The 144,179-nt window shown below is 40.7% G+C and overlaps 4 protein-coding genes across 5 annotated transcripts; 2 read left to right on the top strand and 2 right to left on the bottom strand.

The window, feature by feature from the left end:
• Positions 1 to 25,628: 25,628 nt before the first annotated feature.
• On the top strand, positions 25,629 to 52,082 carry LOC132980580 (rho guanine nucleotide exchange factor 26-like). The gene is made up of 15 exons (XM_061046781.1): positions 25,629 to 25,824; positions 26,259 to 27,807; positions 28,618 to 28,669; positions 28,785 to 28,927; positions 30,895 to 30,951; positions 31,483 to 31,643; positions 34,467 to 34,619; positions 34,796 to 34,925; positions 35,443 to 35,517; positions 35,696 to 35,785; positions 36,877 to 37,031; positions 42,457 to 42,666; positions 49,539 to 49,609; positions 49,870 to 49,974; positions 50,335 to 52,082. The coding sequence occupies exons 2-15, from the start codon at positions 26,341 to 26,343 to the stop codon at positions 50,475 to 50,477; spliced, it is 3,012 nt and encodes a 1,003-aa protein (XP_060902764.1). The 5' UTR covers positions 25,629 to 25,824; positions 26,259 to 26,340; the 3' UTR covers positions 50,478 to 52,082.
• A 133-nt stretch (positions 52,083 to 52,215) lies between these two features.
• On the bottom strand, positions 52,216 to 76,894 carry dhx36 (DEAH (Asp-Glu-Ala-His) box polypeptide 36). The gene is made up of 26 exons (XM_061046780.1): positions 76,303 to 76,894; positions 74,590 to 74,750; positions 74,339 to 74,452; positions 73,950 to 74,163; positions 73,337 to 73,375; positions 73,023 to 73,193; positions 72,800 to 72,879; positions 69,304 to 69,378; positions 67,804 to 67,970; positions 67,627 to 67,708; positions 67,352 to 67,492; positions 65,030 to 65,135; positions 61,500 to 61,587; positions 60,464 to 60,519; positions 60,290 to 60,354; positions 59,628 to 59,771; positions 59,119 to 59,236; positions 57,946 to 58,044; positions 57,188 to 57,361; positions 56,969 to 57,055; positions 56,794 to 56,877; positions 56,536 to 56,635; positions 56,323 to 56,413; positions 55,151 to 55,271; positions 52,770 to 52,922; positions 52,216 to 52,684 (listed from the first exon to the last, which is right to left on the bottom strand). The coding sequence occupies exons 1-26, from the start codon at positions 76,600 to 76,602 to the stop codon at positions 52,448 to 52,450; spliced, it is 3,267 nt and encodes a 1,088-aa protein (XP_060902763.1). The 5' UTR covers positions 76,603 to 76,894; the 3' UTR covers positions 52,216 to 52,447.
• Positions 76,895 to 80,579: 3,685 nt separating this feature from the next.
• LOC132980564 (probable G-protein coupled receptor 149) lies at positions 80,580 to 92,723 on the bottom strand. Its single transcript, XM_061046764.1, has 5 exons — positions 91,466 to 92,723; positions 89,958 to 90,138; positions 89,319 to 89,815; positions 83,778 to 83,921; positions 80,580 to 82,862 (listed from the first exon to the last, which is right to left on the bottom strand). Exons 1-5 carry the CDS (start codon positions 92,435 to 92,437, stop codon positions 82,356 to 82,358), a joined length of 2,301 nt encoding a protein of 766 aa, XP_060902747.1. The 5' UTR covers positions 92,438 to 92,723; the 3' UTR covers positions 80,580 to 82,355.
• A 19,477-nt stretch (positions 92,724 to 112,200) lies between these two features.
• LOC132980583 (neprilysin-like) lies at positions 112,201 to 143,479 on the top strand. 2 transcript variants are annotated; one of them, XM_061046784.1, is made up of 23 exons: positions 112,201 to 112,672; positions 115,782 to 115,958; positions 117,294 to 117,329; positions 119,561 to 119,722; positions 131,253 to 131,333; positions 131,762 to 131,857; positions 132,061 to 132,179; positions 132,292 to 132,360; positions 132,945 to 133,079; positions 133,623 to 133,724; positions 133,827 to 133,963; positions 134,152 to 134,245; positions 134,625 to 134,753; positions 137,916 to 138,014; positions 138,116 to 138,193; positions 138,421 to 138,524; positions 138,871 to 138,929; positions 139,049 to 139,168; positions 139,539 to 139,672; positions 140,078 to 140,143; positions 140,715 to 140,810; positions 141,063 to 141,139; positions 141,225 to 143,479. In XM_061046784.1, exons 1-23 carry the CDS (start codon positions 112,630 to 112,632, stop codon positions 141,322 to 141,324), a joined length of 2,313 nt encoding a protein of 770 aa, XP_060902767.1. In that variant the 5' UTR covers positions 112,201 to 112,629; the 3' UTR covers positions 141,325 to 143,479. The 2 variants fall into 2 exon arrangements, with proteins under 2 accessions (XP_060902767.1, XP_060902768.1); XM_061046785.1 differs by lacking the exon at positions 112,201 to 112,672 and adding an exon at positions 115,032 to 115,177.
• Positions 143,480 to 144,179: the final 700 nt, after the last annotated feature.

The raw sequence follows: 144,179 nt of genomic DNA, 5'->3' as shown, positions 1-144,179 counted from the left end.
TTGTCTCTGTATTAATCACTGTTTACTGGACCGAGTAAGCATTGATCATCCATTACTTTCTTCATTCAGCTCCCTCTGTAAATCAGGGAGTGGCCTTCTCACTCAGAGCACACATGGGCCCGAGATGGGAATGCCCCAGAATTCCTGTCATTCCTGTCATTCCTTCAACTGTAATGTCTGGACCTGTCTTTATCCTGAGCAGAGAGAGGGAGAGAGATTGAAAAGTTTTGATATCACAAGAAGTGGTGCTCTTGTGGCCTTTATTGTGAAATGTGTGTCTTTGGCATCGCTGTTGCCCTTCGTGTCTGATTGAAACTTCTTTGTTGTTCTGTCGCCCTTCTTGTTTTGTCATTCCTGATCACGATTCTGATAGAGGCCGAATAGAGATGCATATCACAAAGAACAAACACAAAGGCAGCGAGAGCGATAGAGAGAGCAGCGGAGATAAGGGTTAAAAGAGAGAGTGCTGGGTTTGTCTAAACAGGCCTCCAGACACCCGCCCCACTGTGTCACAAGATGGATCCCACTGGGCAGCCAGTCAAACTGCTCTTTATTCCATCTTTAGATAATCATAGCACAGTCGCCTCAGTTCGCACAAGAGCTCGATCTGTGGAGGAAAGTAGGCCAAATGAGCCAGTCAGACAGGACTAGTTACTTGCCGCGTCCCCTGTGTGGATTAATAGCTTTTGTTCACTGGTGTCAGCGAGGACGAGTAACGCTTAAGGACCTGATTAGTAATTGAGCTCTGTTACAATCAGTGTTTTAATTATGAAGGGAGAAAATCAGGTCACTGAGTGTGTGGAGAAGAAATGGACTGCAATTTGATCCTTCTGAAGGCATAATTAAACGTGTAATTGGTATCTGGAGCTGATAAACTTTTAAACTTGAACAGCAGGGCTGATATCATGATGTGACCTTTGACCTGCAGAGCACATGTTCCGCCACGGCCGCTGTCACTCTGCAGCATGCTTCAGATGTAGCTAGCCTCTGAGGTCTGGGTGTGGTGGTTTCTCACTCCACTGGCAGGCAGCTTTCTCCACCAGAGGACTAACAAGAAGTGAATGGCCTCCAATATTTCCTTGTAGTTTAGTTTGTTTGTGTCACTGTCGGATCAAAGGCCTACATGAGGCATTCAATGTGATTCATTAGGTCACATTGACAGAAGTAGAAACAACATCATTCGGACCTGACCGTGCTATTTGTGTGATTTCAGAGAGTTCGGCTTTAAACCACAAAAGAGCAGAGTTAGAAACTTTAAACTGTTGGTTGTGATAATGTGCGGGTAGATTTTTTTTTTTTCTTTGATATAATAATACCCACGCCCCCCAAACTCACTGCCAGCTCAACCACAAGGACCTCTCAGGGCACAGTTAGCAACAAAACAACATCTCTGAATCTGGATTGTGTTGCATCAGCCAATTTTAACTCCATTTCTGTGCTTTTATGCAGTCCTTTCTAGAAAAATGAGCAATACCAAGGGTTTACTAAACCGGATTGCCCCTTACAAACGTTTCCGTTGTTATTTTCGGGCCATTTTTCTGCATTTATTGGATTGGACAGCTCGAAAGAGACAGGAAATGTTGGGCTGAAAGAGTGGGGGATGACATACAGCAAAGAGCCGTGGTTGGATTCAAACCTACGGCCTTTGCGATGGGGACTAACGCCTCTGTACTTGGATTGCTCAACATAACCGCCAGGCCATCAGGGCCTTACACTTTACAAACTCAAGAAATGTGGAAGCTATTTGAGAATTCGGCAGTGCACTAATCAAAGTGTATCATTGCTTTGTTAGATCGCTTTCTTAAAGAAACAGTTTGAGGAGAGAAACAAGATGAACTCAAGTGACACATCTTCACAAATGTAGGTGTTTCCCGAAGGGCTCAGATCTCACGGCGTAGTTAGCTACAAAACAACTGTTCCATCAGCTATTTGAAGCTATCGTGAAGTTTTGTGAGTCCTTTGTAAGTTCTCGAGAACTTACTTGTTTTCTTAATTGGAGTTTTACCTTATACATACAAAAGTGAAATCCTTTACAGAATGCAGCAATTCATTTTAGTAACATACCTTGTTAAAGCTTCTGAGAGGAGAATTTTAACATGTTATTAAACAGAATGCATTTTTTTTTTTTATGTTTGAAGCTGTTTTTATAGTTTCAGGTTGAAAACAAAGCAATGAAATGAATTTATCTTTAAATCGTGTTTGTTTTTTGTTTTGCATATAAAATACATCTGTGAGAGTAAATTGTATGATTGCAGATTATAATCTATGGAAAATATCTGGTTATGCTAAATGATCTCACATTTGGTTGTCTGAAGTGACTGGTCCTTTGTTCTGTGAAATGTAGCGTAAACATTCCCTTTTTATCATCCTCAATACAAACAGACCACACTATTAGCTTGAAGACGTTAGCATTGTTGATTGATGTGGTTATGTCCCTGGTAGTTACACCTCTCAGTTACTGTGTGTTCTAACACAGATGTCAACAGAAGAACTAGGTTCTGTGGTGCAAGCAGATGAACTTAAGTAATGTGTTTTTTGAGACCTTACACATATACTGTACCTATACACTTCAGCTAGCTAATGTCAAGCTATGAACACTTCATCAGGACAGGATGCTCGATATAAGCCGGATGTAAACCTCGACCTTGTGGTGACAGAAATCTGTCATCGCTCTCTAAAAGTTACTCTGCTTCCTCAATCTTCAGAGCTGTAAAACAAAAAAAATGTTTTTTATTTGTATTCAAAGTTGAACTTCATCCTCATAGACGTAACTTTCAATCAGCTTTATCTTCCTGCCCTCCTTCCCCCCCCCCCCCCTCCCCCCCATCTGGTTGATCTGTGGTCAAAGAAAGGTTTGTGGCATCCTCCTCCAGGGCCTGATGCGGGGTCACGTGACTCGCCACCCACTACTCTGGCGTTGCCCTCCTGTCACCACGGTAACGTCAGCATTCTGACTAACATGCCGTGACATCCATGACCTTCCTCCCCCATCTGCAATCCCATTTTCCTTTTTCTCATTCCATCATCTTTTTCTCCCCGTCTATATCGAGTTACCGACTGTTCTCATCATTACTCTACATCCTGTTTTTTCTGCCACTTCTTTCTTCCAATTTAGTGTGCTGTGCCTTTCTAGGAATGTGTCATTTTGTGCTCTTTCAGCTCAGTGTGCGTTTCCTTTAGTTGGGTAACAAAATGCTTGCGAGTGTGCTTTTCAAAAGAGCTACCATGGTACTGTCAAGGTTTGTTATGTAGTTATTGACTGCTTTTCTGTCCCTATATGTCTGACTCCTTCCCTCAGTTATGAGTCCAGATTCATCATCAAACTTTTCTCCTGAGGCGGGGTTATGCAACATCTCTTTTATAACCTGCAGAGCAACTAGGGGGCAGAAAAAAAAACCTTGTGGGAGAGAGGATCTACAGAAAGAACAGCTGAATGTCTTGCTAACTTTCTTTATGTGAGTTCTAAGGGTAGAGACAATAACAGAGACTTTTGTTACTGAAACCTAAAGCAAGGCTTATCGACAGCCCCCCCCCCCCCCCCCCCAAAAAAAAACGTATTAAAGATGGTATTTAATAACCAATTTTATTATGATTAAAAATAATCCAAACGACGCTCTATAGTTTTCTGCCATCTGATCAAAAGTCTAACCAACTTTATATTTCATAGAATAGGAAAATGTGATAATTTTTCTTCAAAATTGACGTTTTTCATTTGGATGTAAAAAAAAACCAAAAAAACAACAACATGCCAACCATGACAACAGTTTTATGAAGTTGTAAAATTTCAAAACAATTTTATTTGTCTGAAAGTTTCAATTGTATATTTTTAATCTATTTTTTTATGGTCTTTATTACCATTTTCTACCATTACACAGTTATTAGCCAAAGTGTCACAACACATTGTTAATCTATCGGAAACCTCTTCCAAATATAGTCACGAGAGGAAGTGTTATAGACAAATCAGTGTGTGGAACAGCTGACTGTTCAATGATTTGACCATGTGAAATCACATAGGAGCCCCACCCAGAATGCCAGAGTAGCTGTCTCACAATCCAACACACTGCAGCAGGAAGTGAGCATGACGGTGCAGAAGTCAGAACAAAACATTCATACCTTTAGAGAAAATCACCGTTAACACATTACAAAAGTTTTTACGATATGTGTCACACATGAGTCTCTTTCATTTTCGATGAAACCGCTGTGATGTTTTGGTACTGCATATACATTGAGCAATAAGACCTGCCTAACCGCATGCAAGAGCACAATAGTCATACATGAATCTGCCATTATATGTTATCTTAAAGATGTAGCTGATACCCGAGATGTGACCCTCCATGTTGAAGAGATTTCTGGGAATTTTGGAGTGGTTGGGCTCTAAGGAAATTGCTCATATCCTGTGTAGAGCTGTGGAAGAGGAAGTCTCCTGTGACACTGGGAATCTCCATTCTACTGACCCACATCATGGGGCTCTGAATCCTGCTGCAGTGCCAGCAAGATTGCGCTACAGTTTTAAACTGTAATTTTTAGGAGTTTGGAACTTGTAAGCTTACTTCTGCTCATGATTTCATACTTTTTTTTGGCATTGCGTCCTTTGTTGATCACTGTTATTAGCATTGTATTCACGCTTGCAGAGTGCAAGAAACCAAATATCTCTATCATTACTACAATTACATGAGATATTAACAAAGTTAACTAAGTTTGACTGAATGCATTGATGCTCTGGATCAGGGAGGGCCACATTCATTTAATTCTCACTGCCAGAGGGCAAAATTGTAGTATACCAAAACGATTACAGTCAGTTATGTCTCAAATTTAACTCAACATAAACCAGTGATCAAATATTATTATGGACATATTTCTGGTTTCCATGATTTCATGTCCGATTTTGTCATGTTTTCTTCATGTTTCCAATGAATTGATATGTAAAAATTGACCGGAGGGCCACGTCGAAAGTTGATGGGGCCACCAGTTGCCCAGCCCCTGCTCTGGACTATGCGACAAATGCTCATTGTCAGTTTTTCTCCCTCAGAACAAAATGTCAAGCCAGATTTGGTACATTCGGAAAAGAGCATTGGTAGGGTGTGTGTGATATCCAATTTAAGACCACTGTAACTATTCGCCATTTTCCTCCATCACAAAAAATCACACTCTCGGTGGTGTGATCTAACTCAGCCAGTGTCTGTCTGTGAAAATGATATCCAGTCTTGCTCATTTTTTAAAGGTGTCAAAATTATAGTTGCAGTTCGCTCTTATGCAAATATCTCGCTGGGCTACAGGCACAATAAGATAACTGAAAAGCATTTTTAACAGATGGGAGCTGCACATAAATCCAGAGCTTGCTGCTCCTTTCTGCCTTTGGCACCCTGTGCTTGGTTACAAAGTAATTTTCTGATCAATGGGTGTGCTCAAAATTCACTGTCTGGCTGCTGAGATTTCAGTGTGTCCTTACCCTTCTGCCTGTGGGCTGAAACTAAAAGAAACTCCACTAGGAGAGATAAAATATACACCCCCCAGAGATCAATTTTTTATCATCACAGGCACTGAAATCAAAAGCAGGAGGTGGTAAAAACCAACTGCTCCCTGAGAAGATTGCACCCTGACTGGCTTCGTGTGGAGCCAGACTCTCGAAATCGATGCAGCATTTTCACTAAAACAAGTTACTACGGGCAACACATAGCCTGAACAATTACACCATATAAAACTGCACAACACTGTTCTGTGCTCTGTAATAGTTGTCGCATGTCTCGTGTGATGTAACTGAATGGTGTCCAGTGTTAGTGATCAGTGCGCTGACAGGAAGGAAGGGTGTCTCCATCTAAGACTTCCTGTCCTGCTGTGTGACTCAGTGTCGCTCCTTGGGCTCCTCTTTTCCTTTTCCCTTCACTCATCTCTTCCTCCATGCCAATATGAGTTGATGATTTCTTATTCAGCCAGCATACAATCATTTTCAACAATAAAGACAGTTCAAGCAAAGTCAACAGTCATGTATGAAGTAGTGACTGGAAAGGCATTGGCAGATGCTAACTGCTTATAAAAGCCTATCCTACATTCTTTTCAAATGAAGCTACCAGCATCTAGAAGAACAAAAAACAACAGATTCACCATTTACATTTATAAGCCTCAGAAATAGCTTTGCAAAGTATTTTTTGAAATATCAAAGGTTGTTACATTTATTTTAGCATCACTCCTTAATTTAACCCCAGCAATTGAAACACATATCCTTTTAAAAACTTTTTTCCATTTTGTACAATAAACTTACAAACACCTCTTAAATCATATTCGCTCTTCCGAATTGAAAAGAACCTTTGTATAGAGTCTGGACGTGACTTTAACTTTGCTTTAAACATTATTTTCATTATTTTGTAATAAAACAAATCACTTACTTATCCTCATATATCCGTATTTATATCTTACGACTGGCAAACGACCATAGCCTGTATGCCACACAGTGCATACAAGTGCAAGCATGTAATGAAACAGCTTCATTAAGTATGTCTTGTGTTGACCTTATTAATTTAAAGGTAAAAAAAATCTCATCTCCTTCGTCCGCATATTTCTTTTTACCTCATCTTGCCTCCTGATCCAATAGGAATAGTCTCCCGCTGTGAGGTGTATGTGTGAACCACCAACTCAGGAAGATTTCAGTGGCAGTATGCCTGAAATTTCCTAAAAATCTTTCGAAGTGCATGTGTGAAAACTGCTCATATTTACCATACGGATATGATTTGGGTAAATGGTCGCTTCTTGCTCAGCCAAAAAAAGTTTTTTCTAACTTTACCTTTTTTTTCACTTTAACTTTTGCTCATTTAATTGGACACCCTAAAACACCAAACAAACTATGAATCAAGTTTTCAAAGTCAAAACTGCATGCAAATGAACTTCAGTGGTGCTAAGAGACTGACATATCAAAAACGACAAAGTCAAGTCTCAGAACAATGACTTGAACAGGCACATCTCATCTTCATTATGGTAATTGCTTCCTTTGATCCTCTTTCAGTTTCGAACTGTTGACTCCAGTCATTATAACACTGATTGATATCTGAGATGTGCATCACTGAGTGTGTGAATTTTCAGCTGTAATGAAATGTCATCCAATTAGGAAGGTGGGGAAGCTAATCATTGCAGCAACAGTCCGTCTATCCCAAAAAAAAAATCAATAAACAAAATGGAACAAAGGAATGGAAAAAAAAAAGTGCATGAGACAAACTGGAAATGGAAACAGAGAAGAGGAAGGGAGGGGGGTTTTATGAGGGACGAGAGTAGGCCACACTGCAGGCCTCTCATTCAAGTTAATGCCATTAGTGTCACCGTGCTGGCAGATCATATGACACACAGTCATTACTGCTCTTTATTTATTTACCCTGACACACGCACATAAAGTTCAGCATGTCACATCACCCATAGAGTTCATTTCCTAATACATAAACCCCCTGTAGCCCTAAAACCAGCCAAATGGCTATCCAAACACACACATGTTCCCACACATTACGTCTTTGTCACACATGAACTCCCACCCCTGTGTTTATGTCCGCTGCTACTCATCCTTGGCCCCTCCTTGTTCCTGGATCTTCCTGGCCTCAGATCCAGCCTCTGGGCTCATCTTCATGTGTCTCCTCTCTCCTCAGGGTGCGTAAGCCCTCAGACCATATGTGCTCTTGGGTAAGGGGGCTTAGTAGGCCCCCCTTGGAGGGCCTGCTGTTTGAGGGGGAGTTCAGGGGCTGTTTTTTCACCTTTTTCAGCCGCTTCTGGAGAATGAGACGAAGTTTGCGAATGTTTTACACAAATTTAAGAAGTCATAATTCATTATCTGCCTCGGTACAGTGTAATCTTGTTGTATAATTATTATCTGGATTGTGATCCGCAGATCTCAGAAAATCAGCATGGGCAGATGGCTCTTTATGTCTCACCAATGACTCTCTGTCTCTCTCTCTTCCTCTGCATCACAGTTTTTTCCATGTGCACGTCTGTGTTCATGTCTCAGCTTACGTGTCTTTGTGTCTGTAAGTGTGTGTGTGTGTGTGTGTGTGTGTGTGTTGTTTTAGCAATATCTACTCTATGGACCATATGGTACAACACTGCCTGCTGGGCAAAGATAAATCCCGCATGCAAAGGCAGCAGAGACACCAGTGCACACAAACACACGCACAAAACGCACTTGCGCCACACAATTAGCACAACCTCAGTATCATGTACTTGTGTTGTGCATTGTAATTAGTCTGCACCTTCTCGGCTGTTGTTGTATAACAGCCATCCCCAACAGGCTTGTGTTGTGTTCAGCTGTCAGTCTCTGTGCTCTCCTCACACTCCTCCTCCTCCTCCTCCTCTCTGGGCTGGTTTGCTTTCTACCTGCCTGTCTATACTTGTCGACATCTCTAAGCTTTCCATCTTTCTCCAAAGCAAACCTGCCCCCAGCCTACCTGAGTCATCCAGCCTTTCTGGAGCCATAATTCAGAAGTCTTCTGCCCACACGTCCAACTACCATTATGGAAGTTTGTCTCTCTGCTTGGTTGGTTCAGAGAGCTGTATGTTCTCACCCTGTCTCTCCCTTTCCCCTCTTCAACTCCTGTGTACTGTATGTGTCTTACATTCATATCCTTGCATGAACTTTTCAATTTGTAAGAGCATATGTGTTTGGATGGTGGATCTCCAAGATCAACGCAGTGCATCTTAAAAGAACACATAAGAACACATACCAATAGACACAGGCAAATTATTGCGATCATCATTTTGACAACATTGTAGAGTGAGAAAACAAAACCAAATATAGAGCCGCTGCTAGAAGCACAGATGAAGACTGAAAAAGACTCTACAATGTCATAAACAAGGCTGGAATTTTGCTTTAACTTCACCAAAATGTGTCATTTGTTGTTTTCAGAAATAGACTCCAGAAAATGTCCTGAGATTTTCAGAGTGAGCTGCATGAGCTAATGCAAATACATTCTTCTTCATACCTTTACCTGTACATTTTTTCCAGCCAACCACAGCCAAGTTAATGTCAGCATGCAGTTTGATCATTGTGCGTAATTAAGCTGCTTCAAACTATTTTCTGCCTACCTCCTTTCCACTTGTTTTGTTGATTCTGTGAACATGTTCTAATACGTTTTGCATTGATACGAGATATAAAGGGGAAAAAAAGTGTCGGACTCTGTTGTTCCATCTGCCATCTTGGATAACCCCCCCCCCTCATTTGGGAATAAGCAAGTCAGGCAGATTTCATTGGGTGGCTGTAATGACATTTTCAGGAGTGCATGTGTGAAAACAGGTAGAGATCTTCTGTCACATTTTGTTGTTGTCCCTGTATTGCCAGATGGAATATTAAACCTAGGTGAGTCCAATGATACTAAAACCGTTTCAAAAATGATGTTCAAAACTATGGCAGCAAGGCCTTAACTTATACAAACCCTATTTTAAAACTGCAATTAATTTATAGAGTCTGCACTGCTCTGAAAAGTAGCAATTTTTGACATTACGCAGACACTAATTTACTGTGATTCTGATTACACATCAGAAGCAGGTTTTCAGTCCGCTTCTTCATGTAAATAATAGGCACAATAAAGTAGTAGATTAAAAAATCTAAATCTACTACATGACTTTAAACACAATAGGCAAAATGTTTTGTCAAAAGCTCAAACTTGCAAAAACACTACTACTGTATCTAACCTGTCATGTGAGGTTTTCCCATCTGTGTGTCTGTCTGTGTTTGTTTTATACCTGCGTAGACTTGCAGCAGAGCCAAACTGCACAAAAAAAGGAAGGTCAGTGAAATCAAAGTGCTCCACAGCTCCCACGCTTCTCCTCTTTGTCAGCCTTTCTCTTTTAGATTAGACAGATAACATAAAAAAAAACATTTACCTCTATGTCTCTGAACACCGGCGTAAACAATGAAGCACAGTGTTTCCTTTAGAAATGTGGGGAGAGACAGATTGTAAACCCCTGTGGCACAAATCCTCCCACCCCCCACTGCATCTTTTTTGCCACGATGTCTGCTAACTGTCGAAGGTGGTAACACATGGATGAGGGCACAGCTGGAAGAGAAATGGAAAGGGACGCACAAAGACAAGGGACTGAGAGGGCGATAAGGCGGTGTGGAGCTGGTTAACTGGGACTGCTTTTTGATGTTTTTCTTTTTTTTAGCCAGTCGAACTGTTACATGCAGGGAAGAAGTGGGAGACTGACACACGCAGAGGGAGGTTAAGGATAAAGAGACGCGCTCTGGAACAAAAGCAACGGCATTTAATATGAAACAGAATTTCAGAGGTAGCCCGCTAGCTTAGTCGTCATGACAACAAGACACTTAAACCAGCATTTAATTGGCGCTGTCTGCACTTGTCTGTTGTATCTCCATCCACTCCCTCAGTGTACAGTATATAATTACACTGTGATTTGTGGGTGTCATGTACCAGCACAAGTCTGCCTACGATATGGTATACATTATTGTGTTGGATTTGTAATGTAACACTGTGATATGGTTCAGCTGCTTCAGATGAGGCTTGAAGTTATGGATCAAGCCACTGATAACTAGGTGCATATGTTAGGAACAGGGAGCTTTCACTGTATTTACTGCATTCAAATTAGTTACACTCGAGTTAAGGACCGACGAGTGCACTTTGAGAGGCTATAGTCAGTTGATGATTGGCGATGTAATTAAACCATAGTTAGACAGAAGACATAGTTAGAAGTCAGACAAAGCAGACTGTAAGCAGAGATACTCGGGTTCTGTGTGAGGAAAGGATGCTTTCTGTTTACACTGATTGCATTCAGCCGACATGTTTTAGATATGTGTGGTTTATTTTTTACAACTGCTTCAAAAAATTCCAGTCAATTTTGAATGCCTAGAAGACATTATTCTTGATTTTTTTGGACTGCAAGCCAACTTGTCTCAGAATTTCTTCTTTCTTGTAACACTATATGCAAATAACATTTGCACATACGGGTGTTACAATAGATTAAGATCTAAGCAATGAGAAATGGTTTTGATGTAGTTAATATGTTGGGACTTGCTAGAATCAATGTTGTGATGCACAATTTTGGTTCCAGCAGGCTTTGTTTACAAAATCCAAGTCCGCAGATGTTCTAACAGGTGAGAGTGATTTTTAGTTTTTTAGGTTTCTCTTCAGTCTAGTCTTTAGCTTCCGTCTACTCATTCTTTCTTCAAGTTTCACTGCCAGTTTTGCTCTAATAAGAGTGCACACTCTAAAAAAAAAAAAAAAAAAACATTTGAGATGCTGAGGAAGGAAGTTAAAAGCAAAATGGTGCGATGGTTACGTGTTTGGTTGGCAAAAGGCAATTTACTGTTTCTCAAGGTGCAGAGCTCTGAATGTGTCTCTCAGGCTCCCCACGGGTTATTTGTCTATTTCCAGAGAACTGTAGGCGGTAAAGAACAAGTATTCAAGCCAGGACAGGATGGAAATGTTCTCTTAAGAATGTAGCAGCTGCAGTGACAGAGGAGTTAACGCATGAGGAGAGGATAGTAAGCAGATTAGTGGAAATGTACATTATTATTAGTGGACATATTGGATTAAAAGAGCCAAATCACAGGGGCTATTTTAATATAGTTTACAGGTGAACAGAAGACAAAACCATAAACCTATATAGAAAGATTTTATTTCTCATTTTTAAAGAATGACCTAGTTATGTCCCTTTTTTGTGCTAAAGATGTGTTGTTGAAGCACCTCTGTGTTTTTTAGACAATGCATAGCTTTAACTGCAGGCTGGCAGATGCAATGACCGTGTCTCTGGGGAAAAAAACTCTGATAAATAATTTGCAGTCTCTTTCCTTTTCCCACCATCTTCAAGACAGATACAACTCTTTTTCCTTCAAGTTTCAACATTAGCACAAACACACACTTTACTCCCACAGGCCCCACTCCCACACTCAGAAGGAGTTTTTCTTCAAATATTTGTAGACAAAAAACATGGTTTATAGTTTGTAATTATTGTCACTATTTTACATGTTTAACCAAAGAGAGGTTTGCGCCCTACACAACAAGGATGTCAGTTCAAGTTATTCTAAAGAAAATGTGGTTAAACTGACGACTATTTATTAAAAACATACAGTAGTTTTTTTGAAGTCAAAACACTCAGACTCAGCTGTGCATTCCTGTGAAGTGAATTCATTCCCCCATGCCTCCTGGGGCAAATACACACACACACACACACACACTCTCTCTCTCTCTCTCTCTCTCTCTCTCTCTCTCTCTCATGCACATACACTGTCGAGCATTGTGGCTGTGTCTGAGCCTGCAGTTGATAAGATAGGGTTGGGTTGCACAGCTTGCAGGCAGATACTATTGTGGCCGTTGACAGGAAACTGTAACAGGGTGGGATGGTGGGGCTCCAAATCTACATGTTTCTCAATCTCAATCTGTTTGTTACTGTGTGTGTGTGTGTGTGTGTGTGTGTGTGTGTGTGTGTGTGTGTGTGTGTGTGTGTGTGTGTGTGTGTGTGTGTGTGTGTTTGTGTGTCATACTTGTTTAAACGTTTGCCCTCACCCCTCCTGTCAAACGCCAGCCAAACGGTTTTCCCCAAATTCACTGTAATGCCTCAATGAATGCCTCTTCTCACTTGTGGTCTGAGTGGGCTCTTGTGCTCTGTGTGAATGAGTGAGTCTGCCCCCCCCCCCCCCCCAAAAAAAAAAAAAAGGAAGAGAGAGAGAGGAGCCATACTGTAGGTCAGTCTGCATTCTGCCATGTGGCCACCAGACGGGACAGTGGGGAGACTGTACAAGCTGGCACTATTGTGTTCATGTGAATGAAGGCCCTGTTGCAGACCCACAAACACACTGACCCATCTCTGTTTTCAGTCCAAGTCACAGGGTTCAAGTGCTGTGTTGTGGATTATTTATGTTAGAGGCACATGGGACTTTTATATTTGTGTAAATTTGTGACAAGTTACAAGAAAAAGACAACTTCAAATCTACTAAAACTTTGGAAAAATGTGACTCTTTCAAATAAAGATGCTTCTGGAACAATTTAATTGTGATATATGATATTACACAAAATTAATTTGACTTTAATGCAAGGGTAAGATTTTGTATATATGCTCAGTTTTCAGATGATTAGGTGCAGTTATCTAAAACCAATACAGTCCTGCAGTCAAGTGAAGTCTATAATGAAACGGTTTTAAATTAAAATTGTGCAATTGATTGTATTATGTTAGTCAGAGAGATTTTTACCCTCATTCAAATGAATGGAATGGACAAAAAATGGAAAAGAAGAGTTTTACCTATAATTAAAAAAAACTGCTAAAAATTAGTGTTTTAAGCTCTATTATTGTAACAACCTCAGTATTGTCAGTATTTCTTGAATATTTCACATTAGCAGACATATCCAAAAGACAGAATACAGACAGAGTTAAGAAAAATACAACACAATTAATATTAATAAGGGTAAGTAAGGAATAATATTAACCGCTTAAGCAAATTAATATAAAATACAAAATAATAAGAATTGATTAAATAAAAAGTTTCCTTTTTGGTCCCAGCTGTCTATTTCTCTATAAGGCCAAATCACATCTGGCTCTGCTGATTGGATAGTGAGAGTTTCATAAGAGGCTCTGTGTCGTAGTCATTTTAACCCAAACCACATGGTGTTCAATAAGATAACCACATTGTCTTTATGCCTCAGCCTTGGCCCTTGTGTTGTCACATCATAATACAGATACATTTTTTAACAGTGAGTTGTGATGGAAGAAGCATTTTACAATTGGTAAATGATTGTATGTGTTGCTCTTGAAAGTGGATTATCAGACTGTGTGACTTTGTTGGTATGGAATGTGACAGGAGGTTTCTCCGACGACCACTTTCATAGAATATAATGTCCCTAAGTGAAATAAACTATGTGAAGCATTCAAATGATGGAAACATTGAGGGAAAGCTTTGGGAATATCTTCTGTATAAAAGGTCAGATGTTATTCCAAATATCCCACAAATGTCTTGCAAAACATCAGACCACAATTATTACGGCTCCCACTTTTACAGGGAAAATAAACCCCACCTATGACATGCTGTTATGATACGCTAACCAAATTCTGATAAACCACGGGAGGGACATTAGATAATGCATGAGTGTTCGGACATAGTTATTTCTACCATTTCTCCTCCAAACATGAGCAACAAAAGAATCATGATATAACACCGAGCACAGAGTGAAATCCATTACTACCTGCATACCAGGGTCACCGGCAGGTATAATGAACCTTACGGCCTGCTTTACATACAGCTCTCTAATTCAGTTGGAGATGTGAAAGGGTGTCACAGTGAAGAGCTCCATTAGTCTGTGGTGGTCTCAGTCAACGGTTCGTCTGGGAGAGGAGGCTCTCCTCCAATCTGCCATCCTCACAGAGAGAGAGAGACAGAGAGAGAGAGAGAGAGAGAAAGCAGAGGTTAGCAGAGTGTTCAGAGATGACTCACAGTGTGTAGGTGCAGGAAAAATAGATTACTGTGGACCCTCAGGCTTTTTACTTTATCTTGTATTGCAAAAGAGTGAAAAAAAGATACAAAAATAAAGATGAGAAAGGCCATTGCTCGAAGCAACATGAGTCTATCTATCTATCTATCTATCTATCTATCTATCCTTGTAAAGATTATTGTTGTATCACGCATTGATTACTGCAAATTCTTACTTGCAGGTCTTCCTGCATGCACACTTAAACCTTTGCTGATGATCCAAAACACAGCAGTGAGATTGGTCTTCCTACTCAGAACAGCACTTCACTCCACTGCTTATATCCCTCCACTGGCTCCCAGTTGCCGCTCACATCAAATTGAGCACCCTGTTGCTTGCTAAGAAAAAAAACGGCTCCTCCTTATCCGCACTCCCTCATCCAGGTCTACACTCCCTCCCTCGCCTTCTACGCTTCGCCGACCTTCACAACAAGTCGTGGGCTATAGACTCTTCTATTGTGTGGTTCCCTGTTGGTGGAATTAATTACCAAACTCTGCAGATACCACCTTTAAGAAAAACCCAAAGTCCCAGCTGTGTCATGAACATCTGTGCACTCAAAAATATTGATGTTCCTGATGATGTTGATGATTGTGATGGTGATTGTGATGACGAAGTTGTTGATGTTGAAAAAAACAAGAAAAAAATGTAGTCTTTCAGCTATGTGACCAGCGCGGAGGACACTCAGAAAAGTAGCAGCCACCATTGAAAACACTTTAGAACTGCAGCACAGGCTTTTTAATTAAACATTTCCTATAAACAAGACACATTTACATCACTTGGCAACTGAAGCAAAATAGATATAGTAAAATTAATTGTGAATTTGGGGCACTTGCGACCCTTTCACAGCACACGGGACACCATTTCTATCGCTAGAAACTTCAAAGTCCATGCCAGTGTAACAATTTACATGACAGTTTACGGTCTGCAATGCCTCGGTGCACTGCCTGTCAGCACCTGTATCGATCTGACAGAAAGCTGTTTGTTTGTACTTACTGACACTGTTTCCTCCTCTCTAGATCCTTACCCTCAGATCTCTTCGCTTTCGACAAAAGCGTCTGCTTAATGACATTTTAGAACTGTAGAAGTCCAAGGACTTGCTGCATTTATGAAAACTTCCTTTAAAATGTATTTTTTATTAATCCAATATTTTCAGCCCAAACCGAATTACTGTCAAGCATACGAGGTAAAAAAAAAAAAATCCTCTTTACTTGCCAAGCAAAAGGAAGCATTTAACAGTTTTGGGAGTCCTTGAGAGGATTCAAAATCTCATTGCAACCATTGTTGCTGTTTAATATGTAGGAAATTGTGAATGAGAGAACAAGGTAATCATTTTTAAGCAAAGTTCCACAAAAACAAAAAAAACGGAATCTTTTGGTCTGCCGCTTTAACGCTTAAGACATGAGCTCACTTACTTCTCTGATGAGCTCATGCTGCAGTGTCTTTGTTCACACATGGCCAAGATTGCTTCTTTTTTTTTTTTAAACCTCCCCAACCTGTTTCTCAATGTGCTGAATTAAATATTTCCCCAATCACCCGCCTAGATATCCCTCCATGGTTTTAGTCACACTGCAGTGAATGACAAACATTTATCAATGATGTCAGTCTGTATGCACTGATGATATCATTGTTTCTATGCAGGCACTCCATCTTAAATCATTTATAGATGATGTTTTCAGCACCCTGCAGACTTTGATTATATGACAATGACTTCATACTATTGCCTCTGTCTCTGGAGTGTGCGCTTTGTCAATACGTCCCGCAGGGCATTTCCAGAAAATCACATTTAGAGCAGGACGAATAAAATATTTCCACCACACTGCTTTCATGATGTGTCACAAGTACTGTGGAAGCATTTGCATGGTGGCGAGTGTCATGCATCTCCCCCAAGCTGTTATTAGAAGCATTTTGTTTTGTATCAAGAGGTTTAATGTAACAAAAGCTGCATGAACTTTATTTTTGCATCAGGGACACCCGTACAGAGATACAGCAGGAAAAATATTTGAAAGTGACAGCAAGAGAAGAATGTTACAGGTCTAAAGAATGAAAACCAGCATAACAGGGACAGGAATTTAGCCGGCGAGGAAGACGACATGAACAGATGAGAGAGAAAAAGGAGACGCTGCCAGATTCACAAGTGGCAGACGTGGCATGTTGGGCAGAACTGTCATTCAGCTGTATTCTGGGCCGCTCAGGAACGGCGGATCTACGGCAAGCCGAGGAGTGTGGGAGGGAAGACTGACAGGAGCCGGAGCGGAGGGATCTGTTCTGTTATATGACTGAGTGACAGGACAGTGAGGTGTGTGTGAGATTGCTGTATGTTTAAGTGATTTAGAAGGACAGTTGTTGAGCACGTTGTGTGCTCACGTCAAGCAGGCGAAAGTGGATGATTTTAGATTGTTGTTGAGTGGGTGCTGTTGCAGGCTGAAAAAAAGAGCAATTTCTCCCTTCCCCTTAAAATACAATCACAAGCCTCTTCTGCAGCCGGTTTTGTGTGTTCAGATTCGCCTTGTGGCATGTGTCGATTATTATCAGCATCTATTGACTCACAAGGTTGTCACCAAGCAAAAAGGGACAGAAAGAGGGAAAAAAAACATGCTCTGAAGATGGCTGAGGAGGAAACTGGGCTGGAAGAGGACTGAAATAGCCTTTGGTGCAGTATGACTAAGACTTTAATTGCAGAGGGACAGAGATGTGGCCCTCTATTGTGTGTGTGTGTGTGTGTGTGTGTGTATACGCGTGTGTGTATGTGTGTGTTTGTGCGTGTGTGTTCTTATGTATGTGTGTGCAATGTGTAGCTATTTCCTTGTTTATCCTCAATACAAAGATATCGCTTATCATGCAGTTTGGGGAAAATTAGTTTCATTTCTGTGTGTTCCCGGATTTACCTGTCAGCCGGTTTGGAGTGTGTGTGTGTGTGTGTGTGTTTGTGTGTTTTGCCTCTATTTGCACTCTGCGAGAAAATTAAACAGTGATTTCTTTTGGTTCCTTTCCTCTGAGGCTAAATTGCTGTCACTGTTTGTGCGACCTCTCCTCCGAACAAACACACACTAACACACTTAACAATACATCTCTCTTCTTGTTTTTTCACACTTTCTCTCCCACAAATAAACATTTCCGGATGTGATTAGCACCACAAGAGCATCTCCCCCCGCTCCCCCACCCCCCACCCCCCTAACTCTTAACATCTGTTTGCTTTGCTTCTATTCCTGTGTGAGACTTTGTGCCACCAGATGACTCAAACTGAAGCTGCAGGGTGAATGTAGGATCTGTAGCTGCATTGTGTATGTGTGGAAACACAGAGGTGTGAACCTTGGGACTTGTGTCGTGGCTGTAGTAAATCCCAAAGGTAAGCAATTATATCTAATTACAACCAACATATTGCTAACAGGTCTCAGTTGTTGCAGCTATTTACTTACAACACAGAGATGAATCCTGAGCTTCAGGGAGGAATCTGAGGAAATACAGCACAGATTCATTAATTAACCACCTTTTATATGAAACCAATGAAATACTATTCACTTTGCACTGCTGATGAAGCTCTATGTCACACTCAGTCCTTTCAGCAGTGGGAAGAAATTCCAGCACATAGTGAATGGAGTGTGATACAATTTTCCCCCACACTCACACGTTCAGTTGCAGACACTTCTTCATAGTTATCAGGGAGGAAGTGATGCTATCCCGTCTTCCTGTTACAGTTTTAGTTTGTTTGTCCCCCTGGTGTATGTATGCAGAGAGTGTGCGTGTGTGTGCTTATGTGCTTATTATGAGATCCATTTCATCCTCAAAATAAAGATTTTTCTTTACATTGATTCAAGGTAAATGAATGGAATGCAATGATCTTTTTCTATATTTGTTTGCATTTCCTCTCTTAGCCCGTGGATGTACTGCACAGTGTTTGTCTTTTATTACCCATGGAGGATTAAGAGTAAGAAGGAGAAGACTTAGCCAAAATAGCACCACAACACAGAGCCCAAATAATACATGTTACAGAACATCGAACACCAGTTTAAAACGAATCCGTTAAAATACAATGATAATGATAATGCAGAATAGATCCACCATCATGTCAACATTGTAATTAGTCCAACACTTCAGTTGATGACCAAATGCAAATCGAACAACTTTCCAATAGCCTCAGCTCTGCTTTGTGTTTTGACAGAATAAACATGCTTCCTAGCTAAACTAAGATGATGAATCCAGCAACCAGGTCACCCCTTATTTTCACAAGTATGTTAGCATTCTCAATTGATGGACGTGCGTAGTTGTTTTAGAATTCCTACAAAATTCCACAAAATGACTTTTCATGGTCTATTTCTGTACTTCAGCTATACTTTTCTAAAAGCAGATTGATATGTAGTAGTAGTAGTCGTACAAAAATAGTAGCATCTGTGCTGCTGTCACTTCATATTTTTATAACTATGAGTTATGACTTAGTTTCTTATGCACTGAATCTCATGTCATTTCTGCTTATGCGATTCGACAAGAGTTTTTTTGTGCCTTTTTGTTATGCACTGATCTTATTGCATGTATCTTAAGCAATGGAAATATGGTATTAGAAGGTATAGTCTCATTATCTAATTGCTGTCCCACCTGTACTTCAAATCGTGGATCACTTTGTCAATCATTCTATCTCGTGCAGCTTCAGAACAAATACTTATTCTTTTGTGGATCTCTGGATGATGACAGTCTATATCAGTGAGTACAGTGGATCAAGTACTGAAATACAACTATAAGTAAAGTCAATCTGCAGAATAGATCATTGAATAGACTTAAAGCATGACACCTCGTCTTACTGTATGAAAGACATTATTTGAGGACCAGATGGGGCTGCTCACAGTCATTATAACTGGTGTAAATGTAGCTGTGATTTTATCAGGTAACAAGAATACAGAGACAGCAGTGGAATCTATCATGCTCAAAGAAAATTACACACAATATAATAAAGTATTCACATGTGTATCTCTATGCCCTCTACTGTTGACATCAGGTATTGCAGTAAGCTGTCTGATATTGTATTTCTTAACCAGCTACTTATCTTTGTGGACTCTTCCAAAAACAGAATAAGCCAGACAAAAAAAAACAACAACACAAAAAAACATGTGAGAACATCATGCACCTTAGGGTGTCACACGTCTCTGTCAAAAAGTTGAACTCCAGTAATCCCAGTTTCCACTTCCAGCTTTGATCTCATTATAATTTCTCCATTCATGCCCAGCAGTGCGTATCTCAATGCCACACTTATTGCACCACGCTACACGTGATGACATCATCATTATCCTGCGGCAAACATCAAGTTAGAACCCACAGGGGGGGAGGCAATCACGGGTCACTGGCAATAATGCAGGCCAATAAGCACGAGCCAAAAAGGCCCCGTAACCATGGTGATTAGCCGGGGTTCAAACACTTGTATGCGTGGCAGATGCCCCCTGTGTTGGCTCCATATGTACATGAGTACATCCTAATCTGTGGGTGGGTGGCTGCATGCATGAAGCAGCAGAGGTGAAGTCGCTCACACCATCACACATGCAATAAAGAGCTGTTGTCCTACTTTGGCAACATATGGCTAATGCATTCATAACGTGATAGTGAGATCCATGCATGTTTATTTTAGCTTCTACATGTTCTCCCTGTTTTGTACATACTTTTTTTTTTTCTGGAGCCCCTGTAACTCACGGTAATTACAGTCGTTAGCTCCCCTCTGTATTGTTCTCCAAGAGGATGGATGAGGAGACGTGTGGGTGGCATTGGAGGGTGAGGGGAGGCAAGGACAGCGAGCAAACAGCACTGCTGAGTAGGAGAAGTACAATGGGCTGTGAGTCAGAGGAAGAGAAAAGATAGGTATGCTGAGAAAAGGTCAGTGTTTGGAGGGCTGGTTTTTTAAAAAAATGCCTGAAGATTGAGCACACTCAGGAAGGTTGCGCTCACACACTTTGTGTTATTCTGTGTTTTATGGCTTTAATGTTCAGATTTGGGTAGGTATAGTGCAGGTGACTCACGGTGCACGGTGGAGAGTGATGATTGCGGCGTTACTCAACCAAAGCTAAACAGAAAACAATATTAAGCAACACAATTCTATGACTTTCTAGTGATATAATAAAATAAGTTTGTTTAAAGCTCCTTTCCATTTTTGGCAACCTGTGTGGACAAAGCAGTATCTCTTATCTCTTGTCCTATACATGAAAATGTTTTTTTTTGGTAACAAAAATCTCTCATCCTGCTTTCTTTTTTACAGTGAAATAAGTCAGTCAGTGAGAATCTCTTCCGTCTGAAATGTTAAAATCACATTTGTTAATCACTTTGTCTGAAAAACGACCCTGCTCCAGGGTGATTTCAGACATCAGAATTCACTGTAAATACATACTGATGGAAATGATTGAGTTTGTAGGGCATAGAAGCATCAATAACTATTTCAAATCTGTTTCATCATAAACCAAAAACTCATCACAGAAGCTTAAAGATGAAGACGTGTCGAGTGGCCGCGTTTTTCTGCACAGTTTGACCCAACAAAACACTTTGACCACTTGTCTTTTCTCTGATTGTCTTCGCCGTCACCATCATCATGAAGCATCACTTGACCCGTGCGCTCCTCCTGATTCTCTAGACTGCAAGCAACTGTTTGTTATCCCTATTGTCTCCTGCAGAATGATCTGAATTATATGTTATGCTACTTTGCACGCCCAGCAGCAAAACAGACACCACAGCCATCCAAGCTATTCATGTACACCACAGTTTTTTCAATATATTTTGCTTTCTTTATATGTCAAACCACATAACTCAAATACTATGTGTGTTTTTTTCTCTAGTCTCACATATCTTATTTTGTTCTATTCAAGGGGCACATTTTAGACCAGGGTGTTACTGAAACAAAGCAGATCTCATGCACATGCCTACTTTTATCGATGAAATGGCATTCTTTCTTTTTGGTACCTGTCATGTTCTTAGTTGGAAGGTAAAATGGTTTTCAGTCTTCAGATATGCAAGCAAATAGTTTGAGATTTTCCCCTAAGATTGCAAGATAATAAATCATGACATTTCAGCCTCCAGCCCAGGACAATTTGCAAGGAGTGGGATTTCATTTGTGGGCTTTGGAAATGACCTTTAAGAATTCAACAGCAGCCGGTCTTTTGAGAAACAGTGTCTCCATTACTCCCTTAAACGCTTTTTAAAATAAAAATGCTGTTAATGTGATATTCAAACTATTTGTGGCGAAAGCAGAAAAATCTTAACTATTTATCATGAAACATCTGGATATACTTCTGTTTTTGTTTAATTATATGGGGTCAAATACTTAAAATATCTCCACAGCAAGTACAATAAAAATCATCTTAAATTGAGACTAATGCACCTTTAAACATAACAGTTCCTACAAAATAAATTTAAACAACATCAGATGATAATTCTTAAAAGAAATCCTCAAACTAATTGTCTCTCTTGAAGAAGAACAAACCGGTATTAAACTTAAGCCTTCCCAACCCTCTATAGATCAAAATAAGATTAAACAACTTAACTCTACCGTATAGCAGCAACACACAGCAGAGGTGGTTTTCCAGTGAGGTCTGACATTCTTTAATGCAAATACTCACAACAGCCGTGAACACTTTAGGTTAAACCCTGCAGGTTAAGCAGCTTAAATACAAAAGAATGAAGGATAATCCTTGACATTTGGTATAACAAGATTTTCTCTTCTTGCTGTAATGTTCATTTGGGCTATAAGCCATGTCACAGCCATTTATGTTTGAACACTTTCTCACTAGCATGTTAACAGTATTTATGAATCGCTGAGAATTCAAATGTTTCTTTGGAGTATTCTCTCCAGGATGACTTCAATGAACTTAGAAACTGTTGACAGAAATCTGGAAAGACTCGTTTGAAGATAAACTAGACTACAGATATATGAGAACTACATGTCTATGTATGACTAAAAGCACTTTTGATTCAGTGGGAGGGTTGCAAGGATTCACAATAGCAGCTTTTCCCTCTCTGATCTCCGTCTTTTTCTCCAGAAACGATAACTTAACCTGAAAAACTGGTTCATCTGCCCGGGCCACTGAGGTTTCAAAAGGAGCTGATCCCGCCGGCAAATGTTTGTTTAACTTAAAAGTATTAGCCATCCATGTCAAGAAAATGCATTATTGAATCCATTATGTGCGGACATGACACCCCGACCAAGGCTGCCAATACGGGGGGATAAAGGGGAAAGCTTTCTGGGGCCCAGTGGCATGGGGAGGGCCCATACAGATTAGTGAAAACATGGTCCAGCATCCTAATTTTAAGCAACAATGACCACGGTCTTTTTAACATCTAAATACTCACCATTACCTTAAAATATTACCGTATTTTTGCTTCAGTAAATTGTAGCCTGTTTAAAAATGTTAACCCGCTTCTTAAAATGATTTGAGCCCAGTGAACTGAACAGTTGTGTCGGTATGAATATAACCCTAACAGGACCTGCACAAAGTTAGGATGCAAGAAAAGAAAGAAGTAGAAAAGGAGGGACCTGGCCCCCAACAAGAACTTGTTAACAAACTAATTACAGTCGGCTTCAAAGGCTGATGGGAACCAGGCAGAGGGAGATGTTAGCCAGGAGGCTAGCGCTAACACTATTGAATACACACATTATGTTAAATCATATTCTTTCAGTGGCCCGGCCGCTGACCATGACGCTCCACAAACAACACCTCAATCACTTGCATGTTTCAGGAGGACAATGAGATTTATTTAGTGCAGACTGTTCCTCAAAAACCAAAGCTTGATGTCTTGTTTGTGGACTGCAAACTCCAGCAAAACACAACATCAAATCCTCTACTTAATTATCAAGGCAAAAAAAAAAAAACAACCTTTGAGATAAAAGCCTTTTGTAGGAGACATTTAGTGTGAGTGTGACTGTGTTAGTGTGAGAACACATTAGTTTTATATTCCCTTTCAGGTTGTCCTGTCACCTACTTTCCCCTTAGTTCTGCTGATGTCACTTTGTTTTGAAGCAGACTTTGTTCAGATGAGTAAAGCCCACGCAGACACAAAAAGCTAATTGCCCTATCAGTCTTTAAAGTATCTAATGATGACAGATATCTAAAGCCAAGCCTGCCTCGTTGGTGGCTTTCATGTTTACTGTGCTTGAAAGCTCCACTTGAGAAGATAACAATCATTGATCCTTATATTTCAATCATGTCGTTCCACTCTTTATTTTTGCTCTACTACTCTGCTGATCCATGATATTTCATTTTTTTGTGCCTCACAAAAAGTCAGGGTCACTTTCAGAACAGCGTGTAGATTCACTGTTTCGCTCATCTCTTCATCAGGGCGGATGTATCGCGGGCTCTGGGGGCTTGCATTTGGGCCTTCCAGTCGGAGATGAGTGTCTTCACTGGTCTGGTGGAAGAGGAAGTATCCATTTGAATTGTTTTCCCCCTACACAACATGAGGAAACATATAGATCTTTTAAACAATACAGCAGGATAGTCTGCTGGACTTCCTCTAGAGGACACATTAATGTGACGATTGTCACACAACAGGCGTCCCATAGTCTGTCGGATGTTGATTGCAACACTCTTTAAAACATTGAGTTAATTAATGATGACGATTATGATAATGATGCTCATTTGAATTTGAATGATTTATGCAGCAGTTGCATATTTTCTGGTGATCAAATTGATATTGATGAGGATTTATGTTTTGTGGGAGCAATTTGACAAGTTTGCAAACACAAGTGATACACATGAAGAGGGAGGAAGCTCACATTAAAATGATCATTTAAACATGTTTGTCAGAATAAATAGATAAAATAATGCTCTCAAACTATCGTACCTAACCTGTGTATTACTTTGCCCTCTACATCCTCAACTATCACCATGTTACTCTCAGCTGAGCAAGAACTATCTATGATTTGTGTGATTTGCCTTTCCTCTCGTAAATGTGAACATGATGTCAAGTGAATTCTGGCTGCCAACACATGAATACATTGTTTGACTACTACAGCTATAAATAAAGTTATAGCAACCACTCTGAAAAAGATAATTATTTGCAAACTACTTAAAATCAACATATTAACTTGGGCTACCTTGTGAAATGAAGAGAGGCTTCCTCAAGCTTCCTCTGCGTTTAACAGAAGTGATTGGGAATGGTAATTATGACTATACCGCCCCTTAGCGGTCATGTGGGTCTAGGTGAAGTCCAACCAGGAGTAGGCTGATCCTTCACTCATTCAGTACCATTTAAACCAACTCGAAATATGTAGGCTATGCATACTTTGGAATTTTCCTGGGAATTCTTAAGCAATATGTTTTATAGGCTATTTGAGTCATTGAAAATGGGTAATTAGTCGGGAGGATATAATGAGGAAAAAACTTGTCACAGTATTTCGCAATCCCAAATTTTCAGGGATGCATGAACCACAGCTGCAAATTGCACAACACGGTTTTTTTTCAACAAAGTGGGAATGAAAAACGATAAATCTTTCCAGATCATTTGTTTACTCGAAACTTTTAAGGGACATATGCTAGTGTCACTCGTTGGATGTAGGCTATTATTGTAAGGATTTTACAGCATAACGCATGAGGACAAGCACAAGTAAACTGTTAGTGGGCCTGTGGTGAAACGTATTTGGGATGTCAGTGTGGTTGTATTAAATGGAGCCCTGCAAACAACTTAACATCAACCGATATAAGTTAGATACTCCTGTTTTAAACCTTAATATAGTCTATCACTTTTCTGAAAGTTGCAATTACGCCACAGAACACACGATGGCGCACAACAGCAACGGGTCAAAAACAGTCCAATATGAGAGCTGTTTTTTTTTTTTTTTTTTTGCAGGCATGTTCAACATTTTGAGGAATGTGCTATAAATTGATTTGTCTTTACTTTCCCGGATACATTTAGGCGTACAGACCTCTTAAGGGTACCAACACAACATAGCAGGCCTAGGCTGTATGTCCGAGGCTCATCAACATGGCACATACAGGAGGAGTATTGTTTGTTTTCTTTGGTGGGTAAAAACTTTTTAAGTTAAAATGTGGACTTTCGCATTTATAAACACAGCTTCAAATTGTTGTGGCCAACATGGGAGATAATTGTGTGTGAACTTGTGAGCGCTCCTCTTCCCCTCTCACTCCTGAGAAAAGGAGTTCACCCCTCCCTGCCTGCCTCCTCCTGTTCATAGAAACTCCTCTCCACAGTCAGCAGCGCTTCAGACACACTCACTCGACGAACAGCTTTGCAACATGTCATTCTGCGGCTCCGACTTTCGCTTGTAACTTATTTTGGCTTTCCATACCACGCTGGACTAAGCCCCCTAACTTAAGTTGACCGGCGGAAGAAGGATTGTTTTTTTTTACCATAGCGCAGGTACAATGAGCGAATTCTGCTGCAGGTCGACTGATTAAAGGTAAGAAGACATAACACTTGAGACTACAAACTTACCAACACGAAACCAGAAAGTCACAGGTGTATACATTTTGAAGTCTGTTTGATGTAGTGATGTGTTTACGGATACACACACAAACAGAGGCGCAGCTATTCTCAGTGACAGACGAGATTAAAAGTTGGTTTTCAACTGTTGCCACTGATCATTGTTTTCCATTTGAGACATAACAGTGTTTGCTGGGAGCTAACAATATCTCCTCAGCTTTGTGCCAGCAATGGGGACATCCACCTCAGTGAACATACACAAAGGGATCATCAGCTATTTTGGCATCTGTCTATCTGCTCTGAACCCTGTTAATGAGTAAACTATGAGGATTTGGACACTGCACAGATCTCTCTGCTCTGGTACTGATCTGAGGTTTTCTCTCTTTTGGTTATCTTTCGGGGTGAGATCAGTTTTCTACAGGGTTGCAGTGTTTGCACCGTGGCCTGTGGTTCTGGACAGATACAGCGAAGAAGACACGGACACTTTTGGACCATGGATTTCGGCAATGATGTGGATCTGTCCAATGAAAACATCACCCCATTGTGGAGACGCCGTACGGACAACTGTAAAACGGCCCAGAACTCAAGCAAGCCCAAACCGCGGCCCCTCAGTTATCACATAAACGGGGTCGCGACGACAGACTTCCCAGTGGAGGACAAAAGGCCTTCCTTCACCTTGAGTCAACCTGCTGAGAGACTGGTGGTCGCACCTCCCTGCTGCGACAAGAACAAGGCGGTGTTGAAGCACGTTCTGCACAAACCCTCTAAGAAAACAAGAGTCGTTCGAAGCATCAGCATCGGGCATTTCTCCAACGGATTGTTCTCACTGTCCAAATTTAGGTCTCAGGATAACCGATCTGTTTCACTGGACAATAGAGTGTGTAATGGAGATTGTGACCGAGGGAAACCCAGTAATCAAGTGACAGTTTGGCCTGAGAAGCGTCTCCAGGAGACCCAGAAACGCTCATCGAGTCCATTCAGTTTGAAAACACAGACAGATGGGATAGCATTTGGGAGCAGTTCACACGAGGTTCTTCCCCTGAATGGCTGCTCTCCTGTTGTTCCTCAATGCACTCAAAACAACAACAACCACCATGAGCTGGCTTCCCTTTCATCTGCATCCTGCCCCTCTCCTCCAGCACGGCGTACCCCCACACCCTCCCACAGCTCCACTTCCAGTATCCCCTCCCTCTTATCGCTCACATCGTCAGACCCCCCAACCCCACGCTCTCCATCGCCAGCGGACCGGGGGCAAGCACTCCTCAGACAGTCCCCGTCCACGCCTTCATCCTCACAGGACACAAGGCATGCTTCATCCAGTTCCTCCCTCTCCTCCACTTCACCCTCTCCCTCACTTTCTCCAACTATCCCTCCGAGCCCCTCGATCGTCCTCAGTACCCACAGCCCTGTGGCCCTGAAGATGGGCACCCAGCAGCTCATACCCAAGGGTTTAGCGTCAGACACGCGCCAGAACAAGATGCCTAACTCCGGGTCGCAAGGCCAAGGTTTGGTAGGGCTTCTTGGTTTGGATCATTCAAAACGAGCTGTGAAAGCCCTCAGCATGGTGGAAACAGGGAGCTACTTTTCTACAGGAGGTGGCCGAGGTGAGGGGACAGATGGAGAAAGTGAGGGTTCAGGGAGTCTAAGAAGAGGCCTGAGAAGTACTTCCTACAGGAAAGCCGTTGTGAGTGGAGTAGACATGGAGGTTCCGACGGTAGATCCAAAGACTCTTCAGTTTACGGAGTCTGCTCTCGGAGGTCTTGATGGGGTTAAACCAGCTTCACCGGTAAGCCCAATAAGTCCTGGAACTGCAAGCCTCACTAGTCCTGGGACAGCCAAGCCTGTGAGCCCCGGGACACCAAAATTGGCCAGCCCTGGGACACCAAAAGCTACCAGCCCAAGGATTTTAAAGCCTGCTAGCCCTATGATTGATATACCTAGCAGCAGTGGAAAAAACAAGGTGGGTAGACCTCTTAGTCCATATTTAGGTTGTAGGTTCAAGGGGCAAGTTTTCACATTAACTTAAACAGATAAAAATGTACTTAAATAAAAATGGGAAGTTGGTATATTAACTGGCAAACTCCCTGATAACTAATACAATTTATATCATAGGGCGATAACGATATTGATATCGGACCAAGTCTAATTCATGGCTTGACTTTTTGTTCCTATTTTAGTGTATGAATTAACATACATGACTTACTCTATACTAGAAGATTTCAGAGAAGCAAAGTCAATAGAAAATAACTTGTTTAATCTGCAAAGCAAATCTCAGAGCGCATGTTTAACGCTGTCTCAGTAATCTCTGAACATTGCCATTTAACAGTTTTTCTTAGCTGTAGCATACTGAGATAACATGACTCGGTTAATCATAATCCGTCAGATGGGCTTGAATTTGATCGTGCTTTAAGACAGCTTTGACACAGATTTCCGGGTACTGGGGTCGGGCAAAGTCCAAACTCTAAAACGACCACAAAAGCTGATTATAGTTGAACAAACTTAGCAGCAGCCTTACAGGGAAACAATTAATGTGGTTGTGGGGAGACATGACGCAATGTGACACCATGGCCACACAGACACACTTATACACACAATGGGTCCTTAATTAGGCAGGGGTCAGTGAAGGGGGTCACCAGAGAGGGCACGAACAGGTCATGGACAGGTGACAGAGGGACACAGGCCTGATTCATTAAAAGTTTGTGTGTATATGCCTGTTTGGAGCTCAAGAGTTTGTTGAAGCCGTGACATTTGTGCCGTGTTTCTCTCCCAGAGTCCAGATAAGAAGAAAGTTTTGACATCTCAGCCGACGTTTGACAGCGAGGGTGAGAAACGTCACACACTTCTGGTTCTTTTTGCCCCTTTCCCTTCTCAAACAAATCAAATCCTCCTTTTGTATAAAATGAAAATATCTCTTACAAAACAATCGGCGTGTTTCAGAGGAGGAGCTGTACCAGAACTACCAGGAGAAGGCCTTGCATAATGACTCGGATGAGGACGCTGATTCCAGAGAGCCCAAACCTGATAACGGCATTGTTGTGCAGTACAGACCCATTCGCATCTCCTGGAGCCAGCTCAGCGTGGTCAGACATCTTCTTACATCTTTCTCACCACTTCACACCTTTAGTCCAAAGAAAAACATACATATACATGCAGGCTGTGGCTGTAGAGTCTTGGAATGCTAGTGCTGTGAAGAATGCTGTCATATCCAGTTAGGCCACAGTCCATACCCATCTTCCCACTGTTTCTGCCTCCCTCTGCCCCTAGCCCTGTTTACCAGGGAGTACAGTAGCATTTCTTCCAGGAGTCAGGTGGGCAGTGAGGCAGACAGCCAGCCAGACCCACTGGAAGTCTTGGAAGCACTGCTGGGCCTGATGCCAGTGTGCTGGCAAACTCTACACACTCGTCAGAGTGCAAATATGCTTCAAATGTTGCCCCTACAGAGAAAAGTGGTGGCTCTGCATTACATAATATAGTTTAGGGGTTGGATTGGAGGGATAGAGATATACAAGGGACAGGAATTGAGCTAATTTGGTTTTCTTCTTAGGCATTCCCATCTGTTTGTTTACTTCTTGAGGAGGGAAAGTGTGGGAGCAAAAACAGAGCCAGGGTATTAAAAGGCGCAATTAGGATAATTCCTGGGTAGAGAATGATGAGCACACTGCCTCTAATAAATGGCAAATTTGATTAACAGTTGAAAAACTTCAGAAAATGTGTGTTTTTGTTCTTGTTTTCCCAGCAACACACTGATGTGAAGTGAGCTGCGACACTTATCAAGCGTATCTGGACTCTTAAATCTCTTCCATCGCAGCTGCTTTACAGCTGTGGATCTGTTGCTGTGAATTTGTTTGGCCAGGCAGAACACGACGTTACGCCATGGGATTTTTCATAAGCTTTCCAAATTAGTTGGAAGGACTGGCATAACAATTGTGTGAGAGGAAATTAAAGATGTGTTAGTTCAAGTGAAGCCAAGAATCAGATACACAAGCTGTCCTCATCCTCAGCCTTGCCTATCTAAAACGTATTTTCTCTCTCAACCCCTCCCTTCTCTTCATGTCCCTGTAGCACCTTTTGCCATTTAGGGTCGATGAAAGGTTACAGCCCTAATTTTAACATTTTCAGGAATCACCACCTGTAGTCTCAGAAGGTTTGGCAACACCCAGTGAAACTGCCAACAGGGTAAAGTTCAATTGGCACGATAGGAACACAATAAAAAGCACAATCAGGCCTGGTATAGGGTTTTTTTCTGATATGGATTGTTGAAGGTTTCTGGAAGGAGCAGATTTATGTGTGAAAGAAATATAAGGAACTACAAGTGATGTTTGCTCTGCTGCAGGTTTGTTTGTTTTCAGTGTTTGTTTTAGGCTGCAGGGTAGATACTACAGAGAAGGAAGCATCCTGCAGGAGCAGTATCACTTCCCTGTGTCTCTCTACCACGAAAAGGATGAGAAGCTAGTTGAAGTGAGAGAAGATAGGCTCTCAGGTGTTGATCCTGCATGTGGGATCTGGTGACGTACAAAGTGAAAGTGCCCCGGGTCAGATTAGTTACATTTGGTGAAACATAAGACATGGGCACGTTTTTTTTAAATTCAACCCTCTTTGTAAAAGAAGGCTGATTAATTCAATAGCACACCGCACCCAGCCCTTTCCAAAAGACTGCTCGGTTTCAATCTTGTTCAAGTAGGCCAAATCTCAACAACAGCCAAATACCAACACCTGTACAAGCTTAAGGTTGTACTCTTTCTGCCAAATGACATTTAATCTCCAGAGTGTTTTAGTTTCTGCACATTTCCTGTATTCACTTTCCCCATGCCTCTTTACTCCTGAATTATCTTTATTTTCCACAAGAGCTTTATTAGCCGTCTGTTCACTGAGGTATGCAAAGTGCTCTTTCATTTATGTGTGAAGACAACAATTGTGCAGAAACGCACACATGAACACACATAGGGTTTCTGCCCTGGAACAAGTGACGTACTATCTGAAATCTTTTCATGACTTAAAAATCATTCTCCTCCGTATCTTCTTCTCACAAATTGTCTTTCTTCTCCAGGTTAAAAAAAGTGGCCTATCAGAACGGATGGGCCAGGAGGACCGCAAGAAACAAGAGGTAGGATTCACATTTGAATCAGATTTATGGATTGAGAAGGGTAATGATTCAGACGGAGGTGGATGAAAAGTTAAAAGATGTAAAACAATGGGGGAGTATGGCTGGACTCTAGACCAATAAAAAAGCCATTAAAGGAGCACAACTGGAAACAAGCACAATGGGCTATTATAACCTTGAAGCAGATTTACCTCAAAGGGGAGGGGAAAGACGACGTTTCAATGAGTAGTGACCTAATTTTACATCACATGGAGAATGACAGGACTGATGAGTAGAAACATGACGGTGATCGACACACGAATGAAAGTATTAAGGTGTGTGTGTGGTATTGTTTAATAGCATTCCAAACATTATGGTAGAGTACAGCTATGTCAAGAATGTTCATGACAGAGACTTCTGTCATGGAGCAAGTAAGTGAGTCAGGGCTAAAGCAGGCAAAGTCAGCATCTGATGAAATGAATGTAATAATGATATATAAAAACAACCCCAGCCCTACCCCTTTAACTCTCTGAGTTTCTTTTCACTCCACCCCAGGCCATTTTCGAGGTGATTTCCTCAGAGCACTCCTATCTCCACAGCCTGGAGATCCTGATCCGTATGTTTAAGAACTCTGCAGAGTTAAGTGAGGCCATGACCAAGATTGAACACCACCACCTCTTCTCCAACATCACCGACGTCTGTGAGGCTAGCAAAAAGTAAGTGCATGGCAGTTGCAGCTTTTGTTTTGTTGGTAGATTTATTGTCATTTTAATATTATTGTCTTTTTTTCCCCCCTGATTGACAGGCTCAGTGTTAAATAATAAATGTTGGTATTTACATGCGGCTTGGTTTTTTGGGCTGCCCTTTTACGTTATGCAATGTTGTGGTTTGTGGTCTTGGCTGATGAACTGAATATTTTGACTAATTCAGCGGCACTTAACAGTTGTTAGACATGGCTTTGTCTGTAAATACTGTTTATTGTATGGTGGAACCATTGCTTGTGAGTGACGTGGTACCTATAGTAGGATTTCTTTTCAGTGTTGAGGGATTGTGGGTAGGCTGCACTGAGCTGTTATCTATGTGTACTGTATGGGAGGTGGCATGCTGATGGGCAGAGAAAAAGAGGTGAAATGAGGAAATCAGCAAAGATAAAAAGATGATTTTGTGTCACTGTCGATTCCATCTTAACTGTTCAAGAAAACTTCAAAACAGACTGATTAATAGGGCTTGGAATCTTTGAGTGTCTCACAATTCGATTCGATTTCGATTCTTGGGGTCACGATTCAATTGAGAATATATTTTTTATTCTGGATTCATGATTCAGTCTATTTTTGAATTAGTCCATACTTCAAGATCTCCTACGGTCGTCTGTGAGACTGGCTGAATTTCTTGCTGCTCCATTTGGCATGCTACTGAGTTGAAGAACTAGCCTTAGCACGTAGCAGCGAGTGACTGATTACTCAAAAATAAAAACGATTTTTGGAAGTTATGACTCTATTTCAAATCTCAGAAGATAATAATCATTTTCTTCCCACCTCTACTGATTAAGAAGGTGTTTTGTCCTTTTTTGTTATTGTTGGTAATTGCACATGTGTTAGCATACATGTGCTGCCATGACTGTGAGTTTACCCCTCTATCACGATTTACAGTCTATGAGTATGCACTGTTAATGACATTCATGGCCGGGTGACCATGTATTTCTAAAGATCCCATAATCTAATAGAAGCACTCATGCATGAGAGGCCATGAAGGATGTCACTGTAGAAAACAGTGCTGCCTCAGCAATAGCTTCACTTCCCTGGGCTCCATTATTTATACAGATGATTGACAGATGCATTACTGAACTCGTGTTCTTTGTTACTGTAGCTCACATGTGCTGGTGCTTTATGAGATTGCAGTTAAATATATTAACAACCATTTCAAAACTAAACCTCATGTCTTTCTGTGAAGTTCTTACTGCAGTGATGGACTAAAGACTACACAGTCAGTTCAAGGTTTACAGTCTTTTCACACTTTCCCTCCACGTGCCTCGGCTTCACTGAACCTACTCTGCAACTAGTTGTAACCAAGGGTTTGAGGGTTGGATTTCAAGATTGTAATTGTACAAATGTGTAACTTAAAAGACTTCTTAAATACATTTATTTCTGTAGATTTTCTGCACATGTGGATTGACATATATAGTCACACCTCTTACCTACTTTGCATAAATGGTGATATCTGTAAATGCCTCAACACCATCAAGTACTCGGACGTGTTGCAGCCCATCCCTCTCCCTTTTCTCATTCCTATAGGCTACATGAGACACACATTGATGCCATACTTTACCTTCCTCACCTTATAATATGTAGACCTGCAGAGCTTCAGGGAGGGCAGACAGACGAATTGAGCAGCAGCTCTTCCGTTAAAATTGGCCTGAAACACAGGTTGAACAAGTTTTTCTTTTAACTTGGAAGAGAAAGTCACGGCTTTGACTTTAGCCTTTCAGAAAACAGCTGCAGAAAATATCTACACATCTGCAGCCTAGTCTGTAGTCTGTTTAGTCTGTACATAATGGGGGACGTGTTGAGGTATTTTCAATCCACTACTAATTGCATTTCACTTGCAGCCCCGGGACATTACACACATCCCTGCGACATACTCTAACACCTTGGCATACAGTATTGTTTAGTAGTCACGGATAGAAGGCTTCAGTTTATATTTATTAATCTTAATAATCACCCTCACTCTGGGCATTTCCCTAGTTTTTCTATTTGAGATGAACTCAACCTCCCATGACTTCTCCCCTCATGGCAGCATGCTGTTATTGGGGTCAGTGAGTTTTGCCTCAGGAGGGAGTGCAGAACTGAACTTGAGCAGCCTTGAACTGTGAAACCCTGAATTCAGATCTATGACATCGGCCAGAGGGCAGGTCAACATGCGTGTGGGTTCTGTGATGCTGTTTGCTCGTGCCCTTATTAGAAAGGGTAGAGTAAAAAAAGTAAGGGGTCAGGCATGGACACAAGGCCACACAAGAAGCATTGTTTCCCATAGATAGACACAGCATCCTATTTGTTTCGAGTATGTAGGGATAGGGATCTAGAGGTGCTTTTGCAGATGAGCTCAAACTCAGTCCAACTGGTCAAGGTCAGCCTCCTGTGTCTGTGCGACAGCGTCCTGTTTGTCACCTTGGATCTTGCATGCAGAAACACTTATTCTCTTGAAACGGTTTGTGTGGCGTGCCGTTAAACTGGCCATCTGCTGGTGCTCAGGAAGAGGAAAAGCCTCTGTGTTATGGTTAATGGTAGGCTACATCTATTTTAAGAGGCAGGGGAGTACCTTTTGTGATCTCGTTGCGGGGTTTAGACGAAAGGTGTTGGCCGTTCCTCCTTCCTTCCTGACTTTGACTTCCTGAATCTGTCTTTGCATCCTATATTTTCCCCAGGGTGAGATGAGTCGTGATTTTTTTAATTTTTATTTTTTTTATGCTTCTGACTCAAGCTGTTGCCATGTAAGGTATGAATCCCTGACACACTAACCCGTATTCTTCATCCTGTGTTCAGGTTTTTTAAGGAACTGGAGGAAAAACACCAACAGAACATAGTGATCGATGACATCAGCGACATCGTTTGCAGGCATGCTCAGTCCAACTTTGATCCCTACGTCACATACTGCTCCAATGAAGTGTACCAGCAGAGAACGCTTCAGAGGCTTGTGTGAGTGACCGGGCAAACATGTACAAACAGACTCCCTTATCACATCGTACATGGATTTGATCCAACATTATTGTTCTTACACTTTGAACCAGGGAGTTTGCTCTTCCTCCTTCCCTCTTTCTCTCAGTGTTTAAACAGTTGCTCCTCTTTCTGAACATCTCTGTTTTTCCTTGAAGGTCCAAGAATCCTGCTTTTAAGGAGGTGCTGACCAGGATAGAGGCCCACCCGGACTGCAGGAACCTCCCAATGATCTCCTTCCTCATCCTGCCCATGCAGAGGATCACCCGCCTGCCCCTGCTCATGGATGTGAGTGAATTGAAGACATACAGTAGCATGGCCTTTGGAATTACAAGACTCTGGCTCTTACGCAACAGCTTGTTTATCTATACTGACCTGACTAATCCTCCATGAGACATTTTCTAACCTCAGAGATATTTGTGTGACCTAACATCATTCCTTCAACGGATTTAACTTCTCCTCTTACTTCCCTCCTAATGTTTTTCTCTCAGTTTCATGCTTCCTTTGGCGTCACATTATGATATCCCTACTGTGCCTCCCTCTCTTTCTCCTCTCTCTTGCGCTACTTTCACCCCCCTCCCCCCTTTCTCGTCTTCCGTCAGTGTCTCCCAAGGGACTCTGGGTTTTATGCTCATACACTCAGGCTCTTTTAGATCCTGAGAAAGTTTGGTTTCAATTCTTTCCCTTCCCACAGCTTCCTCTGGCATCAATATTTTATTAGGGCCTTTGAATAGCTGTGAGGTTATTTTGCATTAAGTTGTTTTTGTACATTTCAATGTTTTGTTTCTTTTTCCATGTGTTTCAGACAATCTGTCAAAAGACACCTAAAGACTCAACACAGTATGAGGAATGTAAGAAGGCTTTACAAGCAGTCAGCAAGGTGCGTAACCTTTAAGGGTTCAACCAGAAATGTTGTGCGCTCATTCTGAATTTTACATTTTTGTATTACATAATTGTTAACTTTCAGATTTTTATGATACATGAATTTATATTGAAAAGCAGGAAGATTCTCTACATGCTAATGAACACTATTCCTGTGTTTATTGTTTTTTAATCAGGTGGTGAGAAAGTGTAATGAAGGAGCTCGCACCATGGAGAGAACAGAAATGATGTATACCATTAACTCTCAGCTGGAGTTCAAGATCAAGGTTTGTACACAGCATTGAATATGGTGAATTGTGACATATCCTGGATAGCATTTGTTTTGAAGAACAAAATAATTCTGCTTATCTGACATGAAGAAGCATTAAAGCAACAGTGTAAAATTTAGGAAAAACACAATGTGCTCTTTTGCTAAGAGTTAGCTTAGTGGATAATTGATAGCACACTTACATTTGTTGTTTCTATAATTATGAAGCTACGGTCACTCACTACCAGTTAGCTTAGCTTAGTGTCAAGACCGGAAACAGTGGGAAACCAAATGCCAACTCACAAAGTCTGCTGGCCAAAAATGTATGGCTAAGTAGCCTACATGAGTGCCAATGACTTAATATTTTTACACACATCAACAGGACACAATAATATGAAAACTTAAGCAGCAATGTTCCAGAAAAGGTAGGAAGAAGAACAAGAAGACTGCTAGCTAGCAGGTTAAATATATTTTTTTTAAACGGATTTGTAATGATTTATGAGGAAGGAGAAACATCAAATGATACACACTATGCTTTCTGGTTGGGTTAACTCAGTGTAAAAAGACATTTTGTTTGTTTAATGCTGCTAAGGTTCAGTACGACATTTTAGCTCCTTCCTTTAATTTGAAATTTAAAAAAAGGTTTGCATTTGGTCAGGGCATGTCCTGTTTCTTGACCTGGGGTCCAAAAAATCAAAGACAAGCTTGCCAAGCTTCTCCCATGCTAGGGTCAAGAACTTATGTTACTGTTTCCATTCCTTCTGCTAGTTTAAGCTAATAGCTACTGTAGTTGTGCACTAACATGTACGCACAGGCTGACTGAGTAATATGAGGAAGAGGACACATAACGTCTTTCGCTGGCCGATTATCTATACACATAATGAACACAAGGCTTGGCAGGATCTTGTGTGTCTAAGTCGTGTGGGAAATAGCTGTTGGCACATTTGGGATTCACAGATGTCTTGGGAACATATTCTCAGTCTGCATAGCCAGCTGTTCACACATGCACACGTTTTGCTTAAGCATTCCTCGACAGCATCAACCCTGCATACATTTTCAAACACGATCCTTTTTCCTGTTCCTTACATTCTCTTTCTTCTCTTCCTCCAGCCTTTCCCACTGGTCTCGTCCTCCAGGTGGATGGTGAAAAGAGGAGAGCTGAGGGCGTTTGTGGAGGACAATGGCATCTTCCTAAAGCGCACGTCCCGACAGCAGGTCTATTTCTTCCTCTTCAATGACGTCCTCATCGTCACCAGGAAGAAGAGGTGAGTTTGTGGAGCACTCTTCGGACCATGCAGGCAACCTGCCATGTTTGAGTTAGGTGTTTTGAGAGTCCCTTCGGTGTGCAGGCTTTGCTCATGGCACACCTGTTCTGACATGTTGTGGGGGAAAGTGTAACCAAAAGCCCTTGTTCTTCACAGTGTGGGAGTGTATGAACTGAACATGGTCAAGATCCTGGGTGCAGGTTGTGTTATATCAGATTCTCAATATTCTTGTTTTAACTTGTGCTGGAAAAAAATAGCCTTGTTGGAGGGAGAGCAATTATCTATACAGAATGGAAAGTGAAACATTTGACATGCAGGAAAGACAAAAGAGCATAATATTAAGCCATTTTTAGCAAGGTTGAGGAAGATTTGAAAGCTAACAGTATAATTACACTGATCTTCTATGCTGCCCCCTGCTTTACATGTGTGTTTATTCAGCTGAACAGGTGTAGTTACCTGAACCTGCTCGTACTTGGCATCAAGTAAACACCTTGTTTTCCTGAAGCTTGTAGTGGTTTCAACATGTCACGGTGCCATGAATCATCCAAAGCTGGTAGACCTGCTCATTGTCAGCCTTTTAGCCTGTCTTTGCTTTCCTCTCATCTGTTTCCTCTAGTTTAGGACACCGGCAGTAAGTAAGCCATAAAGGAGACTTCCTCGAAATGATGTGGTTTTCATTTGCGTGTGTAGTTAGGGTGTGCGCGTACAATAGTGTTTATTTTTGCCAAAAAACGAAAAAATTCCTTCCTGGGCTTCTCCCTCTCTGTCTGGTTCCGATTTTACCGCCACTCTCAGACAGAAGAATTCCTAAGAAATCGGAAAGAAAAAAGAAAAAAAAAAGAAAGAAACAAACATTCCTCATGAAATTTTTCTGGGAATCTGATCCCGGACGGGAGACTCCAGCAGTGTGTGGTGTCAGGTTTGTGTTTTGAAGAAGGATTTGGGAAAAGGCAGTGCTCTGGAATCAGAGTGTGGATTTGTGTGTGTGTGTGAGTTTGAATGGGAGAAGCTGTTATAATATTGGTTCGTTCTGCGGGGAGTGCTGGAGCCCTGCTGTGGCACGCTACTCTACTGCACTCCATTTGCAGTAACCAAAACAAAAACACACCAGGGCTACACAGAGGATAGCCAGGCACAGCCAGGGCACAAACCCTCCTAGACATAATGCTTTAATAGCTCTTAAACTTGACATTATTATCAGAGTGTGTGTATGTGTTTGTGTGTGTCTTTGTCTATGGAGTGGGGGAGTGAAGGAGGGGGTTTAACTTGCAAGTAGTTCACTGCACTCTCTTGCAATGCAGTGATGTACTGGAGTCCTTTTCCGTTTGTGGCTCATTTATCATTAGCTTGCATTTCTAGGAATACCATGGACACCCGAAAAAAAAGGTGAAAAAGTCAAAGCCACTGATCTTGCACAGCAGAGAGAAAACATACCTGGGACCTCTGCATGTTTTTCCTATTTTCTAGGCCTGTATTTCATTATAGTCAGAAGTTAGAAAGTGCAATGTGTGCATTAACCCCTGTGTGTTTGTTGGCGGTAGGATTTCTAAAATAATAAAAATAATTTCTAGTTTTATAACTGCGTGTCAATCTAAATTCTCTTGAATTTCTCACATTTCTATTGGTTCATACCCAGTATAAGACCTATTAACTGTTTAAGTGCTATACAAGTTTCAAGTCCATTTACCATTTAAATGTCTGAAATCCCCGCCAGAGGGTAGGTGTCAGACCAAGTGATTATTAGCTGAAACACCTTTTTATTTAGGATAGGATAATACTTTATTGATCCCCAGAGGGGAAATTCGGGCGTTACAGCAGCACAGACAAGAAAGCTCAAAAATACACATTAAACAGAATAGATAAGATAAATAAAAATAAAAACAGGGGGTATATACAGTACAAAATGAATGATGAAGTTAACTGGGGGAATTGAGAATTTACATTTTACATATCAAAGATTTTCAGTGAGTGATACGTCTGACCGTTTAAAAAGAAAGCAGGATGAGATTTATAACTAAAAACATTACTTTCACATGGACAGGGGAAAAAAAGCAGCAAAGAGATAAGTCGTATGACTTTGTTCACACCGGTTAGCCAAAATAGACACAATCCGAAAGTTCCTCAAAGGAGCTTTAAACACGATACATATTCAACAACAGTATCATTAGCTTAACAGATCTGCTTTCAAACTTTGAAATGGAAGGACTATAGAAGTGTGACCACTTGAATCCATCTCTATATCAGACAGGGATTTTGTCACGCAGCGGGAAAGTGTTGATCTATTGGACTCTGGCTCGCAGGAACACTTACATAACACTGAGTTCAAACCAGCTGGCTCCTTTCTCATCTTCATGTCCCGCCTTTTTCCTTTGTGATGCCGGTCATCGTCTAAACATTGTGTGTTGGTTGAGGTTTCCATTTCTCTCTGTTCTCTTGGTTTTCTCTTTTCAATCCTTTCTCTTTCTTTTTTTTGTACATCCTATCTTGTGTGGGTGCAGGTCTGTTATCCCACACTTTCTGCTGAAGTATTTTCCCTCTCTTTCTGTTTAGTTTGACAATGCCATAGTCTCAACACTCCTACTTTTCTACCAGAACATTATTCTCCCGCTGTGTGTGTGTGCGTGTACATCTGCATGTTCAACTTGAAGTCTTATCTCAACATCTCTCTGGGGATTTTGTGTTGCTTCTGCTCATGTGTTGAAGAACTGGTTGTACTCTGGGAGATGGCAGCAGGCACAGTTGTGATGACGTGAGGAAGATGCCTGTGCTATCTCTAATGGCAGAGTGATTTTCATTCCAGCGAGCCTGTGTTGATGTTTCTTGTGTGAGAAGCTCGTGAGAAGGCCAAACTCTAGCATTGGTGTCTTTATCCTATCATTTCAGTTTTTAACACCTTCCTACCACATTTTGACACACAGGAAAGCCAAACATTTACCATATTCATGTTTCAGTTTTTGCAGTAATCCCACCCATCCCCACACATGGGAAAACTTAACCCACAAACATGTCATGACACACCCATCCTATTCCCCAGTGTCAAGTTCATGGAATTACAAACATTTCACCTGAAGGGCTGTCAGGAGAGGTTTTCTTTTTTTCACCAGTGTAAGAAAAGTTGTATTTTTGATGGATTTATTATTTCATGTTTTGTTTAGGATCATTTGGTTTTTGGCTTTAATGAGGGTCTGACAAGTTTTCAGGTAAACAGTACTCAGGTGTTTGCAAATTAAATTCTCTAACCAGTTGATCAAAAACCATTGTATACTGCAACATTCTTTACTTTTACTCTTAATTGTATCATTTAGTTGGTTGAGTAGTGGTCAGAAATGTAGGCTATGACTGATATTCTTTAGTGAATTTGTTTTATAATGACCTGTGGTGTTGAAATGAGATAAATTTAGATTTGACAGCTATGTAGGCCTACTGGGCTAAATATATAAATTAAGAAGTTAAGAGTAATGAGGAATGTTCTAAAGGTTAGTTAGAAAATGTTCACTTTTTGCCAGACATGAGAATATATCTTGTGTGTGTGTGTTCATTGTTAATGGTTCAGTATGAAGGTAGGGTTAGCAAACAGTTAGCAAAGATTTTAGCAGAAGACTTGAAATAAAGCTTAGCAGCTGTTTTTTTTTCAAAATCTGCCCAACAGAAATAATAAAGTAATGATTAATACTTGTTTGTTTAATCCATACAACAAATCAAGTTTGTAAATGATGTTCTCTGGTTTGCCAATGATACAGTTGAGACACTAAAGCTGTCGCTTTGTTTCCGGTCATTTTGCTAAAGCTAGCTAGCTCCTGGCCCCTTAGCTTCATATATTTCACAAAAGAAAACATGGTGGTTTGAATCTTGTCATGAATGAAAATGCATAAAAGCGTGTTTTCTAAAAATGTTGACCTTTTCTGTAAAGCTTCTGGTCAGTGTGGTTAGCACGGCGCTGAGAGCAGCTTGTGGTTACCGTTGGCTGTAGCCGCTTTGGTCGGATCCTGTCTTTTCTCCATTTCCTCCCCACACCCTTATCGAATCTGTCTCTCCCTGTATTTTCTTTCTCCTCTTCCAAGAGGTCCAAGTGGTTGTTGGCAGCAGCTTTTAACCTAAATGATTGCTGGACAATAGGGGCCAATGGGTAACAGTTGAACCTTGTTGAGAGCCTTCCAACCGTGATCGTGGATTCTCCAACAAGTCGTGACCCCAGAGTCCAGAGTTTGTGTGTGGAAATGAAAGAGGGGGACAGATACACTGACTCTGCTGTGTGTGTTAAACTGGTACCTTTGTCCCTGCCTGTGTGTGTTTTGTGTGTGTGTGTGTGTGTGTGTGTGTGTGTGTGTGTGTGTGTGTGTGTGTGTGTGTGTGTGTGTGTGTGTGTGTGTGTGTGTGTTGAAATTGAAAACTAATGGACATGCTGGCTTACAAGAAGCTAGCTCCTGTCCAGTAGCTTCACAGCTTGGCTGCTGTTACAGTCTTGGGTTGATAAAACACATGTGGGCTGGACTACAGCTCCTGTTCTTCAGAGCACTCTGAAAACACACACACACACACACACACACACACACACACACTCAAATCATTTTTCTGCAGGTTCAGCGCTACATTTGGGGTACCATGTTACATAATCAGCTCCAGATGTTATGAACTAACTCTGTGTTCTGCTAGACATGGGGTCATGCTCAGGTAAAGGTACGCATGGGATATGTAGGCATACATGGACTATGGAAACCATGAGGGCAGCTGATTTAGTGCAGCTTATAGACAGCTGAATGTGTGGACTTTTGACTGGCACATTATCTGAGACATAATGTGACGGCTGATTTATTATTCCAGGTGAGTTTTATTAACTACGCAGCCCGAAGACTCTCGGGGGTGGAAAAAAGCTGAAGTACCTAGAAACAAGATCTCTTCTGAAAACAATGAACTTCGATTTGATTTGTTGGAGGGAGTATTTGAATTATTTAGTGGTTCAAAATAATCAGCATCAAATGTAATGTTGTACTCCGTCATTATTGTTACAACAAGACTTGTTTGTTACTTTCTTCCTAAGTTTTACATTTTGGGCTTTTTTAAATTCAAGATTTATTAGCTATTCGCTTCTTTAGAGACGTTTCTCTGCATATCAGCATTTGAACCGTTTTTTTGTTTTACTAAAACATTTTTAGGGGGCTTTTATTCCCTTACTGGGGAAAGGACAGTGGACAGAGTAGGAAACCAAGATGAGAGAGTGGGGAATGTCATGTGGCAAAGTGCTGAGGTAGCAGTAAACATTGCAAAGCGAATGTAAAAAAAAAACATCAAAATGATGAACTAAGGCAGAAAAGCAGCTGTGAACCCTTTTAAAGTAACAGCCTGCTTTAAAGGTATCTGGATACTTAAACGAGATTTTTCCGGATTACAGTGAGATCTAATGAGAGGTCTCTGTTTCCTTCTTTAGTGACGAGAGTTACACTGTGATCGACTACGCCCTGAGGGACCAGATCTGGGTGGGCTCCTGCCAGCCTGCGGATCTCAACCTGTCACCGGTCAGAAGCACCACCAGCATGCTGAGCTCACGGCAAGCGGGCGCCAGCCATCCTTTCCGTCTGTCTTTCCGAAGCAACCACTCGGGTGAAGAGGTGTCCATGATCCTGGGGACAGAATTGATGTGAGTAACCTTTGTCCTTCTTTATATTACGCTGTTGTTGTTTCACTTGCGTTTCAGTTACAGATTTACTGCTGTTATGGAACAGGTGAATCATTTCTTTTCCTGACATAACAGTAACTCTGCATCAGTTTTGTTTTAGTAGGTCAGGGTAGTCACAAGGTTGGATATAATGGTTTCCAGTAATGAAAGATTAATGTTTCTTTTTTTTTTCTTTAAGCTAAATGCTTGACTATTTAATAAATAATACCATGGGTCTTTCTTTTCTCCTGAAATTGGATCCCCAAACTTTGAACTTTCCTTTTTGCGCTTTAATGAGCTTTTTCACTTAGTGTAAGAAAATCCCTTCCCCACTTACTTCTTGGCTCTTTTTCGGGTCCATTATACCTCACATGGATAGTTTTCATCTACTCTCAAGATTCAATGTTGAGCCTTACTGTTTTTTGTTTATATGACAGAGGAGATTAAAATGATGAGTCCGTTTTTTCAGTCAGCTGCTGCAGTCGTACTGTAACACGTACCGGCTGTGCAAGATGATTGTTTTGTTGACTGAGCATCTTCCAAGTCAGCCATCTATTCTGGGGACTACAACTGTCTCTGCTTAAAGTCTACTGTTTGTTACTGTAAATTTATGGCATATGCAACATGAAGGATTACTCACACATCTGACCTACAAGCAGAGTCATGAATTTCCTTTAAACTCGTGCCTGTAGCTGTGTTGTTAAAACTCAAACCACCCTCCCCATTCATCCCTCCACCCTATCTCTCTTTGTACAGCAAACAGATAATCGAGGTTGTTTTGGTGGATTATATAACCCCCGCAAAAACAAAGAGGATCTGTGATATACCGCACTTCACACGTGGTATATTTGTTCTAGTTAAGATCGGGAGTTGCGGTCCATGTGAGCACACGTACACAAATGCAAGTGCGCTCAGATTTCACTGTAATTATTTGCTGTGGTTCAAGGCTTTGTTAAGGAGTGTTTTCTTATGCACAGGGCCTGTTCCTCCTCATTCCTGTGCACCCCGAGAGCCTTCCTCTGTATTCTCATTATAGAAGGTGTGGTTTCTGGTGAACTGTACTAAACACTGCTTGGAAATCACTCGCAAAGCCTTTTTTTTGTAGCATCAGCAAAAAAAACTTCCGTAGGTATCAAATCCTATTCTGTGACTTCAGGAGTAAATGTGAAGTTGACTTACAATAGATCTAAAAATGCAGCTTTAACTTCTTTTTTTTATCCGTGAAGGTAACAGAATGGATTCAGGAAATGAGAATGAAACATGTTAACCTTATAGCTAAAATGTGGAATTAGTGAGAAAGCTATACTCAATTCACTGATATAATACCATGATTGATTAGTATTACCCTCCCAAAAATGGTCTTTTTTCAGGTAAGACATGGTGCGACTGTAACAGAAAATATCTTCACGGTCCTATCAGAGAGTATGATGAAGCTTTTCAAAGTGAAATGAACTTACAGCTCCATGTCAGTTTAAAAAAAAAAAAAAAAAAACTCCATTTACCCGAGCGTCTTGTCCTTTTTTAACCCCTCACAAAGGATTTGATTCGTTGTTACACTGAATAAGATCAAGAGGCACACTTGCCCTATTATTCTATTCTATCTATTATGAAAGAAAGAAAAACATAGAGGAAACCTGCTTCTAGACAGCAGATATACATTTGTATGACTCTAGGGAAATATCTCATAACATTTAGTATCCATCCTCTGATCCTTTTAAGTGGCCTGCTCAGTTTTGAGGGGTTTTCTTTATTACTTCAGGAATGAAAGCTACTTTTCTGGTGCAGTAGCATTGGGTAATTCTGGCATTATCCCCCATGCTGTTAGTAAGTAAAGTACCACACAAAGAAGCAGCAGTAATAGTATTAAGTGTGACAGTGATTGTCCTCTGAAGGAGGTACTGGTAATCTTTTTGAATTGACTTTTTTGTGTGCTGCCCACTCAGCCCTGTTCACTACCCATGTATACATGAGGGGGGTCTCCTCATACAACTGCCCCTCTGTGTCATGTGTGTTGTGGAAAGCCCCCAGACGGCCCCCCCTTTTATGGCTGGGGTCTGGGGGCCCATGGCTTAGTTGTAATTGTGTGTGTGTGTGTGTGTGTGTACTGTGTATGGTGCAGCGCTCCTCTCACTGTAGTTCTGAATGGGCACTCTGTCAGCCTTCCATTGTGACAGTGGTTGCTAGGCATTGTTTAAGCTGTTGCCTAGCAGCAGCCCTTTGTTAAATGGGCTGTTTCCCACGACTATCCCTCCCACTCACATGTTATCCCCCCCAGACTTTTCCTCACCATTCCATGTCTCATCTTTTCCACAGCGGCCGGTGTCGTCTCTTTGTTTGTGATGACCAGGGAATAACTTCCTCTTCCTCCGGCCGCTCATCCCAATTTAATGATCTAACACATCATGACACCTGGAAGTGGTGTCACATTAGTCAGACTATTTTGGTCTTGTATCAGAGTTAAATGAAGCAAGGGGGGGAGCATATGAGCATTTGCAATAGGCGCATTGTAAAGGTCTGAATTTATCGCTATAAATATGAAAAATAATTGAATGTAAACAAGAAATGCTTATTCACACTGCATGTATACATTTAACCTCAGGAATAGATCCCTTCGGATCATGGCTATGCTTTCACATACTGTACCTTTTGTTGCAGTCAGATGAAGCTCAGCTACCTGAAGTTTAATTTGTGGTAGATTTTCTGTTATTTATTTTGGATTCCAGAGGGACATGTTGCAAACACAGATATTGTGTTAATCATGGAAAAACAGCAAATTGACATGAGTTTTAGTTTCTATACACTCTTTACATTTCATTTAGAGCACCTCATTATCACAAGATTGAACAATCTTATCGCACATCGCATATTCTTCTAGTCATTGTGAAAACTAATTAGGATTTTGATTATTTGTTTAAAAGTTAGAAAATTAGCACGTGTTCCCAGAAACCAGGGTTAACAAATAACAATTATTTTAGTTACAGATGAATATATTCATATATATCTTTTACTTTAAATTCATGACAAAGTACATCAATGCATCGTTCATGTTTAATTTTTATGGAAAAGTTTGGGGCCGATAATTAAATGATTATTTACTGATTACTAAAATGTTTGAATTTGTTGTTACTTTACCTCGTGGGCTTATTGATCGTATGTTCCATCAGAGCAGAGAGCTTTAGAAAAGGGTTGATCTAAAATGAAATGTCCACTAATTTACATGACAATGTCGAAAAGATGAGCTTTCTCGACTTGATTTCTTGATTAATGATTGTGAGAGCAGATAGATGCATACAAAATAGTTTCATTTACTGACAAGCTTCTGTGTTTCAAATCCCTACCTATACTCTTCACTCCGCTGCTGTATGTAAGTGCAACTCAAGTCGGGCTCCAATGTGAAATTCCACACATTCTGACCAGAGGCGGGTCTGTGTTTTTGAATTTCTGTTTAAATTGAACTGTAGAAATTGTCCGTTTCTTGGTTTGGTGAGTGTGGGTGTTTCTGCTTTCAGTTCCATTTCTCTACCTGCTAAATCATTTAAGCCCCTCCTTTTCCATCAGTGTGTAAGGTCTGAAAAAGCTGCGTACAGTAGATGAATCCTTGACAACAGCAGTGACATAACCCATCAGGAATTCAGCCACACGGCTGGAATCAGAGATGGCACAAGGACATCTGTGTGTCTTTGTCAGACAGTCTCTCTGGCAGCCTTTGCTTCTTTTCTGTCTGTGTCCTCTTCCTTTTTTTTCTCTGTATGCTTTTTTGTTTAGTGTGTGTACATGCCAGTGCTGCTTCCCCATGACCCCGATGTCCTGTCCAGAGTCGGATAATAGTGCTTCTCTACTAGTGGAACAGAGGAGCTACAGAGGTCTGCAGCAAAACACTTCTGTTAGTCAGATATGCAGAACACCAAACAGTACCGGTTACATAACAGCACTAACTCGAGAAGGCTGTCTGTACTTCTGGTGCACACTTTGGCATTGTTTTTTATTATTCTTTTTACTCAGTCTGCTTTGGTTTTATGTAAGTGAGAATTTTTTTTCCAATATGTCTGCTTTGGTTTATATGATCTCTTGCTGATGGGAATTGTTCCCTCTGCCTGGGAGTTTCTCTGGCTGGTTGACATGTCGTTCACTGTGCCCTAGATTCATCTCTGACCTGTGGTTTAGTAGGAAAAAAGAGGGTGGACTTGGTTGAGAGTAAACAAAGTGATAGGATTCAACAAAAAGGGTCTCAGAGGTGAGGGAGAAATCCATCTGAAACGAGATGAAAACCATCGGTCTGGCAATGATTTGAAGTTGGCAGTGGAAGGAAAGTTAGAAAGAGGCTGTCGTCGCTCTTTATCTGCTTGTGTGAAAGAGGTTTTGCAGAGCAGCAGCGAGGCCTTTTCTTCTCTTCAGATGTGAAACCAGAACCTCTGACAACAGATTTATGATTCTTGACATTCTCTTTCACATCAGGGATGAATGGTTGGAGGCAGAGGGAGCTTTACTACCACGAAAACCACTGATCCTGCACAGGCCTGCAGTCATTATGAGGCGAAGAGGGCAAGCACCTGCTGCTGTTTGTGCATAATGACGTATTCACATAAACGTACACATACATACCCTCACAGTCTAAAGGCACCTGAACTTCTTTAGGAATGTCCCTCACATTCCTTAGATAACCATTAAGTGCCTGTCAAACATGTGGGGCAGCCTGTTTGCGCCTGTGCTGGATTTATTGAATGTGTGTAGGTTCTGAGTTCCAATAAGGTGTCTCAGCTGTTAAAGCATGAGAAGGCGACCTGTCATGAGGGCGTGTTGTGTATGTGCACATGTATCTGACTGACAGCATGTGTGTGTCCAGCTGTCAAAAGCGGCGACTAACAACTGCCTTTCCCACAGTGGAGCTCGGAAGTTGAGGGGAACTCCCACATTCAGTAGAGATAAAGGACCAGGCTGTTTATAGAGGACGGTTTTAAGTGTATTACCTTTTAAGATTGTCAATGAAATAATGAAGGTGGGAATCGCAGTGCAACTCAGGAAACCATGCGATACTGATATCCCGTTACAACGATTCTTCAACGGTTAATATATTGCCAGACGATCACATAATGATACATCACAATATCTACAACACATCAAGATACATCACAGTGTATTCTTTTAAATCAAGAGACTAGTGAGTTGGTTGATTTTGGTGCCCACTGTGGAACTTATAATCTTTATACTGATCACGTCCTGTTCATGTGTATGTGGTGACTCATCCTGCTTTCTCTGACTGTAAATCGTATTACTCACTGTAAATCTTCACTCCGGTAAAAGTAAACAAAGACGTGCTGTAACTCGCGTCATCTTACACCTACCCGGGTGGCAGCATTAACATGCAAATAACTATAGAGGAATAATATGTTTTCCTGCTGACGGGCTTCGTGGACATTATGGATGCATCAATGTTCATTTTAGTCTTCTTAACCACTTAAAAAAATGTTTAGACAAAAAAACAGTGAAAAAACTAAACTAGTGAGTGATTACTTTCCACAATGACTAGCAAACCCTCATAGTGTGTAAAAACAAAGCCATGGGGACGATGGCCTAGCCGTCAGATCGCTGCCCATGCACGGAGGCTGTAGTCCTCCAAGTGGGCGACCCAGGTTTGGATTTGAAATGCTTGGACTCGCATTTAATTCCCCACTCTCCCCAATTTCTTACTCTATCAATTTTCCTATCAAATAAAGTTATAAAAGCCCCCCCCCCCCCCCCCCCCCCCCCCAAAAAAAAAGCCATAGGGATATTATAAGTATTGTACATTGCAATGCTTTTGGCTAGTTTTACACAAAATAGGTGGGGATCTTTCTACTGTGGACGTTCTTAGTCACAGAGAGAGCTGATTGGTCTGATGAAGTTTTTTTTATTGGGACTATAAATCTATCATTAAAATCCAAAGGCCACACTTCACCACTCATTATATTGCCTCATGGGTGAACTTGAGTTAATGATTTTATTTTAAGGAATACTTTATGGTGAAGTCACACGGTCCAATCAGTTGTTTAGGGACGACGTGACCCACTTTTTTTTTAACAGCCTGTGTGTCCTGAAAAGGTTCAAAATGTGTGCAATGGGAACAAAAAAACGAGGTCTGACTCATGGGACTAGCCCTTTTGAGGTCCACACACAAATGCTGCTCTCAGTCCGGTAGTCTGTGCATGTTGTACCCATCTGCATGATGCTGAGTCACATAGGGGCCTCAAAAGCCCCTTTCTGCTTCATTTCCTGAACCCCCTCTGTCCCTAACTCATTCCAAATCCTCACTAACCCCCCTCAGTAGCTGATGAGAACAGGTGAAATGAGAGATGGAGTTTCTTGGAATCTGACCTGTGCGACTCCACCTGCTGTTTTTTTTCTTCCCCCCCTGCCATGAAACACACACACAAGAGAGAAAAAGAAAGCAAAACGAGGTCTGTGCTCTCTGGAGAATCAGCCTTTGTGTTTGTTCTCCTCACTTCTCTTCCGCTGAAAACACACCTGTGTTCTCCTGTTGACAGCAAGAAGAGAGGAGGGAGGAAAGGCAAAACCTGCTGGGCGACACAATTATCCTTATTGTAACCTCAATAGCCTGTTATCTTGTGTGCATGGAGGCCGGCTTAGATTTAAAGTTTCTTGGTTTTAGAACGTAGGCGTGATTTGAAGCAAAGCTTTGTCGGAGCACTTGCCAGATCTGCAGCAAAAAAACCATCTCTGATCAAAAAGTCAGCAAAACCCCAAGCAGTATTGAGTTATCGGAGTTTTAAACTTCATAAAAAACGTTCCATGTTGTTCAGATGTATTTTAGCACTTAAACAGTTGAATAACTGTTCTATCTTTTTGTGTGCTTTCAGGAATGAGCGTGCTCGATGGATCAGCGCTCTGGGTCAGAATGTCAACAAGGAGAAGAGTCAGGACAGAAAAAGTAAGTTCCCACACATGCTCACCTCCCTTTTTTTAAGCTTGTTGCACCACCTTGTGGGCATTAAATGAAACTGTTTTTTTTCTTTGATTAATTTAGAAGCAATTGGCTTTTTTAATTCAGAAAAGCTGTGTGTAACTGTATCATTGTTGGATACTTTGTTTGCGCTGATGTCTGTCTTGGCCAAGAATATATTTCTATGCTCAACAAGGTTTCCCTGTTTAAGGCTGAAAATATAATTCGACTCGTGTGTTTTGTTTTAGATGCCATGCAGGTGGAGGTGATCAGAACTTACACAGCCAAGCAGCCGGACGAGTTGTCCCTGCAGGTTGCTGATGTGGTTTTGGTGTCGCAGACTGTAGAAGACGGTACGTCAGCTCTTAAATGTCTTTTTTATCCTTACTTCGTCCTCTAACTCTTCCTACTCAGTCACCTCGCTTAGTATTCCTCTCCTGTATTTACTGCATCCTTTATATATATAAATATATACTCTCCTCTTTTATGTGTCTAACATAATGGTGCTTCAAACCTGTTTGAAGATGTGTATTTTAAATGCACAAAACACAAAGAAGCTAAAGGTCATTTCCCTTTTTTATGGTGACCATGGCAACCGACTTTCATGTTAAAGAACAGACGGCATAGAGCATCAAAAGAAGAGAACAAAATAACACAAGCAGATGCATAAGGTGGCTTCGAATTGATGTATCATTATGATTTCTCCGTCTCAGGCTGGTACGAAGGCGAGCGACTGCGCGACGGAGAGAGAGGGTGGTTCCTCGCCGAGTGTGCCGAGGCGATCACATGCCAGGCCACCATCGAGCGCAACATGCAGAGGATGGACCGCCTGCAGGGGCTGGAGACTAATGTGTGAACCGGCTGAGAGAGGGTGCTTAGACCACAGAGGGGCTCTTCTGAGAATCTTTGACACACAAGTGACCTTTTTTTTTTTTTTTTTTTTTTAAAGCAGCCAACCCAGACGAAATACATTCAGCAACAGCATCAGTGACCTGCCCAAAGGGATCTAACAGAGACCAGTACGGCTGCTTTCTGGACCTCAGATCAGCTTCCACTGTCTGAGTTTGTCAAAGCGAACACTGTTCAGAGAAAACACAGGGGAAGAAGAGAGACTTTCTTAATTACTGGTCGGTCTCTGTGTGGGTGGACTGGCTCCATGGTGGGATCTATCACATTCATTAATTTCCCTTGTTGGTTAGAAAACTTCACACCCACAGCCGGAGTCACTGCCTTCAGATCCCTGCTGCATAAGAAGCACCAGTGTGGAATGTGTAAAGTTTTTGTTATCTTTTCAAACATATTATTTCTTTTGATGAAAGTAATGTGCAATGAAATAACTGCAACTACAACCCTCCCCCCCCCCCCACCATAGGAGGTAAAGTAGACCGAAGAGTGTGAAAATGACGGCAGCCTGATGTGTGCTGTGTTAATGAGACTCGGGTCATGTGAACGGGAGCTTTGCCAGTAACAATGACACTATGAAGATGTTGATTGTGAAAGTGATAATAAGGCTGCAGCGTGGGGTTTGGCAGCCGATTCTGCACAGCGTTTGGGTTCATGTAGAAACTTATATCAGTGTTTTTGTAGCATCTGTTAGCGATGAAAGTATCAGAGTGATAATTAAAAGACAACATGATCTGGTTTTGTTAAGCTGGAAAAAGGAAATGAATCTGAAGCCCATGGCACTTATTGTAAATAGTTTAAGTCATAATTATTTGGATGATATAAAGCCAGCTGGGAGTTATCGTATGTCATCTGTGGGCTAAGTATCTGTTTTCTTACCTGGCTGTTTGTCACCAGTTAATGTCAACATCATGAATCAAACTCTCCGGGTTCCGCCACAAACGCCATTTTTCTCTCCATCCACTCAATGATTTGGACAGCTTGAAATATTGCACACACTTGATGTCAGCCAAGGGTGTATTTCTGAATATCTCCCTTAGGATTTATATCTGTGAAGTTCAAGAGGAAAGCTGAAATGAATTTTGGTGTGAGCCCACAGTGGGTCTGGAAGAGATGAGCTGCCCAGCTGTCCAGGGTGGCTGATCTTTTCAGCCCAGCCTCAGGAAAGAAAAAAAAAAATGGCTTGGTCAGTGTGGCCATAACGGCCATCTATTAAGCCAACGCTGCTCTGGCACCTGCCCAAAGTGTCACAACGGCAACTTTTGAGCGACATGAAGCGAGGTGTGACAGTAAGCCGGCAGAGCAGCCAGCAGGAAGGACACCAGACAAAGTTCAGCACTTTGCACTCAGGGAAAAATTAGCTCGGAGCATGAACTGACCTGGATTTCAATCACTTTCTGTAACTATTGTGATTCCTCCGTGCACATGTAAATATGTAAAACAAGCCTGAATTGTAAAATGTATGTTTTCCAAAAGACAGATTTATATCGAGAAACTTGCTTTGTCAACCTTATATATTTGAATCTGCCACCATTAATAAAAAAGCTTTATCGCTCGAGGTCTGTCGTGTATACTTCAAAATCAATACATCTCTTTTCCCTGCAGAGGCTCGACTGCTAGATAGACCAAAGAGGAGCACTCTACTTTATTCCTCCAGCTAGTCACTTTATAAATGTCATCTTAGATGAAGCTCTGACGGAACATCCTTTATTTATCATGCAGTCCAGTAAGTGACATTGCTTAAACAAAAAAGAAAGAAAGCAGCTACTGGGTGTTTTCAAACGTGGATTGGTCCTTACATGATCTGACCAGATAGGAAAAATAAAAAATTACATTGGGAGTGGTTTAAGTGCAGTATCCAGAACGCTTTAATCTTGGGTTTGGCCTTCAGTCTTTTCCGAGGCTCTGAGCCGGTCATATCTATTAATCGTCGTCATCTTCATCATCTTTGTCATTAAAGTAAGTGTGATGTCCTCTGGGGGCAGACGCCCACGGTCTGTCGTAGCCCTGAGCGCTGCCTGACGGCTTCTCCTGCGTGGTGATGAGGTCTATGATGGCTGTGATGACAGCGCAGTCTTTGGACTGACGGTTCTGCCAGTCCACAGGAGCAGGGCTACGGATCTTCTCCTCTAGCAGTGAATCCAGCTCTCTCTTTAAACTCTGTAGGAAAACAGACAGGAATCAGAGACCGAGAACACTGGTAGCATCCTGACTGAGCCGACCGCAGAGAGCGCCCTACGCTTACTTTGACGAGGTGAGCGATGCGCGCTGGCGATCTGAAGACGATCCACTTGTCCACCGCGATGGTCTCCTGGTCCTCCTCTGTCTGGATCGTGATGTTTCCTCCGAAGAACAGGAGGGAGAACGGGGACACCTCGGTGCAATCGTACAGGAAGATCTGAGGACATGGGGGGGGGGGGAGAGAGACGGCGCAAACACACCATGACATTAGTTTAACAAACGAAACACACAGTGACAGGGAGCAGCATCATTATGACACACCGTGCACCGACAGCTACTCTGTGGTGTGGGCTGGAGGTGTCCCATTAGTGCTGGAGAGGCTGAGCGAGGTTGGGAATGCGTTTCAGTGCCTCCGGTGTTAAGAGAAATGTCATCATGCAGAACACAATGTAAACATTTTTAAAAGCAAACTCAAGACCTTTCTAGTATCGCTTTTAACTGAATCTCATTTCATCTAGTTTTATTACATTCTGAACCTCCTGTGTTTCCTCATTTAGGATAAATGATAGCGTTTCCTCAGTACCTGTTCTTATCTAGTTATTTTTACCTTAGTTTTTGGATTGTGGGATAGGGGTGGGGGAGGGAGTCATGTTGTTGCTGTTTGATTTATGTTGATGTAAAGCACTTCGGGATACATTTGTTGTATGAAAAGTGCTATACAAATAAAGTTTGATTGATTGATCATGCCACGTCTGTGTGTCTCGTAAATGTGTTACACTACTTTTCATCAACTTTCCGTTGTGTTAAACTAGCCGACGGCTGCTTATGTCAAGTGATTTGATTTAAATGCAAATAGAAAGACAGCAAAGTTTCGACCGAATAACGGTGAGTGAAACTCCTTCTAAAAATACTATAAAATGCCGAGCGTTTCAGAGAGCACATAGAAGATATGCAGATGGAATGTAATGCACTAATCTGTATGCATGCATACACTCACAAAAACCGCCTGGCTTTGAGGTCAAAAGCAACAGAGGCCTCAGTCCCAGCAGAGAGTCGGACAGTGTGAGAAATGAGTGTCAGAGAGATGAAGGTAAAGATGTGTAGAAGACAACGGGGGGAGGGGGGGGATAATTTAACGCAAGGAGAGAGCAGGGACATCTGCATGTGTGTAATGTAACAGACCATCAGGGGCGAGTGCGTCAGTGGAGATAAAGTCTGACATCATCCCTCGCATTCAATTCTTTTAAAATTTATACAACCTCTATCCTGTACTTCCTGCTCTATTTCAGAAAACAAATGACCTTGACCATCTCCCACTCTGAACATTTTCTTCTATTATAATACACACACATGCAGAGCCTTGAGCACATGAAAAACCTCTTACATACTACTGGGGGAACAAAAAAAAAACTCATGGTGGAAATAATGATGATGACATCCTGAAAGGCATTTTTTTTTTTTCATTATGTTGAACGCAACAAAGTAAGAGACTTGAGTTACACGAGGCAATCAGTGAGGACATGAAAGGTTTTTTTTTTCTCCTGCTGCAGAGCGTTCACAAACAGAAACCTAACAGAAACAACAAAGATGGAAGAGAGGGGGTGGTGGTGAGAGGGTGGGGGGGGGGCAGTCAGGTAGCCGCATTGACCCTCCCTTCCAACCCACCTCCACGACCATCTCTTACATTGTGTTTGGAAGCTTTGAAGCACAAGAGCCTTTGAGAGTTGAAAGGCAGCCTTTTAATCAAATATTCATTTAGTGCAAAGCTCCTGCAGCACCGCTCTCAACCTTTAACCGGCGGTCCTCCTTTGCACTTACACGCCAAAATCAAAACGAGACAAAAACCAGCACTCCACTGAAAAAACACACTTTTTTTTTTTTTACATCAAGAGAATCGGAGGGTCACTCATGATACAAAACGATGCGACAAGATACAAAGCCCCCATTCTAATGATAAAGCAATCATAATTGCCAGACAGGCATTTATTGATACATCAACACATCTGATTAATGAAGAATATGAAATTCCCCTAAGAGGTAAAGTGCAAGATTAATGTACTTACTTAATGTCATTCGGTGTCAGTTTCATTCCTATCATGCTTCATCTCTTAACCTCGTTCACTGCTTTTCAACATTCTCCTGCAGTCTTATTCCTCTTCTTTATTCTGCTGTTAACTTCTGTTCACATTACCCTCACTCATGTTAGAAACCCCACTGGAGGAGTCATGAAGTCGGGATGCGGTGAGTCTAACTGGCGGAGAAATCCTTACAGGGGCGCTGTTTTTATTTCATAATTAAAATGTCAATATTGGACACAAGCAATTTAATCATTGTATCACACAAGTCAGGATGATGATGTATTGCTGTATTGATATTCTGTCTTACACATAATGGTGGTGGTGAAATACAAAAATGAAAGGTTTGTTAGTCCCCTCCCCTACTCACACTGCTTGTTCTCATCTTCAGGTGGTAGATGAGCCACTTATAGTTGAACTCGGTCTCTTCAGCATTGACAGATTTGGGGTGGATGCACACCTTTCCATCAGCCTGGGTGTACACCTTAACCCTGAGAGAGACAACACATCAGAGTGTGGCTGTAAGTGGGAGGAACACTGTCAAAAAATCACGTTAATAATATGTAAGCTTCTGTGATGAGTTGAGACCATCAGCATCAAGAATGATTCTTTCTTTTTGGTTATTTTAATGTTGAAACTGTTGCAGCAGGGTAGGTGTCAGATGGACTAACACACAGTGTGCTGCAGAAAAGACTTTAATTCACTTTTTCAGAGGACGATTTTTGTTGATGTGCAATGAAACTCCTTCATCCCGACAATCCCATTTGTTTTTAGAAATTATATAAAGAGAGAGATTTTAGCAACATTCCTTTAAAAGCGTTTCCCTTGTTTATATTATAGGCAGAGGGTGTGGAAGAGTTATTTTGGCGCAGTGTGCAAATCAGCTAAAACCTGAAAGTAACACTGTGTACCAAACCTCTGTGTGAAAGCATGTCAGAACCAGAGGTTTTGTCTGTGGGGAAAAAGGCTGAATGTACCATAAAGATGTCGGGTTTTGCCCCAAAGCAAACAAAAAGTGCCTGATCAAGCAATGAATGACCTGAATACTGCAGAGCTGTGCTACACACGTGAGAAAACTACAACTGGCTAAGCGACACCACTGTTGGGGATCACATGCAGGGGAAATGTGCCAGAAACTTTGCTGTACATCTGGGTCTAAACGCTGTCACTGAGACAGAGGCAGACAGAGAAAAAGTGACAGCAGTAGTTTGAGCGTGTCGGTCTGTCACTCTGCTGAATGTGTCTGGATTTCTCACAAAGGTGCCAATGACAGCTGCCTGAGGGCACTTTTATGAAGACTGCATTGATCTTCAGCCGTATTTCACTATTTTACTAACATGGCCAATGCACAGCCTCGGGTTATCGTCATAGCAACCTTACAGAACTCTTACAGAAAGCAGTCTTGAGAGATATTTCAGCGTAAGGCCATTTTTCAGGGTCTTCAGCCTGATCATTCCGATCGTGCGATTCATTCTCTAGTTAGTGCTGTGCAGCCCTTTTCTATCTCTATGTTCATCCCCCTCTTTGAATCTGCAGACTCACCCTGGCCTCTTTCTGCTGTGGGAGGGTTTGATCATGGCCACCTTTGGGTATAGTCCAGCAACAATCACCGCCTTGATTAACTTTTCATTATCTGAGGAAGTGAGAGAGAGAGAGAGAGATAGAAAAGAGAAAGAAACACATTTTAAAACTGCTTCAAAATCCTTTTTAAGAAATTAAAAAGCTGAATCCAAATATGAAAAGCTCCTCAGTTACCCGAGTTGACATTGGATTTAGGGTCTCTGGGATCCTTGCTGCTGACGAAGCCTGTATGCATTAGATGCTCAGCAAACTGACCCTTCATGTTGTTCAGCATCTGGATAATAAAAGGATCATTTATTGATTGAAAGGCTACATTTCCATATCTACACACACAGAAGTACAACTGAAAAAGTAACCGTGGAGCGACCCCCTGATCTTGTTGACAAAGCCTCCAGTGTGGAGCTCAGCACTGTCATAATCAGCCCGGCTCACCTGGAGTGTATTGGCAGACAGGAAGTTGTCCCAGCAGTACTCCCTCTCATACCTGGCACCACGCCGTTTGGCTTCCTCCCAGCCCTGACCGATCGACGGATAATACATTATTAAAGGATAAACTCATGAAGCAGAAAGAGATGACGTTAATGTGACAGATGCTGGCCTGTTTTACCTGGAAGGCGTTGAGTATAGTGAGGTGGTCACTCTTGGAGTTCTTGGAAAGGACCTTTCTCCTCATGTCGGCCATCTTTTCTTTACCCTGAGACCGACAGATGCATCACAGAACATTTCTTTAAGACTGACTTTGCAAAGAAATAAAGCATTATGTTCAATTGTGCCTGTGTTTCAATGCACACGTACGCTTTCATGTTCTGTAAACTGTGTGTCCTACCAGTGGGATGAAGAAGGGGTCTTTGAAGCTGAGTGAAGCAGCGATGGTGAGCACGGGGTCGAGGCAGCCCAGCAGGGCTCCAAACAGGATGAGTTTGCCGATGTGAGGCTCCACAGGTAGACGGGCCAGGTGGAAACCCAGAGGTGTCAGATTCTCTTCGTTGTCCAGGGCGTTCTAACAAACCACGGAGAAGGGGAGGTTAAATTCAGAATACTGACACATAAAGAGATTACATTCTGTAAAAGTCACAAGAAAACCGCTAAGGAAAAAAACTGATTCGCACTGCTAACACGATAAGAGGCAATATTCTTGAGAAAAAAAAAACATTTCAGGTTGGCTTTGCTCTTAGCATGAAATATTGAAGATTTTCAATCTTCTTCTTATGAATACTAAATTCTCTGCAGGCGCACTGTTTGGGTATTTTCAACCCTGCAGAGAAAGTTTAAAGAAAGCACCATTAAAACTGGCAGAGGTGAAGAAAATCCTCCCAGACTGGAGACCTTGAGACCACAATTAAAAAGAGAAAGTTTCTCCTTCTTAAAGTTACTGTTTGTCATATACATTCTGAAAAATAGACATGTTTCTGAAAACAGTTTTTATGCATGATTGCACAGCACAAATGATGCTGCTTTTGAACGTGCTTTATGAATATATTTGGACCGGATTAGAAGAAAATAAATGTCAGATGTCCTTTAAAAAAATCATTCCTGAATTGACACCCTTCAGTTAACGCTTCAACCATCTTTACCGTTACTCACCAGGTCTAAGAGGCTTTTGATGGCTAGGGATACCGCCTGCTCAGTGGGAGGGTCCAGGGCTTTTGCCAAGAACTGAGCTATGGACCCCAGCTTTAATATCTAGGGAGTACACATCATATGACATCACACATTCATCAGCAGGTGATTATTAGAACATTTCATTCCCCTCTTTTGTGGCTGGCAGACAATACATAGCTGAAGCAGTAGTGTACAGGACTAAGCTTTCTGCATATTTTCTGATTGTTTACCTCTACACATACTGCTGTTTACGATGTAGAGGTATAGACATACCGTAAACATGCTTCTATTAAGTGCAGGGCTTTACACTGATTTAATGTGGTGATAAAGGTGTAACTGTGAACATCCGGGGTCTCTAAATGTGTTTTCATTTTCACATCAAGAAGAGATTTCTAAATGCACCAAATATCTGCCTGTAACACACCAAAGAGTCTGCCTGACTGAGAGCGTGGTGTTGGGAGTGTTTGTGCATTAGAGTGTCTGCCCAGGGGTTAGCATGTCGTCAGTGTTTCTCTCACTTTAAGGACAGGCTGGTGCATTAGTCCGCCTCTCACCTACCAGCTTCAAACACCACATTACACACACACACGCACAGGCATACGCACACGCACACACACCAGCACGCGCTCCGACTTGCGGAAGGCACACTCTCAAATGCATATCCAATAAATAGACTGGCGAGAACAATCATTGCAAACACTACATCTGAGTGAACTTTGACCTAATGTTCCATTAGCACAGATTGAAATATGTCTGAGTGGAAAATAAGGATTTTTAAAAGAGAAAAGAAAAGGAGAGAAAAAAAAAGCTACTTAAGAAGAAAGCCAGTATTCATGTGAGAGAACGAGACCCAGAAGAGGAGCGATTATACTGTTAGTAAAAAAAAAAAAAAGAAAAAAGGAGAAGGAGCCAGAGAGCAAGGGGACATGAGTCAGCTCCCAACGTCCATCGCTCGCTCTCATTAGGCAGTAGAGAGGCTGACACTCAACCCAAACCAAATAGAAAAATCAAAAAACTGCAGCACTGTTCCCCTCCCCTGCACTCACAAACCTCATTCACAGCAATCATGTCCTCATCTCAACTCCCAAGCATACAACTATCTCTCTCTCTCTCTCTCTAGCTGTCTCTCTGCTTCTTTTTCTACACAAACACAACCTTGATCTGCAGACAGAGCTCCTCCAGTGGCGTCCTCATAATTTCAGGTAATTGATAGGCATCCAGCAGGCTGGCCCTGAGACCGTTGTACAGATGATAGCACTTCCCTGGACGCACTCTGGACATGTGCACGGATGAGAGAAAAAAAAAAGGGGTTTTATTAGTTCTGTGAAAAGAGCTTGATTTAAAAATCAATGGTTTAGAACTGAACTCAGTTAGCAGTCCATGCTAATTGGACTTCCACTTTGAAGTCAGAGCCAGCTAGAAGAGACATCTCGAGTCAATGACAGGGAACAACTTGGAAGTGTCTATGCTTCTGATTTTCAAATGGGAAAGCAGGAAGGAGGGTGCCAATAGGGGAGACTGATAGAGAGTTGAGATGACAAAAAGAATGGGGAAAAAAATCATCCTCTAAGATAAGTATTGCACACCCTGGGGCGATAAAATACACTCTAATTCTAAAATATCCACACTCAGCCCTGTGTACAGACAAACAAACACAAACACACCTGCCCGCACGTCCTTTCCTCTGTTTGGCATTGGCGAGGCTAACCCACTCTGCTGTCATGGTGCTGATGTTGTTGTTGGTGTCAAAGTTGGTCTCCTTAATCTTACCACCATCTATCACATAGACAACGTCATCGATGGTGATGCTGTGACAGAGACAAAAAAAAAAAGACTGGTGTAAAAAGCATATCAGAAAGAAAAAAAAGTCTTCAAAGCAGTCGGCTAAGAATGCCGAGTTAAGACTCTCTCTCTCACTCTCTCTCTCTCTCTCACACACACACACAATCATTTAGAAGTAAAAATAACATTTAGCTCTTCAAATTGAGAGTCTATATTTAGTGGAGTGATGTGACGGGAGTGCAGGCAGCTTCTTCATTTGCTCGGTTTGTGGGTGAGAGTGTGCGAGAAACTTTGTGAATGCTTTTACAAATTGCCTGTCAAGAGCCTCAGAGAGCTCTATCCAAGCCAGTATGACGTATTCATGCTACACAATTGTACACGCACACGCACACATACACACAAAGACAAAGATTCATAATTTTTCCTCCCCCAAACTCAGTAAAAAGTTAAAGCCAAGAATACATTTCAAAGTGTTTTTGATCAATAGCTGGAAATCCCAAAAATACTCGAACACACACACAAACACACACACACACACACATACCTGGTCTCAGCTATATTGGTAGCAATAACAATCTTTCGAACTCCTGGAGGAGGCTTTTTGAACACCTAAGAAGTGTGAGAGAGAAAGATGAGATTGGACATGTCCGATATTGAAGATGAAATAAAGAGAACAGTCTTCAGAGACGGACAAAGAGGGAAACAGGAGAATGCTGACCTGCGTCTGATTAACGGTTGGCATGAGGGAGTGCAGGGGGATGATAACAAACCGGTCTGCAACACAAGAGGACACAAAAGAAGAAGTCAAACAAAGCACTGTTAGCTAACGTGAGATAACACCTCATTTGTGAGGCTGCCTAACTAGGTCTAACATTCAAACCTTTAATATCCTGGAAAATAATAAAAAATGCAATAATGTAACCTAGTGTTGTAGTACTCCAAATAGGACTTGGTCTCGGTCTCGGTCTCGGAATCAACAGCATTTTCACTGGGTCTTGTCTCGGTCTCACCCTGTCTTGGTCTTGTCTCGGTACACTCTGTACTCGGTCAGTGTGGTCTTGGCTACAACACTTATGTACCCCCATTATGTATTTTACTTTGGCAAAAAAAATCTATTAAATGCAATCAAATGTGAACAAAATATTTAATAAGGCCAAAATAAAAATAAAACATTTTATTTTCAAATCCATTTGATATCAAGGTCTACTCATGTGACATAAAAACAATCTTATAGGAATAATAATTCTGGTTTTACACAAATAAAATAATAAAAACAGTTTGGTTAGTTGGTTAATCTGAAATTTACTACTATTCTTTTCCCATCACAAAAACTCCTGAATCTGAAAATCGCTCCTTAAAGTTTCACCCAATTAACACAACATGTCGTCTGCTTCACCATAACGTCTTTTCTCATAGTGTCAGTGGAGGCTTTGTAAGTATTCACATCACACTATCAGGGCTATAAGCTTATTTGATTATTGTATCATCAATTCTTCTGCAAAATATTTCTTGATTGACTTCTTTATTTGTAGGTCTAAGAAATGGCAGACAAGAGTGAAGTTGCCCTTTAAAATACACTAAATCTAATTTCAAATTAAACATTGGATCACCATTATCTTTTTAATCAGGAAGGCCATAAAGACTGAAAATAGCACGCGTGACTGATGATCTTTTTCTGTGGTAAATCAACTTTCAAGTCCGTTCTATTCCCCTCCATGCTGACATGTTCTCTTTGTGTCTGTTCATGTGTATACCTGATCGGAACATCTGCTCAGCCATGAGCAGGTCATTGAGGCTGCTGATGTTGTCCCAGCCGGGCAGGAAGACCAGGATTGCTCCTTCCTGTCAGACAAACACATGAGACAAACAATAAGTCAGGCTGTAGGGAAAAAAAAAAGAAAAAAAAGAACAAACTGCCAACAGAAAGAAAGGGCCATTAACTGGAAGAGTCTCAGCTACAACTGAGCCAAGTGAGCAGGGTGCCCGTGCCCTCAGAGGAGCTGATGGGAGGCAGATGGAGACGGCTTGTCCTGAGCTCCAAACCTCCACCATCAGCCACACAATGGGAACCTGACACTGCCTGCCAACATCATCATTATGACAACTAGGCTTACCACCACAAGAGTGCCTCTGCTTCTCATCATTACAGGCATAGACATGATTCTTTCAAAGCAGCAAAAAGACAAACAAGAACTAATGAGTCAAATAAATATTAATATACTGCATATAAAATATGGACAGATGCCAATAAATCTGGAAAAACACATCAGCAGGATAACAGATGACGGTGATTGATAGAGTTGGAAGAAGTCCAGTGTGAGTAAATCAGTTGTCTGTCAGCAGCTGCAAACAGCTGTCCACTAAAGGTATACTAGTTATTTCCCCCCAACCATAAACTTTCTCCTTATTGATGAAGTAAGATCAAGCTGTGTCTGTTGCTGGACAAGGATCAACTCTGTTATTGCAGCAACGCAGAAGAGGACATAGGGGATAATACGATGAATAGACAGAATGTGTAAAAGGCATTTACAGCTGGTGAAGATACTTTCAGGTTTTTTTTTAAAAAACTAGTCATCATACAAAACAGACATCCACATTATTAGATCGACCATGACATGTGCATTCCATACTTTTTTTGGAATGCACGGTACTAAAATATATATTTTTTTGTTGGATGATTTTGTCCCTACACTAACTCAGGTTTCTTAATTATATGCAATTCTTACCAATACTAATATTCTACATTTCTACAATTCATTTAGCAGACTCTTTTGTCCAAAGTGACGTACATCAGAGAGCAAGTACAACACAAGCAAGGATCTAGAGAGGAGGAGACAACGTCAAGAAGGGCCAATAAACAGCTTCAAGTCCTACTTCAACACCTCTAATAGCTACTTTTGAGAAAAACAAATGTGTTTAATATATTTTTCTATCAACCTTATACCAGTGTATAGCAGTACAACTTTCTTTTTAGTCAAGTAGGAATCCATCAGGCTCTGGAAGCTGCAGACAGATAAAAAATGTCTGGAAGGGTTGCGGGCAGATCAAGTGGTTGTAGACGAATACTAATACGGGGTGTAGCCAGTCAACCCTGAGATAGCTCAGGAGGGGAAAGCATGGCTTGGCTCAGGCTGTTTTCAGCAGGGAAGGAGAACTGCTGACTCAGAATGGGGATAACATATAATAAAAAGAACACTTGAGAAATTCCCTGAATCCAACCAAAATGTCCTCTCATATGGAAGCAGAGTTTGAATATCTGGGAGAAGTCTCGCTGATATCTTTGGCAAAGGTTGCTGAGGTGGTTAAGAAACTCTGAAGGGGCAGGCCAGGAGGTACTGGTGATAGTAACAACATCGACAGCTGCTCTTCAGAGTTAAAAAAGGTGCTGAGAAATAATTGACAACCCTGTGACAAACCAAAAGGAAGTTATGATACCAGAGAAATGGATGCACAGTTCTGGTTCAGAGCATCTGCTAATGACGAAGCTGAGTGCAGCATGGAGAAAAGAAGCAAATACTGCAAAGATATTTTTACAGAGACGGACATCAGCTAAAGATTTATCTATACTTAAGTAGCTATAACCTTAGGAAACCTAAGCAAAGATCAAATTAAGATTGATGTAGAAAAGTCTTCAAATACTACATTTAAACTAAAAATATTCTCATCTCATCGTTGGTGTAAAATTAGCAGCTCTATAAAAATGTTAGCGATTCATTTCCCAAGCGGAATAAAGAGAATAATTGTTGAAAAGTAGCTCCCGGGCTTCTGAGTACTCCTGCCTTTTAATTAAGCCTAATCATTATTACCAGTCCTTCAATGGCCCGCATCCACATGGGACTGTAAATCTGTATCTTGTCAATGTCTGTTTATGTGTGAGTGTGAGAAAGGAGGAGGGAGATTCACAGAAACACATGCTCACACACATGCTGGAAAAGGCTCTGATTAATCCCAACTAGATATCAAGAAAGTGCAGTAAGCTCTGTGGTGTTGGCCTACTATTAATCACACAAACCACCCACATAAACACACACACACAATTGCAACCAGCAGGTGTTCATTAATGCCCGCATGTCGCGCCCCCCTAGGTGTCTAATCACAGAGCCCTGCAACATAATAAACCAATCATCACAGTCGAGAGCCTGGCAGACGGTTCCTATCCTCGGTTCACGGCGCCGTCACACCGAATCAGCCAATTCCCTCTTGGCCGTTTGACACCGCCACGGCGAATCAGCTGGTTGACTGGCTCAGGGTGGCCGTGACCAATAGAGATACAGCTTCGTGGTGGAAGAAGTAATTATTCTGTCCGTCTGCGTAAGTCACTTCTTATTCTGGGCCTGTCTCTTTCCTCTGCTCTTCTCTCATCCACAGCTCTCACAAACACAGCAGCAAACTAACCAGAAAGTTGAACTAGTTCCAACTTTTTTTTTTCTTTTTTTTTTTTTAAATACAGAAAAAAGGGAAACAGATGTCTCAATTCCTTTGATTGGAACACGGCGGATCTTTGGCTGAACTCATACTCATTATTTTCTTTTGAATAGTGACAATATGCTGCACTGAATGAAATTCGTGGTGAGAGTCTTTTCTATCTTTCTGTTTTCACACATGTTGGCACTGGAAAATGTGACTAATTTACTGAAAAAGAAAAAAAAAATTCATAAATCTGCCATCATTTGCTCTGCTTTTACAGCTCAAATGGTAAGAGGGAGTCTGTGTAGAAGTACTGAAAAGGTTAAAACCATCACAAAACAAAGAAAGAAGTTTACCAAAAGACTGAATTCAGGCCTGAAATGACAGCGACACACAACAAAAAGAAGGAAATTGAACAAGAACTGGATAGAGAAAAAAGGGATTGGACGTACGTCGGGAGAGCATCTGTTCAATCACTCATTAGCACAGAGCTGCTGCCAGGATCAGTGTTATTTCCTCTGATCTAATGTTGCTCAGAGTTCGCTAGCGAGCCATCCTGTTCCTTCCATCTGCCATCTACCTACCACTGCACTATCCTACACTCTTTTTTTCTGGTCACTTTCCACATCTATGTCAACTGTTGACTATTATGTAATCGGAAACCATTTCAGCAGGGAACACTGCTGTCGGCTTGTCGTTGATCAAAACGCTGAGAGATTTTCAAGTTTTCAAACACATCGTTTAAACTACAGATGAAAAGTTTTAGTGACACTACGGATTCTCTGGAAAACAATTTACATCTGAGTACAAATCTACTGCTTTAACAATCTATTTGAAGACAGCGGAGATGTGACACTTAGTTAGGGATAGATCTCACCTCATCTTTGAGCACAATATGACGAATCAGTGCCAGGATCAGCCCCAAGTCAATCTTATCATCGCCGTCCAACAACTCCACTGCGCTGATGGTGCTATCAGAGTACCTGTGAAAAAGGGAACACAGAGACAAGAAATTATAAACGCTTTAACATGGCAACACAACTTCTACAGACTATTTCAATAACAGTTGTGATCTTAACATCCTCTCTTATCATTTTAATCAATATCATAGTTCATAGTTTCCGTTGCATTTTTTTCCCTTTAATGTATTATTTTCATTTTCAGGCTCTAATGTAAGGCAGTGAACAGATTCATGGAACTTTTCAAACATGGACTTTGTGTTTGTTGGTAGTGAGACCAACAGTTTGTTAATGAGCTCGTCAGAACAACAGCTTGTAAAAGTCTGTGCAGTGTTGTTATTAATAAAAGGACGTATGATTCTAACAGTGTTCACCAGAGAGACTCAAGGTAGCTTTGAACGATGGGGAAAAAAAAGAAGAAGATATTTAAGAAGTTTTACATGTTGCACGCACTTCAGCCAGGTTTCTATTAGAGCACGACCGATTCATCGGGCAGCCGATAATATCCGCCGATATTAGCCATTACTAGATTTATTCACCAGTCAAATAGCATTTCATTTGGGTATCATTGTATTACACTAGCAGTTCTCTTTTACCAGCAGAGTGTGCTGTATGGATTACAACAAGCATTATCACTTTCCAGAGGGTCAAGCGGTGATGCACGTACATTTCCAGTTGAATGACCATCCTGTCTTCATTAGATATCTTTTCCACTAGTGTTTCAGGGCTCGACATTATAACTGGCCCGCTGGCCCGGACGAATGATTGACAGAGTCCGGGCCATCTGATTGCACGTTCAGCTAACACATTCTCAATTTCACAGCACTTTCGTGTCATACCGGTGTTTTGTCAGTCATTTTTTATAAACGTCGCGATCTTAAATCAGCATTCAAAGGAAAAAAATCACGCAGGACAGCAGGGCATGACGAAAACAGAAGGGAGAAAAGTTTCAGCCACAGTGACAGACAGCTGGAGGAGCTGGAACACGCTGCAGCTAAATTTCCCCTTAAAGTTAAAGACTAGATCCTGGTAAAGATAAAAGCTATTCACAAAGCATCTTAGCCCTTAAGAGAGCTCCTAAAGTAAAGATCTAAGGATGAAGAGTTTCTCACAGAGAAGAAAGAAGGAGAGATTCCAGCTCTATCACAGCCTCATATTAATATCAGATTAAGTAGACTCTTATAGTTACCAGCATGGTGAATAAACATGAGCACATAAATATAAGAAAAATACACAATATTTTTATAATTAGTACTCAATTAATTAAATAAAAGTTGTAATTGACTTTTGCATCAGAATGGTTGAAGAGTAGCCTAAATTGGTGACTGTTATTCTTCGAATCAAAAGTAACGTTCCTGGGCCAGCGGTTACAACGGTCGGGCCAGTGATCTTTGAAAACCGGGCCACTGGCAAATTTAGCGTAATGTCAACCTCTGTGTTTGATAACTACATATGACGGATTAACACAATAAATATGTAAATCTTTATCCATCTATCTATACAGCTTGAACACAGGTCAGAGAAAGATATCGGCTGAGATATATCAGTATCGGATATTTTTTCCTCCCCATAATCAAATGTACAGAGGCTATAGTCCTCCAAGCAGGCAGCTTGGGTTTGAATCCGACCTGTGGCTCCTTTCCTGCATGTTATTCCCCAACCTCTCTCTCTCCCCCGACTCTATCCACTGTCCTATCTCTACAATAAAGGCACAAAAAGCTCAGAAGCTCGTTTGAACAGAGCACACTGCAAATAGCAAGAGAAATATTCAAAAACAAACCAAAACTTTTTTTTTTAAGTTTGAAAATTCTTTGCATAGCACTCCAGAGGCTGGTTCAAATCAGAGAGTTGTCTGATGCTGCTAAGCTGCTGCCTAGCTGTCCAAATTGACGTATGAAGTGCACATAGCTTCCACTCTTTCAGCCATTTATAAAAAAAAGTCAGAAAAGAAGTTCTCTCAAAGGATACAAAAAAAGAAAGTTTTTCAATTAAAACTTGAACTGAGGAAAACACCCACTTGATTGATCTCTTCACTCACACAGCTGAAACTTCTTTATAGACAGGAGGAATTATAACAGGGAGCTTGTGTGAATGCAGATTTAACTAACCTATGAAAGGGCCACGTTTTTCAAAATACACACGCTTTTTCACAAAGCCAAATCTTCCCTTTTCCATCCAAAACAACACATTTATCAACCTGGCAGCTGTTCGGGCAACTTAAACCAAACTGCTGCTCTCACCTGCCGTGCAGTGTGCGTTCATAAGCAGGCCAGCTGTCTTGGTATTCAACCTCCTTCTCTTCCTTTTCAGGTCTGGAGTTTCGCCCTTGCCAAAAGCGTTTCTTCCATGAGGAGCGTTGGTCCTTAGACTGGGGGCGATACCTGGGAGACATAGAAACCAGTTCATTTATTACACCATACAAACAAAAGGGAAGCAGTGGTTCCATTTATATATCTTTGTACTTGTGTGTTCCTGTATTTCAGAGTATGACCATCGTTGTGCATGTGTGTTCTACCTCGTCATCTCCACGACGTCCTCAAGCAGGAATTCTTCCACTGGGAACGTCAAACCGGGGATGTGAATCATTGGGCAGTTGTCTGAAAGTGATGAACACAGGGGGAAAAGGGGGTAGATGAAAAGGAGGATTTATGCTGAGCAGAATATGATTGGACATACGGTGGGTGATGCCTACCAAAATATCTAGAGAACTTTTCTGCGTTGAGCGTGGCACTCATGAGGATCACTTTGAGATCTTCTCGGAGGCCGAGTAGCTCCTTCACGATGACGAGCAACACGTCAGACTGCAGGTTTCGCTCGTGGATCTCGTCCAACACGAGGTGGCTGATACTGGACAGCAATCTGTCAAACACAGACCAAATGAGCGATGGTATAAGTCACTGATTGATTTAAGAACAAATGCTGTATTTTCTCACTTGGCCTGATAATAGCACATACCAGTTTGTATCAATTCTGGCTGTATTCGATAAATCTCAAGTCTGAGGAAGAGCAAGTTGGCCCCAAACATCACTCATCAATAAAACCTTTCAACCTTGCTGTGGGGATCTCGTTTCTTTTTACCTTTTCGTGTTTTTGGATCCAGCACCCACTTAAGGATGTGCGTGTCTTTTTTTGATTTTTCATTGTAGTTATATATCTGCCAAGAAGATCATGGTCTCATTCATATTTGTAAAATTGCTTTTTTTTCCTTCACATTTTTTGTTTTAACTATGAAGTGTAGATGAAAATGCATTTGATTTGAACATCTTTAGGTTCAGGTAATGAAGGACCACAACTCATTCTGCTTAAAGAGATTTGCCACATTTTAAAACATCTTGCAAAAACTTGTCTTCATCTTTTTTTTTTTTTTCAAAGGTTTATAGGCCCTGTAAGATTTTTAAGTTCTTTAATTCTTATTAAGATTCAAGTTTCCCTGAAGTTCATTCAGTCATAATTGATGACTTGTGTGACATATACATACATTAAATTGCCCATGTGGAGCTGAACAGTGTGCAGACCTTTTATCTGCAGTTAGTACATTTTCCTGCACCTGTATGTATTCAGTCTGGATGTGCACACACTAGTTCTCTTTTGTGTAACCTATAACACAACTTAATTCTCATGCTCTGTGTTCAGAGCTTATCTGCGGCGCATTAGTCAGTAGTGATTAGTTTTAAGTGTCTGTGCGACTAAAAATGCTAATGCACGTCTAATTTGGTGGCTGCAGACAAATAGCGACAATGTAAACATAGCTGCAGGCCATGCAGACTGTCAGCTCGGAGGATTTGTGTCAGACCACTGTAGTCCTAAAATGACTCTCAGTGGAGTCGCCGCCAATTCTCAATAGGGCTTGGAGGAAGACGAGAAGTAAAGCTGGCACCCTCACTCAGTCTCTGTGGTTTTTCTGTAGATACTCAGAATGCAGGGATGAGCGTGCAGGGATGAGTCAACAGACGGTGTGTGTGGGTGTGTGTGTGTGTGTGTCTTCATATCTCTGCCTATGCGAATGGGGACCCATACTAATGCTTCTTCCACAAACAGCAGAGTCAACCACAAATCAATGAGGATTGTACAGAGCAGACACAGAGGAAAGACAGTTTCTACAGCCGGAGGAGAGACATCAAAAAAACGCACAGAAGAAGAAATGATAGGTGGGAGATGTGGTGATGTTCAGGAAGCGAGGTGGGGGACTTACGGGTCTGAGCGAAGCCACTGAAGTATAATTCCTGTTGTACAGTACAGGATTGAACCTTGTCGCCGTGGTAACCGTCTGTGAAATAAGAGGACAAAAAAAAGAAAACAGATTTAACATTTCCCAAGTCATAGAAATGAAGCCTCAAATAAAAAATGGTTTCTTGGTGATTTTCTAATTCCATCATTGTGCATGTGACTCCACTATCTTTCCTGCTTATACAAACTCAGTAAATTTCAGGATTTCACACAAACTTTTTCTATTAGATCGTAAAGCTTGTTGCTCAATGATTATTTGGTGGAAGCAAAACTCAGCCTCTACACAGCGTTGACATTGAGCACAGACTGTAGCTGCTTTAAAATGTTGCAGATACAGAGATTGCTTTTTAATAAGTAATGAAACCGGTTTTAATGGGTTTTGTTTTAAAGTTATTTACAGTTTGCTTTTACATAAGCAATAGTCAGTGATGAAAGGTTTATATCATGGACAACTTCTCCAATACAAAGCTGAGCTCCTCTGTTATTACAATGAGAATGCATGACTCTCATTTTGAATCAATTTGAAAAAAGGTCCAACAGTTATAAATCAGACTAATAACACCTTGATGATAGAAGAGACCACGGATTAATAGAAATGATACATCAGCATAGACACTTTTAAAACAGTAAAAAACAGACAATAAATAAAAACACTGTACAGTGACAACTAACATAAACATAAACACATAGACTGAGTATGACGCAGTATCAGTCTGAAGACATTATGGGGGGAGAGCTGCAGCCATGATGGCTCCATTTAACTGCAGAGGGGCCGCCCTGCTGCATATCAATAAAGCTCCACACCTCAGCTCTTATTGTAATTATGAAGTTGTTCTATAATATGATGCTTATCTGCAGACAGGATTGATAATGATTATCAATACACTTAGCAATCACCAGCTGACTTCAGTAAGGACTGCGCTTCTGTCGCCCAGTAACAGCTCCCTGCAAAGTATTCCAACCTTGCACATACTCAGAAAGTCTCGTCTCCTTTCATTTTCAAGAGGATGGTTGAACAGCATTAACAACACGTTGCATTAGCTTGAGGAACAATTTGCCGGCTTTTGCCTCCATACCCACTGAGAGACACCATCAGTGATGAAGATGCCGCTCTGAACAATACGAGCTTCTTTAAGTGGCCTCTCCCTCAAAAAGAACATGAAGTAAAGAGACATAAGCGTTCTGGGAAAGGGTCTTACATTCACAGTCGAACACTGTGTTATTTGTCTCCTTCCTTTTACAGTCAGTGATATATCTCTGTTTTCTTTCTCATCTCCTGTATCAGTCGCCCTTGGTAACACAAATGACTTTCCTCTCTACTCATCTGAATGCTTTATTGTGTAGGTTTGAACTTTCTTCTTCCTCTGTCCAAGTGCCCTTCTCACCATCTTTGTTAATTTATTACCAAGTGCTCACACTCAGTTTATTAATCCCATTAATCCTAACATCCTTATCCCTATCCTATCCCGTCTGCCCTACAAAAAAAGAAGGTTTTTCTATATTTTCCATTCATCCTTGCGTATCTGTCGCAATTCAGCAAACCCATTTATAAACTCTCTAAGAAGAAAATGTAGCCCCCTTTCACACATGCACTGCACTCCTGAAAATGTCCCATTACTGACCTGGTGGGCTGCATGTGTTATGCAGGACTATTCCTACCAGCCACCGAGTAAAATGTGCGCTAGATGTCAGGTAATAGTCCCAGCATTTACCGCGAGTAAGTTAGTGGTGACATTGCTCACGTTGAGTTTTCCTGGTTTACACTCTTGTCTGCTTGTAATGCAATTGTCAGTATACATGTTATTTTCCAATGTTCTACTCTTGTGTTCATCTTGCAGGAAACTTCCTCATAAATGTTGAGGAAAGAAACAAAGAAAATGTGGAAAAACATCAGGGCCTGTATACCCTAAAACTGCACAGAACATGTCAGGAGTTCATGAGTAAAAAAGGGCTTGAGGTTACGAAAAGTCTTGTAACTTGGAACAGGCCGACATACCACTGGATAAACAGAAAGAGAACACATTTATAGGAATGTCTGCTGTTTTCTGAAAGACTATGAAAAAGCATTGCTCTCTGCTAGTATGACACTAAGAGGAAACTCTAAAGGATACCAAATCATAGTGAAAGAACTGCTTGTTTTCAAGGCTCCTGAGGAACTTCAAAGGCTGATAGTGTTTGTAATTATTCCACTCATTTTATCAGGAGTAGCCTGAGAACAGTAATTCAGACTATAACTACAACTGAATCATCTTCATCTTCAGTCTGACCAGCAGAGACTCTTGGCTCTGTTATTTTCTCCAACATGGACACAGCTGTGCACAAAAGCAACAGCAGACAATTTAAAATAAGCAGTAAAAAAAACAGCAGTGAGGACTGAGGGAGTGAAAGCAATCTAACCAAGAGAGAATCAGGGGAAAGTAGCCAACACAGCCTTCATCCACAAAAAGACCACATTAGAGTCAAAAACAACAGTGATATTGATGTGCATTATTTTATGTTTCTATTTATTTCATACTGATAGCAGGACTTTAAGAAAAAAGGAGTTCAAAATGCTTAAGAAAGACATAACGTTATTAAGAACACACATAAAAACACAAGGCAATGTTTAAAACACTATTGATATAAACAAAGTAAGTAGAATATAAATATGGGCCTACGTCCTGAAAAAGGATCAAACAGTAGAATCACTACGACTTATGCATTGCAAGAAGTCTCCCTCAGGATTTTCAGCAGCAGCACTCTGATTCAGCAACGGATGTGTGACTGACTGTAAACACAGCGCTGACTCATTAACTCTGAAATCTCATTCTCACAGTCTTAAGGTGGAAATAGGCTGGTACAGTCATCAGCTAAAGAGGATAAGAATAAGGGCTTTAGTTAATAAAAAATATGTATTTATTTTCTGGTTTATGGTCATTTACTCCAGCAAGTGGAGGTTGGTAACAAGGCTAGGCAAAGTCTTAATAAAAATCTAATAATATCGATAAAATTAGTCGATACAGATCTCTGGATATGCTAATATCGGCCGATATTATTGGCTAGCTGATTAATCGGTCGGGCTCTAATGAAATAATATTAAAGAAGTAAAAATTGAAGCTACAGAGGGCAACATCATTTCAGTAGAATTTTGATCATTGCATGACACCACCAACATTGAAATGTTCCTCTAAATCAAAGTGTGAATAACCTGTGTCCGCGAGCACACTCCCTCTCTGTATTTAGACATTTTTTTGTCCAGTCTGAATTATACACTGTAAATACTAGTTGACAGCGTCCATCAGCCTCCTTCAGTTGAACCGGATGAAGCCAGAACACCGACATACATTTTAATTTCATTACAGAGTCTAACATAATTAGCTGATCAGATCAGACATTCTGCTTGGACAAAAGTGTTTGGGAGGGGCTTCACACATTTTCATGTTGCTTACTGCCACTTTAACAGAATGAAGAGACTTCATTACCTCTGAAGACGGATTTGGTATCCACAAGAGTTTCCATTGCCGATACTCTCTGCCCTCTCTGCTGAGACACGCTCTGCCACCTGAAAGGAAGCACAAATATACAGGGACATTCAGGTACACGATAAGTACTGTGGAACAAATAGAAATCAAACTGACATGACTGAAATGAAAAATGCAATGCATAACCATAATGCATGACTGGAATAAATAAAGAGGCACAAACCGAGATGGCACTGATGCGTCGAGGCTGTGTACAGACCACACGACACATCGAGCCCATGCCTCTGTTTATATAGTCGTCAAGGATGAATTGGGTGACCTGAGTCGTCTTTCCACATCCTGTTTCTCCACTCACAACCAGAACACGGTTCGCTCTGATCAGCTCCACCAGCTCCTGAGGGTGGAAAAGATAGAAACAGGTGAGAGGAAGATCATCAGATGAGGAAATACTGCTGATAGAGGATGATATGGTTTCAAATTTGAAAAAACGATTGTAATCAATGATAAGGAGTCGCCCGTATTAGACCAAAAACATACCTTTTTTTTCCCATAGGATGGAAGTTTCTCCCTAAATTTCTGAAGACAAAAAAGGAACCAAAAGATGGTTAATAAAACAAATGACACAAAGATCAGATTCAATTTGTTAGTTTTGTCTTTATGACTTTATAAGGGATACAATTTCTACAAAATATTGTTTTATTTTCTTTACAATTTCACTGATTCTGTGTTGTCATTTGTCTTTAACCCTCTTACTCGTCAACATTCACTCAGTGGGATAACATGACATCACTGAATAGTGATTCTGGGATTAATCTGCTGTTTAAATGCATTTTAAAACAATATTTTGTACAACAGATGAATATTGTGATATTGTTCCTGTAACTATAAAGATACTAATTGACCACATCACCCAGCCTAACTCTGTGTTAGAGTCCTGTATTAGACTTTTTAAAAGTGTAAACATGAACATCTTATGACCTACAAATCTGAGAGCAGCTAACATAGCAATAACATCTGCAAAAGGAAAGGCATGTTTGATTTATTTTGAGACACAGCTTGTTTGCCCTGCGTCAGTGTTTTTTTCGTGTCATTTGAACACATCAGGCCAAGAAGCTTTCATAGAAAACTTGACGCTCATCATCACACTCACCAGAAATTCTCTGTACTTTGGATCTGATGTTTTGTTCTGCATATCTTCCTTAAGGGAGTTGTCTAATGCATTGTCTCTGACGATGTCATGAAATAAGAACTCCAGATCCTTATCTTGACTTCTCCGTTTCTCTCTCTCCTCCTCCAGCTGCAACTGCTCTTCCTCATCCCAGTTTTCTGGAGGTTCATCTTTTGTGGCTGCATTCGAGAAGTAACTAAAAAAAAAAAAAAAAAAAAAACACATTAAAAGGTTATAAATATCCACAGTATAGATAAACATCAGCTAATGTCGGTGGCCTTTTTGGGTCAGAGTAACATCAACTATGAATCTATATATTACGAGCAAGTTCCGTCTTCCGCAGCCTGTATCTAAAAAGCTTGAAAAGTTACCGTCGTGATTTGGGATTAGTTGTCTTCTGGCCTTGATCAATTTCTTCTTCCTCTGATTCAGATTTGATCTCAACCTTAACTTTATCCTCTTCAGGATTGTCCCCATCAAAGTAACTGCAAACACAATGAGGGGTACATATTAATTAGAGTCAGTCTTGTGACTGCAGTCTCAGATGGAAAAGTAACTGGCTCTGCAAGCTTCATGTTCCTACGCAGATTTCTTTGCTGCAAGCTAGACAAGCTGTTTTTACCAATGACCACTACTACTGCTGGGAGTAGTCTGCCAGTTGCTAGAAGAAGAGGCTCTTGCACCGCTGCCGTCTTTCCTTGGACCGTGCTGATCATTCTGGACGGAGTTTAGCAGCTTGGTAATGTGCTGCTCTCTGGCCTCATCCATCTGGACCACCGCCCGCTGCACACAGACACGTCAACGGTTAAATTGAGCCCCAACCAATTGTGACATCATAACTTTTTTGAAGCAATGTTTCCAGGTACTCTCTTAAAAAAAACTTAATTTTACTATGGTATAAGCCAAAGTCTTCTAAGATTGTAAAAGTTTACATTACTTCATTACTTCACAATACCACGTGTTTTAAAACAATAAGATCGTCGTTATTTTAAGTTTAAGTTTAAAAAACCTCAAATCTTGACATATTTTAACAAAAAGCTGTTGTGAGCAAACGAGAGAGGGCACTGTCTATACTTTGGTATAGAAAAGTTGCTAACATGACTGTGAATGGAATTAAGACAGTGTGCAGAGTTTGCCTGCATTTCTTGGTAATTGAAAAAACAAGAAATAACCAAAAACTGGTTGCCCAGGACTTTTACTGCTGTAGACGTGGTAACAAACATCGTTTAAATGCTTTATAAAATCATATCAAGGTTAACAATCTGGTAACTTGACAATCCTAAGGGGTTCATTCTGTGTACATTAAGAGACAAGATGTGGCCTGATCCCAATGGCTAACCACAAACAATATCAGCAGTAATTCTTCCACAGATAGGCGTTCAAACATGTCCAGGAATGTTGCTATTGTACATTTTAATTTGAATCAGCATTTGCATGTGCAATATTTATCTTATTTTATATTTCTGCAATAATTTTACATTTCATACTGTGCAATATGTATTTTATATTTCTGCAATATTTTACATCTCATACTGTGCAATATTTATTTTAGATTTCTGCAATATTTTATATTTCTGCAATATTTTATATTTCTGCAATATGTTACATTTCATACTGTGCAATATTTATTTTATATTTCTGCAATATTTTACATTTCATACTGTGCAATATTTATCGTATTTTATATTTCTGCAATAATTTTACATTTCATACTGTGCAATATTTATTTTATATTTCTGCAATATTTTACATTTCATACTGTGCAATATTTATTTTATATTTCTGCAATATTTTATATGTCTGCAATATTTTACATTTCATACTGTGCAATATTTATTTTATATTTCTGCAATATTTTACATTTCATACTGTGCAATATTTATCGTATTTTATATTTCTGCAATATTTTACATCTCATACTGTGCAATATTTATTTATATTTCTGCAATATCTATTTATATTCTGTTATGCTACTACCTGTAAATAACTCCTACCATACATTGCCCATATTACCTGAATGAGAGTTCCTTTTTTTTTATTTCTTCTTTTGTTGTTTTTAGCTGTGGATGCTTGTTTGTGTGTGCACTTCAAGGTGAAGTCAAATAATTTCGTTGTACAATAATGACAATAAAGACATTCTATTATTCTATTCATTTGCTTCAGAGTGCATATCATTTGCAGTTTAAGGCAGAGAGGGTAGATGTATGTTAGAGCAGGTTGACAGTTCATTAACACTTTGTTATGTCTGTTTTGAACTGACATCCGGGTCACAACCTGCTCTGCTCAACACCACATGAAAGAGCATCTATATCAAGCTGAATAGAATTATCCATACCGATCTCCGGTCAGCTTGTTTCCTCCTCACAGCTCCGTATCTTGCGTACCACAGACCAATCTCTCGGCCTTTCAGGTGTGGAGGAGGTCGGTCCCGTTGTCCACCTTCACCACCACCACCTCCTCCTCCTCCTCCACCTCCTCGGTCCGGGTCAAAGTCAGAACTGTGTCCTCTTGAGCCTCCTCTACCTCCTCTGTCCCACCTCTCTCTACTTCCATCTCTGTGCCCTCGACCTCCTCTTCTGCCTCTTCTCCCACCACCACCACCACCACCACCTCCACCGCCATACGCGTAACTCATAACACCGTCAGATGAAAACACCAAACAGAAGTAAAAGCCTTTCAGTAAAGCCGATAATCGACCAAAAAGACCGCTGTCTCGATATTTAGCTTCCCTCTGACGTTGCTAAGCTACAACATAATCAAGATAGGTTTCTGAACCAGAGACTGAAAGATGCAAATGTAGAAAAACCTACGAATTCACCGACAGCTCATCTCTTCATAGTGACATTTACAGTTAAAATATTAGACCGCTTCTGAACGCTGTTGTCAAAATGCAGCAGTTGTTGTGCTTTCTTGCTTCATTTCATTCTGCACGTCGCACCGTGTTGACGTCAGAGTTAGCAGTCGACTGATATTGGCGTGACGCTCTTTGATTGGTTATTCGCCCTTCCCCACCAAGCCTCGAGCCAAATAGATATTGTAGTTGTTGTTTTTTTCAACAGTCTCTCGGGCAGTTAAAAGTATGTTAAAATGTATTGAAATCTCTTCTGAATCTTTGATAACTATCAACAAAAGACAGGCCTATACGAGGATACATTTTTACTTGGTCTCCATAGCCTACAGTTGGCTAAGTGGTTGTTTATTCGCTTCTTGTCTCCATACTTCTTTTTTTTTTAATAAGCTTTATACTTTTTGCAAGACAGAAAGGAAAATATCATATTAGCATTAACCTGTTGCTCTTATAATAGGCCTATTATTTACTATCTTTCATTAGAGCATCAGAAAAATGCATTTCCTTAGATTTGTTTCTAACTACACAATGTATTAAATATGATTTCTTCTCATTTTCATGAATTCTTATCACTCATGATGTTCTGTTTATTTCAACCAGCCCTGTGGAGCTGATGTTATTTCTGTTAGTAACAAAACCACAATATTGATATTTAATCAGACAAAAAATTACAAGAAAATGTGAAGATTCTCTTTCAATTTAATACCCTTAGAGCCTTATATTGAAATATCAACCGTTTACATGAGGGGTGAATCCACTTTGAGTTCTGGAAGTAGCGAGGATTAAAAAGATTCATATCCAAGCTCTACCCTATATAGAGCAGAGACAGTCAGTGCTGTCACTGTAGCTGCTGTAACTATCGTATCTTGCTCCCAGCTCAGCAGATCATCAGGGATCGACCTGCTGTCTGGACCTTAAAGGTTACAGTCAAATAAAAAAAGATCGACCACGGCTGCTACAGGCAGAATAACCTTAAAATGTCTGCCGCTCTACAGTATTGTGGGCATTGTGGTGGATATGTTTTTCTAACAGTAGTCTTACCTCACATTAATGTAGTCTGCAGCTGTACATTTCACTCTGTCACAATATGCTCTGCAGGATGATCACTACTAACTAAGTGAAAATGTACTTAGTGGAAATGCTGATTCAGCATTATCTGTGTTATTATCCTGTCCCTTGCCATTCTTTTTTTTCCCTTTTAGCTGTCTGTCATACAGGACCTGTAGGGAGGAAAGAGTGATGTATGACAGACAGCAAAGGGATGAGGACTGTAGTCTGCCTACATGGGGAGAATCTTTTTTTTAACCTTGACAGTATGTGACTTTGATTTTAATAAATCACATATTATTTGAAATTAACATGACACTTTTCAGTCTGCGCAGCAATTCGAATGAAAGTGTAGTCATAACTGGTTCTGCTTTGTTGGTTTTCCAATAATCATGTGGATTGCCCTCATGCTGTATTTTTTTATTTTCTTCTCTTCACCCTTCACTGGTTGTCTTTAATGTTCACATTAAAAAACATGTATTATTGAATTGTACTTATCAGCCTCTTGTTTTCAGTTAGATATTGAAGAATGTGTGTTCCTCATTCTTCTCTGTTTCCTCTTCTCTCTTCTTCTGCCTCACTCATTCTAAATTAAAGCAGCACATACAGTACGATTATGTGCCACGGAGCGCATGGCAGATACAAAGGAATAGAAAGACGGACTAAAGGTGAGAGGGAGTCATTCATCGGCTGTATGCATAATTCTTCGGAGACTGCACATGTAGATTTCCCCCTCAGGCTGTGTTGCTGTCATGCAATATCATGCATCAACACTTTCAAATGAACTTCCTCTCTTCACACACTATCCTGTTCTGTCAAAGAATGTCTGTGGATGTGATACATTTCATCTTTGCACACTATGAAATGAAAATTTGTGCAGTGTGTCCACATTCTTGAGTCATCGACTGTAATGTGATGAAAGAAATCCAGATGTCCCCTCTGAGAAACCCCAAAGATACAAAGAAGAGAAAAATAATGAAATGTTAGGTGCATTCATGTGGATGAACTGAATTATTGTGACTTTGTGTAAAGTCAGACTTAGTTTAGGTTCAGGTATTGTTTCATTGTGCAAGTTGAATTGTTCAGTTTCATCAGCTCTCTCATTAAATGTTTGATATTCAGCTTTAACAGAAAAATATTCATTATGCCTTTGAGCAGTTTAAAAAAATATTATAAATGAACTGTGATCAAATTCGCTTGTTGTAAGTGGCAGTGCCTTGCATAATTTCATCACAGCTAGTGGCAATTAGTCTGTTGGGACCCTAGGCAAAAATCAATTGGGGGCCCGAACAATGTTAATTATCATGAGGTCTGTCAGTGTCCCAATGCTTACTCCTCTACCTCCTTTTCCTCTTATATTTCTCTCTCCCGTAAACGAATAATTCCTCTTCAATTTTCTTTGTTGACATTCATTGGCCAACTTTGGTTTTCACAGCAATAATGCATGCTGTCAGATGGGGCCCCCTTAAGGAGGTTTCCTACTGTCATTGCAAAATTTGCACATTTTGGGTCACTGCTGTGGATTAAAGTTTATGAGACCTCAAGGGCCCCCTGATATTCTGAGGCCCCAAGAAGTTGCCTGCCTTGTCAATACTTAATGGACTTATTTCAAAAAGTTATAATCTCAGCCCATTGCCCTGAAGGGAACAGCGGAGGGACTAAAATAAGTGAAAGAGTAAGCAACTCAAGAGAAACAGCAAGAAACGGGGGGTAAGTAAGTGTCTAAAACATGCTGAGAGTTATGCTGAGGTGTGTGATGGAGGGGGGGGGGGGGGGGGGGCGAGAATCCTATAGTGTGAAAAATAAAAGGACATGAAGGAAAAAATGACTGCTTTGTACCCTCTGTGCCCCTCCCCCTACTCTTCTAACCACTGCTACTTTGGATGAATACAAATGGATCTTGAACTCTAATGATTCATTTAAAGTAAAAAAATAAAAAATAAAGATCCTAGATAAAAGGCCTGTAATGTACCAACGTCATGCTCCTGCTTACAGCCTCGATAATGCATGCTGTACTCATGAGGGTGCATTTGATGAGAGAGAGAGGACTCAAACAGTGCCACTGATGCTACATTTTGATTCAGCCTTACCTGCGCCTTACTGCTTCACTGTGATCCAGGTTATGAGTGGGATGTGGGAGTCCTTGGATCAGATACAAGATGAAACATTTGGAATAGCTGCTTGCCAAGACCTTTGATATTCACAGCTTTTTATAATGTTGTTCCCTTTGTTTTTGCTGCCCTTTGTGCCCTTACTTTTTCTCCTGCCTTCCCAATATTTGCTTTCCACTCTCTCACACTCTCTCCTACCACAAAGGCTATATTTGCCCGTACACCGAGATTAAAAAAAATGACAAAACAAGAATACAATACAAATAAATAAAAAAGAAGAATTTGTCAAATCATCCTAAAACACAATTTAATATCTGAACTGTCGATTTCATGTCAGCTAAAACACTTACAAGAGCACAATCCAAATTACAAAATATTGTAATCCCTTTTGGATTAGTCACAATCCTGTCTTCCTTCGGGATACAAAAAGCAAAGATGGCTGCTATCTTTCTAGGTCAGTTTCATTGAGTCGTTAAACATTGTGCTTTTACTTGCTTTTATTCTGTAACGGAGAACTCAAATTTGTGCAGATTTTTTGTTGCCAAATTAGTCCAGATGGTTGACACGGCTGAGTCAACATGCAAACAGCAAATGCGCAATTCCCAATGTCCTGCAAAGAGAGCAAATAGCAGTTTATTGATCACAATGGTTTATGAGAATGCCTGACAAGAAACCTCTTCTTTTTTTTTTAAGTGAAAATAAGCAGAAGATCAAATTACTTCCACTCCTGTTCGTCTGGAGAGATAAAGCTCAGCTAAAGACCTTTGGCTCCATTAACAGCAGAAATGGCTGACATTGAAAACAGCTTTTCAATCAATGTGAGTCATTGGCATGAATGCTATTTTCTTTTACATTTTTTCCCCCTTTGAGCACGTGAAGTAGAAATGCACTGCAGTCTCGTTGGAGGCAATTTCCTGCTATGAATCTTTAATGACAACATTCTTTCAGGAGGATGGAGCATGTCGCCACTGATGAAGTAGGCGCGCTAAAGTATAAATTAAATGCCAGAAAAATGAAGTCCACAAAGTACCAAGGTTGTGTTCAAGATCGAGCAATAAAAGAGGAAACATAAGAAACGTCACCATGGAAAAATTAAATAAATATATCTTTTACAGTTGCTTTTAAATAACTATGGTACTGCGATTGGATAGAAACACACAGAGATATGTCCATATAAGGAAAGGATAGACCGATATAATCTATGAAAAAGATAAATATATTCATTGGCTTCAAATAAATATACAAAGTCCATGTTATAATTCATAAACAGTACTGAAGTAAACTGTGCTATGTATGAAAATGAGATTCCACGTCTAAATGCATTTATTTCATGTAAAGTGAGAGGGCTCCAGTCGCTAGCTGATTGGATGGGCAGTGAGCTGAGCAGGCAGAGACACGATACCTCCAAGTGGCTCTGGAATGTACATTCATATGCTGCCTATTCTATAATATAGTAAAATATGCAAACTGTCACTCATTTCATTTGCACTAAAGGTGCACGAGGCAGAAAATCTAATCTGCATAAGCATCCCCTTTTACATCTTCTTCTAATATCTTGTGCACTCTCTCTTAAATGCTTGCCTGTCCCTTTAGATTTTCAGCATGGGTAGAGGTGGTCTATGTTCATTACGAGTGCAGCAGAATTAACACATGACGACAAGCCAGATATGACTGACAGAGTGGCTAATCTAAAGAAAAAACACACAACAGTTAAGAGAAAAATATGCAAAACAATCCTCAAAATATATATTTTTTTGGTAGCTGCAATCAAAAACCATTATTGTCATACTTACACCCTCACGCGCACACACACAAATGCACAAAAACACACACACACACACACACACACACACACACACACACACGGGGGAATGAGTCAGAACACAGGGGTCAGGTGACCCCGCCCCTCACAGCTGAGTCACTGGTGACGTAGTCCAGAGGAAACATGTGACCAGACGTCGGCCCCTCCTTTTCCAAGCCTATAAGTGAATTTTTCTCTTTCAGTGTCGGCTTTATGATGACGGGTTGCCATATGGTGAAAGTCTTGAAGAGAATACAGATCACTAGAATACTGTTTCTCATTCCTCTTTGGCTTCATCTCTCTTGTTTGCCATTATTTCTCCCCTCCTATTTTTACACTCAAATCTCTTTCTTTATAATCTTCTGACAGATGATACCTGTGCGCTCATGATTCTACCCAAAGAAAGTGAAAGGCTATTATAACAGCTTGAAGCTAAGTGTCTATTTGGCTCACCTGTCAGTTCTATTAAAGTGGTGATCAGAATTTAAAAAAAAAGGTGGAATGATTAGGAAATTTGTCTTTCATCCTTCTATGTGAGAGGAACTCTTGCAGCCCCCTCCTGATAGAGCTAAACCTTAACGTCACTCTTCTCCCTCTCCGGCTTGCTTTCTGTAGGCTTCATTAAGCAGCTGTATCTCCTCCTGATACCCCGAGCCCTCCTGCGTCTGCCGTCGGCTGTTCTGCCGGTGCGCCTCTACGGTGTCTGGTATAGTGATATTGATGGTCTCGGATTCTGTATTGCCGCTGCCGGGGATGAGCAGAGAGTAGGAAGCCGTCTCGCCCAGGTCACAAGAGACAAAGCGGTTCTCCCTTCTTGAGTAACGTAGAGATGGCGAGCGGGCGTGGGTGGAGGACTGGCTGATGTTAGAGATGATGGAGACGCTGTCCATGGCCTCCTCGTTGTCACAGATTTCCAGAACCTCAAGGTGGATCTTGACATTGGTGTCTCCCACGCCGCCTCCTATCCCCATTCCGATCTCCATGCCCAACCCCAGGCTATTGACATTTACGTCTTCTGCATGGCCTCCTGATGCCGGGTCATCTGCACTGGGCTCGTGGCCCACCGATTTGGAGCGATACACTTCAACCTTGGAAGCAGAGGGAGATTTGGACGTGTTTCATAAACAGTATGGGGTAAAAAATTATTCAATAAACTTATGCTCACCACAGGGATCTTTAACATTTTAAATATTATCTTGGCCAAATTGGCCCATTGGAACACTATTTATTATATAAAGCTGCCCTGTGTCGATTAAATCCTAGGTAGTTTTACAGTTTGAAAACATACTTTAATGGAAAGAGTCAGAGGACAATACTGGAAGGACTCTCAAGCCCTTTTCACATAATTATGCACTCCTAATTAAAACTTCCTGAGTGGCTCTTTCACAAATGTCTGTCACAGTGGAGATTTTCCCTGTCAGATGGGGGGAGGGGGGGGGGGGGGGTCTAATTCAGAAGTGTGTAATAATTACAACATATAACATGGCAGTCAAAGCAACAGAGCCTGGCGCCATGATGTCGTTTTTTGCCTTTTTATCAATGCTACACAGAATGGACGAAATTACAGTAGAAACAGACTTCTTGCAGAAGTTTCAAATTGGGATGGAAGGAAAAAGTCAGGATTCAGGGTTAAAATGACAGCTGTTTGCACTCAGCCCCAAATACTTTGGTACATGTTCAGCAGATTTGGTAATATGTGGAAAGGGCTTCTGAAGCTCCAAAGCTCCTAATTCCAGCTACACTTAATATAAAAATGCTGCAGCATGTTTATTTAGTCCATAAGTCAACCCGGAATCTAAAAACAACCACAACCTGTAGTTTTTTGTGCATGGGTTGAGCCGGGTCAGATGTATCCTCCTGCCTTCACTTTTTTATACCTTACTATCTTTGGAATTAGCTTCATGTTCATTGGACACAAATGAGAGTCTTTGATGTAACTCTCAGGAGGAAATTATAGGCATTTTTCTTTAACAGGAATTGAAACTGTGGCTGATGGTTGTTACCTTCTTGGCGTTATTTGGGGAGATTTTGAGTCCATCACTGCTGACCTCATAGGTGGAGAGAGAGAGGGTCTTCCCTGTGGGTGCTTGGAGGGATACGGTGCCCTGGAAGGCACACAGGGGGATTGACAAACCACCTGATGACCTCTGTACAGGAAAAACCAAAGAAAAGGGAAACATTATCAAATACTAAACATCTTAATGTATTAACATTGCATGTCTCATTACTTCAAATTTAATTCCAACACATATCCATCTTGGCTGCCCATCATATTACTGACAAGAATGGCCTACTAGGTCCTTTCACATTCACGCCCTTTGTTAAAACTAATAAAGCTTAGATTGTGTCCATGATGTCAAGGGCAGGGAGATAAATGTGTTGACCAACCATTTCGATCTCATGAGTTAATGAGGCTTTCATGTAATAGCCTTGTCAACAGCAGTGTGCTGGTTAAATAAGATGTAAGAGCTCAATGCTTATAGAAGCAGCCAGAAAGCTTTTAGGTTCACAGCAGAAAGATGGAAGCACACATTATTTAGCTGTTAAAGAGATTTTTCTATTAGGTAATTTCATCAGAATAATAGGATATCCGTGTTTAAAGCATTTATCACATTTCTCTGGATTTGATGAATGGATTTTTTTTTCTTCCAATTTCAGGCCTCATTTATACCCCTCACATTTTTTAATCATAGTTTCTCGTCCTTTTTAATATTGTTTTCTCAGAGGTTAATTTACCACACAGTGCATCAAAAATGATTGTCTGTCAACATGATGTGTATGAGAAGATGATGTATATTGTTGGCAGGGGGGAAGGGGGGGGAGGGGAAGCATCCTGTGGCGCAACATTGAGGAGACTGTGGCAGGTCTCATTAAGCCCTCTTAATTATTTAGATTAGTTTAATGTAATGATCTGATTGTGACTATGACGCACAACAGAGACAAAGACGATGTCAATCTCCGGTTCTCCCCGAGACTCCGTTTGTCATTGCCTCTTCATTTTAGTCAATGAAAAGAGACACAGAGTTTGAGAGGGGAGACAGCAGTGTAGCTGAAAACACATCAAGCAATTCAAATAATACTTAGAAGTCATCAGCGTGATTTGATTACGTTAATGGGTGGTTGTGTGTCATGCGGCATCAATGTGGTCGAAAATGAAGCAATTGCAGAAGTGTAAAAAGGAAAACTGCAGTTCCTCGAGCGTCCACTTGAAGCCAGTGCCAAAAACTGATGAATCCTCATTTGGACCATTTTAAAATAGATATTTAAAGCAAAAACAAATATGTTTATGTCCTGGTGCCAAAAAAAAAGTTTGGTCTCTTTAGCTAGTTTTCTTATTCACTCAAACTCACTCAAAGGCTAAGAGTTGTGCATAATTACGCAGAATAAGGGGCGTGGTTGTCAGGCTGTAACTGTTTGTCAGGAGGCTGTGTTTCACTGTAGCTAAATTCCATTACTAAACTCCAACTGTCGGCTTGGACCATGACGTTTTCACCACTGGAATTTGCCAGCTAGACGCTGAGCTAGATTGGCGTGTTTCAGCAACCAACATATTTATTCAGCCAGAATCCCCCCCCAAATCCCCCGTTTTGATTTTTGAATAGCCAGATGTTAGATGTAATCAACATTTCCAATATGGCAACCAACATCATACGGCTTCATAATTCCTCTCTAGAAACTACTGAGTGACGTCACTGAGACTAAATGTCAAAGTTACAGTCGATGGTTTGTGTGTAAAGGTGCATGTTCCCAGTACATTCACATGATTTATACATTTTCTATTACATATCAACTTTTCATTCCCATTGCTTTTACCAAACAGCTTTTGGGTTGTGCCTTAATAAATGGCAATGCTTTGAGCTGGATGACTATATCAGAAAGGCAGAAATATCTCAATCATTTCTTTTGAAGAGGTTGCAAGACTTTTTTTGGGGAGAGAAATGTCTTGTTGAATATTAAGTGGATTGGCATGCACTGTTGAAAATGATATTCATTATGCCTGGATTTATCATGATGACTTTTGTGATCCCCCTGATGTTTCACTTTTGGAAAGCAATTTGAAAGGCCAACATGTCAAATTATCAACTGAGAGACATAGAGCAGATTGGAAAATCCTAATCAAATTGGCCATTTCCCGGCTTTTCATTTCAAACTGCAATAAGGTAGACATCTGTGGCGAGATGGAGATGTCTGTATAAACCTTGTTTGGAAGCTGATAACATTTTGTAAAGACATTGTTTTTCCCGCTGAGGATGAGTTGCAATAACTTAGGCGACCTGCTCTTATTTTGGGCATAAAATACTTGTAACACTATCGCCCTTCCCTTCAGCCCTGGCCGGGCTTGGTGTCTAGTGATGATTAACAGTGTTCAGTGTTTCCCCTAGGTTTACAGCTTGGGGGGGGGCGGGCAGACGGACGCCGACACAAACACTTGAAGGAATCTCGGTGTTCATGCGTTACTTTTAATGACAGCTGTCCTGTTCTATCGGAAAGATATCCTTAAAATGACTTCTTTCCCTGAATTCCGACTCTATCAACTATCCTATCTCTACAATAAAGGCACAAAAAGCCCAAAAATAAATCTAAAAAAAATTGTATAATGCTAATATAATGGTAGGGGAAAAACTGGTGTTTCAAAGCATTACTCTGCTGATTCAAACTCCCAAACAGACTCATTCTCTATACTTGTATACTAATAACTGTCAACCATTATGGCCTATTTTACCAAAGCTAATGACACATCAAATCAAATCCCATCATGTTTGTAGTATTTGGATTTATTTTATTAATGTGATTTTATCTTAAGCACCTTATAACATCGGTTTTGAGTGCTATACAAATCAACTTCATCATAAGTGATATTTTTGTCATTGTGCTTGTTTATATATATTTTTTTATTGTTGTAATTGTAACTGGTGTTTTTGATATTGTTGTTTTAATTGTTGTTGTTGTTGTTATGTTATACTCCTGTTCATTCAAAATCAATTATTTTATCCATTAGCCTTATGGGAACCAACAACATTTATTTACAGCTTTAAATGTGTATTCAAAAGGCAAATAGGTTTTTAGTTTCCTACGTTTATCTGAATGCACCTCAGGTCTCCGTTTCCCCTCTGGCAGAGGGTTTGTGAATTCACCACCCCCGGCTCTTTGCTTGCTAATATAGAGAGCGTAAAGTCACAGAGAGGGTAAAGATGTCTTTAGGCTCTAATTTTACCTCTCCCTGCGGACACTGAAGGCCAGAGGGGCTGACAGTAAGAAGAACAGAAGCTGGGTAATGACATCTAGGCTGCTAACGAGGAACAAAACACTGCCTGGAAATTCTATCAATCACAAACTCTTTAGGCTCTGCTTTCGTCTGTTGTTTCCAGGCTTTGTGTGCAACACAGTATCTGTATGTTTGTGAGGGAAGACGGGGGATTTTCTGGGTTGCAGAATGTTGTTTTTGGTTCATGTAATTAATTTTTCTATGCAATATGTTACTGCACATACATTCTGCAGCTGCACTTCTATATATTGACCAGATTCAATAAACAAGGCCGAAGGGAGCATAAACACAGTTCTCTACTAAGAAACTGACAAGTAGGACACACACACACACACACACACACACACACACACACACACACACACACACACACACACACACACACACACACACACACACACAAACTGATTTTCAAGCCAGCAGTGAACATCTAAGACTTACACATGATGCAAAGTGAGTGCCAAAGCTGAGCCGTAGATGCAATGCTCCATGGATTTTCTACCCTCTGGTGATTTTTATACAGAACATTTCAGACTCATGAGTGGAGCAGAGACAGGGAGGAAAGGAGATGGAGAGGAAGCATGTGCATGTATCTGATTGTGTGCACGTGTGTGTGTTTCTCGGCCTGTTCATGTCCTTGCTTAGCTTTGTGTGTTTAAAACAAGCTCACAGTGCTATCGCTCCAAGAGTCACGTTTAGTTTGCTAGCAGTTAAGAAGGTAATGCCTGTTGCAACTGGATCAGAGTGAGAATGTTCTGTCATCTGTTTCTGGTAAATCTAAGGCCGGGATACATTTATTATTATTAAGGCTTTACTCTTTTGTCCTTGTTAAACTACTGAATTTGGGCCCACCAAAACAGAAGCATTAGGCTTCTGGTATTACACGAGAACAGCATGTCAACACTAGAAGAAAGAAATGGATTAAAGATGGATTAGAGGATAGAGATTCATGAGCCTGTAGCAAACTGCCTTGAGCTGCATTGTTTGCATTTAGCGCTCTGTGACTTTGCATCTACTGGATAGATTAACTATTGAGTGAGTAAGCAAATAATACATTTGCGGGCAGTAAAACAGGAATACTAAATTTGTTGCGTTTAACTTTTCATACAGTTTGCAAGCCATGTTTTTTTTTTGCAAATCGTAGCCATGCACACACACACACACACACATTCAGAAAACACACAAAGGAGCTAACCTTCAGAGGAGAAATCACGTTGAAACAGTAAACATTACCTTTAAAAAAAAAAAAACTAAATCACATGACTAAATCACTGAATCAATCTGAGCCTTAAAAGCTGGTCTGATTTCGGAGGGCCTGATGAGCAGCAATGCATGAATTTGGGGATTTGAAAGACAGGCAGTGATTTGTTATTAAAATGGTATGGTGCTCATGGTATCTTTATCAAATGCTCCATTCTAAAACCATTTCAAGCTTAGTACAAAAAAAGATGTGCAGAAAGATGAGAGGAAAGAAGAGGAGAGGAGAGGAGAGGAGAGGAAGAGGAGAGGAGAGGAAGAGGAGAGGAAGAGGAGAGGAGAGGGAGAGGAAGAGGAGAGGAGAGGAGAGGAGAGGAGAGGAGAGGAGAGGAGAGGAGAGGAAGAGGAGAGGAAGAGGAGAGGAGAGGAGAGGAGAGGAGAGGAGAGGGAGAGGAGAGGGAGAGGAGAGGAGAGGAAGAGGAGAGGGAGAGGAGAGGAAAGGAGAGGAGAAGAGAGGAAGAGGAGGGCTGAGGGAGAAGGCATTTAACCATTATATCATGTGCACAGCTCCAAGTCTATCCATCTGATAATAAAAGTACATTCATAGGCAGAGAAAAAAAATCAGAGCAAAGACGCACACATAGAAAGGATTTCAGACAGACCAGAATGCACACACATGCACACTCTTCTTCTTTCATGCCTGGCTAAAGACTGCATCTTATTCTACCAGCTGTGTGTACCTGTACCTGTATCTTTGTATGGGTGCACTGCACTAAGACAACATACAATTTCCTTTTGAACAAAATGTAAACACAGCAAGAAAGATTAAAAATTCCTCTGTTTTATGGTCTAGGGGACTTTGATCACTCCTCCTTAACGATCATCTCTACAGAACAACATATGCTGTGTGCAAATGCAGCAGTTGTTTGACTAGTTTGGATAAACAGTAGAGGCTCAGTGTGGGAAACTAGTTATCTCTAGTTATAAATCTCAGAATGACAGGTACAAATGGCTTAGTTTGATGGGTTAACGTCATACTAATAAACGGACTTCTCTCCTCTGCTTGAGGAGAGTGGTGTACCTGTCTGGGTGTTCTCTCTGATTTACTCCGGCACCACTCCCAGTCTGTCAGCTCAATTTTCCGACACTCTTCATGCGACAGCCTCCTCTCAGCCCCATCGAACACAGACGAAGTGTCCGTGAGATTGTGATCCTGATGAGAAGACAGCAAAGGGACACAGCGGAAGCCCCCTTCATCATCTCCGTGGTTCTGATGAGGGAGCGAAGGACAATCAGCCAATGCCTCGCCTCCACCGGCTCCAACTTCCAGCAGCAGGTCTGCATGAGAGGAGCTGTCCACGGGGCAGGGGGTGCTGAAATCAAAACTGGGCCCCAAGCTTGAGAGGCCGCCACTTTCAAGTGCATCAAGGCGGGTACTGGGGAAGCCACAGTTAAACAGGCTGTGATAGGAAGGCTTCTCCAGGGGGGAACTGTTGTGAGGCATGGTGGCATGTGAAAGTTTGTACACTCCATAGCCTTGTTGGAAGGAAAGGCTGAACTCAAATCTTCTTTTTAACTCTGAGGAAAAAAGTAAAATGAACATAATGTTTTACTAATCTTTGCCAAAAACACTGAAATCTTCTATGTTTTCATCTGTGTAATTGGTTCAGGGTTCACAGTGGTTGTGCATTGATGGTAATTGTTGGTCAACATGGCTTACCTGAGGGTTCCTGCTTTGGATCCTGTTTGCAGTTAATGAAGCAACCACACGGCATGTGGATCCAGCGCTCAGATAGCACGAACAGTGGAGTAACCGCAGGGGCGAGCAGAGTCAGAAAGAAGCCGAGAGTCTCCAGGGAGGAGTTACGTGCATGCAGTGCATGGCGGAGCAGCACCAAAGTCTGTGAATGAAGGCGAAGGGGAAATGAATTCACCCAGGAGTCACTGGTTCAATATGCATGAGGAGGTGGGGGGAGTGAGACGAATGAATAGAGAGAAATTACAAAGAAACGCTCACCAATACTTGCTTCCTTTGCTCTTTGTTTTTTTTTTTAAGTGTTATTCTAATATGCTATTGCAGTGTGAGTCAAAGACAGCATGATGAGAGTTTCTCTATTGCACTATTCATGGAGGTACTACAATTAAAATACCACCATTTATTAGAAAATGAAAGTGTTCCTTTAAAGGTAGTACTTTTAATGACCATGATTAGGTTCTAGATTTCTAGGAAATGTAGAAACATATAATAGGTATCAAGTTAGGATAAGTCTTAAATGGGACATGTTTATTTGGACTTCTTTGATTCTGGGAAAACAAAACAATAAAATAAAGAAAATTCCACTGAGATAAAAACTCTCCTCTGCAATGTCTCATTTATATTGCTTCATGTTTGGAGTACCAATATGTGTTTTCCAATCACTGTTTGCTTAGCTGTACAGAGTTCAAATCTGGTTTTCTTTTTTGGGGTGTAACTGTCACACAGTAATAGTGGGCAATCATGTATTTAGCGTTGTAAAATGTACCATCATTATCAAGGGTATTATAACTGCTCAAATATTCATGTTTAATACAATTTTGTGAACCAACCCATGATGAATCATTTACACCCCTGGTTAACATTAATCTTTGAAGGTAGCAGATAACAATTCAATTCAAAACTATATCCTTTAACTACTAGTCTCTCTCAAAGTTGCCTCAAGGAATTGTTCACTTTTTCTTAATGGGGGAGGAACAAGTCATTCCTATCACCAGACAGAATAATCCAGTATTGTCAGATTTGAGACCCCATATTCTGTTTTTTTTTTTTTTTTGTCCACATATAGCTTCAACACAAACTTTAACAGAAAAGTTGTTTTTCTTCTGGGATGAAGGTGTTGTTGCAGTCATGAACAACATTCTGCAGAAGATAGCTGTTTAGTAGTGGGGGGGGGGGGGGGGGGGGGGGGGGGGTGATTTTATCCTCTAAAATAAGTTATTGCAATATAAAGGGACAACCATTTGGATATAGGCTACAGTTCCTTCATGAGCTTTCTAGAAACACCTGTCAGTGCAACTGCAGGGGAAAGCATTATAAACTTCTGAGATTAAACAAGATTGAAACCAGTACAAACATTCTACGGCAAGATTTTATGTTACTGACAAAGGGGAGTAAAGATTTGCATTTAGCAGAGGTGTTTCGTTTCAAATAATTAATTATTTTGTTGTGTTTGTCTTTATTACACTTCTTACCATTATCGGCATCCATAAGATGATTCGGACCACCGCCAGGATCATGGAGAAACGCTTTTGTGCAAACACCACTGGTGTGTCCTCGACGGCAGCAGCTGTCCTCTGCCCGTTGAGAGACAACGGGGACAGTCCGACGTCTTCTTTCTCCCTCAGCTGTGTCCCGCATGAACTTGGACTCAGCTCATTGTACGCACCGAAACTTTTGTTCAGGCTGTTCCGGGAAAACGACTGGAGATCGCAAAGAGGAGCGGAGCCACTCAGCCCCCTCGCCACGTCCAAGTAGCCGGGGTACAGCAGAGTCCTCTGGGGCTCTCTGGAGCACAGCAGTTGATAGGTGAGCGGGATAAAAAAAAATAACAAGCCGCAGAAACACAGGGAATATAAAGTGAAAAGCAGCAGGATGTACAAACTGTCACTCTCAGGGAAGCACCCGAGAGAGGCCGGCGTAAAGCTGCCCCATCCGCACAAAGGTAACACACTGACTGCCAAGCTGACCGCCCACACACCGCCGACGGCCCACATCACCCTCAGGGGCCGGCGGACTGACTGAAGCACTCCAAATCTCTTTGTGACATAAAAAGTGTAGGCTGCTATGAGGCACGCCTTCATATTGCTTGAAACACCCTGGAACACGTAGAGAAGTCCCGATAAAGTGCACAGACTGCCCGACCCTCCACCTCCGTCCGTCTCCCACTGTAGGAGCGTGAATAAGGAGAGTGGGACCACACTGAGGAGGTCGTCCACTGACATGGAAGCCACGATGAGACACAGGGAGGTTTTCCTCCTCATCCGGAGGAGAGAGAGCAGAGAATACACACCCCCGACGAAGGTAGCAGCTGCGATGGTTACGCACAAACCGAAAAGAAGAAGGCGAGTGTGCCTCTCCATCCCCGCGGGGTCTGTCTTCTCGTAGGTGGCCGGCGAAGGGTAGCTCTGGTTGGGCGCCGGGGAGCTGAACTGCGTCGTTGACATTTTCAGTGAATTAACTTCTACGTCTTCTGTTGGCACTTTGTTTAGTCAAATGTGACTCCCTAGCCAGCAAAGTTTGACGAGTCTCAAAAAACGGTGGGACACGCGCTGCATCTTTCTAAAATCCAGGCAGGAGAGATGATGGGAAAGACACAAAGCAACATTCTTGTCGGTTCTTATAGAAATCGCGCGCGTAACCCATAGCGTCCCGGTTCCCTTGATGTGGAGCCTCTGGGAGCTGTGCTGCCTGGTTCACCGTTCACACGGCACCGTCAGTGCACCTCTTGGTTCCAGCTGACAATTTACGCGCTTTCGTCATCATTGAATTTGGGGTTGGGCCAAACGCAGCCTACTACTACTACTCTCCTGTGTGTACAACTGGTCCGATGTATGCACGAAGGCTGCATCTGAATAAACGGCTTACCTCGACCCTTACCTCGGGTCATGCCCCACCACATCACTCTCTCTAACAAGGGACCTTTGGCCGCATCTCTATGTGGTGTATTCCATTTGGAAGCCAAATCTAAATGGGCAAGCTCTGAATGCAGTAAAGTGGCTCTCACTGCTCCATTTTCTAAACCTTTTTTCAGGCTAATGGAGTCAGGAAACCATAAAGCAGAGCAAAAATGATGAGGGGGAAAATAATTTAGCTCAAATAAATTGTATCTGAGTGATACCGCCAAACTGAAAACAGACTAATTCTAGTTTACATTAACTGTGCAGGTGTCTTTTTTTTCTTGTATGTCACTCTGCTGTCACAGTGGAGAATGTATCAATAGGACACATTCAAGGAAATGAAGTAGTTATCCTTCATCCAATCATCGAATGGGACTCATGAAAACATATTAATCTCGTAGAAACCAGAGGCGTGTTTATAAAAGATAACATAATGAATGATTAAGTTGTTATTAGAACAGGTAACAGGAAGGAGCGACACTGGAACATGCAACTATATTTTAAAAAAAAAGCAATAAAACCATATGTGTCCCTCTGGCTGGACAGAGGCAGATTAGTTTGTTTGCAAGTGTAACCTGTGTCTGTTCATGTCTGTATGTGTTCCACGCTGGCCTTGTCTCATCCTTCCCTGTAGTATTCAAGGATTTTCAGGCTGAAGGACTCTTCATGTTGTTGGTTCATGGGGGTTGATTTATCGTCACAGTGGCACACAGAGAGAAGTGATGCTCCATGTGTCATACACTGTTTACCACTGGTGATATATTTTAGGACATATATGCCCTTTATGTAAATTTCAAACATGGGTCTGCATGATGAAAGCTCATTACGGCCTCCTAAATCATGTCCTGACTCACTGTATGATATCACTATGCAGTATCTGTGCATGCTCAGGTCTGTTAGCCGTGTGCAACATAAGCACACATGACTGGAAGAGCTGACTCCAGATCGTGTTATTGAATTAGAGTTTTGGGCTAAATGACTTACAGCCAGTCTAATGAGGTGACTCTCTCTGGGGCCACGAGAAAGCAGAGAACATGAGAGGACAAAACACAATCCACAAGGGTGCAAACTTACAAACACACACACACACACACACACACACACACACACACACACACACACATACAGATGTACCAGCTGAGCTCAGCATCACACATCAAGGTGACCTACTTTGTGTGTGTTGGTGCATGCAGCATGCAATGGTTTGTTATGTGTCTGTGAAATGGCACAAGGTGAGAGTCTAGCTCTGTTAAGGCTTTCCCATGTTAGTGCCTCATTGAGGAACAAAGTTAAGTGAAACCAAAACAGGATCTGATGGAAAATGTGAAAAATAACGTCCCATCATCTATTCATGGAGGGAGGACTGAAAATAAAATTTAGATCACTGTAGCAAAATGAAAAGATGGAATGGAAGGAAGGGAAAGAGACACAAAGTCACAGAAAACATATTTTTTTATAAGATATTGAAAGTAAGTTATTCAAATCCGCAAATAGGCATAAAGTGTCAGTCTGCAAAAGGGTAATTGTCAAAACAAAACAGTTCATTTTATAAAATATTTAAACATCCAATAGTACAAACTATGAAGCAGAGTAGTAATAACTATTGGAAAAATGCAAACACTTTTTTTTTTTACCACAAATCTGTTCTTCATTCATCTTCACGAATGGCAAGTTAGCCAAAACTGTATGCCTAATACATGAAAGTCCTTAAAGCATCCTATTATATCATTTCAAAAATAAAGAAAAAGTGCCATGCCATGTTTTCAAGCTGTATACTCAAATTTCTGCTCCATAAAATCAGATCATAACAACATATTCCTCCATAATGCAGGCTGACACACATCCAGATGTTCCTACATTACTGGATGCAGCGCCCTGTGCAGATCTGTTTTGTGAACACAAACAGAGTTCCCCTTTCATTTTCAGCTGTGGAGTCCATTCGCAGAGTGTGATGGTGCAGCAAATCTGTGAAATGAGGCCTGTTATGAGGATTGATAGTGTGCTTGTGTTAACATAGAAAAGGTGTTTTCAAAGACCTGACATTTTTCGTTCATGTATCACTGCGGTGTTGACTTCAATCGTCGACTCTCGCATGCATTAAAACTACATTACATTAAAGCTAAAGAAGCACACTTTGAGGCCATCTTGCAACATCTAATAAATCTTTCATTTGTAATATTGGCTTGGAAATGAAAGTCAAAACCATGGGAATACTATGAAGTTGAACCCAGTTGCGCCTCTGTTGCAATTTATCTGGACCATGAAATGGAAACAAGAAATCAATGATAGATGACTGTAACATGTTGTATAAATACCTTCCAAGTTCATCAATAATGCACTGTGATGTACATGTGCTCACGTATCACACTGCCACTATACTCTGGTGCTTACTGGCCTCTGCTGGTGCATCCTAAATACAACAATAAACAGTTTGTTACTTTAAACTGAATTGTCCTCCGCCTTTATGACATCCAACAAACACACACATCCCACGGCAGCACTTCCACACAGTTGCAGCTTTCACACAAGGAGTATAAGTGCATCATTACCCTAAGTAACATCAAATATTACTGAAGCAGCACTTGACACAGAGATTCAGAGACAGACAGAAACAGAACAGGAGGATTACGTTTGCATAAAAGTGTGAAGTAAAACTGAACGAGGTCCAGAAGATGAATAGTTATTGCAATGAATTCATAACAGCCTGAAGCTGTGCTGAGGTGCTGTTTGAGGTGCATATAAAATCAAGTTTTTTAAAGTGTTTTTTTAAAGAATTAGACGGACTTTGAGTGCCAAAGTATACTTCATGTTGGAGGGTCAAAAAAAGAGAGGTTATCCAAAATGCAATGGTTCAAAGAGTCCATGCTGCATCAGTGGCAGCTGGTCAATGGAGGGCGCTAGGGTGGCACCCGACCACAAGGGAGATGACAGAACTGAAAAACTATTTTAAAAATAAGTTTGAAATCTAAATTCCTTAAAAGAGCAAAGTAAATAGAACCCAGCTAATGTGCAAAATGCATTATTTTGACAGCAGAAATAAACACGTTTACAGCCTGGTTAAGAAACTGTTTTTGGCCTTAAGCTCATTTCTTCACATGTAAAAAAAAAACTATACAGGGTGTGAATTTGTTTTTAGAACATTCATGTCAATAATATCTAGGCTAACTGCCAATTTCTACATAGTCCGTGTGTGCCGTGGTCTGTTACTATAGTCAATGCTCAAGTTTCCACAGCAAGCACTGTGGCCCATCTCCGGAGCGTGCCAGCAGTGCCACTACACTCGGCTATGTTCCAAATACGCTTCAAATCAATATGCGACAGAGCCCGGTGCAAGCATGCGTCAAGCTGGACAGAGTAGAGCGACCCGGACAGGAAGTCATAACAGGAAAGGCAGAGCATCGGGTAAAATTTCAAAATAAAACACAATACACAGACTCCTGCTGGTATCTTCCATCACTTTATCAAAATGATGTAAAAAATAGGCATTGAATGAACAACAAATCAACCTGGGAAAGACAAAGTAGCATGTGGTTTGCAAGTTTTTCTTTGTATTCCTGGGTGATCTTGTAATTCTCCTGTGATGTGTGTGTACTGCTCATGGCTGTGCTCCTCTGCCCTCATGCTCCCAGAAATGGACCCAGTGGGCAGGGCGCACTCCGTCTGACAGAGCAAAACCGTGGCGCTGACAGAATGCAGCGCGCATGGACCATGTGGAAATTGGCAGTAAGAGTTAAGCTTCCTTTCTGAATGAGTGGCGTGGCTTAGTCTACACACAGGTGGGTGCATTAAAGCTTTTATGCAAGGAAGGTTAAGGCCCTCTCCAGCTTCACCTCATTGTCTGTTGATTGATCAAAAGTTAGGTGGCTATCGCGTTTCCCGTGTTCACCACTTCATAGCTTCATAACGCCTCTTAGAAACCAATGGATGACATCACTGACACTACATTCATGATTTATACAGTTTATGTTCATGGTTCGTCTGTGAGAAAGCACAGCTGAACCAGTCACCACTGAGAGAAATATCTTAGCCTGGGGCACTGGTGGCGCAGTGGTTAGTGTTCGCGCCCCATGTGTGGAGGCTGTGGTCTTCCAAGCGGGCGGCCCAGGGTCTTAGCCTGTGGCTCCTTTCCCGCAAGTCATTCCCCACTCTCTCTCCCTGATTCCCAACTCTATCCACTGTCCTATCTCTCCATTAAAAGCACAAAAAGCCTAAAAATAAATAAATAAATAAAATTTAAAAAATACCTTAGCCTAACTTCTGACGGTTTAGTCTTAAACTCTGCTCCCGTCCGAAGCTGTGATGAATATACTCTTAGATAGTGGGTAACTTTTTATGATTAGGTGGAGACCATAACAGGGCTAGCAGCAGAATGAATATGTTTATGAGGTCACAATGAATGCTCTGTGCCTCTGAGTCTCCCTGAAAGAAAGCAGCTGTTCGTAAATACATTAGCCACATTGTGTGAAGAGTAAAAGGCATGGATATGGAGAAGGTGTCTGCAAGCTTAGTTCTGATGTTTTCTGCCCCCTAGAGGAGGAATGGGAAGCCATGCGTCTTCAAGCTGCTCTAGGACAGTGAAGGCACATTGTTTTGTACAGATTATCTGTTGAGTCATCTTGGCGGCTTACAAAGTAAAAGAAAAATAAACAGTGTTCTTAAATTATTCATGGGAACATTTGCACAAAGAAAATAAATCTGTTTTGAGCGTTTTCTTGTGTCAGTCTGTGGCAGAACATTATCAAGTTCTTTTTTTAAATTTTATTTTACATTTTGCGGGTTAACAGAAGGTAACGTCTTTTTCAGTGAACAAAGCTACTTGACACACCCTCTCTTTTTGGTAAACATGATATTAAGTAAAAATAATTGGGTGAATTTCCAACGGTACCCATGGAAGCATCTGCTCTGTTTCTACCTTTCAGAAATACTTAAAAACGTTATGCAAATTTCAAAGATGAGGAAGAAAACAAGTTTTTCAAAAAGATAAAGTTTAGTGCAGAGTTAGCTGATCTGCATTTTCACAGACCTCTCCTTCGCCCTTCAGCTGGAATATCTGTCATGCAGTGTTAAGAAATGTAACTGGAGAAAACAAGGAAGAAGGTCAGTAGCCTATGTGTAACTCTCAACCCATGCATCATCTGGCTGCAGAAAAATGATAAAGTGAGAACAAAATTGCAATTGGTAGTTTGATAAGTATGAAATGATGAAGCTGTATTATGAAGAATTTAAACAAGCTGCAACCTCCAGCCTTGAAAAATGAAGCCAATGCGGAAGTGCAAAATCCTGCAGTTTGCTGAGTGTCGGCTTGAGGCTGGCTCCAGGAACACCAGAAGTCACATACACACAACTGGCAAAAAAGACAGTTTTTACAGGATAAATAAGCATGTTTCCAGCCTGGTACAAAAAACTAAATAGGTCTGATTAGTTACAGTCATCACTGGCACACACTGTACGGGGGGGTGAATTTTTCCAAAATAGATCTGTTTTGATTTTGAAAACGATGCATGTTATCCATAGTTAGGTGCGTAGCTGACATGATTGACAGCTGGGCCTGATGTAACGGCTTAAATCCCGCCTCAGATCTGGCTCTACGCCTGTTGTTAGGTAGACTGAAAGTTAGGTTGAGACAGCATTTCCAGCATGGCGGCTGCTGCCGATGAGCCCCCGGAGCCCCCTGACGTAACAGATGGCTGACGTCACTCAGGCTTCATCCATTAATACAGTCTATGAGCTTAACCCAGGTAAACACATGTGGGTGATTCTGGGCAAACCTGTATCCACCTTCAGCATCAAAACACAAAAAGAACATATACTAAATGGAGGCCAGAAATCTAGAAGTGTTTTGAGATTTTGCGTTAATAGATCAAGGAGGGATGAATCTGTTCTTTAGACTTGTGGAAGCCAAACACTTTATCTAGCTATTTTTGTCTTTGTCTTTAACTTTTCTCTCATCTCAGGATGCTCCTATATTGGAAGCTTTCACAAATACTTCTTTAGAAAAAACATAAATATCTGTTCAGGGTACTCAAATGTGGAAATAGTTGTTTACCGAACTCAAAACTCCAGATGGGAGACGTTTGAAATTCCGGTCATAAAGCTTTTGTTTAGAAGGCCAATTGAGCAGTCATGCATGCATGGTGTATGTCAGTGAGTTTTATGGTAATTTGATCGCACCATTGTTGGTGTATTCACTCTTTAGTATGCATTTTATGTTCAAATTTAGTTTTTTTTATTTATAAGGTCAATCTTGGGAATGGTTTGACCTACAAATTGCTGACGAGACATGAGCAGCACATATAATCAGATACATGGAATAAGATCATTGACACACTAAAAATAAACTATTCTCCTTGCTGTGCCCTGTGTCATTCATTAACAAGGCATGTTTCCAGTACATTATTGGAGTTTATCAGATGGTGTGACACTAAAGTGGAGGATGCATAAAAATAGTCACATCAACTGAGTTATTCTTCCTAAAAAGACGGTATGCACCCTTAATTACGAAATGGGAAATACTGTGAAGAATGATTCGTTCTTTGTTTACAGAAACATATATGAACAAGATTTAAATGTAATTTGACAACTACTGTTTAGTTTGTTAACTATCAACTGCAAATGGCCTTCTTGTAACTTGAATCTGAGTGGTCAATAGGATTTTCACAGGGTATGAAGCCATAGTAAAACAAATATATTTCTAATTTATTTTCATTTTATTGAGTGATCATTTTATTGAGTGATAAGTACAAAGGCACATGTAAAGAGGGTGCAGATTCCACAGCTCATCTTTATAATTCTTTAAAGTATACACTCTAAAGAAATGTATTTTAATTTGAAGCTATAGTTGTCTTAAACTAAAGAGGCGTGTCTTTAGTTTCAGACATCATTGTTCTTAACTGATGAAGTGTAGTGTAAAGATATTAACAGAAAAACACGTTTTTTTAAAAGATTGTAATTCTGGATAATGCTCAGTTCATTTTCCTTGATCAGAGTGCTGATGTCCGATACTTACTTAAGATCAACTTTGGAACTTTTTTTTACATTTGAATTACTGTTTACATTTGAAAACTGTAATTGTTTCTGGCATTATTTAACATTATAAGTGCATTAGAGAGGATTCCCTTAAAATTCAAACCGATGCACCGATTTTTCCACCAGAGGGACCCCTTACACCGTGGTAACATTGGAATGAGCGATGGACCTTGTAGGGTCAAACACAGCCCTAAACTACAGGTGACTCAGGAGGACGCAGGTGTCTAATGTATTCCCTAAAGCCAACGTAAGCCGGAAAATTACCAGAGCTGGACAACAATACATTTGTCTTCTGAGGCTCATATCTGTTTTGCTGCTGGTTTGTAGCCTGCCAGTGTTCTATGGCAACACTGTTGTTCCTCTACAGGTCCTGACTGCAGAGCACAAAGTGCAGCTTAAGGTGTGTTACTGCGACACTGCTGTCCTACTGGGACAGAAATCATCAAGGCGTCTGACTGTTAAGAAATGTGACAAATTAGCTTTCTTTGTCTCTCCATGATCTCTAAACCTCCAGCCCAACATCCATTCCTGCGCCACAGTAATCAGCATAATGAATTCCTGGAGCATGCCTGGCTTAATGGAATCAATTACTTGTATAAGAAGAAACGATCTGGTGAAAAAACAACCAGCCCCGAGTTATTTACAGAGAGAACATTAAGGAAAACATGTGAAGCTTGTGTGAGCATTTATGCAGTCAAAAACTATCATTTGTTTTCTCATTAGAGTGAGGGATAGCATCATGTGATAAGAGAGAGAGAGGAGATAAAAGGAGAGTATGATAAGGAGGTGATGTGTCAAACCCATCTGTGTGTGCGTGTGTGTGTGCGTGTGTGTGTGTGTGTGTGTTCAGGTGTGTGTGTGTCTGCAACTACTTAGTCTCGCTTCCCTCCTTTCCTATGTGCACGAGGTGTGTATATTTTTACACTAATGAGCAGACTAGTGACTTTCATTGAGGCACCATTAGGACCTCTTCTTCCCTCGGGGGCCCCATCTCACTACTGCACTCTCATTCATTCCTCTGATGAAATAACATTAGGGAGGCAGACAGAAAGTGGCAGCAGACTTCAGTATGTCTGGCACTACTTACAGAACAAACTGGCGCTATTTAACTAAACCGTCAAAGAATGGTTGCAGAAAAAATCATCACCTTGAAATGGAACAGAAAAGCCAATTATGTGAAAAATAAATGCTCATTGAAGGGAAATTTGAGCACAAGTCGTAATCAGCTGTTTCACGTAAACAGCTGGCTTTCTTTTTTTAAACCAAAGAGATGATATGCGACGTGTGTGTCTGAAGGTTTTTTAAGACTGACATCTGTGCATGTACTCTGCTATCTTCTCTACACACGGCTGACAAGAACGCCTGGGCAAACTTTTCAAAAAACCTTTCAAGCAGGGGTGCTATCAAACTAGAGCGCTCTTCAAAACCCAGTGGAAGTAGCGGCTCCTCTGAAAGTCAACTGGCAGCAGATTTTTATCTTGAAGTTGTTTCTATTTTTTTAATCTGGTCTTTCCCATCCAGCGAGCATCTCAGACAGAGACAGAAGACATAACTTTAAAAAAAAAAGAAAAAAAAGAAGCATGTTTCACCACCGGCGGTAACAAGTGAGAGTGGATAGTGCTGTGCTTTCATTACAAAACATTAGAGGGCAGTGGCTTTACATAAACAAACAAAAGCGACATCCGGACCAATCCATCAGAGAAGCATACAGCTTTCACACATTTGTCTCTGTGCATTTCTGTGCATCCTGCTGTGCGTTACACCGTGCAGCCTTGACCTTTTTTTTACTGCACTATTTTCACATCATCGTTCTCAGTTACAGCTTAAACTTTGAGGAAGATAAAAAAAAAAAATACAAATAGTAGGCTTTGAGAGTGGCAGAAAAAGAAGAGTATTTGGACAATTTATCTGTGGTTACTGTTCAGAGTCGAGTAGAGTCAAATGTTTCTTGTCAGACTATTCATGGCAGAGGAGATGACAAGCGCAAGAGAGGGAGGAAACAGAGTTAACCCAAATAGAGGTCTAGGAATGTCAGCGGTGTTCAAATGATCGTGTTAAGATAAATATTCCTTGAAGCAGAATTATGTCCGCTTACAGTTACAGAAAAAAAAAAAAAAAAAGGCCAGCACATCAAGGTGACCACATAAGCCATTGCTGATGTTCCTCACAAAGAACCGTGTTTAGTCACAAAGCCCAAATCCAAATACCACAGCATTAACACAAGGAATCCTGATGGTTGTTTGTTGACGGGGAAAAAAAAAAAACCAGTCTCGGGAGGGATCTGTCTCGACATGCCTCCCATTTTGATCAGTAGCTGCTTTCAGTCAAATCCTTCTTGGGTATCAGGATTATCCCACCGTTGCATTTTGCATTGTTAAGCGCCCACATTATGCCGAGCCCAGATTCTTGCTGAAACATGCGGTGTGATGACAAATATAAAAGGCACAAAAGAACAGATCCTGATGAAATCAGTTCATTGCTACCATAAACAGAACATCCTGTGCATGTCGAAAAACACTGCGGTCTCAACGATGTTACTGATTCATGTCTCACTTACAAAGAGGATGAAAAGAGAGAGGTGTAGGAGAGGGTGAACAACTGTCTTTTTCATGAATAACAATAACACAAGCATGAGATACTGGGTGTAAAAGACTATTTAAAATTAACGACTACAGTCAATATCCCTCCGGCCCTGGCATAATTCTATTTTGGCACCACTTAACTACAGACGCCCTTAGAAGACATACAAGTCATTTCCAGTTGTTTTTCTCTCCATCTTGAATGATTTATCTAGTTTCTCAAGGTAACAAAGTTGCTTTTTCATAAATACAGTTGTTTCAGCTGCTCTGGAGGTATTGTTGTTGTCATCTAGTGCTAAACAGCTTGATTTCCCATTGTAACAGGTTAATTTATCTCATAATCCTTAGATTACAAAGCGTACTTTCTTGTGACAGCGGGTTCATTTCATGGCGATCTTGAAAACAAAGCAACTGGTGGGTAACTGTGATAGGCGACATTACAACATGCCATGCTGCCTCTCCCCGCAATAACAAGGTTCCGGTAAGTTAGGCCTGTTTATCTTTCGTCTGTGCTTTTGCGACTCTGGAATAACAAGATGAATAAATGGAGAGCTTGAGAAAACAACCAGAAATGATTCGTTATCATGTGAAAACTGAGAAAATAAAATGTATGGATGTAATCTGTAATCAACGCTCCTGTGCACAAACTGTAACAAGCTATCTATCATCTGTTTGTCAGTGTTTAATAATGGAGTCTCTTATCATTCACAGAACATTAAACAAACAGTAAGGAATTGCAAATGTGGCATATCGCTTTTGTTTTTCTGTTTGGTGGTTATACTGATGATCAATGTCAGTTGTATTTTAATAAATGTATGTTATTTGTTATTTGCCAAATGTTTAATAAAGACTATCTGCTGCTCTTTTAAAGAAGATCAGCCATATGAAGCAAAAGTTTACCTTTAACCTGTGAATAATTGTTTACAATGAATCAATATGTTACAACTTATTAGACATCTGTTACTATTCAAGGTAACGGTTTTCGTTTTAATTGAGCAATCATTTCCGTACTTCCACTTCATTGTGATAGTCGGGTACTCCTTCCAGCATTGTGTATAAAGACAAATGTGCATTTAGTCAAACTGTACTGTAGTGGTACACGGTTTAGTGGTTTATCAATCAGCCTGTAAGAGCCTGGCACACAAGCTCAAGGGTGTAGGAGCAGACATTGAGGAGAAGGCATGCTAAGTGGCGCTGAAAGATGAGAGCTATCAGCCACAGCATTCTTATGAGTCTGGTTCAGAACAATTCAGAACAGCAGACACAATAGAGGAACATGTAAAAAGATTCATGCAGGTTTATCGATAATTAACAAATCACTGAATTATTTTTCCAAATAATGCATATGCAGGTTTTGAAAGTTTCCCCTGGGAGTGAATAACATCAAAGAGCTGTGAGTTTCAGACATTAACTACTGCTCAAGATGTGGGACTAATTACACATAAATGCTACTAAAAGTGACACTCTTTGTAGAATTTCAGTCTTGTCCTTGTACAGTGTGAAGCCCAAAGAACATAGAGAACAACACATACTGTTCTAACCTCTGAAAACAGAACAGAATCAGTCCAGGGCAAATTATCACTCTCCCTCTGCGATCAAAGAGACCAACTTGACCGACTTGACCTTCAGCTGTCAGCATGTGAGGGTCTTCAGACTGACAGGCATGGGTGCTTAAGTGTGTGTGTGTGCGCGCGCGTGTGAGTGTGAGTGTGTGCGTTTCAGGATCCGTGATGTGAGACACCTGCTCAACAAATAACATCCAACTACACAGCAGCAAACTCAGAGCTGCAGTCTAGGGCTGGAAATTTTGGTCAAAACCAACGCCAACTAACTGAGAAAAAACACAAGCAGCAACAGCAGCATTTCAGAACTGCAAGTCAACATATAAAACAACTGCTGTGGAGAGTCAGTTTGTGAGTTTACAAGCCAGAATAACCACAGAATGCTTCTCATTTTTCTGTTATATCTTTGTGATGTGATGAGGTTTTCCTTATAACACTAATCGGATGGCAAACTGCTGGTTATCAAAACATATGGCAGACAAAGAGCAACCTCAGCGCTCTGTTTTTCTGTTTTTGCCTTCACAAACATCTAAGAAAAACTCACTCAGAGTAAAGTATTTATTCCCTGCAACTTGGTGGTAGTGTCACCTGTTATCAAGCTTCATGACTTCACTTCTTTTCAGACCAGTTAAACATTAACCTACTGTCTTCTTCTTCTTCTTCTTCTTCTTCTTTTATGCCGCTGTCAACTTCTTCAATGGCCACTTACCTTCCATTCAAATTACCCTCATTAGCATCACAGTGAGGTCACATGAAGTGGTGACACGGTGCATCAAATTGCCAGGAAAATCTATTTTGGGTGCCATTTAAAATATATATCTTTATTTGGCACCAGTGATTAGATAATTGTATCAAGGGTCAGAATGACCACATATTGCCTAATTAATACTTAGTCCCACCCCTAATGATAATTGTTCATGGTCAGTAATGTTCCTGGGTAGAATATTGAATATTTTAGTATGGAAGTTTAGCGGATCCATATGAAAGGTTTTTGAGACGTACCGTTTAATTCACCTGTAATTAGTTTCCACGTCAGCAGATTTCCAGTTAATAACTCACAAAGCAGGTTCAGGCAAGTGAAGAGGATCATGAAAGTCCTGCGTGATGAAAAAAAAGCCTCTTCCATTGTGACTTTGTTCATGACCACAACTTAAGTGTTAATTTGCACAGGTCAAGACAGGAAGGCAAATTCAAGAAAGAGAGATATTTTCCCACTTGTGCCTTTTGGATAAAGAATGTAAACTTTGACAATATTGTCACAAAAAGCAATCTGTGCTCAAAAAATGAGCATCAGAAATAAATGAATTAGCATCAGAAAACATTTGAAAAATATTTTATGAAATGCAGACTGACCTCCCTTGTGGGCACATAAAGCTTTGAATACACAATAAAGAGACTAGGGACACAGTAGCACTGGGTGGACCCCCCCTCCCCCCTTTTAAGTTTCGTTTTCACCACTTCAAACGCTCCGCTGCGTTTTCACCGCTGCGGAGCAAAAGAGGGGGAGACACGTCTGTGTCGGAGCATAAACTGCAGCATGATAAAATAAACACATAAGCCTGGTTCTACGATCTCTCTGCTTTGGCAGATTGTCAGTTAGTTAAAATCCTTCACGATCTAAGATCGTTATATCGCCCACCACTACTTGTTGTACCATGAAAGGTTGAAGTATCTACAATAGAGTTCAGACTCTCTGGTAGCTCTGTAGAGAATGACATTTTCTATTCAAATGAAATCACATAATTATTTGCGTTGTCTTTAAAACAGCCTATAGGTCAACTTTAAGATATAATTTTCTTCAGTCACTTTACTTTTCTTTTACAGGTAAGTAAGGAAATACATTTACGTTGGTGTCTTTTTCACAATAAGTTTGAATAAATTATGACAGGTTGATGACAAATGAAAAGCAGAAATGATTGAACTCAACTGTGTTGAAAAGTAAAGAAAAAGATTATTTTCAAGCATGATTTACCTAAGATTTTTTTCAATTTTTTTTATGTATCAAACAACAAAAACTTGTTGTAGTGCTTAATTACACTAATTAACATGTCAAACTTAACCATAAACGTCCATTTAAACTATTTGAAACACTGACCTCATATAGCACCGTGTTGACCAGCAGACCAAACTGAGCTAAACTAGCTTAAAACTGTGATTCTATTCACGGTCATAAATGTAGATAATGCTTTAAGAACACTCAGCTTTAGGTCAGAATAGACACAATATACAAGAGAACAGCTCAGCAAACTTATTTCAAAGTTCAAAAATATAACATTAATTTATTACCTGAAGAAGCTCACAGACTCCACTTTCCTTGCTGAAATGCTAAACGGCCGAGAGGAGAGCTCCCCCCTCCGGCCTCGGCAGACATGACTAATCAATCACAAGAAACAGCTCTCAAATGGCTCAACACGTAGATCACAGATTAACAACTCTGACAGGAAGATATCCTTATATTTAACGAGTTTTTAACCCTAAACCCATTTTAAACGTGTTTTAATCACTTCAATGAAATATTACTGTTGTCTGTTTGATACATTGAGCCTTCTGTATCGCTAAATGTTTTTCTTTATTATTGTTGATTAGTTTATTTATCAATGTTCAGTTCTTTTGATAAAATTCCATCAATCATGGACTCGGCTCCCATGTGGGGACATAAACTGTCATAACAACACAGTTACAATAGGCCCTGCCCTCTATTGATGGGACATATAATAACAAAGTCTAGGTATGGTTAACTGTGGCTCAGAAGGAGTCTTCTCTCATTTGGACAGTTGGCAGCTCAATCCCCACTTCCTGCAGTGTATGTGCCAAAGTGTCCTTGGGCAAGCCACTGAACTCCAAGTTGCTCCTAAAGTAGTCATTAGTGTGTGAATGTGATTGGTACTGAAGGGCATTTTCTAAGCATTCTCTGTATTGATTGAAGTCATCATGGTTGTGTTAATTTCAAAGGAATTAATGCAAGTAAATGCAATGTCCTCCCAAGTGATAAAACATGTACGTATATGTGTGTAAACAAGGGACATTTAATCACCCAGCCTTGCTTCCATATTATGACAGCTTTCCATTTGTACTCTTAGCTCATATTTTATCACAAATTGTATTACATTCAGAGTCACATAAATCACTGAAGTGTCTGTAAAGAACAGTATTATCAGAATCATGGCGTAGTGAAGAACAACAGCTGACCTCTGTTGTCAAAGTACAGCTCTGTTTTCGGAGACACTCAACATTATTTCCCACCCATCCAAGGGCTCATAGATAACAAAAGCTAATAAAAAGCGTCTCAAACTGTCTGTGCTGGTCTGGAAATATTGGGTTAGTTGGCACTTTTAACCATTTTGCTCTTCTTATCTGTCTGACCGTCTCTCTGTTCCTCTTTTTGCTGCCTCATGACCGGCTCAAACCTAAGTCTGAAAGCCCCTGTCTCTGAGTGACAGCAGCGAGCTTATTAATGTGTGTGTAGTTTATCTGCGTCCTCGCCTGTGTGGGTGTGTTTGTGTGCTAGATTTTGTGTGTATGTGTAGAAGTGTGTTTCTGTGCACTGACAGCAGACTTTTAACAGAACTGGACAGCCCGTCTGTTGCTGATAGGAGAGTTACTCCCCTGACAGTTCGTGAAGGGGGAAAGAACAACCCATCTGAGTGACCTTGATCCAACTAAAGAACCTTCATGTCTTGCCTGCTTTAAAGACTCTTGCCCAACAATTACACAACAGTTTGGACCATCTGATAAAGAATAGCTTCTTGAGAGTGTGACAAATGCTCTGTTGTGTGTGATTCATAAACATATGTGGAGCAAATGCAGAACTGCTTATTAGTCATGGCGTTTGCTTTCTTGCAGTTTACTGTAAATTCTCTGGAACACATTATTCATGTCTTGGAAGGTGGTGGTGAACAGATGATGTTTTTTGATAGAAAAACCAAACGCTTGTCAATCAAAACTATGATAATAAATCATAACTTCAGTAAACATGGTAGCATTTTTTCTTTTGAGAAATACATTTCTAGTAAACCACATCCTTCAATTAGGAAGGCATCAAAATGTAACTGACGCGGCAAACGTGTTGCTGCTTGGTAAATGTGTGTATGTGCGTAACACTGTTTGGCACTGTGGTTTCATTGAGAAATACTGCCAGACATAAGAATACAGCAGAATGCATGTGAGTAGGTACATCTGGCTCCATGTTTTCACACGTGCACCCACTTTTCAACAAATGACTATGTAATACCCATGTCACCCCGGGCACAGCACAATTAAAATCCAATACTCTCTCGGAGTCCATAACATGCTGGTTTACTGACAGTGAACAGAGCTCAAATGGCCAACAGAGAAGGGGCGAGGGGTTTTTATTTGAAGAGCACGGCAACAAAACGGTGGAAAATATGATCACAGAGATTGCACTGCTGGCAAATGTGAACATCTTTTTGAAGCACTGAAAGGCAGCTACTGTGAAAGCTTCTGTCATTTCAGCTTCACAGAGATTCAAGAGATATACACACAGATGGGAATTCCTCTGAGGGAAATCAAGCTGTTCATTATCAAAAGCAATGAAACATGGCTTGTATGACAGGGCGACACTCCAACAGCCTTGTATAATTATTTATCTTGGTTCTAAGGGGATGATTGACAGTGGAACGTTTCAACAAGAGTATATGCAGAAGGGAGTCTAGGGGCCCCAAGAAGTGTTTTGGGTGTAAAGGACAGTTGAGATAAAAAATAATGTGCAGTTTGCTACTTATAGAATAAATTAAATTGTATTCACCAAATGGCGATTCTAGAGCCTGTTGGGGCCCCAGGCAAAAAAACAATTGGGGGGCCCTCCAACCAGTGTTCATCACCATTATGTCTGCCAGCCGACGCTTACTCCTCCTCCATTTTTTTCCTATTTCTTTTTCTCTTCCACAGACAGCTAAGTCCTCTTCAATTTTCTTTGGTGACATTCATTGACAAACTTTGGTTTTCCCGGCAATAATGCATGCAACGAATAGCAGGGCAACGAGAGGGAGTGCTGTCAGATTGGGGGCCCCTTGGGGAGGTTTTCTTCCTGTCATTGCAAAATTTACACATTTTGGGCCACTGCTTTGGTTTATGAGCCCTCTGGGGCCCCCTACTGGTCAGGGGGCCCCAAGCAGTTGACTGCCTTGCCTGTTGACAAGCAGCGCCTCTGTCTTCACCAACCATACATCTTTCTATTTTTTTCCCATGCACACAGCTTTTTTTTATTACACATTACCTTTATTGTTTGGTGAAGAAAGTCGGGTAACATTATAAAGAGCAGTAAAGAGCAAAATGTAGGATGTGGAAGTAGATGGATGGATCAGACACTTAACTTAAGGGGCTAGTTTGGATTTTTTGAAGTGGGCTTATATGAGCTACTTGTCAATAGTCAGTGCACTACACTCAGTAGATATCAGTCACGATGGTCCGTGTTTGCTGAAGCTGGCCGGAGTACTTACTAAGAAGAATGTATAACCATGGTTGCTTTATTTTTAATCATTTCTCTGCTTGTCTCTTTTAATAGTCACTGATCTGAACAGCTGATCTGAAAATATGCACTGAATTTGTAGAAATACAGGGCCATTTTGACATTTAAAAACATAGCGCAGAGGAAAATGGGCAGTCCGACAACCAGGAGAAGAGGTAGATACTGTATATAAAAAAAATATAGCAGAAACAGAAAAATAAAATATATTTTAATATGAAAGGCTAAAATATGTCTTTATTGTGACCCGCCCACATTGGTACAATAGTTAAGCTTTTATTCTTGTTGGCCCTGACTATTGATAAGTACCTCATAAAAACCCACTACAAAAAAGTTGTCATGATTTGTGCTGATGTTTATTCAAAACATTTTGTACCTCAACGTGTATATTACTGACATACCTTTGTTAAACAAGCCACAAGCTCCGTATTTGAAAATTAAGTGAATGAGGAAGTCAAAAAAACTGCAATTCAACAAGTTTCCACTTGAGGTTGGGAAGCCAAGGAATCTCCTTTAGGTCCTATATTAACAGGCCAATATTAAGAGCAGAAATAAGACTGTTTACAACCTGGTTCAAAGTGTTTTTTGTCTTTAAAGCTCATGTCTTCATTGTGTTTCAGGAGGGGTGTTCTTCTATTACTCATCTGTTTAAACGTGCATACTTAGGCAGTGAAAGGTGGGTAGGACAGCTGTTTGCCAAGGTGGCTTAAGGCCCACCTTAGCTCCACCTTTTTGCCTGCTTCTTGATTGGCCAGTAGTTAGCAAGAGTCAGCAATATGGCAACAGCATCGTTGGGCTTTTTAACACATGTGTGAGGTCACTGACACTACGTCCATGTTCTATACAATGTAAATCTAAAGCATGGGCTCTTCTTGTACCAAACTGTGTGAGTTTTGCAATGTATGTGTTTCAGATATGTGTCTGTTTTCAAGTCACTTGACACATTCTGCTATTTAATTACATGGACAGGTTTCTTCCAGTTGTGCAAATTTAGAAATCACATGTGGGTCTAATAAGAGTTTAGGAAAAAAGGGGGTATGGCTGGAGGAATTTTTGGAATAGCTATCATTAAAACATGCCTCTTTCATTAGATGAGTACTGTACTTCACCCCACTAACAACATAACTACATGATAAAATGTTATGTGCCATAATATATGGATTTAAACCAGCTACCACAGCTAAAAATAAAACCCACGCGTAAGATAAGTTCCAGCGAACAAATGACAACAAGTTCTCATCTGATCATTTCCCCTGCACTAAAACGAGGTTGTTCATTCTCTGCAGTGATTCCCTCGATTTACTTTCTTTTCACTTTGATGCTAACTTTCTCTTTCAGACCCGACATCTTGATACGTTTGCAGAGTTAATTGCTCTTACACCAAGTGACCCACTGGTGAACTTTGATGATCAACATTAAAGAGGGCAGAGGGAAAAAAGCCACATGCAACTTGACAGCAAAATAAATGGATCAAAGTAAAAGGATTTGTTATTGGGTTACACTGAGCACTGTCTCCATTCTGTAAAATGTATACAGGCTATAAAGAACCCCTGGTGCTTTAGAGTAACACAGATCAAAGAAACGCAGGTTTGTACAGTATTTGAAGAATCCCATACATTATACAGGGTTTGTTCCCTTGTTCTCTCAGTATGTCTTATTTCAACTACTGTCAGAACTGAAAAAATCAGCAAACTTTGATCATTTAGATGACAATTCCATGGCTGATGTCAGACAAATGATTGACATGTGTTGTTTTGTCAGGACGGTTGTATAAAACTGAAAATGAACCCATGAGCTGATCAGATTTGAATGTCAAAAGAAATCAGTTACAGATTTCTGCAGGTTATTGAAACTTTATTTTGTCTATTTTGTAAGCACAGTTTGAACATTTAAATCCCATAAGAACTAGAACCACATGTGTAAAAAAGCGCCAATATCAAAATCAAACACACAATGTGAAATGTACTATCGCTCACAAACGATGGTATCAAACACTAACAAGTGGCTATACCTGCATTGTTACAATGGGATGTTAATTCAAAACACAATAATTGCCATACAAGCGATACAGTATAGGACCTAAAAAAGAAATGTTAAACAGACTAATTAGTAAAAAAGCAGGCTAATTAAAAGGATCAGTCACATAAAGGGATACATGCTGCATGCTTAGCTGGTAAATGTAAGCCTCTGTGTTTGACAGTTTTTTCAAACACTGATATAGTGATGATATGCAAATAGTCTTAAAGTGAGGATGATATGCAGCACTTTTACAGTCAAATGTGCGCCTCACTTTGTTGTTGAAATGTTATGTGCTATTATGTGACAAGAACTAGAGCAAATTGTACTTTACGAATAAGTGTGTAATATTGTACAATATTGTTTTGAAAATGAACCATTCTATAGCCTTTCGGCAATAGTTTCCCTAAAAGCTGTTGATGTTACCTAAACCCCCCTAACCCCCCGCCCCCCCCCCGGTAATTTTTTTGTATTAATATGATTATCGTGATCTTGCTGTATGCACTTCTGACAGCTTTAAAAGTAAGTATAAATACACTACGTCAGCTCCTCACCGTTCACCGTTCACCTGCGCCCCGGAGCTTATTCCGCTGACTGCAAGTGCCGCTGACAGGGTCACTTCTTAACGCCGCCCTGACGGAGGAGGTTCGGTGGACGGGGAACTTCAGACGGTTGCTTCACTGCCTCACTACATGTCATAGGCTCTATAAATATGGGATACCCCCCCCCCCCTGTGGAGCACGCACTTGACCATTTGCGCCGCGTAAGAGTCTGATGGCTCATATGAATTCAGCGATCCTCTCTGTGTGTAGATGAGGTACAGTAGCCTATAAAAGGTAGTTTTAGTGAAAGGTCTGTGCGCATGTGAGTGTGTTCGTGTGAATGTGCACTCCTAAAATAGAAATCCAAAGGAAAAAGAAGAAGGAGAAGAAAAAGAAGAAGAAGAAGAGAGGCGGGATCGGTGTGTGCCTTGTTGAAATCCAGGGTGAAGCAGATAGATAGTCTGGAACAGATCGATCAGCACTTCGCTCTCCCTTTGTGGAATAGATGGATGTTTGATCAGTGGATGGGATGCCCATATATATCATCGACCGAAAATTTCCCGACACATCTGGTAAGTCGCTCATGCACCCCGAGCGCTTCTTTTTACGCTGTGCCATCTGTGCGCGTTTTTTTTTCTCTGAGTGTGTGTGTGTGTGTGTGTGTGTGTGTGTGTGTGTGTGTCTGCGCGCGCTAGTGCACTATTTTTTTTGCGTATGCGCGTGCCGGCTTGGCGACACGGGCCGGGGCAGCGTGCACCAGTTGATCATGCCATGCCCCCCCCCCCCTCCTCCTGGAATCCCCGAAGTGCAACAGGAGATGAGGTGCTGGCATGGACTAAGCAGGGTCTTGCTCAGTTGCAAATGACCGCGTGTGAGCTGCAGCTGCGTATCACTTTTAACACCTCTTTGCATTTAGTCCCATCAGAACTCTTTTATTTGCAGTCTTATGATTGCAGCTGGGTGTTCCAAGCTCATGGTGTTGGTTCTCCACTTGTATATGGGCAATGGGATGTTTATAAAAGCTCCAGTAAAAAAATCCCTTTAAAAGTTTTTTTTTTCTTTTTCAATCATGCTGCTATCCAATAAAGCATTTGGAAAGCAATCTAAGAGGTAGACTTCACCGCTGCCAGATTACAGCACCTTTGGGCATCCAGACTCCACACAAAAATGATCTTAAAGTGATTTTAGTCTTCACAGTGCACATTGCAGCTATAGGCCCCGTGTTGTCCCAGAGATGTCCCAGAGAAGGTGTTATTTTGAGTAAAAGTAGGCCACATTCCTGCACTTATTCAAACTCAATTAGGTACATGGCATGTTCATGGCTCACATGAACGATGTAGGTTGTAAAAAAAAAAAGTGACCCTGTACAAGCAGTCTCCTGTTGAGTGTATGTGTGTGTGCATGCCAACGTGTGTTTTCAGGTGTCATAGTGAATGATGGGTTTAATTTTGAAGGCATTTGTGAGGTCTCACAAGACATGGGGACATGTTTATGTTTTAGATATATCATGACGGGCAGACAGAGAGAGGAGGCAACTGGAAAGAGAGGTTTCTGACTTCTGGTTGTCCTTCCTTTAACACGCAGGTAGGGCAGAACAACTTCCAGAGTACACTCAGGAAGGAACATCACATTATTAAAAGTTAAAACCGGGAACATGCCCTGCAACAATAACGGTGACAACAGTGAGAAATAAAAGCTTGCAATACACTTACGCCAAACACGTATTTAGGCGTTCCTTCACAGAGCAAATATCCTTAAAAAGCATATCATGCAGGTAATAACACAACGGTGATAAGTAAATAAGCCTCATCTGACTTTAAAAAGGGGCAATTCCTAAAAAGTCCTTCACAGCTACACAGAAGTTTTCATTATGAGTGATAGTGCATTTCAAGGGCATACATTAATCGTTTCACAAGATTTACACCCAGAATACCTCAGACTACAGAGAGGGACTCACTAACATAATTTAAAGACCTCTCAGTGTCTCTCTCTGTTTTTACAACTTACCCCCCCCCCCCCCCCCCCCCCCCCAACCCATACTCTTTTTTTTACATTCCTCGACTCCATCTTTACGTCCCTTTTCCTTTTTAAATAAATTTCGAAGGAGTTTCATAGTTTTTTTTTTGGGAATGCAACGTGACAGTATTACAACGAGGAAGTACAATGTGCAGCCTCTACAATGCTGACATGCACACATGGTTTTATTGGAGCTGTGGGACGGCTGTCACGGTGATGTGTTTGCTCTCAAGATAGAAAAAAAAAAAGTTGAAGTTTTTTCCTTTTCCTTCAGCTGGAGAGAGATTGTCAGGAAGCTGTGATTAACATATCGAACTCATGTCCTCCTACTGTCTAATTAGTTCCTCATTGTATGCCGTCATTCAACATTCTCCTACCATATTTTTAGTTGACTCAATGTCTGCTGCAGAAACACATCATTCAAAGACAAACACTGCAGAGAGAAAGGTGTCTACTACACACATTGAGGCCAACGCTCTCTTGTAGTGGCTTTAACGACCTGTAGTGAAGTCATGCATGCCGTAATGCTGCTGTGGAGTAAGGTGTGCACCGTGTTGTGGTTGGCGTATACAGTAATAGCCAATTACCATGCTGGATAGTGACTGTTAACCTGAGGGAGTTTACATTAAGCTATTGCTTAGTCCTGAAGTGGAATCATTGGGGATTTGACATTCAGGAGGGTTGTGTTTATGTGTGAGAGTGATGCATTTGGGTGTGTGTGTGTGTGCTTGTATGTGTACAGGTGATGTTGTGTGTATGTGCCTATACCCGTTCAAAGGAAGCCAGGAGACTTTGTACTCTCATCCCAGCCAGCATGATGGGAGACCCTCCCATCTGCACAAGCACCTCATGACACCAGCTTGTAAAAATGTGTGTGAGAGCATGACTCTGTGTGTGTGTGTATGTGCAGAGTCGGTAATGGATTAAGGATTAATTGCCTTCAGAGATAGACTTAACTGCTTGTTACATGAACTTTGTAAAGTTCTCTCTTGGCCCCAGAGAGGAAAACAACCGTGTAGCGTGAGGAGCAGAGGGGAGGTTTGTCTTTGTTTCCTCAGAAAGTGCGTGTTTCTTTTTTTTTGTCTGGAGTGTACTGCCACCAGAGGGTAAGAACTTCCATTGTTCTGAGACTGGTTTTGAAAACTACTGAGTCTTTTTCCACATTGGTTGTCTTATCACAATCATGTGTCTTTTATCTCCTTTTCTCTTTGTATTTTCCGTCTTCAGCTGATGCCCTCAAAAAAATCCAGAGACTTGACAGAATGTTTGTTTTTTTAATGTCAAAATTAATAAATCTCAGCTCTAACTGATGTGATGCCAAAGATTGAAAAATCCTTCACTTTAAGAAGCTACAACCAGCGTGTGTTTGACATATTGACTTCAAAGATTAATGGCTTATCAGAATTGGGTTTTGTAAATGGTCCTGACACGGTCAAATTTGTGGACAAAGGTCAAATGCACAAATTCTTTAGACGCTACAGATTCTTTGGTTCAGTTTCGGTCCAGATATGATTTACACTTCAAATATAATGCCATATAAGTCCTATTCTTCCTTCTATTCAGGGCTGAAAAAGTAGGATTACTTTCATTACCAACTAATCTACTCCTTAATTTTCGAGTGAATCCAATCTTCTGTGCTTCTCCCTCGCTCCTCTCTCCCCTCAGGTGAGTTGATACAGTCGGCAGCTGAAGGAGGAGACCTGAGAATGACAGAGACTAACCCCCCCAAGTCGGCTAAAAAGCCCCGCTGGACCTCTCTGGAGATCGGCCTAATTACAATCGTGTCCTTGCTCTTCATCGCCATTGTCGCCCTCATCATCCTCTTTGCCACACAGAAAACCGGTGAGTGTTAAAGAAAGGACAGTGGAGAATAACTGAAAATCCCAGTGGATCCTTCTTCAGAAAAGTAATCTTCGTAAGACTCTGACAAAAAAAACAACAACACAGAGTGATGCGAAACAGTGTCTCGTGATTAAAAAAGACTATTTTTGGGGAGTCACTCGTCAAAAAGTCAATCTTTGCTTTTTCCTGCTTCAACAGTCAGCCTTTCAAAAGTGTCAGAAGTTTTAAAGTTTGTCTTTTTCCACCACGTCCAGAACTTGACTGTCTCTTACAGCTTGAGTTCATGGTTAATGGTAGTACGGCATAGTGTTTTAAGGTGAAGAAGAGCCACTGGAGCTGTGTGCTTTCAAAGCAAAGTGCTAAAGTACAACCACTGAGCCAGAGCGAAGAAAACAGTGTGCAAAGGTTCTCCTCTGTCTTTCCAGGCAACAACATGTAACTCAAAACATTGTGCTATTTCACGTTTCAGGCTTCTGGTCAAGATGTGAAGAATCTTATATCTCGCTGTAAATGTCACATAATAAGAAGTCGATAATTTCCCTGCCTTTCCTCGCTGTGGGGAACTGATCAAATCTGCTTCAGATCAATGCACAGTATGAGAATCACACCGGGTTTCCAATCATTAATGTCCTCACTGTTTCTTTTATTTCCTAAACATCAAAGTGATTCAACTTGTAATCGGAGTTGACTCAAAGTCTTAGTTACGCAACATGATGAAGATTTTTATTAAGTCCAAGGACGATGGATAACTGGGAGGTGCCTCTCAAGAAGTTATCTATTGGTATGACATCAACATACTGTAGATAACAAACAACTTAATTGACTTTGGATTATTCATTGACACAACGATGAAATTCAGCAGATCAAGAATGCAGATACTTCATTTCAAAAAATCCAACTTAATCAATCTGTTTCTGTGCTGACTAGTTGTGTGTGTGTGTGTTGAGTAATTATTATCTTTTTCTGTCTCGTGTTTTATTAAATGCGGTGTCAGGAAGATGTTTAACGACTTGTTCAGAGTTTGCTTTTGTGTGCACACTTACCTATATTCACATCATAAACTGTGTATTTAAGGTCATATGACTTTTAATTGATAGGTGTGTGTGTGTTCAAGTCTGTATGTGTCAGACTGTGTTTGATTAAGAGTTTAGTACCTACATTATGCCTGACAGGTTGAAAGGAACACTTCTAAGTAGTTTAGAGCTGTGTGCATGAAGGATGAGATAGCGAAATAAATCAAGGAAAAGGGGAAAGGAGAGAATGAGTATTTGACATATTGACTGATGACTGTAAAAATCCCTGTGAGTGATGATTTGTTTTGCATTTTTCCTGTAGATGAAATCTGCACCACAGCTGACTGCACGCAGTCAGGTAAGCACTGTTTGTTTGTTTCTCTGTGCCTTGTCTTTATTGTCTCATTCTGAAGGCTTTGATTTTTCTCAGAGGAGAACAGAATGGGAAAATCGAGACTGCAGCAGAAGCCGAGGGAATACAGACATACTTAGAGAAAATGGCCTCTTCAACTGCGAGTATGTTGCCTCTAAGTCATAGTAATGATCGAACAAACAGTCATGATCAGCAGACACACGGTGCAAAAGCGTGCTCTTCTCGGATCACCTCTGAACAACCACAAGAGAAGGTTATACACACCGGAAATGGGTATGAGCATTGTGTCAACAGGATTAGGATCCGGATATGCACATCCAAAGCTGAAGTGTTTCAACATATCCAACTTGTTAAACGTATATAACTTGACTGTCAGAGTTTGTTAATTGCAGTTATGAGTGGAGACATTTTCATACCACACAGCCAGCTACCCATCTTTCACTTATCTGGTGTTAGGTGTGTTATTGTTAACGTTAATCTCCTCTGCAATGTTTTCTAGCTCCTCCAGGGGCATCTTGAGGCCTTTGCATGCCAAATGAGATACAATCTCTCTCGAGTGAGTTCCGGGTCGACCCTGCGGTCACCTAAAAGTTGAACATGTCTGGAAAACTTTGAAAAGGGAACACCCAGAATGCATCCTAATCAGATACTGAGTTGTTCCAATACCAACACCAGAGTCTGTAATACGTCAGATTTAGCCTTAAATGCAGGGTTTGGTATCGATCTGATTTGAGGTAATAATTTGAGTTACAAGCCCCACATAAACACTGACATGCTAGTGGAAAATGTTACGTAAGTTAGAGCTACACTTAATACAGCTACATTTTCTTTATTTTGAATTGATTTAACCAGAAGAACCTCATTGAGATTAAGAATCAGAGTGTTCTGGCCAAGAGGGGCAGCAGCAGCACAATAAACAAGTTAGTCAGACATAAAACCCAGAGCAATTACAGACACAGATCAACATGTCCCGAGTCACGGAGAAGAAAAGTAATTATTCAAAATATTTACAACTTGAAGCATCTTCCTGCAACACCTTCACATAAAAACGATTTAAAAAGACCAGCTCCCCGAGACACAGATCATCCTGCAGGAGATCCAGGCTGCAGGAACAGCGTACCTGAAATTAGGAAGGCACAGCACCCTGGGGCTGCCAGCCAAGCTCAGGCTACCAGTAGCTCAGCTTGTTTTAAGTTCTGCTTTTATTTAGTTAAGGAGTCTTTATGGTTAGTCACAAAATATGTATCAGGTACTAGACATGAATAAGACAAAAACCAATAACCTTACTTTATTTTTAATCAACATTTGATGCAAATAGACTGCCACCATCTCCCGGCCTTAGGTGAAGCAATTATAATTCCATCAGATACTTTGCAGCGGTAGATGCCAATTTATATCTGAAACACTTGGGGACCCATTGTCTCGAATCTATCAGTTTTCAGACCGCCATATACTAGAGGTCTCTCAGCTGTTTAAAGTAATAAAAATGCAGCTCCAAAAAAAGAAATCTTAACCCTTTTCCAGTACTTGTGCAAAATTGTACACAATTACTGCCATCTCTTCCTTGAACTTTTCAAATTTCTTTTCCAAGTCCGAGCATAACATTTTAACCAGTGGGAGCTGGCTCAGCATCACGATCTGAGACAATTATGGAAGGCTCTTCCTGAAGGTCACAGAATCCACAGCTCCAAAGCTTACTGATGCAACACCTCATATCTAGTTTTTGGAATGTCTTGAAAAATGTAGTGTCAAATGAACGCTATTGTGGTTTTGTAGGAGAAACAGGCCAATTTCAAAGCTATAGGGAGAGTGATATACTGGCAAAACAAGAGAGGACAGGTTCTTATTTAAGCTTCTGGCTAAATCCCAACCTCCTGTTACAGTTACACTTTCACTTTATGTAAGGAGTAATAATATTTATTGGAGCCATTTGAGGTTAAGGGTTGCTATTAAGTGGAATTTGTGACCTTTAGATAGGACTGTTTCCCCTCCATTTTGGTGCTTAAGCTAAGCGAAAGGCTAACAGGTGGGCTTTCTGTAGCTTTGTAGTGATAACATGTTTCCCAAAACATCTTACTTTTACTATTTGAAATGACAATCACTGATGTTAATCCCACATTTGTTAGACAGGCTGTTAGCTGTTAGCTGGACATAACCTGACATGCTCAGTGTTAGTCTCCAGTCTTCACAGCTTGTTTTTCTTTGTGTCCATGCAGCATCTCGTCTCATCGAAAACATGGACGCTAGTGTGGACCCTTGTGACAACTTTTACCAGTATGCTTGTGGAGGCTGGCTGAAAAAGAACATCATCCCTGAGACCAGCTCCAGATACAGCACCTTTGACATCTTACGAGACGAACTGGAGGTCATCCTCAAAGGTCAGACACCTACGCACGCACACCCACATGGGCAAGCTAACGATGCAAATACACAAAGACCACCACAGGGAGAGGCATGGTTGTAATATATGAAACATGGATGATGTGGAGACTTGGGTTGTCTGTTTCTAAGAGTAATGATACTGTGTTTTGTCCATAATGGCCAGTTGTAAAGCAACTTAAAACACAGTCTCAGTACTGACAGAAGGCTTGAAAATATGAGATAAAGAAAGCTGGTCTTCAGGGGATGCAGCTCTATAGATATCACAGACTCCATGGGAGTTTTACCAACATGTGAGCTGAGAATGTGTCAACAGAGGTTACATTTTGAGAGCACGCATGTGTTTACATATGTGTGTGAACATGGTTTTCAGGGTGTAACTTAATGGTGAGAAAATCCTAAAGGCTAGTTTGATTGTGAGTCTCAGGTGTTTTGCAAGCAAGCGTTAGAGTCTTGTTACTGTCCTTGTGGCATGGTTGATTCAGAGAGGGTCAAGTTGCAGTGAGCGCTCGTAGATTTGTGTGTTCGGGTCCTTACTTCACCTCATGTAGTCTGTGAGAAGGCCAGTCTGGGTCTGAGCAGTGGGTGCTAAATCTTCAACAGGCACAAACTTTCTATGGACAAGCAACACTCTTCATCTACCATAAATTTACAATTTATATGTCCGTCCCTTTCACCACAATAAGGTCTTTTCAGATTGGCTGCCGGAAAAAACAGAATGATTCAAGTGATTCAGGGGGTTGAGAAAAATTGATTGTCAGTGGAAAAGTAAAGCCAGGGTTTAAAGTGCAGCCGGTCTTGATAATTTGCACCAGCCTCCAGCACTTTATCTGTCCGATCTTGATGGAAAAACACGCAGTCTGGTGTCTTCGAGTTGTTTCCACCTATTTTACTTATGCAACCTGCCCTTGACTTGTCCATTGATGACATGCAGATTATTTTCTTTGAAGGACAAACTTGAACTTGGTTGGTTACAAATTACTGTATTCATTTAATAAAAAACCTTGATGTGCATCTAGTATAGTCCCCAGTAGTTGCCATGAACAGGTTAATGTTTGAAGGGAAATCAGACCTTTAAGAAGCCTTTAGCCAAAAACAACTTTTATCTCTAACCTTTGACCGTGTTTCATTTTGTGTGGTCTAAAAACAAATGTCTTCATTCTTTGAGAACGCTCACTGCCATTAGTTTTGTTTTACTTCTACATAAATACTTTTCTGCAGATCAATGTAACACTCATTAATGTTTAGAGATGGCTTATAATCATCCTTCATTTCTGTACAACTAACAACAAACAAGAGTTTTCAAAGTGGGTAAAAAGTTCATCTAAATCCACTTTAGAATGTAATTACAAGTGTGTTATTGGAATTCTGATTTTCTTTCACCACGATTTGTTGGAAAATTAGATTCTTTATGATTCAAACGTTCTGAAAAAAATACTGCCTTCCAGCTGATCTTAAAAAAAGCCCTTTGTAAAAACCATATGCCGTTTATAAAAGAAGTGGGTGCAACCACCACAGTGTCACACATTGGTTTTGGAACTACTGTTTTGAGGCTTTGAGCTCAGCGTTTTTGCTGTTTCCATCTTTTTTTGTTGCATCCAGAAATTATCCATATATGGACCACTGAGTGGATTTACATTTCTATGGTTATATCATGGTTGACTGGGTGCATTTGTACAGGTTTGACAATCACAGGTATATAGCCATAGCCTGAAAAATACACTGACATACCATACATTGAAAATGATCTGAAGCAGTGATTGACACTTTAAACTAATTTAAAAAAATGCTTACTGAGGTAGAAAAACCTAAGAAGAATGATTGTTTCTCATCCATTTCCATCCATGTAAAGCATGGACGTAGCCTAATTGACATCACCCATTGGTTTCTGAAGAGGCTTATCCACACCAAACTTTCAGTCATTCTAGAAATAGCCAAGAAGGTGACGCTGAGGCCTTAGGCTTCCCAGCAAACAGCTACAACTTGTCAGTCAGCTCAGCCCTGCCCCTAATATGCAAATGTATATAACTCTAGCATTAGTATTTGCAGTGCCTTTGATGGTAATGCAGCACGTTTCATATGCAGCGCATTTCAGTCGTTGCATATGTTTTAGACCTCTGTATTGAACCTTTGGACTTTTTTGAATTTTCATAATTTCTGAATTTGCTGCATGTATTTTCTTAATGTAAGTCGTTTCAGCCATTTCGCAGTAATTATGTAACGAACAAAGGAGGAAATTAGGTCAAGTGGTATTAAGACTAAAAAAAATCAGATGGAGGTCAGAGTGGCTGGATGGGTGAAACATAAGACTTTTCCTCAAAAGGTAAAAATGAAAAACTAAACCAAATTTCTGCCAATTCACAACTTCAACTACATGCTCCTGTGACAACTTTGTCTGTCACTGCCACTCTTAAACGGAGACATTATTTGTCTATTCTGCTGTTAGGGTTTTAAGGATGTTTTGAATTCAAGCGTACTTAGAGATTGCTGATTAGATTTCGTACAGAATGTGTTACTGTAAAATTGTATACTTAGGTAGCTAAAGGAATGGATAGAAATTTATGCATTTTAACTTAATCTTTCATGGTATAGTAACTTATGGCCCATCTGTTCTGCTCTCCTCTCCACGGCGGTCTTAAAACCCATAAAAATCACACACAGGGGAGAAAAAAGGAAAATAAACATTGCTCAACTAGGGCACATTTAAGGCATTTTCTAACTGTATGTGTATTTACGTACATAGCACGTCCCTGTGTGAGCGTGTGGCGTCATTTCACACCTTGTTGTATTTTTACTGTGACAGGGAAAATTCATCAGAGGTCTTTGCATTGCTATTTGCAGCCTGTCTGCAAACAGTGAGAGAGAAAAAAACAATAATTCAGACTAATGATGAAATATTTTGTAGTACAATGGTTGATGTTTCAGAATCATTTACTTTTTGTGCTATAAATGCGCCTTTCATAACAGAAAGCAATGAAGCAGAGAAAAAGCGGTCTTAATCACTCAACAGCTTAAATCCCCACCAACCATCAGCGTTGTGCTCATTCCTTCAGGGTGTCTGGCTCACCAGTCAAGGCTGGAATGTCTCCGACTGTACTCTATACACACGTGCTCAGGTTTACTTTGTGTGTGAGCCTGACTGTTTGAGAGAGATAAAGAAGAGAGTGTTGTGTATTCAAGATTATACTCGATATAGCAAACCAAAGCATGGTGCGCATTGTACTTTCTTTACAAGTTGCAGTACAGTAGCAACTGAAACCTTCCAGCTCTCAAAAATTAAAAAAAAAAATCAGTAATGGCTCATGCATGTGGATATGAGGGCCCTGACAGTGTTAGTCCTCAGCAGAGTTTTGACCCCTACTCTGGAGGTGACATCAAACATGTAACCTTTGATCCCGAGGCTGGCTGCCGCCGCCTGCTTTGGATGCCACCGCCCGCTGATGGACAGATCCTTTTCCTGTCAACAGCTGCAGGGGCCTGGAAACACCTGGACACTGCGGTGCTCTAGGCAGCATGACAGCAATAAAAAAAAGTCTGCTTGCGTGTTTATGTGTGTGTGAGGAGCCGTGTAGATTTGTGGTTGCTTGTAAATGCCTTGGATTGTTCTCTTGCTGCAGCGAAAGGCCATAAATGATTCATAATGAGGATCTGCACTCTGATTGAAACCAATGCGCTGTGTGTACACAATCCAGGTTCCCCCCCTTTCAGGAGTGTCAAACTGTGCAATAATTTGCCAATTTTACCGTGAGCATTTTAATTACTAACTAATTAATGAAAGGCAGATGAAGGGGAGTACAACAAGTCCAACAAGTAAGATGAAAGAGAGGTCTTTTTTTTTTTACCCCACAATAAAAAAAAATTGTGAATACTGTGAATACCGGTGGAAATATGCAAGAAAAGGGGGGTGGTGAAAGAAAAGCTAGGCGAGATACAACAAACCGTGGGGGGGTTTTGAGTTGAAGCAAAGACAAGCTCTGGTGCCAGAGGACGATAGTATACTGAGAGAGTCTTTGAGGATAGGTCAGGAAATGTGAAACAGCATGAGGTAGTCATCTCCAAGCTTAGCCCTGTGTGCCTACTGCGTCCATCACAAGCACTTGTGTGTGACTTTTAGGAGTGTGTGCACACACTGACTCCAGACTTAAATCTTATAGCACAGAGATAATTCTAGCTGGCACATAAACCTGCTTCTGTTTCTTGTCGAATTGCCAAGGGTGTGGAAGGATTGTCTCTGAGGGAGGTGTGACATCACTTGAGACTTAATGTCTGTGTTTTCCTTTGAAAACAGTGATTGATACAGGACTTATGTCATACAGTGCTATGATATAGCCTCCCTGATATTGGAATTCCAGTCAAAACCGTTGCACAACACTGTAATTGCTGTATTTCTTAAAAGCATAACAAATAAAGATAGCAGTCTGGCCAGGTTAAATAAAATGATTATTTATGCATTCATTCTTGGCCAATTCTCGGTAAACTGCTGAATAAAGTTTATAGTTTTGCCTGCTTGGATGCCTGTGAATACAAAAGGTCAGACCTCCACCATCATTGTCACAACACTAAGCAAGAGTAGCCAAGAGGCATTACTTTGACTGACAACATGGAACTGAGTAAATGACAGAATTGCAATACAGTGTGGAAAAAGTTTGCCTTGATGGCCGGGCTAATAGAAAAGTCAGGGGCTCGCCAAAACATGATGACACATATTACACATAATGAGAAAATATGTTTTCCGGCTACAAATTAAAAGATTCTGTTGAGATGGGTAACTGTTTACAGCAACCACAGTAAGATTTTTACCCTGCTCTTAAGTCAGTGTTGTCAAACAGAAAAACACATGAATCTCTTCAATCATTTATCATAACTGAAGGTTCATCTTGTTGCAATCATTTTTGAAGGTTTGCTTCAGATAAATCACTTTTTTTTTCTCTCTAGCAGTTTGAAGTGGCAGTTGGCCTTCAATCACTCCTTGACCTTAAACCCTTTTGACATGGAGAACAAACCAATCAGAGATTCAAAGGGAGCAAAGTGAGCTAGAATTTGGAAATACCCAACAAACAAAAAAAAAAAGCCAGACATTTTGTCCAGGCCTTCCTACCAAAAGTTGTTCCACCAGAGCATGAACGTGCACTGGGTAACTGATGGAGACCAAAGTCTAATGAGAAAGTTTTCAGGAGATGAGCGCAATGCATCATTGTCAGTGTTAACCTTATTCAATAATACTACTCTGCAATTCTTGTGTGGCAATCTTGTTTATTCTAAAGCTACAGTACATCTATGAATGCCAAGTCTTGTTGAAACACCAGCGATATACAATGAAGTGCAGAGTGCGTGCAGGAAGGTATACATGCATGTTATCCTATATAAGCGTCACCTATAGCAGATTTATTTTCCTTCTTTTGTCACAGCATTTGATTTATTTACTACGTTCAGGATGTACGGATATTTCAACAACTATCTAACAAATTGTTTCTGAAAAGAATGTCAGAATACATTCAGCTGTGAAATGTTTCAGCAAACAGGAAACCATCACTTGAAAGCATGAGCATTTAGAGAGAAGTGATTTCATGCTTTGTTTGTAATTAAACCTTAAACTTTATAATTGGATTTTTTCCCCTAGAGTTCTTTGAAGAAAAGCGTTACAGTTTTTTTTAAATTACTTGATATTTTGGGACACAGGATGTTAAGGACTTTCAGAGCTTTAAAAGTGCTCCAACCTGTGAGTCACCATAACCTGTCAATGCAAGAAATAAACAAAACAATTAGACCCAGAGACCCAAAAATAGTTCTTCTCACCTTCCAGCTCTACACTCAGTGGCCTGGTGGTTGGTGTGTGCACCCCATATGCGGAGGCTTTTGTCCTCGAGAGCGAGCGGCCCAGGTTCAAATCCGACCTGTGGCTCCTTCCCCACAGGTTGTCCTCTCTCTCTCTCTCTCTCTCTCCTGTTTCTGACTCTGTCAACTGTCCTGTCTCTAAGATAAAGGCCTAGAAAGCTAAAAAAAAAAAAAAAAAAAGGTTTATTTGATATAACACCAACATACAAAATACTAATACATATAAATCAGCCCCTGGATTGCAAACAGCCAGTAGACAAATTTTGTTATTTATTTAATCATTTAAAATTCTTTATCCTCATCAAGTACAGCATAAGTACTGTCATGTAATACTAACTAAGTCTACATGATGAAACATTGGAAGCAAAACTGAAAACAATGCAAGCAAGATGCTTGGTCAAACCAACAGCAGCCAAGGATAAAACGGAAACGCAGAGAAGAGAAAAATACAAATTCACTATCATGCTGAGAGATTTGGTTCAAATTGACAAGATGTTTCAAACAAACATCAGGTGGCATAAAAATCTGTCCTCAAACAAGTTCAAACAATCACACACACGCACGCACGCACACACACACACAGCTTTAAAAGGAGAAAGTGTGTGTTAGTGAGAGCTCGTAAAGTGGGAGCCTTTGCCGTGGTTAAACATTAGCACCAGGCAGTCAGTAATCCAATCACACACACATGATCTGTGCCCTTTTGCAGGAAGCGCCCTGTGAAGGGTCCCTATCTCAGGACTTCATTAAGATTAAATGAGCACATAAATAGTGCACACATGGTAATAAGGAAATGGGAGGATTATGAAAATGAAAGGGTGGAAAGAGGATGGAGTGAAATTCAGTCATGCAAGCACTGAGACAAGTACCAGTCACAGAGAGAAATGAGTGGAAGCAAATGACAAGAATGAAAGAAGATTATGACTTAATATTGAATTTAATTTGGAATAATTTGGTGCTGCTCAGTTAGTGACAATAGAATGGATTTTCATAAATGATCAAAAACAGAACAGATGTTTTTGTAAGCCACAATGATCAGATGTGACATGATATAAATTAAGGATTAAAAAAGTGATAAACTGGGAGCCAACTGCTTTATCGAAAACCATCTTAGTTTGAGATGTCTGTTGGTAAAGTCAGAAAAATGTCTTCATCTTAATCTTTTGATGCCAACTCACAGTGACATGAGTGATGTTTGTTGTACTCCAGGGAGAGTTTCCTGTCAGTCAGCTGTGTAATTTAAGAGCCATCCTTTTTCCTGTATTGATCCTGGAGTGCCATTGAGATGTGCAGTATGATGGAGTATATCCTGATGCAGCTTTTATAAGGAATATCTGTATGTGTGACAGGCAATACTGGAGCTCTGTTCAGAGGGGATCCTTTTAATTAGTAATGGCATTTAAAGTTCATCATTATCAGAAATAGGCTTATTCCCTTTCCTGCCAAGAGTTAGATGAGAAGATTGATGGAAGAAAAAACAAGACCCCAGTATTTTCTGGGAGTCTTTGATGAATTCTTAAAGATATTGGGCTGAGTAAATGTTGAGCTCACGATCAAGTGAGTTAGCACAATGATGGCTTCAGCTGATGGCCCAATTATCTCTATGTTGTGAGGCCAGTCTCCATCCAAATCCTCAGAGTAAACAAAGTAACTTTGACTGAACAAACACAGAAATAGTTGCCTGTTGTGACTTAAAACTGATTGAAATCTGCGTCTCTGTATGGATCTCAGGAAAGAAAAGTCAAATAAGGACTAGATTTACACCTGCAATTACAACCTACCACCACAGGTGTCGCCAAAGACACCATCCAGATGTTTTTGAGTTGGTAAATTAAAATAGTTACCATAAGTAACCGTACAAACCTTTAAAAAGATTCCATTGAAGGCATCTTATTTTCATGTCCAACTTAATACTCTGTTTGTCTTGTGATGGTGGTTGAAGTCAATTTAACCACATTTTCATGTTCAACAAAAAACAGTATCTTTCAAATGTTTGAGTTAAACACATCAATGTTAATATCAACCCAGCACTGGATTTGGTTTACAATCCAATGTTGGATTCAGATGTAAACCCAACAATAGTTGCGTCCATCCATCTATCTCTCTTGGTTTTCTTTTCTCCTCTCTTCCCTTGTTATGAGTGATGGAGAAGCAGGAGGTAGAGCAACAGCCCGATCTGACAGGGTTGAGTGCTAGCCCCGATCAGGACACCTCACCTGAGCTCTACTTCCCCCCGCCCTTTTCTGAGATCTCTCTACAGATGTAGTCTGTGGTTCTCTTGTGTTCTCTTTGCGTCATGTGTAATGTTTGCACCAGAAATAGTTGCATTTTGGTTGTGAGGGGCCATTAGGGGGCATGTGGTAGAGTAGGTAGTATGAGATTTGTCACTTCCTTGAGCTGGTGTGTACAGAGCCTGGGTCTGTTGTATGAAAATCATATCTCTCCGGAAAAAAAAAACAGACAAATACATGGACCACCAAAAGCACCCCGGAGAAAAAGTGAAAAAAAAAAAATGAAGATGGCAAAGAGAATCTGCTGGAGAGCTGAACCAAGGTGGAAAAAACAACCCAGACAAGACTGAATAACGTATTGTTGGTCCAAATAATCAGACACAACAAATCCACCTTCACCTCGAATCAATGTTTATGAAATAGATTGAGCAAGTCAGAAATCTTGGCATTATTTTGGATTCCGACTTCTGTTGCCAGAACAGCATTTTACCATTTACAGAACAGATCAAAACTCTGATCATTCAAATCCCAAACAGCCAAAGGGAAACTCATCCATGCATTCCTTTCAACCAGACTGGATTACTAAAATGTTCTGTATGCCTGACTATTGAAACAATCTGTGAGGCAACTCCAACTCCAACTCAAAACACTCCCATTGGCTCCCTGTACCACACAGAATCACTTTGGTCCCATCACATCCTTAAGGCACTCAATGGTTCAGCTCCCAAGTATACTTCTGACTTGCTCACAGGCTACAATGCTACCTTGGCCCTTGGGTCATAAAGTTGAGGTCTATTAGTCATACCAAGAACAATTAGATTGAAAGCTGGAAAAAGGGGCCTTTAGTTACTGGGGTCCTCCTCTCTGGAACAAAATACCTGCTGCCCTAAGGTCCATCACAATTCTACTTTTAAAGCAAAACACAAAACATATCTATTCTCCAAAGCATGCATTGTTAGATAGTTAGTGTGTGTCATTGGTTGTATGTGCAGTAGTTTTTTTTTATACATTTTTTCATGCTTTTTGGTGTTTGACTGCTATGTGTGGTGTCTGATGATGTATGTGTGGACTTTGTCATACATTAGGTGCGTGTTTTGTTGATTTGATTTCTGTATGTTAGCCATAATTGTTGAAATGAGATTTTGTTTCAAGTATTTCTGTGTTTTTTTATCCTCAATGTAAAGCACATTGAGCTTTCATGTAATCAAATGTACTTTATAAATAAATGTCCTACTCTATTTTAAATGCACATGAATTTCTAATGAGAAACATGTTAACATGTAAATATCACAAGCTTCCAGCTGCTTGTATACAATTCTAACAGTTTGGTAATGCATTTCTTCTTCAATAAACAATGAATAAGGCTTTCATGAAGTTTACAATTAACATACATATTGCATGTACAGTTACATGTTTACATCAAATTCGATCATTTTTCATGATGCAGTCCTTATAAACCAAACACATTATAGGTCCTATCACTCAATCCATAGACTTTGAGTTTGAGATGCAGAAGAAATCACAAAACAAACATCAGCCCTGAGGTAAAAAAAAAAACAAAACATAAAATATATGAATCATACAAATAAATATATCCCATGAACCTTTCCTACATGATATTTTTAATCCGTTCAGCCCAGTCAAGTCGGGCAGTGTCATTGAACCTTGGCCAGGTATTGGATCCCATGGATTTCAAAGGATCACGTAAAAAACCCTCCCAAATCTCTGCAGACTTTAACATCTGTGGGCTGTAAAATCATGATAGCTGGAACTTACTGAAGTGACTCAGTCAGGGTTTAAGCTCTCAATCTGTCAAGCCCTTTTTAATATGTTCTTTTAAGAAGAGCCCTGTGCCACCCAGGAGCCTTGACATACTAGCTGAACCATCTGCACCAAACTTTGTGAAGCTACAGGCTCATAAAGTGTTTGTAGCACAAGAGTGCCGTCTTAGAGATCAAGTTCTTAATCATTCGGTATTGCATGACATTTCACCAAACAGTTTTACCTGAAGTTGTGCTAAAGCTGCCTCGTGAGTAGGTGTTAGGTTTACTTTGTGTAGAAAGACCGAGGGCAAAGACTTTCCAACACTATCACAACAAATCACTTGCATTCACCATGGTGGTTTTCAGCAAACACCTACATTTCCACGTGGGTGTTGGGTTTGATGATCTGAACAGTCATTTAAGCTCATTCCCATGCTCGATGCTGCTTAAAAGCGACAGAGGATCCTGAGGAAATTGTTAGACTTCAAAGCTACAACATGCGACTCGGTGCCTTCAGGCAGTGCAGGAAAGGTATTGTTGGTCCCATTCTCCCTTCCCGGGAACTGAACTACTTTACACCCCAACACTTATCACTCATTTTGATTAGCTGTCTGCCTCGTAACACTATCTAGCCTAAGGCTTAGCTAACTGGCATCCATATGCCCACAACAGGTGTTGAAGAGGCAATAAATGGAGGCAATAAAACAAGCAATGGTGTTCACTCATGTTTTCAAATGGCACTTTACCACCACACCTACAGCCTTGCTGCACCTTGATTTCTTTTCGGCTTTTTTTGCTGTGACTTTCTTGTACTGAGGTCACTGCTCTCACCTTGAAACCGTTGCCATGCTGAAAATTCAATTTATTGCAACAAGAGAGTCGAATATGCATTGCATGTTGCCATTCTAATTTTTGGATTAAGTGACAGCATTGACCGCGACGGCAAATGACTCAGATCATCACTCAAATGAAAACATTAATTACAATGCAACTATGATTTTGTGTTGAATTATGTATTCCATAATTCAAAGCAAAATAGGTCATGCAGAGTACAAGGGAACATTCTGTAAATATGTCTTGGTGTACTTGTTATGCTTTTGTTGCATCTGATGATATAAGCATTCATCTTCTGAAAGATGGCAAATGTTGATACGATGTCGCAGAATTGCTAAATCTTATCAGAATTGACCGAATTCTGTTCAGTAATAAAATATCCACATATAAAGCTTTATTTGTTGTCTTCAATCCTTTGATCAATCTAGAAATTGTATTAAGGTGTTGGCCAGTTTGTGTTTTTTCCAATCTTTGGAACAGCTGTCTTCTGAAAAAGTAACAAAAATACAGAATTGAATTGAGAAGAAATTACATTGGTTTCCCATTATTTGTCCACTTCAGATGCAGTCATGTCACGTTTCCTTTTTCACCTCCAATGTCATGTTTTCTGTTTTGTCACTGGTTGCTATGTATTGCCACAGTTTGAAGCCATCATTTCTGAAACAGCGACAGACAACATGCCTTCATTAAAATAATTGAATGCACCTGGACGACAGCAGAATTTTGTCAACAAAATAAATTAAAAAAAAAAAAAAGAATCCACATCATACCTAGGTTTATTAACATCCTTCTCTTCTCGTACTCCACATGTCCACTCGTGCTGTACTTGGTTCCTTCATGCCTGCTTTGTTTCTCTGCTCCATTTGTAGGTGTCCTTGAAAAAACAGAGGAGGGGGAAGCCACGGCGCTCACCAAGGCCAAGACCCTTTACAAGTCTTGTACTAATGAGAGTGAGTCAGCAGGCATCAGACTTTAACACAGCTTTCTTTCTTCTTCTACTAAAGTGAACATCTTTCTTTTACTGTCATCAAAGGTTGTTTCTCTCATTCCCTTTAATGCATAGTGAAACTCAGAAAGGATTTCAAGACTGCAAGAAGAATTGGAATGAAGTATTAGTTTTAAAAGAATTAGTGTCTTCCTGCTTTATGGGTTTGTGGTATTCTAATAAGCGCTCTCTTAAAATGCATTATGTCTGAGATGTCACATCAGTAAATTCCTGAAATGTGCACAAATTTGCATAGATTAGCTGTGCTTAATGATAAGTGGAATAAATGAATCAAATCAAGGTTTATTTTCTTCTTTTAAATTCATTTCTCAATTTGGATTAGTGTAAAGAAAGATATTCATGATTAATGGACTTTTTGCACTTTTTTTTAAGGTTTAATTGAGCTCAGAGGAGGGGCTCCTTTGCTTGAAATGCTGCCTGACGTGTTTGAGTGGCCCATGGCTGTGGACAACTGGGAGACCAACTATGGTAAAGTATTTCTTTCCCACTTTTAGATCAGATTAGATATACTTTATTGGCCCAAGCAGAAATTTGCCTTGGGCAGTTGCACAAAAGGAAACATACAATTTAGTGCAAGTTGAAGAAACATTAAAAAAAAAACAGCAGCAGCACTTTGCAGATTTCATGTACAATCCGTGGGTCTTACTTTTCCTTAATTCTCTGTTTGTCAGGGAAAAGGTGGCGGTTGGAGGATATCATCGGCAAGCTGAACGAGAAATTTGGAGCTCAACTCTTGGTTAACTTTTTCGTTGGCACTGATGACAGGGACTCCAACTCACACATCATTCATGTAGGTGTGCAACTGAAGCTAGAAAAGCCTCAAACCCAAAATCATACAAACACTCACACATCCCATCCAACCAGCTGGGGATTAACCACCCTAAAAATATCTTCTTTGCCAGTTTGACCAACAGACCAATCTCGGCCTCTTGTCCAGAGATTACTACGCTTGCACAGGACCGTATGCAGAGGTAGGCTTAAGGTTCACGTTTACACACACACATATATAATATATATAATGAAGACTTTTAACCAATACTGGCTGAAACAGCTGTTGCGTTAATTTGGGCCAGTGCCACTGAATCTGGCTTTCCTGAAGTTATTTGCAGGAAGCTCAATGCCAGACATATGATGAGTGCATCAGTGGAAACATCAGAACTTTAATTCACTTTGTGTTTATTTGCACGCTTCCATGACTTTGCAAGCATGTGTGTATGTAATAAATAAAAAGGCACTCAAAGACAGCAACTGATGGTTACTCAAAGGGGCAAATCAGAACGGATTTGGTTGCGCCTCAAACCAGACCAGATGTGTGTGTTTTTAGAGCAGACATCCTCTGCTCTGGTTCTGGAGTGGAGTCTAGATTGATATACAGAAAGCAGCACTTAACCGCTTCAGGGGGCTATAGGAGTGTATGCGTGTGCGTGTGTTTCTACAAGTGCGCGAATATTGGTCATTGGTTGAATCCAAACCAGTGACCTTGTTTCCTTCCTGTTTAGTATAGTATGAATATCCTGATTGTGTGTGTGTGTGTGTGTGTGTGTGTCTTTAACAGGCATGTCGAGCCTACGAGCAATTCATGATTGACCTGGCTAAGCTGATCCGCACTGACCGGGGGCTAAGCTTCAACGAAACCAGCATCAGGGAGGAGGTTGTACGAGTTATGGACCTGGAAAGAGACATCGCCAATGTAAGCGTGCATTCACACCGTGCATTTCTTCAGAAGATGCCCAAATTGTTTGTCAGATCTGACAACTTCCCTCTAGACTAAACAGGAGTATCTTTGAAAAACCGCAAAGGGAAAACAAAGTTTTCAAACCTCTCAATTAATAACTTACCATTAGTCTCCATTAGTAGACCAAACATCTCTGGTCTGTTTGTGCTCTTAAGTCAGGGGCAGCTGCTGTTCAAAACAAGTCGTTAACCAGCCTGATCCCTGCACTGCAACTTTTCTCAAACATCAACAGGTTTCCGCAGTTTGTCATTCTGAGCTGGTCCGCTCCACTCACTGCCATGCTTGACTTCCCTTGCACTCGGCTGCTGGATTTTATAAGGCAGTCATCGCTCGAGCTCTGACATTTACAGGACCTGGAGTCTCCAGGGGACTTCAACTATGTTTGTTGCTGCTGGACCTGCACAGCGATCGTGCACATGTATCAGGAAGCAGGAGGTTTATGTTGTTACAGCACAGCTTTCTTGATTATCTACCTCTCTGTCTTGCTCTCTCTCCAAGGCCACTGATACTCCAGAGGACCGTAACAATCCAGTGTTGCTTTACAACAAGATGGAGCTGGGCGATTTGAACGCCAACTTCACCCTTGAGGTTGAATCACAGGTAAAAATAGACTAACTGTCAGAATTGGTTTCTTTTTACCTTCCCAGTTCTTGCCAATGTTCTGTTTTCCTCTTTCTCTGTGCTTTTGGACTCCTCCTGAAGGTATTTGACTGGAGTTACTTCACAGCTAAGATAATGGGTACAGTCAACATCAGCATTCCTGACACAGAAAAGGTCATAAACTACTCCCCCAACTATTACCGAAGACTCAACCTCATCTTGGGCAAATACACCAAGAGGTATGTGTTTGTATGAGTGTGTGATTTTGTGTGTGACTGTGTATCATAGCGCAAGCTGGTTTATGAGTGTGGGTTTGCGGGGGCGGATAAAACTGCATACAATGAAAACAGCTGTTCGCCCATTACTGATAAATCGTAGCTTTGTGTGAGTAAGAGAAGGTCTTTGAATATCCTATCTCTCTCCACAGGGATCTGCAGAACTACATGGTGGGCCGATTTGCTATGAACAATGTGATGAGCCTAAGCAGAGCATACAGGGACACCAGGAAAGCTTTCCGCAAGGTAAACTTCACCTGTCTGTAGATGAACACAAGGGCCAAGTAGGATTTTATTGTTAAAGATCGATTTTGGCATTGCAATTCATAGAGCTGCCCAGCTAGCACAGCTAAAAATAAACCTGTAGCTGCCTTGGCTCTAATAAAAACCAGATGCCCACACTCAGCTCCATTCATATTACTTCTACATATTTATAACTCTGTCTAATCCTACCTCTCTTCCTGATCTAATGATTTCCCTCCTGCCCTTTTTCCTTTTAGTCCTAAATTACTAGTAATGCATAATGAAGGTGCAAAGAAGGGAGGGTCACGAGCCTCTTTGACCAACATGCTGAGTGGTTTATCCTGCATTTCAAATTGATCGGTGCATGTTGCTCTTCCTGCAGGCCATGTCGGGTACAACGTCGGAGGCGGCGGTGTGGCGACAGTGTGCACTTTATGTGAACAACAACATGGACAATGCTGTGGGACGACTGTACGTGCAGGAGGCCTTCTCTGAAAAGAGCAAAGAACTGGTGAGAAGGGGTGTATTGTACTTTTATGATTAGATTAGCTTACATTTAATGTCGCTATGTGCACTTTTTAGCTGGTTATGAAACAGAATAAATCAGTAATACTGATTTCTCTATGTGAACTACAAGAGCAAAAGAGACCATCAGCCACAAGATTATTTCTGCAGTCTTTTTTTAAGACCTGAAAACTGCTGCCGGGGGTAGGTGTCACACAAAGCAGCGACATGCAAAAACAGCCCTTTTTTCTACAACAACAAATCTTGATGAATGAAATATTTGACTGATAAAGGAAAGCAGGAAGAGATTCTTGCTTGAAAAGAATACCTACACATGAACAGAACAATATCAGCATTGATATAAGGCGCTTTGCCAAAAGGTGTGCCAAAATCCAAACAAACAAAAAGTTCCACACAAGAGCTTTATAGATGGTTTGAGGTTAGTAGAAATATCAGTAAGTAGTAGTACAAATATCAGCAAGAAGTTTCACTTTTGTTCATTATGTTTGGTTGTGTCAGCATGTGCTTTCACACTAACAGTGTTAGGGTGTTAGAATATGGAGATATCGAAACATTCAGAAGTTGTTATTTTTTTAATTCTCATGAGTGCTCTCTCACCTTTATTTTGTCACATGTGTCCACCAGAGCACTGAATTATTTTTGCAGGAGTTGAAAGCTGCTGATAAAGGTGTGCATGTTAACAAGCCCACACCACCTACAATTCCTCCTCCTGACACACAAGTGTGTGTGTAATCTTTGGCATGTGATTGAGTGAATGTAAGCCAGGCTGTTTGTGTGACTGTGAACATCTGTCGTAATGCTGAGTGTCTCACACACGGTAAATCACTGTCATCCTCTGGACCTCTGCCCACTCAAGCATGTGGATCGCACATCACACACTGTGAAAATGAGACTGTGTGTGTGTGTGTGAGTGTGGCAGTGGAAAGGGACACACGGGGCCGTCTCATTTCCACGAATACATGGCCCTATAAACAGTACACGTGGGTAAATGTGCTGAGTTGACATGCAGCTGGCACTCTGCCGCTCTGCCACAGAAAATCATAACACACACGATCAGCAGTAATGAAGAAGTACCTTACTTTAATAGATTCAAAAATCAGCTGACTTCTGCTACCTTACTACTAACATTTAATATTTAAGTCCAATCATCATTTGACAACTTAAGTTGTAGTTGATATATTGCTGATGAAGCTCTTTTTTTATTTAAACTACACAACATAAATTACAGTTCCAAGGGAACAGCTGAAAAAAGGTAAGATACTGCTTTTACAGCAATGAAACACTGGAAACTATCCAAAATATTTCCTGTAGTTGTATACCTTACAGGGGATTTTGTTTTCTTCATTATGAAAAGATAAACGTTTGATTCCAAGAGTATTTTATGCTTGTACTATTTCCCCTTGTTTACTCAAGGATTTGCCTGCTGGATACATGGATATTATAACTGCTTACTTTTTGTCAGGGTGAATCAAATTAAGTTAAAAAGCAGTGGATAAGTGCCCACAATGGGTAATCATTATAATTGTAACTATAACTATTATGATATATTTGTTTAAGAGGCTTAACACTGTACATGTAAGAACCCTGCATTTGACCCATGAAAGGTATTATATCAGATTGTGTAAACAGACATCTATGCATACTGCTAATCGCAGACATGTATGCATGAACACAGCATACACTCACTTATACATACATACATAAACCTCACAGAAACCACACAAACATTACCATATATATACACACACACATACACACACCCACACACTGTATGGTTTTCTGAAAAGCCTCATCAGTATGGTTCGTGCCGGTTTTGTGGTGAACCACAGCATGTTGTCCAAGTGGTCATGCAGTGTGTTAGCGAGGGGTCTGCTGATATGATGAGACACTGGAATGCCTCTGTCAGCTGTGGTCTCTGTGGTTTGCAGGATCTGGAAGGTTGACCTTCCCTGTAACCGCATTTCTTGTATTTCCCCCCTGCCTTTATTTGTTCGCAGATTTGTGTTTGTTAAGGCACTTTTTTGTGAATTATTTTACTTTTGTTTTTTTTTGTTTTGTCCCTTGCAGTACATGATTTGCACACAGCATAATGCCATCCTAGTGGCGCCAGTCAGTCTGTCTATGTGTGTAAACGCATTCTTGTAAACTTTTGAAACTCAAGAGCAATACACTGAAGAAACACCACAGGTTCCAACTGAAAGCTATGCTTTTGATGTGGATTTTGCTGAAACTTGCCATGTGAATTTGCATACAAAAGAAAATGTCCTTATCTTGAGACCTCTACAGTTGTGCCAATGCCAATATTGTGTGAGGAATAGTATGCTGAGGTAGAAATATGTGTTTATTTACACCCATGGATTTGCTTAGAAAGAACGACAAAACTATTTTTTTTTTTAAATGTATCAGAGTGGTAGTAAAACATTGAGCTTTATTGTCCCTTTCATAGGAGTTAGGAGGGCTCTGAATGACTTCAGTAAAACACTGTTCAATAAAAGACTACTGTGCATCTTCAAGTAAATTAAAGTATGTATAAAAGGACTCAAGAGGCAGAATGTAAAACTGGTACAATTTTCAGAAATGCAATTTTGTGTAGAAAATGTTTAAACAAGTGAGACTTTCTGTTTGTGATTAAATGGCACTCTTGCATGGATGTACTGAATGTACGTACATTCATTTAGTCACAGTTACTTACAAAACATGTTCTTATATTATGTCTGCCATTGTCACGCTCTCATTTGCTCATACATTACCATAGTTGACTATGAGTATTATTCCATTTGGAAAATTAGTCACAGAAACATTCACACAATATCAATAATATGAAGTGATGTCATCACAGTCATACACAGAGGAAGTGTAACCCTGAGTGTTTCTACATTGATAAATAAATGTGTCATGATGAGGTCTAAATCATGAGGCCTGTTATTATGACTGTGTTGCAGCATATGTAACAAAAAGCTTTTATATACTTTGAACTGGAGCCTCTTTGAGAATCTTAAGAGAAATATTTCCGTACTATGGGCAACTTGTGTTGACTCATAGTTTTAGTTCATGGTTTACAATTTATTATTAAATGTCATTGCAATTGTTCAGACTCTTGTTTCTTTCTCTCTTTGTGTGTCTGTGTGTGTGTATGTGTTGGCATCAGATGGAGGGGATGATTAAAGACATTCGGGAAGTGTTCATTAGTAACCTTGACGATTTGACCTGGATGGATGCAGAGACAAAGAAAGCAGCTGAAGAAAAGGTATTGTCGTTTTGCAATGTATTGTAGTCTGTTATTTTTTTCAGTATGGGATATAATAAATATTATACATGTGCTAACTTTCTGCCTCTTCTTTTCTGTAGGCACGAGCTATTAGAGAACGAATCGGCTATTCTGACAACATCATGGATGATGATTACCTTGACAATGAGTACAAAGATGTGAGTGTCTAAAGTTATTTCATTTGGTCTCTTTTCCCTTTTTTTTACTGACTTAGTACAGCAGAGTATAGAGTGGGTTCATTGTGGCAGCATATCAATTTTCTGAAAACATTTCTGTGAGATTTCGGCCTTTATGAGCTGCAGCGAGAGAATATATGACCAGGTGTTGATAGCTCTCATCGTAGCTAATCCTCCCTTTTCTCTGGCTGTGCATGTGTTGGTGTTAGCTGGACTACAGTGCAGAGGAGTACTTCGAAAACAGCTTACTGAACCTGGAGCATGTGCAGAAGAAGCGCCTGAGGAAACTCAGGGTCAAAGTCAACAAAGAGGAGTAAGTTTCCTCGAGGGGGCAGAGTTAAATCAATGCTCAGTGAACAAACTAATTTTAAAGTTGCAGTGTTTGTAAACGTACAATTCTGTTTAAATCCCTGATCATTGTTTTATGCTTATGGTGCTTGTGGTCTGACACACTAGCTTGCATTTAGCACTGTGCATTCACATTCTCCCACACAAACTCCTACTCATAGACACAGTTCAGCCTTTCACCAGGCACAGCAGGAACTCTAATGTTAGCCTGTTGCTATAATCCACGGATTAATTTGAATATTTTTCATTGAATGTGATTTGGTGCACCTTACTGTACCATTCTATAATTCCACCATTCTTGTCTCTTTCAGGTGGGTAACTGGAGCTGCTGTTGTTAACGCCTTCTACTCATCCAGCAAAAACCAAATAGGTATTTTCACATGTGCACATGCAAACACATTCAGCAGCAAATGCTCAAGTTTACATATATATATATATATATTTTAAAGACAAGCCAATTTAGTTGGTTTCTTTATTCCCTGCTATCAGTGTTCCCTGCAGGCATCCTCCAGCCGCCTTTCTTCAGTAAAGGCCAGCCTAAATCCCTCAACTATGGAGGCATCGGCATGGTAATCGGTCACGAGATCACACATGGCTTTGATGACAATGGTATGATTTTCCACTCTGTTGCTCGCTAATCCTCCCAGAGGCAATTTTGGCTGCTATATTGCTATTTGGATAGATATATTTCCCTTTTCTGTACCTGGTACCACTTCAGAAGAAAAAGTGTTTTGAAATGCCATATCTGCTTGCTGCCTTGGATCACATAATCCCAATACAATTTCACCGGCTTATTTTCATTGGGCTTTTTAATCTAAAAAAATGTCAGCACTCCACAACTGCAAGCCACCCAAATATCATAAATATGAATAGAAATAGAAGAAGGAAATAAGTAATTGACCTAATTTTAAATGTTGCCTTGGAAAAAAAAGAGATGGTGGTTGTTTAGACCTTTGATGCTATTTGCCTCTTGTTTAAGGTCGAAACTATGATAAAGATGGCGACCTGAAGAACTGGTGGACACCTGAATCCACTGAGAAGTTCTTGGATCTGTCCAAGTGCATCGTCAATCAGTATAGCAACTTCTCCTGGGACCTGGCCAATGGACTTCATGTATGTCCCGGACAATAGACAGTCCTTGTCAATTGTTTCTCCTCATTTTGAAAGTTTTTATAGTTTATATCAAATAATATCAAAAACTTCTCTTCTTTGTCTCATTTGTTTGCTTCCCCGTTACTTTTGCCTGCCTATCCCTTTCCATCGTTCTTCCCTTTTTTGCAGGCTCATATATGTTAAATTATTTTTGTGCTGACACATCAACCTCTCTCTCTCTGTTTGTCTCTCCTCCTGTCCTACTGCTTTGAACAATTCTTCTTTTATCCCTTGGGAAAATTACAACTTGTATACCAATGACTGATATCTGCTGTTTGCTGTGATACAGAGGAAAAATTACCATCTACCTTGGTCCTATTTCCCCTGACAATCTTTGTTGTCGCTCTCCTTGTGTCCCCTCTCTAGTTAAATGGTAACGACACCCTTGGGGAGAACATTGCTGACAATGGGGGAATACGGCAGGCATATCAGGTAATGAGCCTGAAAACACAGGACGAAACTTGGTTTGAGAACCCTGGTTTAAAGGTGACAGATGATGGCATTCAGTCTGTGGTTTCATTTTGTTGTCTTCTTGCTAACATTAATAGATGTGTCATTTTGCCATGTCAGTGACAGACTCATTAGCTATTGTAAACACAAACAGGGAGGACATGATGTTTCAGCAGTTTTAACCAGAGGTATACAGAATAAGGGCTTTCACAGTGCATTATGCACATGTCATCTTCTATATTACATTTACATTCTAAGTTGTGTTGCCATTTTGAAGCTTGTTGCAGTCTTGTTTTTGCAATTTCACATTCGGTTTTTGGGGGGGTTTAAGGTTGTATCCTCAGAAATTTGACATGACGATAAAGACAGCATAATAACAATTTCTTCTTACGGGGCTAGGTTTGTTGTACATTTTCCAAGTTTAACTGTGAATGTCGAAGAGCAATGAGACAGAAATGACATGAGGGAATTAAGAATTAGGTGTTTATATTAAAAACAATAATTAAAAATTAAAACAGCAATAATTAATGTATGTGTTGGATTCATACTGCAGGCATATAAGAACTATGTGAAGGAGCATGGAGAGGAGCCACCACTGCCTGGCATTTATCTTTCCCATGATCAACTCTTCTTCCTAAACTTTGCTCAGGTAATTCATGAATGGATGTAGGGTTGGATGGATGGATGGAGTATGTACTAATCTTTGTCTTTTTTCAGGTTTTGTGCGAGAAATGACAGATGGATGGATGAATGGATGTATGGATTGATGGATCCATGTAGGGTTGGATGAATGGATCATGGATGGTTGGTTGGATGGATGGATGGATGTAGGGTTGGGTGAATGGATGGATGGATGGATGGATGTGAGATAAAGCATGAACTTACCTTTTTCTTTTTTCAGGTGTGGTGTGGAACACATCGACCAGAGCAAGCAGTTAATTCTATTAAAGTAGATGTACACAGTCCGGGTAAATTCAGGTAAATTCAGTAAATTGAAAATAAACCATCTTTTTTTGTTATCCAGCAATATCAACCCTAACTAATAATCCCCTCTGTATCACAGGGTACTTGGCTCCCTTCAGAATTTCCCAGAATTTGCCAAAACCTTTAGCTGCAACAAGAGCAGCTACATGATTCCCGACAACATCTGCCGTGTGTGGTGATCCACAGACCTCTGGGATTGGGACTGTTTCGGTATGGATTATCCCTATACCCCTACAATACCCACCCTCTCTGACTGTTGGGGCGCTTGTCGGGGGCAACATAGAAGTGCAAACTCTTAGCTCTTTACTGGATTGACCAGAGCTGGTTGACTGGCACTGCAGTTTGCACTTCCTATGAGGAGACCAGTGGACTGTACCCTTGCGGACAGACAGAGCACTGTCTCTGCAACTCTGATACTGTAGTTCTTTCAATCAGACTAATTATTCTGCTATTCATTGGATACCATCACTCCTTTTGTTTCAATTTTTCTTCTCTTTATTTACTTCCTGGTTTTATTACGATGTGTTAGTCTGCCTATATGTATGTGAGTGTGCATCAGTCAAGGAACTATACAAGTAATTGGGAAAAGAGGGGCAGACAGACAAATGCTAAAACTCATTGGCATATGAATACATCACACACCCACTCATACTTATAAAAGTGTAACAGGGCTGAACCCCTGTACTGTATGTGGGACTGAGCTGAATACCACTCATAAAACTCAGCTGGTTTCAGCCTACAACTACATGCTGATTCACTCAACAATGTACCCTTAATGTACTCTTTGTTTATATTTAGAAATAGAATAGGTCAATTCTTGTGGAAAACCAGAGTTTATTTTGTTGAATAGAGCAGTAAATATTTAACCGTAATCACATATTACACAATACTGTTCTATATTTATCATTAATGACTTAACTGCAGTTGACAGGCGGCTGCTGTTCATTAGCAGTCTGTCATAATAAACCAAAATGAAGTTTTTTTTGCCCGCCTTTTAGATGCCAGCTGGTTGTGAATCATTGAGCGGACAGCCGACAGATACCAGACCCCTTTTTCCTACATTCACTGAGCCTCCTATGTGTGACTGTGCAAATGTATGTCTCTCTTTGTTTTGTCATTGTAATCGCAGCCTACTGTCTGTCAACCAAACTGGTATGCCTTACATGATCTGTTGTGCTACTGTGTGTGTGCGTTTATATACATGTACATGTAATCGCCAGAGAACGAGGGATAAGAAAAATGTAACATTGACGGAATAGTTTGACAATTTAATGAATACTCTAATTTGCTTTCTTGATGAAAGGTAGAAGAGAATGCCTAATATAGCAGCCAGTAAGGATAGCTTAGCATAAGTTCTATAAACAACGTTGCTCTCTCCAAAGCTAAAAATTTTAATTTACCAATTAAAACTTTAATTCCTGTTTGTGTGATCAGCACAAAAAAAGATCTGCTTGTGCATTGTCTGCTGATCGGGTCCTCGGTCTGTGTCAGGGAGCTAGTGGAGTCGTCTTATGGTAACCCAATAGTGATAGAAAGTCTTGAAGTCTTGGGAGTATTTATCCTTCCAAGTATGTCCTGTGATTTAAACAAACCAAATATAACGTGTCAATGGGCATGTTATTGACAGAGCTTGGCTAGCTGATCACCCCATGGAGTTTTACAAAAGTAAAATAATGATATGAGAGTGCTGTAGTCTCTACCTTCCCTTGGCAAGAAAGCCGATTGGTGTAGTTCACAAATGGATGAAGTACTCTTCAACGAAATGTTTAAAAATTCTGTCTGCTCTCCTTTTAATTTCACAAAAACACAATATTTTATACATGTTTTTTTTTTGTCAATTCTAAGCTGTTTTACTGAATCCTTAGGAACTTCTGAAAGCAGTAGGTTGGAAGCAATCAGTGGATCCCAGAGTAGGATAAAGTCTTTTGTATATCTTTATTTTATGTAAAAAAAATGTATTAGAGGTTGTGATTCTAGATAATTCATGGTTGAAAGTTTTGCATTTGCCTTTTATACAGAGAGCACAGCAATGAATGATGCATCATGAGGACCTTCTTCAGCCTACATACAATGCCGGCCATGTCCAGATTTTATACATTGTTTTTTTCCTGCTGTGTTTTTTTCCCTCTGTTGTTTGTTCAAGTCCTCTTTCTCATTTTCACTCTCTCCCTCAGGCTTTTTTTTTCTGCCTCTGCCTCTCACTCTCTCTCTCTCTCTCACTCCACCTGTAGAAAGACAGATATACCTCAGTTGCCTGTATTTAGATACTTTATAATAATGACTGATAATCATCTTGAGGAGCTTTGTTCTTTCAAAATAAATCTTTAAATAACAGTGAGCCTGCAGGTGAGTTATGGGGTTCGTGAGTGTATGTGTTTTATTGAGGATTTTCTTTCCGGCCACAAATATGCAAGCTCTTCAATCTGATACAAAGCAATGTAACACTAAATCCCAAGTGTTGGTGGTTATTTTAGGCAGCGAGCTTCAAAATGAGAAACGTTCAATGTCCGACGTGATTTGTGCTCTGCATAAGAAAGTAAATGCACATAATATTCTGGTCCTGCTGACTTGAAATTACCCCTTTTTTCCTAAATTGTGGAAACTTGGTTTACATTAAACAGGAGAGTTTTTTAAGCAGTTCTCCCACTACCTGCAGTGCAGTCTGTGATTCTCTTATAGAAGGTTGAACTATTCAAGGATATTTTTTACTGTCTCACTCATGCATTATCATTGACTTGCGGGGAGTGTTGATATCGGGGCTTACTCTGACATATTAATTTCCTAAGAGACAGAAAAAAAAGTTAATTTTAATACAGCATTAGCCTAAACTCCTTCCTCACTAATTGGACCTATAAGCATTAGGGGAGTAGGGGGCTACTGTCTGAAGCTAGTCAAAGGCCAGATGCAAACAAATGAATGTGCAATATCTTCATGGCTGCTCCCAAGCTGCATACTGATAAATATACCCAATGCTGCAATGAGCCAGCAAGCACATTTTCTGGCACAAGAATGGCTTGTACACAGACATAAACTG

The sequence above is a fragment of the Labrus mixtus genome, chromosome 9 (genome assembly GCF_963584025.1).
Source record: "Labrus mixtus chromosome 9, fLabMix1.1, whole genome shotgun sequence".
Lineage (NCBI taxonomy): Eukaryota > Metazoa > Chordata > Actinopteri > Labriformes > Labridae > Labrus > Labrus mixtus.
The sequence above is the reverse complement of the archived record's forward strand: the minus strand, read 5'-3'. Positions and strand labels throughout refer to the sequence as shown.

Coding starts and splice junctions, on each gene's coding strand:
- LOC132980580 (XM_061046781.1), top strand. CDS start 26,341: ATGGATTTCGGCAATGATGTGGATCTGTCCAATGAAAACATCACCCCA. Junction 30,952..31,482: donor AGGACCGCAAGAAACAAGAG/GTAGGATTCACA, acceptor ACTCCACCCCAG/GCCATTTTCGAGGTGATTTC. Junction 42,667..49,538: donor ATCCTGGGGACAGAATTGAT/GTGAGTAACCTT, acceptor GTGTGCTTTCAG/GAATGAGCGTGCTCGATGGA.
- dhx36 (XM_061046780.1), bottom strand. CDS start 76,602: ATGAGTTACGCGTATGGCGGTGGAGGTGGTGGTGGTGGTGGTGGTGGG. Junction 59,772..60,289: donor ACCAATATAGCTGAGACCAG/GTATGTGTGTGT, acceptor TCTCTGTCACAG/CATCACCATCGATGACGTTG. Junction 57,362..57,945: donor TCAAAAGCCTCTTAGACCTG/GTGAGTAACGGT, acceptor GTGGTTTGTTAG/AACGCCCTGGACAACGAAGA.
- LOC132980564 (XM_061046764.1), bottom strand. CDS start 92,437: ATGTCAACGACGCAGTTCAGCTCCCCGGCGCCCAACCAGAGCTACCCT. Junction 90,139..91,465: donor TCTTATGGATGCCGATAATG/GTAAGAAGTGTA, acceptor CTTCATTCACAG/ACTTTGGTGCTGCTCCGCCA. Junction 83,922..89,318: donor CAGAGAGAACACCCAGACAG/GTACACCACTCT, acceptor TTTCCTGTACAG/AGGTCATCAGGTGGTTTGTC.
- LOC132980583 (XM_061046784.1), top strand. CDS start 112,630: ATGCCCATATATATCATCGACCGAAAATTTCCCGACACATCTG. Junction 138,930..139,048: donor ATCCAGCAAAAACCAAATAG/GTATTTTCACAT, acceptor CCCTGCTATCAG/TGTTCCCTGCAGGCATCCTC. Junction 141,140..141,224: donor CACAGTCCGGGTAAATTCAG/GTAAATTCAGTA, acceptor TCTGTATCACAG/GGTACTTGGCTCCCTTCAGA.